The 134,824-nt window shown below is 43.5% G+C and overlaps 2 protein-coding genes and 1 long non-coding RNA gene across 9 annotated transcripts; all 3 read right to left on the bottom strand.

Annotated features, from left to right (window-relative positions):
• Positions 1-77,999: 77,999 nt before the first annotated feature.
• Positions 78,000-82,859, bottom strand: slc22a7a (solute carrier family 22 member 7a). Its single transcript, XM_042104807.1, has 10 exons — positions 82,482-82,859; positions 81,932-82,035; positions 81,670-81,824; positions 81,135-81,303; positions 80,875-80,992; positions 80,660-80,769; positions 80,321-80,535; positions 80,023-80,131; positions 79,723-79,926; positions 78,000-78,214 (listed from the first exon to the last, which is right to left on the bottom strand). The coding sequence occupies exons 1-10, from the start codon at positions 82,857-82,859 to the stop codon at positions 78,127-78,129; spliced, it is 1,650 nt and encodes a 549-aa protein (XP_041960741.1). The 3' UTR covers positions 78,000-78,126.
• A 967-nt stretch (positions 82,860-83,826) lies between these two features.
• Positions 83,827-115,718, bottom strand: ttbk1a (tau tubulin kinase 1a). 7 transcript variants are annotated; one of them, XM_042104852.1, is made up of 16 exons: positions 115,027-115,718; positions 113,438-113,995; positions 112,167-112,322; positions 109,646-109,793; positions 107,118-107,191; positions 106,825-106,965; positions 106,544-106,648; positions 103,372-103,437; positions 100,269-100,361; positions 100,027-100,152; positions 98,992-99,149; positions 97,830-98,016; positions 97,117-97,259; positions 96,179-96,734; positions 86,633-88,014; positions 83,827-85,979 (listed from the first exon to the last, which is right to left on the bottom strand). In XM_042104852.1, exons 3-16 carry the CDS (start codon positions 112,233-112,235, stop codon positions 85,610-85,612), a joined length of 3,618 nt encoding a protein of 1,205 aa, XP_041960786.1. In that variant the 5' UTR covers positions 112,236-112,322; positions 113,438-113,995; positions 115,027-115,718; the 3' UTR covers positions 83,827-85,609. The 7 variants fall into 7 exon arrangements, with proteins under 7 accessions (XP_041960786.1, XP_041960787.1, XP_041960788.1 ...); XM_042104853.1 differs by lacking the exon at positions 113,438-113,995 and having other exon boundaries at positions 115,027-115,177; positions 115,426-115,718; XM_042104854.1 differs by lacking the exon at positions 115,027-115,718 and having other exon boundaries at positions 113,438-114,509.
• Positions 115,719-122,314: 6,596 nt separating this feature from the next.
• LOC121719360 lies at positions 122,315-123,136 on the bottom strand. Its single transcript, XR_006034254.1, has 3 exons — positions 123,026-123,136; positions 122,872-122,930; positions 122,315-122,658 (listed from the first exon to the last, which is right to left on the bottom strand). It is a non-coding gene; the product is annotated as an uncharacterized LOC121719360 (long non-coding RNA).
• Positions 123,137-134,824: the final 11,688 nt, after the last annotated feature.

The following is a 134,824-nucleotide window of genomic DNA, read 5'->3' as shown; positions in this document are numbered from 1 at the left end:
TGTAAACAGGCACTTGGCTTCATAAGAGATCGCACGTGCCAGCCCGCACGCACGCACGCACGGACTCGCAATCGCGATGAGCACCGGACAGCTGTTTTTATTTCTCTGGCTGTTGCAATTGATATCAATGATTATTAATATGAATGCACTCAGTAAACATCACACCAAACAGAAAGCAAACAGTTACAAAAAGGCACTTGGCTTCATAAGAGATCGCACGTGACAGCCCGCACGGACGCACGCACAGACTTGCAATCACGATGAGCACCGGACTCCGCACAGCTGTTTTTATTTCTCTGGCTGTTGCAATTGATATCAATGATTATTAATATGAATGCACTGAGTAAACAGCACACCAAACAGAAAGCAAACAGTTACAAACAGGCACTTGGCTTCATAAGAGATCGCACGTGCAAGCCCGCACGCACGCACGCACGCACAGACTCGACATCGCGATGACCGCCAGACAACGGACAGCGTAGCGTAAAATTAACGGGTGACAGCAGCGCACACGTCATCAATCCGGAATCGAACCGGCGATGCTACTGGATCAAATCCTTCAAGTTGCCACATCTTCTCAATAGAGCTACGGAAGCTCTTCTTAACGCAGTGCTCGGTGTTATGTACATTATTAGAGTCTCGTGACGCTGGCCATTGCGTGCAGCCTAGGTCATATTTTGTAAAAAAAAGATTTTTATTTCTCTGGCTGTTGCAAATGATATCAATGATTAGTATGAAACAGAAAGCAAACAGTTGTAAACAGGCACTTGGCTTCATAAGAGATCGCACGTGCCAGCCCGCACGCACGCACGCACGGACTCGCAATCGCGATGAGCACCGGACAGCTGTTTTTATTTCTCTGGCTGTTGCAATTGATATCAATGATTATTAATATGAATGCACTCAGTAAACATCACACCAAACAGAAAGCAAACAGTTACAAAAAGGCACTTGGCTTCATAAGAGATCGCACGTGACAGCCCGCACGGACGCACGCACAGACTCGCAATCACGATGGGCACCGGACTCCGCACAGCTGTTTTTATTTCTCTGGCTGTTGCAATTGATATCAATGATTATTAATATGAATGCACTCAGTAAACAGCACACCAAACAGAAAGCAAACAGTTACAAACAGGCACTTGGCTTCATAAGAGATCGCACGTGCAAGCCCGCACGCACGCACGCACGCACAGACTCGACATCGCGATGACCGCCAGACAACGGACAGCGTAGCGTAAAAGTAACGGGTGACAGCAGCGCACACGTCATCATTCCGGAATCGAACCGGCGATGCTACTGGATCAAATCCTTCAAGTTGCCACATCTTCTCAATAGAGCTACGGAAGCTCTTCTTAACGCAGTGCTCGGTGTTATGTACATTATTAGAGTCTCGTGACGCTGGCCATTGCGTGCAGCCTAGGTCATATTTTGTAAAAAAAAGATTTTTATTTCTCTGGCTGTTGCAAATGATATCAATGATTAGTATGAAACAGAAAGCAAACAGTTGTAAACAGGCACTTGGCTTCATAAGAGATCGCACGTGCCAGCCCGCACGCACGCACGCACGCACGGACTCGCAATCGCGATGAGCACCAGACAGCTGTTTTTATTTCTCTGGCTGTTGCAATTGATATCAATGATTATTAATATGAATGCACTCAGTAAACATCACACCAAACAGAAAGCAAACAGTTACAAAAAGGCACTTGGCTTCATAAGAGATCGCACGTGACAGCCCGCACGGACGCACGCACAGACTCGCAATCACGATGAGCACCGGACTCCGCACAGCTGTTTTTATTTCTCTGGCTGTTGCAATTGATATCAATGATTATTAATATGAATGCACTCAGTAAACAGCACACCAAACAGAAAGCAAACAGTTACAAACAGGCACTTGGCTTCATAAGAGATCGCACGTGCAAGCCCGCACGCACGCACGCACGCACAGACTCGACATCGCGATGACCGCCAGACAACGGACAGCGTAGCGTAAAAGTAACGGGTGACAGCAGCGCACACGTCATCATTCCGGAATCGAACGGGCGATGCTACTGGATCAAATCCTTCAAGTTGCCACATCTTCTCAATAGAGCTACGGAAGCTCTTCTTAACGCAGTGCTCGGTGTTATGTACATTATTAGAGTCTCGTGACGCTGGCCATTGCGTGCAGCCTAGGTCATATTTTGTAAAAAAAAGATTTTTATTTCTCTGGCTGTTGCAAATGATATCAATGATTAGTATGAAACAGAAAGCAAACAGTTGTAAACAGGCACTTGGCTTCATAAGAGATCACACGTGCCAGCCCGCACGCACGCACGCACGGACTCGCAATCGCGATGAGCACCGGACAGCTGTTTTTATTTCTCTGGCTGTTGCAATTGATATCAATGATTATTAATATGAATGCACTCAGTAAACATCACACCAAACAGAAAGCAAACAGTTACAAAAAGGCACTTGGCTTCATAAGAGATCGCACGTGACAGCCCGCACGGACGCACGCACAGACTCGCAATCACGATGAGCACCGGACTCCGCACAGCTGTTTTTATTTCTCTGGCTGTTGCAATTGATATCAATGATTATTAATATGAATGCACTGAGTAAACAGCACACCAAACAGAAAGCAAACAGTTACAAACAGGCACTTGGCTTCATAAGAGATCGCACGTGCAAGCCCGCACGCACGCACGCACGCACAGACTCGACATCGCGATGACCGCCAGACAACGGACAGCGTAGCGTAAAATTAACGGGTGACAGCAGCGCACACGTCATCAATCCGGAATCGAACCGGCGATGCTACTGGATCAAATCCTTCAAGTTGCCACATCTTCTCAATAGAGCTACGGAAGCTCTTCTTAACGCAGTGCTCGGTGTTATGTACATTATTAGAGTCTCGTGACGCTGGCCATTGCGTGCAGCCTAGGTCATATTTTGTAAAAAAAAGATTTTTATTTCTCTGGCTGTTGCAAATGATATCAATGATTAGTATGAAACAGAAAGCAAACAGTTGTAAACAGGCACTTGGCTTCATAAGAGATCACACGTGCCAGCCCGCACGCACGCACGCACGGACTCGCAATCGCGATGAGCACCGGACAGCTGTTTTTATTTCTCTGGCTGTTGCAATTGATATCAATGATTATTAATATGAATGCACTCAGTAAACATCACACCAAACAGAAAGCAAACAGTTACAAAAAGGCACTTGGCTTCATAAGAGATCGCACGTGACAGCCCGCACGGACGCACGCACAGACTCGCAATCACGATGAGCACCGGACTCCGCACAGCTGTTTTTATTTCTCTGGCTGTTGCAATTGATATCAATGATTATTAATATGAATGCACTCAGTAAACAGCACACCAAACAGAAAGCAAACAGTTACAAACAGGCACTTGGCTTCATAAGAGATCGCACGTGCAAGCCCGCACGCACGCACGCACGCACAGACTCGACATCGCGATGACCGCCAGACAACGGACAGCGTAGCGTAAAATTAACGGGTGACAGCAGCGCACACGTCATCATTCCGGAATCGAACCGGCGATGCTACTGGATCAAATCCTTCAAGTTGCCACATCTTCTCAATAGAGCTACGGAAGCTCTTCTTAACGCAGTGCTCGGTGTTATGTACATTATTAGAGTCTCGTGACGCTGGCCATTGCGTGCAGCCTAGGTCATATTTTGTAAAAAAAAGATTTTTATTTCTCTGGCTGTTGCAAATGATATCAATGATTAGTATGAAACAGAAAGCAAACAGTTGTAAACAGGCACTTGGCTTCATAAGAGATCGCACGTGCCAGCCCGCACGCACGCACGCACGGACTCGCAATCGCGATGAGCACCGGACAGCTGTTTTTATTTCTCTGGCTGTTGCAATTGATATCAATGATTATTAATATGAATGCACTCAGTAAACATCACACCAAACAGAAAGCAAACAGTTACAAAAAGGCACTTGGCTTCATAAGAGATCGCACGTGACAGCCCGCACGGACGCACGCACAGACTCGCAATCACGATGAGCACCGGACTCCGCACAGCTGTTTTTATTTCTCTGGCTGTTGCAATTGATATCAATGATTATTAATATGAATGCACTCAGTAAACAGCACACCAAACAGAAAGCAAACAGTTAGAAACAGGCACTTGGCTTCATAAGAGATCGCACGTGCAAGCCCGCACGCACGCACGCACGCACAGACTCGACATCGCGATGACCGCCAGACAACGGACAGCGTAGCGTAAAATTAACGGGTGACAGCAGCGCACACGTCATCATTCCGGAATCGAACCGGCGATGCTACTGGATCAAATCCTTCAAGTTGCCACATCTTCTCAATAGAGCTACGGAAGCTCTTCTTAACGCAGTGCTCGGTGTTATGTACATTATTAGAGTCTCGTGACGCTGGCCATTGCGTGCAGCCTAGGTCATATTTTGTAAAAAAAAGATTTTTATTTCTCTGGCTGTTGCAAATGATATCAATGATTAGTATGAAACAGAAAGCAAACAGTTGTAAACAGGCACTTGGCTTCATAAGAGATCGCACGTGCCAGCCCGCACGCACGCACGCACGCACGCACGGACTCGCAATCGCGATGAGCACCGGACAGCTGTTTTTATTTCTCTGGCTGTTGCAATTGATATCAATGATTATTAATATGAATGCACTCAGTAAACAGCACACCAAACAGAAAGCAAACAGTTACAAAAAGGCACTTGGCTTCATAAGAGATCGCACGTGACAGCCCGCACGGACGCACGCACAGACTCGCAATCACGATGAGCACCGGACTCCGCACAGCTGTTTTTATTTCTCTGGCTGTTGCAATTGATATCAATGATTATTAATATGAATGCACTCAGTAAACAGCACACCAAACAGAAAGCAAACAGTTACAAACAGGCACTTGGCTTCATAAGAGATCGCACGTGCAAGCCGCACGCACGCACGCACGCACAGACTCGACATCGCGATGACCGCCAGACAACGGACAGCGTAGCGTAAAATTAACGGGTGACAGCAGCGCACACGTCATCATTCCGGAATCGAACCGGCGATGCTACTGGATCAAATCCTTCAAGTTGCCACATCTTCTCAATAGAGCTACGGAAGCTCTTCTTAACGCAGTGCTCGGTGTTATGTACATTATTAGAGTCTCGTGACGCTGGCCATTGCGTGCAGCCTAGGTCATATTTTGTAAAAAAAACATTTTTATTTCTCTGGCTGTTGCAAATGATATCAATGATTAGTATGAAACAGAAAGCAAACAGTTGTAAACAGGCACTTGGCTTCATAAGAGATCGCACGTGCCAGCCCGCACGCACGCACGCACGGACTCGCAATCGCGATGAGCACCGGACAGCTGTTTTTATTTCTCTGGCTGTTGCAATTGATATCAATGATTATCAATATGAATGCACTCAGTAAACAGCACACCAAACAGAAAGCAAACAGTTACAAAAAGGCACTTGGCTTCAAAAGAAATCGCACGTGACAGCCCGCACGGACGCACACACAGTCTCGCAATCACGATGAGCACCGGACACCACACAGCTGTTTTTATTTCTCTGGCTGTTGCAATTGATATCAATGATTATTAATATGAATGCACTCAGTAAACAGCACACCAAACAGAAAGCAAACAGTTAGAAACAGGCACTTGGCTTCATAAGAGATCGCACGTGCAAGCCCGCACGCACGCACGCACGCACAGACTCGACATCGCGATGACCGCCAGACAACGGACAGCGTAGCGTAAAATTAACGGGTGACAGCAGCGCACACGTCATCATTCCGGAATCGAACCGGCGATGCTACTGGATCAAATCCTTCAAGTTGCCACATCTTCTCAATAGAGCTACGGAAGCTCTTCTTAACGCAGTGCTCGGTGTTATGTACATTATTAGAGTCTCGTGACGCTGGCCATTGCGTGCAGCCTAGGTCATATTTTGTAAAAAAAAGATTTTTATTTCTCTGGCTGTTGCAAATGATATCAATGATTAGTATGAAACAGAAAGCAAACAGTTGTAAACAGGCACTTGGCTTCATAAGAGATCGCACGTGCCAGCCCGCACGCACGCACGCACGCACGCACGGACTCGCAATCGCGATGAGCACCGGACAGCTGTTTTTATTTCTCTGGCTGTTGCAATTGATATCAATGATTATTAATATGAATGCACTCAGTAAACATCACACCAAACAGAAAGCAAACAGTTACAAAAAGGCACTTGGCTTCATAAGAGATCGCACGTGACAGCCCGCACGGACGCACGCACAGACTCGCAATCACGATGGGCACCGGACTCCGCACAGCTGTTTTTATTTCTCTGGCTGTTGCAATTGATATCAATGATTATTAATATGAATGCACTCAGTAAACAGCACACCAAACAGAAAGCAAACAGTTACAAACAGGCACTTGGCTTCATAAGAGATCGCACGTGCAAGCCCGCACGCACGCACGCACAGACTCGACATCGCGATGACCGCCAGACAACGGACAGCGTAGCGTAAAAGTAACGGGTGACAGCAGCGCACACGTCATCATTCCGGAATCGAACCGGCGATGCTACTGGATCAAATCCTTCAAGTTGCCACATCTTCTCAATAGAGCTACGGAAGCTCTTCTTAACGCAGTGCTCGGTGTTATGTACATTATTAGAGTCTCGTGACGCTGGCCATTGCGTGCAGCCTAGGTCATATTTTGTAAAAAAAAGATTTTTATTTCTCTGGCTGTTGCAAATGATATCAATGATTAGTATGAAACAGAAAGCAAACAGTTGTAAACAGGCACTTGGCTTCATAAGAGATCGCACGTGCCAGCCCGCACGCACGCACGCACGCACGGACTCACAATCGCGATGAGCACCGGACAGCTGTTTTTATTTCTCTGGCTGTTGCAATTGATATCAATGATTATCAATATGAATGCACTCAGTAAACAGCACACCAAACAGAAAGCAAACAGTTACAAAAAGGCACTTGGCTTCAAAAGAGATCGCACGTGACAGCCCGCACGGACGCACACACAGTCTCGCAATCACGATGAGCACCGGACACCACACAGCTGTTTTTATTTCTCTGGCTGTTGCAATTGATATCAATGATTATTAATATGAATGCACTCAGTAAACAGCACACCAAACAGAAAGCAAACAGTTACAAACAGGCACTTGGCTTCATAAGAGATCGCACGTGCAAGCCCGCACGCACGCACGCACAGACTCGACATCGCGATGACCGCCAGACAACGGACAGCGTAGCGTAAAAGTAACGGGTGACAGCAGCGCACACGTCATCATTCCGGAATCGAACCGGCGATGCTACTGGATCAAATCCTTCAAGTTGCCACATCTTCTCAATAGAGCTACGGAAGCTCTTCTTAACGCAGTGCTCGGTGTTATGTACATTATTAGAGTCTCGTGACGCTGGCCATTGCGTGCAGCCTAGGTCATATTTTGTAAAAAGAAGATTTTTATTTCTCTGGCTGTTGCAAATGATATCAATGATTAGTATGAAACAGAAAGCAAACAGTTGTAAACAGGCACTTGGCTTCATAAGAGATCGCACGTGCCAGCCCGCACGCACGCACGCACGCACGGACTCACAATCGCGATGAGCACCGGACAGCTGTTTTTATTTCTCTGGCTGTTGCAATTGATATCAATGATTATTAATATGAATGCACTCAGTAAACATCACACCAAACAGAAAGCAAACAGTTACAAAAAGGCACTTGGCTTCATAAGAGATCGCACGTGACAGCCCGCACGGATGCACGCACAGACTCGCAATCACGATGAGCACCGGACTCCGCACAGCTGTTTTTATTTCTCTGGCTGTTGCAATTGATATCAATGATTATTAATATGAATGCACTCAGTAAACAGCACACCAAACAGAAAGCAAACAGTTACAAACAGGCACTTGGCTTCATAAGAGATCGCACGTGCAAGCCCGCACGCACGCACGCACGCACAGACTCGACATCGCGATGACCGCCAGACAACGGACAGTGTAGCGTAAAAGTAACGGGTGACAGCAGCGCACACGTCATCATTCCGGAATCGAACCGGCGATGCTACTGGATCAAATCCTTCAAGTTGCCACATCTTCTCAATAGAGCTACGGAAGCTCTTCTTAACGCAGTGCTCGGTGTTATGTACATTATTAGAGTCTCGTGACGCTGGCCATTGCGTGCAGCCTAGGTCATATTTTGTAAAAAAAAGATTTTTATTTCTCTGGCTGTTGCAAATGATATCAATGATTAGTATGAAACAGAAAGCAAACAGTTGTAAACAGGCACTTGGCTTCATAAGAGATCGCACGTGCCAGCCCGCACGCACGCACGCACGCACGCACGGACTCGCAATCGCGATGAGCACCGGACAGCTGTTTTTATTTCTCTGGCTGTTGCAATTGATATCAATGATTATTAATATGAATGCACTCAGTAAACAGCACACCAAACAGAAAGCAAACAGTTACAAAAAGGCACTTGGCTTCATAAGAGATCGCACGTGACAGCCCGCACGGACGCACGCACAGACTCGCAATCACGATGAGCACCGGACTCCGCACAGCTGTTTTTATTTCTCTGGCTGTTGCAATTGATATCAATGATTATTAATATGAATGCACTCAGTAAACAGCACACCAAACAGAAAGCAAACAGTTACAAACAGGCACTTGGCTTCATAAGAGATCGCACGTGCAAGCCGCACGCACGCACGCACAGACTCGACATCGCGATGACCGCCAGACAACGGACAGCGTAGCGTAAAATTAACGGGTGACAGCAGCGCACACGTCATCATTCCGGAATCGAACCGGCGATGCTACTGGATCAAATCCTTCAAGTTGCCACATCTTCTCAATAGAGCTACGGAAGCTCTTCTTAACGCAGTGCTCGGTGTTATGTACATTATTAGAGTCTCGTGACGCTGGCCATTGCGTGCAGCCTAGGTCATATTTTGTAAAAAAAACATTTTTATTTCTCTGGCTGTTGCAAATGATATCAATGATTAGTATGAAACAGAAAGCAAACAGTTGTAAACAGGCACTTGGCTTCATAAGAGATCGCACGTGCCAGCCCGCACGCACGCACGCACGGACTCGCAATCGCGATGAGCACCGGACAGCTGTTTTTATTTCTCTGGCTGTTGCAATTGATATCAATGATTATTAATATGAATGCACTCAGTAAACATCACACCAAACAGAAAGCAAACAGTTACAAAAAGGCACTTGGCTTCATAAGAGATCGCACGTGACAGCCCGCACGGACGCACGCACAGACTCGCAATCACGATGGGCACCGGACTCCGCACAGCTGTTTTTATTTCTCTGGCTGTTGCAATTGATATCAATGATTATTAATATGAATGCACTCAGTAAACAGCACACCAAACAGAAAGCAAACAGTTACAAACAGGCACTTGGCTTCATAAGAGATCGCACGTGCAAGCCCGCACGCACGCACGCACAGACTCGACATCGCGATGACCGCCAGACAACGGACAGCGTAGCGTAAAAGTAACGGGTGACAGCAGCGCACACGTCATCATTCCGGAATCGAACCGGCGATGCTACTGGATCAAATCCTTCAAGTTGCCACATCTTCTCAATAGAGCTACGGAAGCTCTTCTTAACGCAGTGCTCGGTGTTATGTACATTATTAGAGTCTCGTGACGCTGGCCATTGCGTGCAGCCTAGGTCATATTTTGTAAAAAAAAGATTTTTATTTCTCTGGCTGTTGCAAATGATATCAATGATTAGTATGAAACAGAAAGCAAACAGTTGTAAACAGGCACTTGGCTTCATAAGAGATCGCACGTGCCAGCCCGCACGCACGCACGCACGCACGGACTCACAATCGCGATGAGCACCGGACAGCTGTTTTTATTTCTCTGGCTGTTGCAATTGATATCAATGATTATCAATATGAATGCACTCAGTAAACAGCACACCAAACAGAAAGCAAACAGTTACAAAAAGGCACTTGGCTTCAAAAGAGATCGCACGTGACAGCCCGCACGGACGCACACACAGTCTCGCAATCACGATGAGCACCGGACACCACACAGCTGTTTTTATTTCTCTGGCTGTTGCAATTGATATCAATGATTATTAATATGAATGCACTCAGTAAACAGCACACCAAACAGAAAGCAAACAGTTACAAACAGGCACTTGGCTTCATAAGAGATCGCACGTGCAAGCCCGCACGCACGCACGCACGCACAGACTCGACATCGCGATGACCGCCAGACAACGGACAGCGTAGCGTAAAATTAACGGGTGACAGCAGCGCACACGTCATCATTCCGGAATCGAACCGGCGATGCTACTGGATCAAATCCTTCAAGTTGCCACATCTTCTCAATAGAGCTACGGAAGCTCTTCTTAACGCAGTGCTCGGTGTTATGTACATTATTAGAGTCTCGTGACGCTGGCCATTGCGTGCAGCCTAGGTCATATTTTGTAAAAAAAAGATTTTTATTTCTCTGGCTGTTGCAAATGATATCAATGATTAGTATGAAACAGAAAGCAAACAGTTGTAAACAGGCACTTGGCTTCATAAGAGATCGCACGTGCCAGCCCGCACGCACGCACGCACGGACTCACAATCGCGATGAGCACCGGACAGCTGTTTTTATTTCTCTGGCTGTTGCAATTGATATCAATGATTATTAATATGAATGCACTCAGTAAACATCACACCAAACAGAAAGCAAACAGTTACAAAAAGGCACTTGGCTTCATAAGAGATCGCACGTGACAGCCCGCACGGACGCACGCACAGACTCGCAATCACGATGAGCACCGGACTCCGCACAGCTGTTTTTATTTCTCTGGCTGTTGCAATTGATATCAATGATTATTAATATGAATGCACTCAGTAAACAGCACACCAAACAGAAAGCAAACAGTTACAAACAGGCACTTGGCTTCATAAGAGATCGCACGTGCAAGCCCGCACGCACGCACGCACGCACAGACTCGACATCGCGATGACCGCCAGACAACGGACAGCGTAGCGTAAAATTAACGGGTGACAACAGCGCACACGTCATCATTCCGGAATCGAACCGGCGATGCTACTGGATCAAATCCTTCAAGTTGCCACATCTTCTCAATAGAGCTACGGAAGCTCTTCTTAACGCAGTGCTCGGTGTTATGTACATTATTAGAGTCTCGTGACGCTGGCCATTGCGTGCAGCCTAGGTCATATTTTGTAAAAAAAAGATTTTTATTTCTCTGGCTGTTGCAAATGATATCAATGATTAGTATGAAACAGAAAGCAAACAGTTGTAAACAGGCACTTGGCTTCATAAGAGATCGCACGTGCCAGCCCGCACGCACGCACGCACGGACTCGCAATCGCGATGAGCACCGGACAGCTGTTTTTATTTCTCTGGCTGTTGCAATTGATATCAATGATTATTAATATGAATGCACTCAGTAAACATCACACCAAACAGAAAGCAAACAGTTACAAAAAGGCACTTGGCTTCATAAGAGATCGCACGTGACAGCCCGCACGGACGCACGCACAGACTCGCAATCACGATGAGCACCGGACTCCGCACAGCTGTTTTTATTTCTCTGGCTGTTGCAATTGATATCAATGATTATTAATATGAATGCACTGAGTAAACAGCACACCAAACAGAAAGCAAACAGTTACAAACAGGCACTTGGCTTCATAAGAGATCGCACGTGCAAGCCCGCACGCACGCACGCACGCACAGACTCGACATCGCGATGACCGCCAGACAACGGACAGCGTAGCGTAAAATTAACGGGTGACAGCAGCGCACAAGTCATCATTCCGGAATCGAACCGGCGATGCTACTGGATCAAATCCTTCAAGTTGCCACATCTTCTCATTAGAGCTACGGAAGCTCTTCTTAACGCAGTGCTCGGTGTTATGTACATTATTAGAGTCTCGTGACGCTGGCCATTGCGTGCAGCCTAGGTCATATTTTGTAAAAAAAAGATTTTTATTTCTCTGGCTGTTGCAAATGATATCAATGATTAGTATGAAACAGAAAGCAAACAGTTGTAAACAGGCACTTGGCTTCATAAGAGATCGCACGTGCCAGCCCGCACGCACGCACGCACGGACTCGCAATCGCGATGAGCACCGGACAGCTGTTTTTATTTCTCTGGCTGTTGCAATTGATATCAATGATTATCAATATGAATGCACTCAGTAAACAGCACACCAAACAGAAAGCAAACAGTTACAAAAAGGCACTTGGCTTCATAAGAGATCGCACGTGACAGCCCGCACGGACGCACACACAGACTCGCAATCACGATGAGCACGGGACACCACACAGCTGTTTTTATTTCTCTGGCTGTTGCAATTGATATCAATGATTATTAATATGAATGCACTCAGTAAACAGCACACCAAACAGAAAGCAAACAGTTACAAACAGGCACTTGGCTTCATAAGAGATCGCACGTGCAAGCCCGCACGCACGCACGCACGCACAGACTCGACATCGCGATGACCGCCAGACAACGGACAGCGTAGCGTAAAATTAACGGGTGACAGCAGCGCACACGTCATCATTCCGGAATCGAACCGGCGATGCTACTGGATCAAATCCTTCAAGTTGCCACATCTTCTCAATAGAGCTACGGAAGCTCTTCTTAACGCAGTGCTCGGTGTTATGTACATTATTAGAGTCTCGTGACGCTGGCCATTGCGTGCAGCCTAGGTCATATTTTGTAAAAAAAAGATTTTTATTTCTCTGGCTGTTGCAAATGATATCAATGATTAGTATGAAACAGAAAGCAAACAGTTGTAAACAGGCACTTGGCTTCATAAGAGATCGCACGTGCCAGCCCGCACGCACGCACGCACGGACTCGCAATCGCGATGAGCACCGGACAGCTGTTTTTATTTCTCTGGCTGTTGCAATTGATATCAATGATTATCAATATGAATGCACTCAGTAAACAGCACACCAAACAGAAAGCAAACAGTTACAAAAAGGCACTTGGCTTCATAAGAGATCGCACGTGACAGCCCGCACGGACGCACGCACAGACTCGCAATCACGATGAGCACCGGACACCACACAGCTGTTTTTATTTCTCTGGCTGTTGCAATTGATATCAATGATTATTAATATGAATGCACTCAGTAAACAGCACACCAAACAGAAAGCAAACAGTTACAAACAGGCACTTGGCTTCATAAGAGATCGCACGTGCAAGCCCACACGCACGCACGCACGCACAGACTCGACATCGCGATGACCGCCAGACAACGGACAGCGTAGCGTAAAAGTAACGGGTGACAGCAGCGCACACGTCATCATTCCGGAATCGAACCGGCGATGCTACTGGATCAAATCCTTCAAGTTGCCACATCTTCTCAATAGAGCTACGGAAGCTCTTCTTAACGCAGTGCTCGGTGTTATGTACATTATTAGAGTCTCGTGACGCTGGCCATTGCGTGCAGCCTAGGTCATATTTTGTAAAAAAAAGATTTTTATTTCTCTGGCTGTTGCAAATGATATCAATGATTAGTATGAAACAGAAAGCAAACAGTTGTAAACAGGCACTTGGCTTCATAAGAGATCGCACGTGCCAGCCCGCACGCACGCACGCACGGACTCGCAATCGCGATGAGCACCGGACAGCTGTTTTTATTTCTCTGGCTGTTGCAATTGATATCAATGATTATCAATATGAATGCACTCAGTAAACAGCACACCAAACAGAAAGCAAACAGTTACAAAAAGGCACTTGGCTTCATAAGAGATCGCACGTGACAGCCCGCACGGACGCACGCACAGACTCGCAATCACGATGAGCACCGGACACCACACAGCTGTTTTTATTTCTCTGGCTGTTGCAATTGATATCAATGATTATTAATATGAATGCACTCAGTAAACAGCACACCAAACAGAAAGCAAACAGTTACAAACAGGCACTTGGCTTCATAAGAGATCGCACGTGCAAGCCCGCACGCACGCACGCACAGACTCGACATCGCGATGACCGCCAGACAACGGACAGCGTAGCGTAAAATTAACGGGTGACAGCAGCGCACACGTCATCATTCCGGAATCGAACCGGCGATGCTACTGGATCAAATCCTTCAAGTTGCCACATCTTCTCAATAGAGCTACGGAAGCTCTTCTTAACGCAGTGCTCGGTGTTATGTACATTATTAGAGTCTCGTGACGCTGGCCATTGCGTGCAGCCTAGGTCATATTTTGTAAAAAAAAGATTTTTATTTCTCTGGCTGTTGCAAATGATATCAATGATTAGTATGAAACAGAAAGCAAACAGTTGTAAACAGGCACTTGGCTTCATAAGAGATCGCACGTGCCAGCCCGCACGCACGCACGCACGGACTCGCAATCGCGATGAGCACCGGACAGCTGTTTTTATTTCTCTGGCTGTTGCAATTGATATCAATGATTATCAATATGAATGCACTCAGTAAACAGCACACCAAACAGAAAGCAAACAGTTACAAAAAGGCACTTGGCTTCATAAGAGATCGCACGTGACAGCCCGCACGGACGCACGCACAGACTCGCAATCACGATGAGCACCGGACACCACACAGCTGTTTTTATTTCTCTGGCTGTTGCAATTGATATCAATGATTATTAATATGAATGCACTCAGTAAACAGCACACCAAACAGAAAGCAAACAGTTACAAACAGGCACTTGGCTTCATAAGAGATCGCACGTGCAAGCCCGCACGCACGCACGCACGCACAGACTCGACATCGCGATGACCGCCAGACAACGGACAGCGTAGCGTAAAAGTAACGGGTGACAGCAGCGCACACGTCATCATTCCGGAATCGAACCGGCGATGCTACTGGATCAAATCCTTCAAGTTGCCACATCTTCTCAATAGAGCTACGGAAGCTCTTCTTAACGCAGTGCTCGGTGTTATGTACATTATTAGAGTCTCGTGACGCTGGCCATTGCGTGCAGCCTAGGTCATATTTTGTAAAAAAAAGATTTTTATTTCTCTGGCTGTTGCAAATGATATCAATGATTAGTATGAAACAGAAAGCAAACAGTTGTAAACAGGCACTTGGCTTCATAAGAGATCGCACGTGCCAGCCCGCACGCACGCACGCACGGACTCGCAATCGCGATGAGCACCGGACAGCTGTTTTTATTTCTCTGGCTGTTGCAATTGATATCAATGATTATCAATATGAATGCACTCAGTAAACAGCACACCAAACAGAAAGCAAACAGTTACAAAAAGGCACTTGGCTTCATAAGAGATCGCACGTGACAGCCCGCACGGACGCACGCACAGACTCGCAATCACGATGAGCACCGGACACCACACAGCTGTTTTTATTTCTCTGGCTGTTGCAATTGATATCAATGATTATTAATATGAATGCACTCAGTAAACAGCACACCAAACAGAAAGCAAACAGTTACAAACAGGCACTTGGCTTCATAAGAGATCGCACGTGCAAGCCCACACGCACGCACGCACGCACAGACTCGACATCGCGATGACCGCCAGACAACGGACAGCGTAGCGTAAAAGTAACGGGTGACAGCAGCGCACACGTCATCATTCCGGAATCGAACCGGCGATGCTACTGGATCAAATCCTTCAAGTTGCCACATCTTCTCAATAGAGCTACGGAAGCTCTTCTTAACGCAGTGCTCGGTGTTATGTACATTATTAGAGTCTCGTGACGCTGGCCATTGCGTGCAGCCTAGGTCATATTTTGTAAAAAAAAGATTTTTATTTCTCTGGCTGTTGCAAATGATATCAATGATTAGTATGAAACAGAAAGCAAACAGTTGTAAACAGGCACTTGGCTTCATAAGAGATCGCACGTGCCAGCCCGCACGCACGCACGCACGGACTCGCAATCGCGATGAGCACCGGACAGCTGTTTTTATTTCTCTGGCTGTTGCAATTGATATCAATGATTATCAATATGAATGCACTCAGTAAACAGCACACCAAACAGAAAGCAAACAGTTACAAAAAGGCACTTGGCTTCATAAGAGATCGCACGTGACAGCCCGCACGGACGCACGCACAGACTCGCAATCACGATGAGCACCGGACACCACACAGCTGTTTTTATTTCTCTGGCTGTTGCAATTGATATCAATGATTATTAATATGAATGCACTCAGTAAACAGCACACCAAACAGAAAGCAAACAGTTACAAACAGGCACTTGGCTTCATAAGAGATCGCACGTGCAAGCCCGCACGCACGCACGCACGCACAGACTCGACATCGCGATGACCGCCAGACAACGGACAGCGTAGCGTAAAATTAACGGGTGACAGCAGCGCACACGTCATCATTCCGGAATCGAACCGGCGATGCTACTGGATCAAATCCTTCAAGTTGCCACATCTTCTCAATAGAGCTACGGAAGCTCTTCTTAACGCAGTGCTCGGTGTTATGTACATTATTAGAGTCTCGTGACGCTGGCCATTGCGTGCAGCCTAGGTCATATTTTGTAAAAAAAAGATTTTTATTTCTCTGGCTGTTGCAAATGATATCAATGATTAGTATGAAACAGAAAGCAAACAGTTGTAAACAGGCACTTGGCTTCATAAGAGATCGCACGTGCCAGCCCGCACGCACGCACGCACGGACTCGCAATCGCGATGAGCACCGGACAGCTGTTTTTATTTCTCTGGCTGTTGCAATTGATATCAATGATTATCAATATGAATGCACTCAGTAAACAGCACACCAAACAGAAAGCAAACAGTTACAAAAAGGCACTTGGCTTCATAAGAGATCGCACGTGACAGCCCGCACGGACGCACGCACAGACTCGCAATCACGATGAGCACCGGACACCACACAGCTGTTTTTATTTCTCTGGCTGTTGCAATTGATATCAATGATTATTAATATGAATGCACTCAGTAAACAGCACACCAAACAGAAAGCAAACAGTTACAAACAGGCACTTGGCTTCATAAGAGATCGCACGTGCAAGCCCGCACGCACGCACGCACGCACAGACTCGACATCGCGATGACCGCCAGACAACGGACAGCGTAGCGTAAAAGTAACGGGTGACAGCAGCGCACACGTCATCATTCCGGAATCGAACCGGCGATGCTACTGGATCAAATCCTTCAAGTTGCCACATCTTCTCAATAGAGCTACGGAAGCTCTTCTTAACGCAGTGCTCGGTGTTATGTACATTATTAGAGTCTCGTGACGCTGGCCATTGCGTGCAGCCTAGGTCATATTTTGTAAAAAAAAGATTTTTATTTCTCTGGCTGTTGCAAATGATATCAATGATTAGTATGAAACAGAAAGCAAACAGTTGTAAACAGGCACTTGGCTTCATAAGAGATCGCACGTGCCAGCCCGCACGCACGCACGCACGGACTCGCAATCGCGATGAGCACCGGACAGCTGTTTTTATTTCTCTGGCTGTTGCAATTGATATCAATGATTATCAATATGAATGCACTCAGTAAACAGCACACCAAACAGAAAGCAAACAGTTACAAAAAGGCACTTGGCTTCATAAGAGATCGCACGTGACAGCCCGCACGGACGCACGCACAGACTCGCAATCACGATGAGCACCGGACTCCGCACAGCTGTTTTTATTTCTCTGGCTGTTGCAATTGATATCAATGATTATTAATATGAATGCACTCAGTAAACAGCACACCAAACAGAAAGCAAACAGTTACAAACAGGCACTTGGCTTCATAAGAGATCGCACGTGCAAGCCCGCACGCACGCACGCACGCACAGACTCGACATCGCGATGACCGCCAGACAACGGACAGCGTAGAGTAAAATTAACGGGTGACAGCAGCGCACACGTCATCAATCCGGAATCGAACCGGCGATGCTACTGTATCAAATCCTTCAAGTTGCCACATCTTCTCAATAGAGCTACGGAAGCTCTTCTTAACGCAGTGCTCGGTGTTATGTACATTATTAGAGTCTCGTGACGCTGGCCATTGCGTGCAGCCTAGGTCATATTTTGTAAAAAAAAGATTTTTATTTCTCTGGCTGTTGCAAATGATATCAATGATTAGTATGAAACAGAAAGCAAACAGTTGTAAACAGGCACTTGGCTTCATAAGAGATCGCACGTGCCAGCCCGCACGCACGCACGCACGGACTCGCAATCGCGATGAGCACCGGACAGCTGTTTTTATTTCTCTGGCTGTTGCAATTGATATCAATGATTATTAATATGAATGCACTCAGTAAACATCACACCAAACAGAAAGCAAACAGTTACAAAAAGGCACTTGGCTTCATAAGAGATCGCACGTGACAGCCCGCACGGACGCACGCACAGACTCGCAATCACGATGAGCACCGGACTCCGCACAGCTGTTTTTATTTCTCTGGTTGTTGCAATTGATATCAATGATTATTAATATGAATGCACTCAGTAAACAGCACACCAAACAGAAAGCAAACAGTTACAAACAGGCACTTGGCTTCATAAGAGATCGCACGTGCAAGCCCGCACGCACGCACGCACGCACAGACTCGACATCGCGATGACCGCCAGACAACGGACAGCGTAGCGTAAAATTAACGGGTGACAGCAGCGCACACGTCATCATTCCGGAATCGAACCGGCGATGCTACTGGATCAAATCCTTCAAGTTGCCACATCTTCTCAATAGAGCTACGGAAGCTCTTCTTAACGCAGTGCTCGGTGTTATGTACATTATTAGAGTCTCGTGACGCTGGCCATTGCGTGCAGCCTAGGTCATATTTTGTAAAAAAAAGATTTTTATTTCTCTGGCTGTTGCAAATGATATCAATGATTAGTATGAAACAGAAAGCAAACAGTTGTAAACAGGCACTTGGCTTCATAAGAGATCGCACGTGCCAGCCCGCACGCACGCACGGACTCGCAATCGCGATGAGCACCGGACAGCTGTTTTTATTTCTCTGGCTGTTGCAATTGATATCAATGATTATCAATATGAATGCACTCAGTAAACAGCACACCAAACAGAAAGCAAACAGTTACAAAAAGGCACTTGGCTTCATAAGAGATCGCACGTGACAGCCCGCACGGACGCACGCACAGACTCGCAATCACGATGAGCACCGGACACCACACAGCTGTTTTTATTTCTCTGGCTGTTGCAATTGATATCAATGATTATTAATATGAATGCACTCAGTAAACAGCACACCAAACAGAAAGCAAACAGTTACAAACAGGCACTTGGCTTCATAAGAGATCGCACGTGCAAGCCCGCACGCACGCACGCACGCACAGACTCGACATCGCGATGACCGCCAGACAACGGACAGCGTAGCGTAAAAGTAACGGGTGACAGCAGCGCACACGTCATCATTCCGGAATCGAACCGGCGATGCTACTGGATCAAATCCTTCAAGTTGCCACATCTTCTCAATAGAGCTACGGAAGCTCTTCTTAACGCAGTGCTCGGTGTTATGTACATTATTAGAGTCTCGTGACGCTGGCCATTGCGTGCAGCCTAGGTCATATTTTGTAAAAAAAAGATTTTTATTTCTCTGGCTGTTGCAAATGATATCAATGATTAGTATGAAACAGAAAGCAAACAGTTGTAAACAGGCACTTGGCTTCATAAGAGATCGCACGTGCCAGCCCGCACGCACGCACGGACTCGCAATCGCGATGAGCACCGGACAGCTGTTTTTATTTCTCTGGCTGTTGCAATTGATATCAATGATTATCAATATGAATGCACTCAGTAAACAGCACACCAAACAGAAAGCAAACAGTTACAAAAAGGCACTTGGCTTCATAAGAGATCGCACGTGACAGCCCGCACGGACGCACGCACAGACTCGCAATCACGATGAGCACCGGACTCCGCACAGCTGTTTTTATTTCTCTGGCTGTTGCAATTGATATCAATGATTATTAATATGAATGCACTCAGTAAACAGCACACCAAACAGAAAGCAAACAGTTACAAACAGGCACTTGGCTTCATAAGAGATCGCACGTGCAAGCCCGCACGCACGCACGCACGCACAGACTCGACATCGCGATGACCGCCAGACAACGGACAGCGTAGAGTAAAATTAACGGGTGACAGCAGCGCACACGTCATCAATCCGGAATCGAACCGGCGATGCTACTGTATCAAATCCTTCAAGTTGCCACATCTTCTCAATAGAACTACGGAAGCTCTTCTTAACGCAGTGCTCGGTGTTATGTACATTATTAGAGTCTCGTGACGCTGGCCATTGCGTGCAGCCTAGGTCATATTTTGTAAAAAAAAGATTTTTATTTCTCTGGCTGTTGCAAATGATATCAATGATTAGTATGAAACAGAAAGCAAACAGTTGTAAACAGGCACTTGGCTTCATAAGAGATCGCACGTGCCAGCCCGCACGCACGCACGCACGCACGCACGGACTCGCAATCGCGATGAGCACCGGACAGCTGTTTTTATTTCTCTGGCTGTTGCAATTGATATCAATGATTATTAATATGAATGCACTCAGTAAACATCACACCAAACAGAAAGCAAACAGTTACAAAAAGGCACTTGGCTTCATAAGAGATCGCACGTGACAGCCCGCACGGACGCACGCACAGACTCGCAATCACGATGAGCACCGGACTCCGCACAGCTGTTTTTATTTCTCTGGCTGTTGCAATTGATATCAATGATTATTAATATGAATGCACTCAGTAAACAGCACACCAAACAGAAAGCAAACAGTTACAAACAGGCACTTGGCTTCATAAGAGATCGCACGTGCAAGCCCGCACGCACGCACGCACAGACTCGACATCGCGATGACCGCCAGACAACGAACAGCGTAGCGTAAAATTAACGGGTGACAGCAGCGCACACGTCATCATTCCGGAATCGAACCGGCGATGCTACTGGATCAAATCCTTCAAGTTGCCACATCTTCTCAATAGAGCTACGGAAGCTCTTCTTAACGCAGTGCTCGGTGTTATGTACATTATTAGAGTCTCGTGACGCTGGCCATTGCGTGCAGCCTAGGTCATATTTTGTAAAAAAAAGATTTTTATTTCTCTGGCTGTTGCAAATGATATCAATGATTAGTATGAAACAGAAAGCAAACAGTTGTAAACAGGCACTTGGCTTCATAAGAGATCGCACGTGCCAGCCCGCACGCACGCACGCACGGACTCGCAATCGCGATGAGCACCGGACAGCTGTTTTTATTTCTCTGGCTGTTGCAATTGATATCAATGATTATTAATATGAATGCACTCAGTAAACAGCACACCAAACAGAAAGCAAACAGTTACAAAAAGGCACTTGGCTTCATAAGAGATCGCACGTGACAGCCCGCACGGACGCACGCACAGACTCGCAATCACGATGAGCACCGGACTCCGCACAGCTGTTTTTATTTCTCTGGCTGTTGCAATTGATATCAATGATTATTAATATGAATGCACTCAGTAAACAGCACACCAAACAGAAAGCAAACAGTTACAAACAGGCACTTGGCTTCATAAGAGATCGCACGTGCAAGCCGCACGCACGCACGCACGCACAGACTCGACATCGCGATGACCGCCAGACAACGGACAGCGTAGCGTAAAATTAACGGGTGACAGCAGCGCACACGTCATCATTCCGGAATCAAACCGGCGATGCTACTGGATCAAATCCTTAAAGTTGCCACATCTTCTCAATAGAGCTACGGAAGCTCTTCTTAACGCAGTGCTCGGTGTTATGTACATTATTAGAGTCTCGTGACGCTGGCCATTGCGTGCAGCCTAGGTCATATTTTGTAAAAAAAAGATTTTTATTTCTCTGGCTGTTGCAAATGATATCAATGATTAGTATGAAACAGAAAGCAAACAGTTGTAAACAGGCACTTGGCTTCATAAGAGATCGCACGTGCCAGCCCGCACGCACGCACGCACGCACGCACGGACTCGCAATCGCGATGAGCACCGGACAGCTGTTTTTATTTCTCTGGCTGTTGCAATTGATATCAATGATTATTAATATGAATGCACTCAGTAAACAGCACACCAAACAGAAAGCAAACAGTTACAAAAAGGCACTTGGCTTCATAAGAGATCGCACGTGACAGCCCGCACGGACGCACGCACAGACTCACAATCACGATGAGCACCGGACTCCGCACAGCTGTTTTTATTTCTCTGGCTGTTGCAATTGATATCAATGATTATTAATATGAATGCACTCAGTAAACAGCACACCAAACAGAAAGCAAACAGTTACAAACAGGCACTTGGCTTCATAAGAGATCGCACGTGCAAGCCGCACGCACGCACGCACGCACAGACTCGACATCGCGATGACCGCCAGACAACGGACAGCGTAGCGTAAAATTAACGGGTGACAGCAGCGCACACGTCATCATTCCGGAATCGAACCGGCGATGCTACTGGATCAAATCCTTCAAGTTGCCACATCTTCTCAATAGAGCTACGGAAGCTCTTCTTAACGCAGTGCTCGGTGTTATGTACATTATTAGAGTCTCGTGACGCTGGCCATTGCGTGCAGCCTAGGTCATATTTTGTAAAAAAAAGATTTTTATTTCTCTGGCTGTTGCAAATGATATCAATGATTAGTATGAAACAGAAAGCAAACAGTTGTAAACAGGCACTTGGCTTCATAAGAGATCGCACGTGCCAGCCCGCACGCACGCACGCACGCACGCACGGACTCGCAATCGCGATGAGCACCGGACAGCTGTTTTTATTTCTCTGGCTGTTGCAATTGATATCAATGATTATTAATATGAATGCACTCAGTAAACAGCACACCAAACAGAAAGCAAACAGTTACAAAAAGGCACTTGGCTTCATAAGAGATCGCACGTGACAGCCCGCACGGACGCACGCACAGACTCGCAATCACGATGAGCACCGGACTCCGCACAGCTGTTTTTATTTCTCTGGCTGTTGCAATTGATATCAATGATTATTAATATGAATGCACTCAGTAAACAGCACACCAAACAGAAAGCAAACAGTTACAAACAGGCACTTGGCTTCATAAGAGATCGCACGTGCAAGCCCGCACGCACGCACGCACGCACAGACTCGACATCGCGATGACCGCCAGACAACGGACAGCGTAGAGTAAAATTAACGGGTGACAGCAGCGCACACGTCATCAATCCGGAATCGAACCGGCGATGCTACTGTATCAAATCCTTCAAGTTGCCACATCTTCTCAATAGAGCTACGGAAGCTCTTCTTAACGCAGTGCTCGGTGTTATGTACATTATTAGAGTCTCGTGACGCTGGCCATTGCGTGCAGCCTAGGTCATATTTTGTAAAAAAAAGATTTTTATTTCTCTGGCTGTTGCAAATGATATCAATGATTAGTATGAAACAGAAAGCAAACAGTTGTAAACAGGCACTTGGCTTCATAAGAGATCGCACGTGCCAGCCCGCACGCACGCACGCACGGACTCGCAATCGCGATGAGCACCGGACAGCTGTTTTTATTTCTCTGGCTGTTGCAATTGATATCAATGATTATTAATATGAATGCACTCAGTAAACATCACACCAAACAGAAAGCAAACAGTTACAAAAAGGCACTTGGCTTCATAAGAGATCGCACGTGACAGCCCGCACGGACGCACGCACAGACTCGCAATCACGATGAGCACCGGACTCCGCACAGCTGTTTTTATTTCTCTGGTTGTTGCAATTGATATCAATGATTATTAATATGAATGCACTCAGTAAACAGCACACCAAACAGAAAGCAAACAGTTACAAACAGGCACTTGGCTTCATAAGAGATCGCACGTGCAAGCCCGCACGCACGCACGCACGCACAGACTCGACATCGCGATGACCGCCAGACAACGGACAGCGTAGCGTAAAATTAACGGGTGACAGCAGCGCACACGTCATCATTCGGGAATCGAACCGGCGATGCTACTGGATCAAATCCTTCAAGTTGCCACATCTTCTCAATAGAGCTACGGAAGCTCTTCTTAACGCAGTGCTCGGTGTTATGTACATTATTAGAGTCTCGTGACGCTGGCCATTGCGTGCAGCCTAGGTCATATTTTGTAAAAAAAAGATTTTTATTTCTCTGGCTGTTGCAAATGATATCAATGATTAGTATGAAACAGAAAGCAAACAGTTGTAAACAGGCACTTGGCTTCATAAGAGATCGCACGTGCCAGCCCGCACGCACGCACGCACGGACTCGCAATCGCGATGAGCACCGGACAGCTGTTTTTATTTCTCTGGCTGTTGCAATTGATATCAATGATTATCAATATGAATGCACTCAGTAAACAGCACACCAAACAGAAAGCAAACAGTTACAAAAAGGCACTTGGCTTCATAAGAGATCGCACGTGACAGCCCGCACGGACGCACGCACAGACTCGCAATCACGATGAGCACCGGACTCCGCACAGCTGTTTTTATTTCTCTGGCTGTTGCAATTGATATCAATGATTATTAATATGAATGCACTCAGTAAACAGCACACCAAACAGAAAGCAAACAGTTACAAACAGGCACTTGGCTTCATAAGAGATCGCACGTGCAAGCCCGCACTCACGCACGCACAGACTCGACATCGCGATGACCGCCAGACAACGAACAGCGTAGCGTAAAATTAACGGGTGACAGCAGCGCACACGTCATCATTCCGGAATCGAACCGGCGATGCTACTGGATCAAATCCTTCAAGTTGCCACATCTTCTCAATAGAGCTACGGAAGCTCTTCTTAACGCAGTGCTCGGTGTTATGTACATTATTAGAGTCTCGTGACGCTGGCCATTGCGTGCAGCCTAGGTCATATTTTGTAAAAAAAAGATTTTTATTTCTCTGGCTGTTGCAAATGATATCAATGATTAGTATGAAACAGAAAGCAAACAGTTGTAAACAGGCACTTGGCTTCATAAGAGATCGCACGTGCCAGCCCGCACGCACGCACGCACGCACGCACGGACTCGCAATCGCGATGAGCACCGGACAGCTGTTTTTATTTCTCTGGCTGTTGCAATTGATATCAATGATTATTAATATGAATGCACTCAGTAAACATCACACCAAACAGAAAGCAAACAGTTACAAAAAGGCACTTGGCTTCATAAGAGATCGCACGTGACAGCCCGCACGGACGCACGCACAGACTCGCAATCACGATGAGCACCGGACTCCGCACAGCTGTTTTTATTTCTCTGGCTGTTGCAATTGATATCAATGATTATTAATATGAATGCACTCAGTAAACAGCACACCAAACAGAAAGCAAACAGTTACAAACAGGCACTTGGCTTCATAAGAGATCGCACGTGCAAGCCCGCACGCACGCACGCACGCACAGACTCGACATCGCGATGACCGCCAGACAACGGACAGCGTAGAGTAAAATTAACGGGTGACAGCAGCGCACACGTCATCAATCCGGAATCGAACCGGCGATGCTACTGTATCAAATCCTTCAAGTTGCCACATCTTCTCAATAGAGCTACGGAAGCTCTTCTTAACGCAGTGCTCGGTGTTATGTACATTATTAGAGTCTCGTGACGCTGGCCATTGCGTGCAGCCTAGGTCATATTTTGTAAAAAAAAGATTTTTATTTCTCTGGCTGTTGCAAATGATATCAATGATTAGTATGAAACAGAAAGCAAACAGTTGTAAACAGGCACTTGGCTTCATAAGAGATCGCACGTGCCAGCCCGCACGCACGCACGCACGGACTCGCAATCGCGATGAGCACCGGACAGCTGTTTTTATTTCTCTGGCTGTTGCAATTGATATCAATGATTATTAATATGAATGCACTCAGTAAACATCACACCAAACAGAAAGCAAACAGTTACAAAAAGGCACTTGGCTTCATAAGAGATCGCACGTGACAGCCCGCACGGACGCACGCACAGACTCGCAATCACGATGAGCACCGGACTCCGCACAGCTGTTTTTATTTCTCTGGTTGTTGCAATTGATATCAATGATTATTAATATGAATGCACTCAGTAAACAGCACACCAAACAGAAAGCAAACAGTTACAAACAGGCACTTGGCTTCATAAGAGATCGCACGTGCAAGCCCGCACGCACGCACGCACGCACAGACTCGACATCGCGATGACCGCCAGACAACGGACAGCGTAGCGTAAAATTAACGGGTGACAGCAGCGCACACGTCATCATTCCGGAATCGAACCGGCGATGCTACTGGATCAAATCCTTCAAGTTGCCACATCTTCTCAATAGAGCTACGGAAGCTCTTCTTAACGCAGTGCTCGGTGTTATGTACATTATTAGAGTCTCGTGACGCTGGCCATTGCGTGCAGCCTAGGTCATATTTTGTAAAAAAAAGATTTTTATTTCTCTGGCTGTTGCAAATGATATCAATGATTAGTATGAAACAGAAAGCAAACAGTTGTAAACAGGCACTTGGCTTCATAAGAGATCGCACGTGCCAGCCCGCACGCACGCACGCACGGACTCGCAATCGCGATGAGCACCGGACAGCTGTTTTTATTTCTCTGGCTGTTGCAATTGATATCAATGATTATCAATATGAATGCACTCAGTAAACAGCACACCAAACAGAAAGCAAACAGTTACAAAAAGGCACTTGGCTTCATAAGAGATCGCACGTGACAGCCCGCACGGACGCACGCACAGACTCGCAATCACGATGAGCACCGGACTCCGCACAGCTGTTTTTATTTCTCTGGCTGTTGCAATTGATATCAATGATTATTAATATGAATGCACTCAGTAAACAGCACACCAAACAGAAAGCAAACAGTTACAAACAGGCACTTGGCTTCATAAGAGATCGCACGTGCAAGCCCGCACGCACGCACGCACAGACTCGACATCGCGATGACCGCCAGACAACGAACAGCGTAGCGTAAAATTAACGGGTGACAGCAGCGCACACGTCATCATTCCGGAATCGAACCGGCGATGCTACTGGATCAAATCCTTCAAGTTGCCACATCTTCTCAATAGAGCTACGGAAGCTCTTCTTAACGCAGTGCTCGGTGTTATGTACATTATTAGAGTCTCGTGACGCTGGCCATTGCGTGCAGCCTAGGTCATATTTTGTAAAAAAAAGATTTTTATTTCTCTGGCTGTTGCAAATGATATCAATGATTAGTATGAAACAGAAAGCAAACAGTTGTAAACAGGCACTTGGCTTCATAAGAGATCGCACGTGCCAGCCCGCACGCACGCACGCACGCACGCACGGACTCGCAATCGCGATGAGCACCGGACAGCTGTTTTTATTTCTCTGGCTGTTGCAATTGATATCAATGATTATTAATATGAATGCACTCAGTAAACATCACACCAAACAGAAAGCAAACAGTTACAAAAAGGCACTTGGCTTCATAAGAGATCGCACGTGACAGCCCGCACGGACGCACGCACAGACTCGCAATCACGATGAGCACCGGACTCCGCACAGCTGTTTTTATTTCTCTGGCTGTTGCAATTGATATCAATGATTATTAATATGAATGCACTCAGTAAACAGCACACCAAACAGAAAGCAAACAGTTACAAACAGGCACTTGGCTTCATAAGAGATCGCACGTGCAAGCCCGCACGCACGCACGCACAGACTCGACATCGCGATGACCGCCAGACAACGAACAGCGTAGCGTAAAATTAACGGGTGACAGCAGCGCACACGTCATCATTCCGGAATCGAACCGGCGATGCTACTGGATCAAATCCTTCAAGTTGCCACATCTTCTCAATAGAGCTACGGAAGCTCTTCTTAACGCAGTGCTCGGTGTTATGTACATTATTAGAGTCTCGTGACGCTGGCCATTGCGTGCAGCCTAGGTCATATTTTGTAAAAAAAAGATTTTTATTTCTCTGGCTGTTGCAAATGATATCAATGATTAGTATGAAACAGAAAGCAAACAGTTGTAAACAGGCACTTGGCTTCATAAGAGATCGCACGTGCCAGCCCGCACGCACGCACGCACGCACGCACGGACTCGCAATCGCGATGAGCACCGGACAGCTGTTTTTATTTCTCTGGCTGTTGCAATTGATATCAATGATTATTAATATGAATGCACTCAGTAAACATCACACCAAACAGAAAGCAAACAGTTACAAAAAGGCACTTGGCTTCATAAGAGATCGCACGTGACAGCCCGCACGGACGCACGCACAGACTCGCAATCACGATGAGCACCGGACTCCGCACAGCTGTTTTTATTTCTCTGGCTGTTGCAATTGATATCAATGATTATTAATATGAATGCACTCAGTAAACAGCACACCAAACAGAAAGCAAACAGTTACAAACAGGCACTTGGCTTCATAAGAGATCGCACGTGAAAGCCCGCACGCACGCACGCACGCACAGACTCGACATCGCGATGACCGCCAGACAACGGACAGCGTAGCGTAAAATTAACGGGTGACAGCAGCGCACACGTCATCATTCCGGAATCGAACCGGCGATGCTACTGGATCAAATCCTTCAAGTTGCCACATCTTCTCAATAGAGCTACGGAAGCTCTTCTTAACGCAGTGCTCGGTGTTATGTACATTATTAGAGTCTCGTGACGCTGGCCATTGCGTGCAGCCTAGGTCATATTTTGTAAAAAAAAGATTTTTATTTCTCTGGCTGTTGCAAATGATATCAATGATTAGTATGAAACAGAAAGCAAACAGTTGTAAACAGGCACTTGGCTTCATAAGAGATCGCACGTGCCAGCCCGCACGCACGCACGCACGGACTCGCAATCGCGATGAGCACCGGACAGCTGTTTTTATTTCTCTGGCTGTTGCAATTGATATCAATGATTATTAATATGAATGCACTCAGTAAACAGCACACCAAACAGAAAGCAAACAGTTACAAAAAGGCACTTGGCTTCATAAGAGATCGCACGTGACAGCCCGCACGGACGCACGCACAGACTCGCAATCACGATGAGCACCGGACTCCGCACAGCTGTTTTTATTTCTCTGGCTGTTGCAATTGATATCAATGATTATTAATATGAATGCACTCAGTAAACAGCACACCAAACAGAAAGCAAACAGTTACAAACAGGCACTTGGCTTCATAAGAGATCGCACGTGCAAGCCGCACGCACGCACGCACGCACAGACTCGACATCGCGATGACCGCCAGACAACGGACAGCGTAGCGTAAAATTAACGGGTGACAGCAGCGCACACGTCATCATTCCGGAATCAAACCGGCGATGCTACTGGATCAAATCCTTAAAGTTGCCACATCTTCTCAATAGAGCTACGGAAGCTCTTCTTAACGCAGTGCTCGGTGTTATGTACATTATTAGAGTCTCGTGACGCTGGCCATTGCGTGCAGCCTAGGTCATATTTTGTAAAAAAAAGATTTTTATTTCTCTGGCTGTTGCAAATGATATCAATGATTAGTATGAAACAGAAAGCAAACAGTTGTAAACAGGCACTTGGCTTCATAAGAGATCGCACGTGCCAGCCCGCACGCACGCACGCACGCACGCACGGACTCGCAATCGCGATGAGCACCGGACAGCTGTTTTTATTTCTCTGGCTGTTGCAATTGATATCAATGATTATTAATATGAATGCACTCAGTAAACAGCACACCAAACAGAAAGCAAACAGTTACAAAAAGGCACTTGGCTTCATAAGAGATCGCACGTGACAGCCCGCACGGACGCACGCACAGACTCACAATCACGATGAGCACCGGACTCCGCACAGCTGTTTTTATTTCTCTGGCTGTTGCAATTGATATCAATGATTATTAATATGAATGCACTCAGTAAACAGCACACCAAACAGAAAGCAAACAGTTACAAACAGGCACTTGGCTTCATAAGAGATCGCACGTGCAAGCCGCACGCACGCACGCACGCACAGACTCGACATCGCGATGACCGCCAGACAACGGACAGCGTAGCGTAAAATTAACGGGTGACAGCAGCGCACACGTCATCATTCCGGAATCGAACCGGCGATGCTACTGGATCAAATCCTTCAAGTTGCCACATCTTCTCAATAGAGCTACGGAAGCTCTTCTTAACGCAGTGCTCGGTGTTATGTACATTATTAGAGTCTCGTGACGCTGGCCATTGCGTGCAGCCTAGGTCATATTTTGTAAAAAAAAGATTTTTATTTCTCTGGCTGTTGCAAATGATATCAATGATTAGTATGAAACAGAAAGCAAACAGTTGTAAACAGGCACTTGGCTTCATAAGAGATCGCACGTGCCAGCCCGCACGCACGCACGCACGCACGCACGGACTCGCAATCGCGATGAGCACCGGACAGCTGTTTTTATTTCTCTGGCTGTTGCAATTGATATCAATGATTATTAATATGAATGCACTCAGTAAACAGCACACCAAACAGAAAGCAAACAGTTACAAAAAGGCACTTGGCTTCATAAGAGATCGCACGTGACAGCCCGCACGGACGCACGCACAGACTCGCAATCACGATGAGCACCGGACTCCGCACAGCTGTTTTTATTTCTCTGGCTGTTGCAATTGATATCAATGATTATTAATATGAATGCACTCAGTAAACAGCACACCAAACAGAAAGCAAACAGTTACAAACAGGCACTTGGCTTCATAAGAGATCGCACGTGCAAGCCCGCACGCACGCACGCACGCACAGACTCGACATCGCGATGACCGCCAGACAACGGACAGCGTAGAGTAAAATTAACGGGTGACAGCAGCGCACACGTCATCAATCCGGAATCGAACCGGCGATGCTACTGTATCAAATCCTTCAAGTTGCCACATCTTCTCAATAGAGCTACGGAAGCTCTTCTTAACGCAGTGCTCGGTGTTATGTACATTATTAGAGTCTCGTGACGCTGGCCATTGCGTGCAGCCTAGGTCATATTTTGTAAAAAAAAGATTTTTATTTCTCTGGCTGTTGCAAATGATATCAATGATTAGTATGAAACAGAAAGCAAACAGTTGTAAACAGGCACTTGGCTTCATAAGAGATCGCACGTGCCAGCCCGCACGCACGCACGCACGGACTCGCAATCGCGATGAGCACCGGACAGCTGTTTTTATTTCTCTGGCTGTTGCAATTGATATCAATGATTATTAATATGAATGCACTCAGTAAACATCACACCAAACAGAAAGCAAACAGTTACAAAAAGGCACTTGGCTTCATAAGAGATCGCACGTGACAGCCCGCACGGACGCACGCACAGACTCGCAATCACGATGAGCACCGGACTCCGCACAGCTGTTTTTATTTCTCTGGTTGTTGCAATTGATATCAATGATTATTAATATGAATGCACTCAGTAAACAGCACACCAAACAGAAAGCAAACAGTTACAAACAGGCACTTGGCTTCATAAGAGATCGCACGTGCAAGCCCGCACGCACGCACGCACGCACAGACTCGACATCGCGATGACCGCCAGACAACGGACAGCGTAGCGTAAAATTAACGGGTGACAGCAGCGCACACGTCATCATTCCGGAATCGAACCGGCGATGCTACTGGATCAAATCCTTCAAGTTGCCACATCTTCTCAATAGAGCTACGGAAGCTCTTCTTAACGCAGTGCTCGGTGTTATGTACATTATTAGAGTCTCGTGACGCTGGCCATTGCGTGCAGCCTAGGTCATATTTTGTAAAAAAAAGATTTTTATTTCTCTGGCTGTTGCAAATGATATCAATGATTAGTATGAAACAGAAAGCAAACAGTTGTAAACAGGCACTTGGCTTCATAAGAGATCGCACGTGCCAGCCCGCACGCACGCACGCACGGACTCGCAATCGCGATGAGCACCGGACAGCTGTTTTTATTTCTCTGGCTGTTGCAATTGATATCAATGATTATCAATATGAATGCACTCAGTAAACAGCACACCAAACAGAAAGCAAACAGTTACAAAAAGGCACTTGGCTTCATAAGAGATCGCACGTGACAGCCCGCACGGACGCACGCACAGACTCGCAATCACGATGAGCACCGGACTCCGCACAGCTGTTTTTATTTCTCTGGCTGTTGCAATTGATATCAATGATTATTAATATGAATGCACTCAGTAAACAGCACACCAAACAGAAAGCAAACAGTTACAAACAGGCACTTGGCTTCATAAGAGATCGCACGTGCAAGCCCGCACGCACGCACGCACAGACTCGACATCGCGATGACCGCCAGACAACGAACAGCGTAGCGTAAAATTAACGGGTGACAGCAGCGCACACGTCATCATTCCGGAATCGAACCGGCGATGCTACTGGATCAAATCCTTCAAGTTGCCACATCTTCTCAATAGAGCTACGGAAGCTCTTCTTAACGCAGTGCTCGGTGTTATGTACATTATTAGAGTCTCGTGACGCTGGCCATTGCGTGCAGCCTAGGTCATATTTTGTAAAAAAAAGATTTTTATTTCTCTGGCTGTTGCAAATGATATCAATGATTAGTATGAAACAGAAAGCAAACAGTTGTAAACAGGCACTTGGCTTCATAAGAGATCGCACGTGCCAGCCCGCACGCACGCACGCACGCACGCACGGACTCGCAATCGCGATGAGCACCGGACAGCTGTTTTTATTTCTCTGGCTGTTGCAATTGATATCAATGATTATTAATATGAATGCACTCAGTAAACATCACACCAAACAGAAAGCAAACAGTTACAAAAAGGCACTTGGCTTCATAAGAGATCGCACGTGACAGCCCGCACGGACGCACGCACAGACTCGCAATCACGATGAGCACCGGACTCCGCACAGCTGTTTTTATTTCTCTGGCTGTTGCAATTGATATCAATGATTATTAATATGAATGCACTCAGTAAACAGCACACCAAACAGAAAGCAAACAGTTACAAACAGGCACTTGGCTTCATAAGAGATCGCACGTGCAAGCCCGCACGCACGCACGCACAGACTCGACATCGCGATGACCGCCAGACAACGAACAGCGTAGCGTAAAATTAACGGGTGACAGCAGCGCACACGTCATCATTCCGGAATCGAACCGGCGATGCTACTGGATCAAATCCTTCAAGTTGCCACATCTTCTCAATAGAGCTACGGAAGCTCTTCTTAACGCAGTGCTCGGTGTTATGTACATTATTAGAGTCTCGTGACGCTGGCCATTGCGTGCAGCCTAGGTCATATTTTGTAAAAAAAAGATTTTTATTTCTCTGGCTGTTGCAAATGATATCAATGATTAGTATGAAACAGAAAGCAAACAGTTGTAAACAGGCACTTGGCTTCATAAGAGATCGCACGTGCCAGCCCGCACGCACGCACGCACGCACGCACGGACTCGCAATCGCGATGAGCACCGGACAGCTGTTTTTATTTCTCTGGCTGTTGCAATTGATATCAATGATTATTAATATGAATGCACTCAGTAAACATCACACCAAACAGAAAGCAAACAGTTACAAAAAGGCACTTGGCTTCATAAGAGATCGCACGTGACAGCCCGCACGGACGCACGCACAGACTCGCAATCACGATGAGCACCGGACTCCGCACAGCTGTTTTTATTTCTCTGGCTGTTGCAATTGATATCAATGATTATTAATATGAATGCACTCAGTAAACAGCACACCAAACAGAAAGCAAACAGTTACAAACAGGCACTTGGCTTCATAAGAGATCGCACGTGAAAGCCCGCACGCACGCACGCACGCACAGACTCGACATCGCGATGACCGCCAGACAACGGACAGCGTAGCGTAAAATTAACGGGTGACAGCAGCGCACACGTCATCATTCCGGAATCGAACCGGCGATGCTACTGGATCAAATCCTTCAAGTTGCCACATCTTCTCAATAGAGCTACGGAAGCTCTTCTTAACGCAGTGCTCGGTGTTATGTACATTATTAGAGTCTCGTGACGCTGGCCATTGCGTGCAGCCTAGGTCATATTTTGTAAAAAAAAGATTTTTATTTCTCTGGCTGTTGCAAATGATATCAATGATTAGTATGAAACAGAAAGCAAACAGTTGTAAACAGGCACTTGGCTTCATAAGAGATCGCACGTGCCAGCCCGCACGCACGCACGCACGGACTCGCAATCGCGATGAGCACCGGACAGCTGTTTTTATTTCTCTGGCTGTTGCAATTGATATCAATGATTATTAATATGAATGCACTCAGTAAACAGCACACCAAACAGAAAGCAAACAGTTACAAAAAGGCACTTGGCTTCATAAGAGATCGCACGTGACAGCCCGCACGGACGCACGCACAGACTCGCAATCACGATGAGCACCGGACTCCGCACAGCTGTTTTTATTTCTCTGGCTGTTGCAATTGATATCAATGATTATTAATATGAATGCACTCAGTAAACAGCACACCAAACAGAAAGCAAACAGTTACAAACAGGCACTTGGCTTCATAAGAGATCGCACGTGCAAGCCGCACGCACGCACGCACGCACAGACTCGACATCGCGATGACCGCCAGACAACGGACAGCGTAGCGTAAAATTAACGGGTGACAGCAGCGCACACGTCATCATTCCGGAATCAAACCGGCGATGCTACTGGATCAAATCCTTAAAGTTGCCACATCTTCTCAATAGAGCTACGGAAGCTCTTCTTAACGCAGTGCTCGGTGTTATGTACATTATTAGAGTCTCGTGACGCTGGCCATTGCGTGCAGCCTAGGTCATATTTTGTAAAAAAAAGATTTTTATTTCTCTGGCTGTTGCAAATGATATCAATGATTAGTATGAAACAGAAAGCAAACAGTTGTAAACAGGCACTTGGCTTCATAAGAGATCGCACGTGCCAGCCCGCACGCACGCACGCACGCACGCACGGACTCGCAATCGCGATGAGCACCGGACAGCTGTTTTTATTTCTCTGGCTGTTGCAATTGATATCAATGATTATTAATATGAATGCACTCAGTAAACAGCACACCAAACAGAAAGCAAACAGTTACAAAAAGGCACTTGGCTTCATAAGAGATCGCACGTGACAGCCCGCACGGACGCACGCACAGACTCACAATCACGATGAGCACCGGACTCCGCACAGCTGTTTTTATTTCTCTGGCTGTTGCAATTGATATCAATGATTATTAATATGAATGCACTCAGTAAACAGCACACCAAACAGAAAGCAAACAGTTACAAACAGGCACTTGGCTTCATAAGAGATCGCACGTGCAAGCCGCACGCACGCACGCACGCACAGACTCGACATCGCGATGACCGCCAGACAACGGACAGCGTAGCGTAAAATTAACGGGTGACAGCAGCGCACACGTCATCATTCCGGAATCGAACCGGCGATGCTACTGGATCAAATCCTTCAAGTTGCCACATCTTCTCAATAGAGCTACGGAAGCTCTTCTTAACGCAGTGCTCGGTGTTATGTACATTATTAGAGTCTCGTGACGCTGGCCATTGCGTGCAGCCTAGGTCATATTTTGTAAAAAAAAGATTTTTATTTCTCTGGCTGTTGCAAATGATATCAATGATTAGTATGAAACAGAAAGCAAACAGTTGTAAACAGGCACTTGGCTTCATAAGAGATCGCACGTGCCAGCCCGCACGCACGCACGCACGCACGCACGGACTCGCAATCGCGATGAGCACCGGACAGCTGTTTTTATTTCTCTGGCTGTTGCAATTGATATCAATGATTATTAATATGAATGCACTCAGTAAACAGCACACCAAACAGAAAGCAAACAGTTACAAAAAGGCACTTGGCTTCATAAGAGATCGCACGTGACAGCCCGCACGGACGCACGCACAGACTCGCAATCACGATGAGCACCGGACTCCGCACAGCTGTTTTTATTTCTCTGGCTGTTGCAATTGATATCAATGATTATTAATATGAATGCACTCAGTAAACAGCACACCAAACAGAAAGCAAACAGTTACAAACAGGCACTTGGCTTCATAAGAGATCGCACGTGCAAGCCCGCACGCACGCACGCACGCACAGACTCGACATCGCGATGACCGCCAGACAACGGACAGCGTAGAGTAAAATTAACGGGTGACAGCAGCGCACACGTCATCAATCCGGAATCGAACCGGCGATGCTACTGTATCAAATCCTTCAAGTTGCCACATCTTCTCAATAGAGCTACGGAAGCTCTTCTTAACGCAGTGCTCGGTGTTATGTACATTATTAGAGTCTCGTGACGCTGGCCATTGCGTGCAGCCTAGGTCATATTTTGTAAAAAAAAGATTTTTATTTCTCTGGCTGTTGCAAATGATATCAATGATTAGTATGAAACAGAAAGCAAACAGTTGTAAACAGGCACTTGGCTTCATAAGAGATCGCACGTGCCAGCCCGCACGCACGCACGCACGGACTCGCAATCGCGATGAGCACCGGACAGCTGTTTTTATTTCTCTGGCTGTTGCAATTGATATCAATGATTATTAATATGAATGCACTCAGTAAACATCACACCAAACAGAAAGCAAACAGTTACAAAAAGGCACTTGGCTTCATAAGAGATCGCACGTGACAGCCCGCACGGACGCACGCACAGACTCGCAATCACGATGAGCACCGGACTCCGCACAGCTGTTTTTATTTCTCTGGTTGTTGCAATTGATATCAATGATTATTAATATGAATGCACTCAGTAAACAGCACACCAAACAGAAAGCAAACAGTTACAAACAGGCACTTGGCTTCATAAGAGATCGCACGTGCAAGCCCGCACGCACGCACGCACGCACAGACTCGACATCGCGATGACCGCCAGACAACGGACAGCGTAGCGTAAAATTAACGGGTGACAGCAGCGCACACGTCATCATTCCGGAATCGAACCGGCGATGCTACTGGATCAAATCCTTCAAGTTGCCACATCTTCTCAATAGAGCTACGGAAGCTCTTCTTAACGCAGTGCTCGGTGTTATGTACATTATTAGAGTCTCGTGACGCTGGCCATTGCGTGCAGCCTAGGTCATATTTTGTAAAAAAAAGATTTTTATTTCTCTGGCTGTTGCAAATGATATCAATGATTAGTATGAAACAGAAAGCAAACAGTTGTAAACAGGCACTTGGCTTCATAAGAGATCGCACGTGCCAGCCCGCACGCACGCACGCACGGACTCGCAATCGCGATGAGCACCGGACAGCTGTTTTTATTTCTCTGGCTGTTGCAATTGATATCAATGATTATCAATATGAATGCACTCAGTAAACAGCACACCAAACAGAAAGCAAACAGTTACAAAAAGGCACTTGGCTTCATAAGAGATCGCACGTGACAGCCCGCACGGACGCACGCACAGACTCGCAATCACGATGAGCACCGGACTCCGCACAGCTGTTTTTATTTCTCTGGCTGTTGCAATTGATATCAATGATTATTAATATGAATGCACTCAGTAAACAGCACACCAAACAGAAAGCAAACAGTTACAAACAGGCACTTGGCTTCATAAGAGATCGCACGTGCAAGCCCGCACGCACGCACGCACAGACTCGACATCGCGATGACCGCCAGACAACGAACAGCGTAGCGTAAAATTAACGGGTGACAGCAGCGCACACGTCATCATTCCGGAATCGAACCGGCGATGCTACTGGATCAAATCCTTCAAGTTGCCACATCTTCTCAATAGAGCTACGGAAGCTCTTCTTAACGCAGTGCTCGGTGTTATGTACATTATTAGAGTCTCGTGACGCTGGCCATTGCGTGCAGCCTAGGTCATATTTTGTAAAAAAAAGATTTTTATTTCTCTGGCTGTTGCAAATGATATCAATGATTAGTATGAAACAGAAAGCAAACAGTTGTAAACAGGCACTTGGCTTCATAAGAGATCGCACGTGCCAGCCCGCACGCACGCACGCACGCACGCACGGACTCGCAATCGCGATGAGCACCGGACAGCTGTTTTTATTTCTCTGGCTGTTGCAATTGATATCAATGATTATTAATATGAATGCACTCAGTAAACATCACACCAAACAGAAAGCAAACAGTTACAAAAAGGCACTTGGCTTCATAAGAGATCGCACGTGACAGCCCGCACGGACGCACGCACAGACTCGCAATCACGATGAGCACCGGACTCCGCACAGCTGTTTTTATTTCTCTGGCTGTTGCAATTGATATCAATGATTATTAATATGAATGCACTCAGTAAACAGCACACCAAACAGAAAGCAAACAGTTACAAACAGGCACTTGGCTTCATAAGAGATCGCACGTGCAAGCCCGCACGCACGCACGCACGCACAGACTCGACATCGCGATGACCGCCAGACAACGGACAGCGTAGAGTAAAATTAACGGGTGACAGCAGCGCACACGTCATCAATCCGGAATCGAACCGGCGATGCTACTGTATCAAATCCTTCAAGTTGCCACATCTTCTCAATAGAGCTACGGAAGCTCTTCTTAACGCAGTGCTCGGTGTTATGTACATTATTAGAGTCTCGTGACGCTGGCCATTGCGTGCAGCCTAGGTCATATTTTGTAAAAAAAAGATTTTTATTTCTCTGGCTGTTGCAAATGATATCAATGATTAGTATGAAACAGAAAGCAAACAGTTGTAAACAGGCACTTGGCTTCATAAGAGATCGCACGTGCCAGCCCGCACGCACGCACGCACGGACTCGCAATCGCGATGAGCACCGGACAGCTGTTTTTATTTCTCTGGCTGTTGCAATTGATATCAATGATTATTAATATGAATGCACTCAGTAAACATCACACCAAACAGAAAGCAAACAGTTACAAAAAGGCACTTGGCTTCATAAGAGATCGCACGTGACAGCCCGCACGGACGCACGCACAGACTCGCAATCACGATGAGCACCGGACTCCGCACAGCTGTTTTTATTTCTCTGGTTGTTGCAATTGATATCAATGATTATTAATATGAATGCACTCAGTAAACAGCACACCAAACAGAAAGCAAACAGTTACAAACAGGCACTTGGCTTCATAAGAGATCGCACGTGCAAGCCCGCACGCACGCACGCACGCACAGACTCGACATCGCGATGACCGCCAGACAACGGACAGCGTAGCGTAAAATTAACGGGTGACAGCAGCGCACACGTCATCATTCCGGAATCGAACCGGCGATGCTACTGGATCAAATCCTTCAAGTTGCCACATCTTCTCAATAGAGCTACGGAAGCTCTTCTTAACGCAGTGCTCGGTGTTATGTACATTATTAGAGTCTCGTGACGCTGGCCATTGCGTGCAGCCTAGGTCATATTTTGTAAAAAAAAGATTTTTATTTCTCTGGCTGTTGCAAATGATATCAATGATTAGTATGAAACAGAAAGCAAACAGTTGTAAACAGGCACTTGGCTTCATAAGAGATCGCACGTGCCAGCCCGCACGCACGCACGCACGGACTCGCAATCGCGATGAGCACCGGACAGCTGTTTTTATTTCTCTGGCTGTTGCAATTGATATCAATGATTATCAATATGAATGCACTCAGTAAACAGCACACCAAACAGAAAGCAAACAGTTACAAAAAGGCACTTGGCTTCATAAGAGATCGCACGTGACAGCCCGCACGGACGCACGCACAGACTCGCAATCACGATGAGCACCGGACTCCGCACAGCTGTTTTTATTTCTCTGGCTGTTGCAATTGATATCAATGATTATTAATATGAATGCACTCAGTAAACAGCACACCAAACAGAAAGCAAACAGTTACAAACAGGCACTTGGCTTCATAAGAGATCGCACGTGCAAGCCCGCACGCACGCACGCACAGACTCGACATCGCGATGACCGCCAGACAACGAACAGCGTAGCGTAAAATTAACGGGTGACAGCAGCGCACACGTCATCATTCCGGAATCGAACCGGCGATGCTACTGGATCAAATCCTTCAAGTTGCCACATCTTCTCAATAGAGCTACGGAAGCTCTTCTTAACGCAGTGCTCGGTGTTATGTACATTATTAGAGTCTCGTGACGCTGGCCATTGCGTGCAGCCTAGGTCATATTTTGTAAAAAAAAGATTTTTATTTCTCTGGCTGTTGCAAATGATATCAATGATTAGTATGAAACAGAAAGCAAACAGTTGTAAACAGGCACTTGGCTTCATAAGAGATCGCACGTGCCAGCCCGCACGCACGCACGCACGCACGCACGGACTCGCAATCGCGATGAGCACCGGACAGCTGTTTTTATTTCTCTGGCTGTTGCAATTGATATCAATGATTATTAATATGAATGCACTCAGTAAACATCACACCAAACAGAAAGCAAACAGTTACAAAAAGGCACTTGGCTTCATAAGAGATCGCACGTGACAGCCCGCACGGACGCACGCACAGACTCGCAATCACGATGAGCACCGGACTCCGCACAGCTGTTTTTATTTCTCTGGCTGTTGCAATTGATATCAATGATTATTAATATGAATGCACTCAGTAAACAGCACACCAAACAGAAAGCAAACAGTTACAAACAGGCACTTGGCTTCATAAGAGATCGCACGTGCAAGCCCGCACGCACGCACGCACAGACTCGACATCGCGATGACCGCCAGACAACGAACAGCGTAGCGTAAAATTAACGGGTGACAGCAGCGCACACGTCATCATTCCGGAATCGAACCGGCGATGCTACTGGATCAAATCCTTCAAGTTGCCACATCTTCTCAATAGAGCTACGGAAGCTCTTCTTAACGCAGTGCTCGGTGTTATGTACATTATTAGAGTCTCGTGACGCTGGCCATTGCGTGCAGCCTAGGTCATATTTTGTAAAAAAAAGATTTTTATTTCTCTGGCTGTTGCAAATGATATCAATGATTAGTATGAAACAGAAAGCAAACAGTTGTAAACAGGCACTTGGCTTCATAAGAGATCGCACGTGCCAGCCCGCACGCACGCACGCACGCACGCACGGACTCGCAATCGCGATGAGCACCGGACAGCTGTTTTTATTTCTCTGGCTGTTGCAATTGATATCAATGATTATTAATATGAATGCACTCAGTAAACATCACACCAAACAGAAAGCAAACAGTTACAAAAAGGCACTTGGCTTCATAAGAGATCGCACGTGACAGCCCGCACGGACGCACGCACAGACTCGCAATCACGATGAGCACCGGACTCCGCACAGCTGTTTTTATTTCTCTGGCTGTTGCAATTGATATCAATGATTATTAATATGAATGCACTCAGTAAACAGCACACCAAACAGAAAGCAAACAGTTACAAACAGGCACTTGGCTTCATAAGAGATCGCACGTGAAAGCCCGCACGCACGCACGCACGCACAGACTCGACATCGCGATGACCGCCAGACAACGGACAGCGTAGCGTAAAATTAACGGGTGACAGCAGCGCACACGTCATCATTCCGGAATCGAACCGGCGATGCTACTGGATCAAATCCTTCAAGTTGCCACATCTTCTCAATAGAGCTACGGAAGCTCTTCTTAACGCAGTGCTCGGTGTTATGTACATTATTAGAGTCTCGTGACGCTGGCCATTGCGTGCAGCCTAGGTCATATTTTGTAAAAAAAAGATTTTTATTTCTCTGGCTGTTGCAAATGATATCAATGATTAGTATGAAACAGAAAGCAAACAGTTGTAAACAGGCACTTGGCTTCATAAGAGATCGCACGTGCCAGCCCGCACGCACGCACGCACGGACTCGCAATCGCGATGAGCACCGGACAGCTGTTTTTATTTCTCTGGCTGTTGCAATTGATATCAATGATTATTAATATGAATGCACTCAGTAAACAGCACACCAAACAGAAAGCAAACAGTTACAAAAAGGCACTTGGCTTCATAAGAGATCGCACGTGACAGCCCGCACGGACGCACGCACAGACTCGCAATCACGATGAGCACCGGACTCCGCACAGCTGTTTTTATTTCTCTGGCTGTTGCAATTGATATCAATGATTATTAATATGAATGCACTCAGTAAACAGCACACCAAACAGAAAGCAAACAGTTACAAACAGGCACTTGGCTTCATAAGAGATCGCACGTGCAAGCCGCACGCACGCACGCACGCACAGACTCGACATCGCGATGACCGCCAGACAACGGACAGCGTAGCGTAAAATTAACGGGTGACAGCAGCGCACACGTCATCATTCCGGAATCAAACCGGCGATGCTACTGGATCAAATCCTTAAAGTTGCCACATCTTCTCAATAGAGCTACGGAAGCTCTTCTTAACGCAGTGCTCGGTGTTATGTACATTATTAGAGTCTCGTGACGCTGGCCATTGCGTGCAGCCTAGGTCATATTTTGTAAAAAAAAGATTTTTATTTCTCTGGCTGTTGCAAATGATATCAATGATTAGTATGAAACAGAAAGCAAACAGTTGTAAACAGGCACTTGGCTTCATAAGAGATCGCACGTGCCAGCCCGCACGCACGCACGCACGCACGCACGGACTCGCAATCGCGATGAGCACCGGACAGCTGTTTTTATTTCTCTGGCTGTTGCAATTGATATCAATGATTATTAATATGAATGCACTCAGTAAACAGCACACCAAACAGAAAGCAAACAGTTACAAAAAGGCACTTGGCTTCATAAGAGATCGCACGTGACAGCCCGCACGGACGCACGCACAGACTCACAATCACGATGAGCACCGGACTCCGCACAGCTGTTTTTATTTCTCTGGCTGTTGCAATTGATATCAATGATTATTAATATGAATGCACTCAGTAAACAGCACACCAAACAGAAAGCAAACAGTTACAAACAGGCACTTGGCTTCATAAGAGATCGCACGTGCAAGCCGCACGCACGCACGCACGCACAGACTCGACATCGCGATGACCGCCAGACAACTGACAGCGTAGCGTAAAATTAACGGGTGACAGCAGCGCACACGTCATCATTCCGGAATCGAACCGGCGATGCTACTGGATCAAATCCTTCAAGTTGCCACATCTTCTCAATAGAGCTACGGAAGCTCTTCTTAACGCAGTGCTCGGTGTTATGTACATTATTAGAGTCTCGTGACGCTGGCCATTGCGTGCAGCCTAGGTCATATTTTGTAAAAAAAAGATTTTTATTTCTCTGGCTGTTGCAAATGATATCAATGATTAGTATGAAACAGAAAGCAAACAGTTGTAAACAGGCACTTGGCTTCATAAGAGATCGCACGTGCCAGCCCGCACGCACGCACGCACGCACGCACGGACTCGCAATCGCGATGAGCACCGGACAGCTGTTTTTATTTCTCTGGCTGTTGCAATTGATATCAATGATTATTAATATGAATGCACTCAGTAAACAGCACACCAAACAGAAAGCAAACAGTTACAAAAAGGCACTTGGCTTCATAAGAGATCGCACGTGACAGCCCGCACGGACGCACGCACAGACTCGCAATCACGATGAGCACCGGACTCCGCACAGCTGTTTTTATTTCTCTGGCTGTTGCAATTGATATCAATGATTATTAATATGAATGCACTCAGTAAACAGCACACCAAACAGAAAGCAAACAGTTACAAACAGGCACTTGGCTTCATAAGAGATCGCACGTGCAAGCCCGCACGCACGCACGCACGCACAGACTCGACATCGCGATGACCGCCAGACAACGGACAGCGTAGAGTAAAATTAACGGGTGACAGCAGCGCACACGTCATCAATCCGGAATCGAACCGGCGATGCTACTGTATCAAATCCTTCAAGTTGCCACATCTTCTCAATAGAGCTACGGAAGCTCTTCTTAACGCAGTGCTCGGTGTTATGTACATTATTAGAGTCTCGTGACGCTGGCCATTGCGTGCAGCCTAGGTCATATTTTGTAAAAAAAAGATTTTTATTTCTCTGGCTGTTGCAAATGATATCAATGATTAGTATGAAACAGAAAGCAAACAGTTGTAAACAGGCACTTGGCTTCATAAGAGATCGCACGTGCCAGCCCGCACGCACGCACGCACGGACTCGCAATCGCGATGAGCACCGGACAGCTGTTTTTATTTCTCTGGCTGTTGCAATTGATATCAATGATTATTAATATGAATGCACTCAGTAAACATCACACCAAACAGAAAGCAAACAGTTACAAAAAGGCACTTGGCTTCATAAGAGATCGCACGTGACAGCCCGCACGGACGCACGCACAGACTCGCAATCACGATGAGCACCGGACTCCGCACAGCTGTTTTTATTTCTCTGGTTGTTGCAATTGATATCAATGATTATTAATATGAATGCACTCAGTAAACAGCACACCAAACAGAAAGCAAACAGTTACAAACAGGCACTTGGCTTCATAAGAGATCGCACGTGCAAGCCCGCACGCACGCACGCACGCACAGACTCGACATCGCGATGACCGCCAGACAACGGACAGCGTAGCGTAAAATTAACGGGTGACAGCAGCGCACACGTCATCATTCCGGAATCGAACCGGCGATGCTACTGGATCAAATCCTTCAAGTTGCCACATCTTCTCAATAGAGCTACGGAAGCTCTTCTTAACGCAGTGCTCGGTGTTATGTACATTATTAGAGTCTCGTGACGCTGGCCATTGCGTGCAGCCTAGGTCATATTTTGTAAAAAAAAGATTTTTATTTCTCTGGCTGTTGCAAATGATATCAATGATTAGTATGAAACAGAAAGCAAACAGTTGTAAACAGGCACTTGGCTTCATAAGAGATCGCACGTGCCAGCCCGCACGCACGCACGCACGGACTCGCAATCGCGATGAGCACCGGACAGCTGTTTTTATTTCTCTGGCTGTTGCAATTGATATCAATGATTATCAATATGAATGCACTCAGTAAACAGCACACCAAACAGAAAGCAAACAGTTACAAAAAGGCACTTGGCTTCATAAGAGATCGCACGTGACAGCCCGCACGGACGCACGCACAGACTCGCAATCACGATGAGCACCGGACTCCGCACAGCTGTTTTTATTTCTCTGGCTGTTGCAATTGATATCAATGATTATTAATATGAATGCACTCAGTAAACAGCACACCAAACAGAAAGCAAACAGTTACAAACAGGCACTTGGCTTCATAAGAGATCGCACGTGCAAGCCCGCACGCACGCACGCACAGACTCGACATCGCGATGACCGCCAGACAACGAACAGCGTAGCGTAAAATTAACGGGTGACAGCAGCGCACACGTCATCATTCCGGAATCGAACCGGCGATGCTACTGGATCAAATCCTTCAAGTTGCCACATCTTCTCAATAGAGCTACGGAAGCTCTTCTTAACGCAGTGCTCGGTGTTATGTACATTATTAGAGTCTCGTGACGCTGGCCATTGCGTGCAGCCTAGGTCATATTTTGTAAAAAAAAGATTTTTATTTCTCTGGCTGTTGCAAATGATATCAATGATTAGTATGAAACAGAAAGCAAACAGTTGTAAACAGGCACTTGGCTTCATAAGAGATCGCACGTGCCAGCCCGCACGCACGCACGCACGCACGCACGGACTCGCAATCGCGATGAGCACCGGACAGCTGTTTTTATTTCTCTGGCTGTTGCAATTGATATCAATGATTATTAATATGAATGCACTCAGTAAACATCACACCAAACAGAAAGCAAACAGTTACAAAAAGGCACTTGGCTTCATAAGAGATCGCACGTGACAGCCCGCACGGACGCACGCACAGACTCGCAATCACGATGAGCACCGGACTCCGCACAGCTGTTTTTATTTCTCTGGCTGTTGCAATTGATATCAATGATTATTAATATGAATGCACTCAGTAAACAGCACACCAAACAGAAAGCAAACAGTTACAAACAGGCACTTGGCTTCATAAGAGATCGCACGTGCAAGCCCGCACGCACGCACGCACAGACTCGACATCGCGATGACCGCCAGACAACGAACAGCGTAGCGTAAAATTAACGGGTGACAGCAGCGCACACGTCATCATTCCGGAATCGAACCGGCGATGCTACTGGATCAAATCCTTCAAGTTGCCACATCTTCTCAATAGAGCTACGGAAGCTCTTCTTAACGCAGTGCTCGGTGTTATGTACATTATTAGAGTCTCGTGACGCTGGCCATTGCGTGCAGCCTAGGTCATATTTTGTAAAAAAAAGATTTTTATTTCTCTGGCTGTTGCAAATGATATCAATGATTAGTATGAAACAGAAAGCAAACAGTTGTAAACAGGCACTTGGCTTCATAAGAGATCGCACGTGCCAGCCCGCACGCACGCACGCACGCACGGACTCGCAATCGCGATGAGCACCGGACAGCTGTTTTTATTTCTCTGGCTGTTGCAATTGATATCAATGATTATTAATATGAATGCACTCAGTAAACATCACACCAAACAGAAAGCAAACAGTTACAAAAAGGCACTTGGCTTCATAAGAGATCGCACGTGACAGCCCGCACGGACGCACGCACAGACTCGCAATCACGATGAGCACCGGACTCCGCACAGCTGTTTTTATTTCTCTGGCTGTTGCAATTGATATCAATGATTATTAATATGAATGCACTCAGTAAACAGCACACCAAACAGAAAGCAAACAGTTACAAACAGGCACTTGGCTTCATAAGAGATCGCACGTGAAAGCCCGCACGCACGCACGCACGCACAGACTCGACATCGCGATGACCGCCAGACAACGGACAGCGTAGCGTAAAATTAACGGGTGACAGCAGCGCACACGTCATCATTCCGGAATCGAACCGGCGATGCTACTGGATCAAATCCTTCAAGTTGCCACATCTTCTCAATAGAGCTACGGAAGCTCTTCTTAACGCAGTGCTCGGTGTTATGTACATTATTAGAGTCTCGTGACGCTGGCCATTGCGTGCAGCCTAGGTCATATTTTGTAAAAAAAAGATTTTTATTTCTCTGGCTGTTGCAAATGATATCAATGATTAGTATGAAACAGAAAGCAAACAGTTGTAAACAGGCACTTGGCTTCATAAGAGATCGCACGTGCCAGCCCGCACGCACGCACGCACGGACTCGCAATCGCGATGAGCACCGGACAGCTGTTTTTATTTCTCTGGCTGTTGCAATTGATATCAATGATTATTAATATGAATGCACTCAGTAAACAGCACACCAAACAGAAAGCAAACAGTTACAAAAAGGCACTTGGCTTCATAAGAGATCGCACGTGACAGCCCGCACGGACGCACGCACACACTCGCAATCACGATGAGCACCGGACTCCGCACAGCTGTTTTTATTTCTCTGGCTGTTGCAATTGATATCAATGATTATTAATATGAATGCACTCAGTAAACAGCACACCAAACAGAAAGCAAACAGTTACAAACAGGCACTTGGCTTCATAAGAGATCGCACGTGCAAGCCGCACGCACGCACGCACGCACAGACTCGACATCGCGATGACCGCCAGACAACGGACAGCGTAGCGTAAAATTAACGGGTGACAGCAGCGCACACGTCATCATTCCGGAATCAAACCGGCGATGCTACTGGATCAAATCCTTAAAGTTGCCACATCTTCTCAATAGAGCTACGGAAGCTCTTCTTAACGCAGTGCTCGGTGTTATGTACATTATTAGAGTCTCGTGACGCTGGCCATTGCGTGCAGCCTAGGTCATATTTTGTAAAAAAAAGATTTTTATTTCTCTGGCTGTTGCAAATGATATCAATGATTAGTATGAAACAGAAAGCAAACAGTTGTAAACAGGCACTTGGCTTCATAAGAGATCGCACGTGCCAGCCCGCACGCACGCACGCACGCACGCACGGACTCGCAATCGCGATGAGCACCGGACAGCTGTTTTTATTTCTCTGGCTGTTGCAATTGATATCAATGATTATTAATATGAATGCACTCAGTAAACAGCACACCAAACAGAAAGCAAACAGTTACAAAAAGGCACTTGGCTTCATAAGAGATCGCACGTGACAGCCCGCACGGACGCACGCACAGACTCGCAATCACGATGAGCACCGGACTCCGCACAGCTGTTTTTATTTCTCTGGCTGTTGCAATTGATATCAATGATTATTAATATGAATGCACTCAGTAAACAGCACACCAAACAGAAAGCAAACAGTTACAAACAGGCACTTGGCTTCATAAGAGATCGCACGTGCAAGCCGCACGCACGCACGCACGCACAGACTCGACATCGCGATGACCGCCAGACAACGGACAGCGTAGCGTAAAATTAACGGGTGACAGCAGCGCACACGTCATCATTCCGGAATCGAACCGGCGATGCTACTGGATCAAATCCTTCAAGTTGCCACATCTTCTCAATAGAGCTACGGAAGCTCTTCTTAACGCAGTGCTCGGTGTTATGTACATTATTAGAGTCTCGTGACGCTGGCCATTGCGTGCAGCCTAGGTCATATTTTGTAAAAAAAAGATTTTTATTTCTCTGGCTGTTGCAAATGATATCAATGATTAGTATGAAACAGAAAGCAAACAGTTGTAAACAGGCACTTGGCTTCATAAGAGATCGCACGTGCCAGCCCGCACGCACGCACGCACGCACGCACGGACTCGCAATCGCGATGAGCACCGGACAGCTGTTTTTATTTCTCTGGCTGTTGCAATTGATATCAATGATTATTAATATGAATGCACTCAGTAAACAGCACACCAAACAGAAAGCAAACAGTTACAAAAAGGCACTTGGCTTCATAAGAGATCGCACGTGACAGCCCGCACGGACGCACGCACAGACTCGCAATCACGATGAGCACCGGACTCCGCACAGCTGTTTTTATTTCTCTGGCTGTTGCAATTGATATCAATGATTATTAATATGAATGCACTCAGTAAACAGCACACCAAACAGAAAGCAAACAGTTACAAACAGGCACTTGGCTTCATAAGAGATCGCACGTGCAAGCCGCACGCACGCACGCACGCACAGACTCGACATCGCGATGACCGCCAGACAACGGACAGCGTAGCGTAAAATTAACGGGTGACAGCAGCGCACACGTCATCATTCCGGAATCGAACCGGCGATGCTACTGGATCAAATCCTTCAAGTTGCCACATCTTCTCAATAGAGCTACGGAAGCTCTTCTTAACGCAGTGCTCGGTGTTATGTACATTATTAGAGTCTCGTGACGCTGGCCATTGCGTGCAGCCTAGGTCATATTTTGTAAAAAAAAGATTTTTATTTCTCTGGCTGTTGCAAATGATATCAATGATTAGTATGAAACAGAAAGCAAACAGTTGTAAACAGGCACTTGGCTTCATAAGAGATCGCACGTGCCAGCCCGCAGGCACGCACGCACGGACTCGCAATCGCGATGAGCACCGGACAGCTGTTTTTATTTCTCTGGCTGTTGCAATTGATATCAATGATTATCAATATGAATGCACTCAGTAAACAGCACACCAAACAGAAAGCAAACAGTTACAAAAAGGCACTTGGCTTCATAAGAGATCGCACGTGACAGCCCGCACGGACGTACACACAGACTCGCAATCACGATGAGCACCGGACACCACACAGCTGTTTTTATTTCTCTGGCTGTTGCAATTGATATCAATGATTATTAATATGAATGCACTCAGTAAACAGCACACCAAACAGAAAGCAAACAGTTACAAACAGGCACTTGGCTTCATAAGAGATCGCACGTGCAAGCCCGCACGCACGCACGCACGCACAGACTCGACATCGCGATGACCGCCAGACAACGGACAGCGTAGCGTAAAATTAACGGGTGACAGCAGCGCACACGTCATCATTCCGGAATCGAACCGGCGATGCTACTGGATCAAATCCTTCAAGTTGCCACATCTTCTCAATAGAGCTATGGAAGCTCTTCTTAACGCAGTGCTCGGTGTTATGTACATTATTAGAGTCTCGTGACGCTGGCCATTGCGTGCAGCCTAGGTCATATTTTGTAAAAAAAAGATTTTTATTTCTCTGGCTGTTGCAAATGATATCAATGATTAGTATGAAACAGAAAGCAAACAGTTGTAAACAGGCACTTGGCTTCATAAGAGATCGCACGTGCCAGCCCGCACGCACGCACGCACGGACTCGCAATCGCGATGAGCACCGGACAGCTGTTTTTATTTCTCTGGCTGTTGCAATTGATATCAATGATTATTAATATGAATGCACTCAGTAAACAGCACACCAAACAGAAAGCAAACAGTTACAAAAAGGCACTTGGCTTCATAAGAGATCGCACGTGACAGCCCGCACGGACGCACGCACACACTCGCAATCACGATGAGCACCGGACTCCGCACAGCTGTTTTTATTTCTCTGGCTGTTGCAATTGATATCAATGATTATTAATATGAATGCACTCAGTAAACAGCACACCAAACAGAAAGCAAACAGTTACAAACAGGCACTTGGCTTCATAAGAGATCGCACGTGCAAGCCGCACGCACGCACGCACGCACAGACTCGACATCGCGATGACCGCCAGACAACGGACAGCGTAGCGTAAAATTAACGGGTGACAGCAGCGCACACGTAATCATTCCGGAATCAAACCGGCGATGCTACTGGATCAAATCCTTAAAGTTGCCACATCTTCTCAATAGAGCTACGGAAGCTCTTCTTAACGCAGTGCTCGGTGTTATGTACATTATTAGAGTCTCGTGACGCTGGCCATTGCGTGCAGCCTAGGTCATATTTTGTAAAAAAAAGATTTTTATTTCTCTGGCTGTTGCAAATGATATCAATGATTAGTATGAAACAGAAAGCAAACAGTTGTAAACAGGCACTTGGCTTCATAAGAGATCGCACGTGCCAGCCCGCACGCACGCACGCACGCACGCACGGACTCGCAATCGCGATGAGCACCGGACAGCTGTTTTTATTTCTCTGGCTGTTGCAATTGATATCAATGATTATTAATATGAATGCACTCAGTAAACAGCACACCAAACAGAAAGCAAACAGTTACAAAAAGGCACTTGGCTTCATAAGAGATCGCACGTGACAGCCCGCACGGACGCACGCACAGACTCGCAATCACGATGAGCACCGGACTCCGCACAGCTGTTTTTATTTCTCTGGCTGTTGCAATTGATATCAATGATTATTAATATGAATGCACTCAGTAAACAGCACACCAAACAGAAAGCAAACAGTTACAAACAGGCACTTGGCTTCATAAGAGATCGCACGTGCAAGCCGCACGCACGCACGCACGCACAGACTCGACATCGCGATGACCGCCAGACAACGGACAGCGTAGCGTAAAATTAACGGGTGACAGCAGCGCACACGTCATCATTCCGGAATCGAACCGGCGATGCTACTGGATCAAATCCTTCAAGTTGCCACATCTTCTCAATAGAGCTACGGAAGCTCTTCTTAACGCAGTGCTCGGTGTTATGTACATTATTAGAGTCTCGTGACGCTGGCCATTGCGTGCAGCCTAGGTCATATTTTGTAAAAAAAAGATTTTTATTTCTCTGGCTGTTGCAAATGATATCAATGATTAGTATGAAACAGAAAGCAAACAGTTGTAAACAGGCACTTGGCTTCATAAGAGATCGCACGTGCCAGCCCGCACGCACGCACGCACGCACGCACGGACTCGCAATCGCGATGAGCACCGGACAGCTGTTTTTATTTCTCTGGCTGTTGCAATTGATATCAATGATTATTAATATGAATGCACTCAGTAAACAGCACACCAAACAGAAAGCAAACAGTTACAAAAAGGCACTTGGCTTCATAAGAGATCGCACGTGACAGCCCGCACGGACGCATGCACAGACTCGCAATCACGATGAGCACCGGACTCCGCACAGCTGTTTTTATTTCTCTGGCTGTTGCAATTGATATCAATGATTATTAATATGAATGCACTCAGTAAACAGCACACCAAACAGAAAGCAAACAGTTACAAACAGGCACTTGGCTTCATAAGAGATCGCACGTGCAAGCCCGCACGCACGCACGCACGCACAGACTCGACATCGCGATGACCGCCAGACAACGGACAGCGTAGCGTAAAATTAACGGGTGATAGCAGCGCATACGTCATCATTCCGGAATCGAACCGGCGATGCTACTGGATCAAATCCTTCAAGTTGCCACATCTTCTCAATAGAGCTACGGAAGCTCTTCTTAACGCAGTGCTCGGTGTTATGTACATTATTAGAGTCTCGTGACGCTGGCCATTGCGTGCAGCCTAGGTCATATTTTGTAAAAAAAAGATTTTTATTTCTCTGGCTGTTGCAAATGATATCAATGATTAGTATGAAACAGAAAGCAAACAGTTGTAAACAGGCACTTGGCTTCATAAGAGATCGCACGTGCCAGCCCGCACGCACGCAAGCACGCACGCACGCACGCACGCACGGACTCGCAATCGCGATGAGCACCGGACAGCTGTTTTTATTTCTCTGGCTGTTGCAATTGATATCAATGATTATTAATATGAATGCACTCAGTAAACAGCACACCAAACAGAAAGCAAACAGTTACAAAAAGGCACTTGGCTTCATAAGAGATCGCACGTGCAAGCCGCACGCACGCACGCACGCACAGACTCGACATCGCGATGACCGCCAGACAACGGACAGCGTAGCGTAAAATTAACGGGTGACAGCAGCGCACACGTCATCATTCCGGAATCGAACCGGCGATGCTACTGGATCAAATCCTTCAAGTTGCCACATCTTCTCAATAGAGCTACGGAAGCTCTTCTTAACGCAGTGCTCGGTGTTATGTACATTATTAGAGTCTCGTGACGCTGGCCATTGCGTGCAGCCTAGGTCATATTTTGTAAAAAAAAGATTTTTATTTCTCTGGCTGTTGCAAATGATATCAATGATTAGTATGAAACAGAAAGCAAACAGTTGTAAACAGGCACTTGGCTTCATAAGAGATCGCACGTGCCAGCCCGCAGGCACGCACGCACGGACTCGCAATCGCGATGAGCACCGGACAGCTGTTTTTATTTCTCTGGCTGTTGCAATTGATATCAATGATTATCAATATGAATGCACTCAGTAAACAGCACACCAAACAGAAAGCAAACAGTTACAAAAAGGCACTTGGCTTCATAAGAGATCGCACGTGACAGCCCGCACGGACGTACACACAGACTCGCAATCACGATGAGCACCGGACACCACACAGCTGTTTTTATTTCTCTGGCTGTTGCAATTGATATCAATGATTATTAATATGAATGCACTCAGTAAACAGCACACCAAACAGAAAGCAAACAGTTACAAACAGGCACTTGGCTTCATAAGAGATCGCACGTGCAAGCCCGCACGCACGCACGCACGCACAGACTCGACATCGCGATGACCGCCAGACAACGGACAGCGTAGCGTAAAATTAACGGGTGATAGCAGCGCATACGTCATCATTCCGGAATCGAACCGGCGATGCTACTGGATCAAATCCTTCAAGTTGCCACATCTTCTCAATAGAGCTACGGAAGCTCTTCTTAACGCAGTGCTCGGTGTTATGTACATTATTAGAGTCTCGTGACGCTGGCCATTGCGTGCAGCCTAGGTCATATTTTGTAAAAAAAAGATTTTTATTTCTCTGGCTGTTGCAAATGATATCAATGATTAGTATGAAACAGAAAGCAAACAGTTGTAAACAGGCACTTGGCTTCATAAGAGATCGCACGTGCCAGCCCGCACGCACGCAAGCACGCACGCACGCACGCACGCACGGACTCGCAATCGCGATGAGCACCGGACAGCTGTTTTTATTTCTCTGGCTGTTGCAATTGATATCAATGATTATTAATATGAATGCACTCAGTAAACAGCACACCAAACAGAAAGCAAACAGTTACAAAAAGGCACTTGGCTTCATAAGAGATCGCACGTGACAGCCCGCACGGACGCACGCACAGACTCGCAATCACGATGAGCACCGGACTCCGCACAGCTGTTTTTATTTCTCTGGCTGTTGCAATTGATATCAATGATTATTAATATGAATGCACTCAGTAAACAGCACACCAAACAGAAAGCAAACAGTTACAAACAGGCACTTGGCTTCATAAGAGATCGCACGTGCAAGCCCGCACGCACGCACGCACGCACAGACTCGACATCGCGATGACCGCCAGACAACGGACAGCGTAGCGTAAAATTAACGGGTGACAGCAGCGCACACGTCATCAATCCGGAATCGAACCGGCGATGCTACTGGATCAAATCCTTCAAGTTGCCACATCTTCTCAATAGAGCTACGGAAGCTCTTCTTAACGCAGTGCTCGGTGTTATGTACATTATTAGAGTCTCGTGACGCTGGCCATTGCGTGCAGCCTAGGTCATATTTTGTAAAAAAAAGATTTTTATTTCTCTGGCTGTTGCAAATGATATCAATGATTAGTATGAAACAGAAAGCAAACAGTTGTAAACAGGCACTTGGCTTCATAAGAGATCGCACGTGCCAGCCCGCACGCACGCACGCACGGACTCGCAATCGCGATGAGCACCGGACAGCTGTTTTTATTTCTCTGGCTGTTGCAATTGATATCAATGATTATTAATATGAATGCACTCAGTAAACATCACACCAAACAGAAAGCAAACAGTTACAAAAAGGCACTTGGCTTCATAAGAGATCGCACGTGACAGCCCGCACGGACGCACGCACAGACTCGCAATCACGATGAGCACCGGACTCCGCACAGCTGTTTTTATTTCTCTGGCTGTTGCAATTGATATCAATGATTATTAATATGAATGCACTCAGTAAACAGCACACCAAACAGAAAGCAAACAGTTACAAACAGGCACTTGGCTTCATAAGAGATCGCACGTGCAAGCCCGCACGCACGCACGCACGCACAGACTCGACATCGCGATGACCGCCAGACAACGGACAGCGTAGCGTAAAATTAACGGGTGACAGCAGCGCACACGTCATCATTCCGGAATCGAACCGGCGATGCTACTGGATCAAATCCTTCAAGTTGCCACATCTTCTCAATAGAGCTACGGAAGCTCTTCTTAACGCAGTGCTCGGTGTTATGTACATTATTAGAGTCTCGTGACGCTGGCCATTGCGTGCAGCCTAGGTCATATTTTGTAAAAAAAAGATTTTTATTTCTCTGGCTGTTGCAAATGATATCAATGATTAGTATGAAACAGAAAGCAAACAGTTGTAAACAGGCACTTGGCTTCATAAGAGATCGCACGTGCCAGCCCGCACGCACGCACGCACGGACTCGCAATCGCGATGAGCACCGGACAGCTGTTTTTATTTCTCTGGCTGTTGCAATTGATATCAATCATTATTAATATGAATGCACTCAGTAAACATCACACCAAACAGAAAGCAAACAGTTACAAAAAGGCACTTGGCTTCATAAGAGATCGCACGTGACAGCCCGCACGGACGCACGCACAGACTCGCAATCACGATGAGCACCGGACACCACACAGCTGTTTTTATTTCTCTGGCTGTTGCAATTGATATCAATGATTATTAATATGAATGCACTCAGTAAACAGCACACCAAACAGAAAGCAAACAGTTACAAACAGGCACTTGGCTTCATAAGAGATCGCACGTGCAAGCCCGCACGCACGCACGCACAGACTCGACATCGCGATGACCGCCAGACAACGAACAGCGTAGCGTAAAATTAACGGGTGACAGCAGCGCACACGTCATCATTCCGGAATCGAACCGGCGATGCTACTGGATCAAATCCTTCAAGTTGCCACATCTTCTCAATAGAGCTACGGAAGCTCTTCTTAACGCAGTGCTCGGTGTTATGTACATTATTAGAGTCTCGTGACGCTGGCCATTGCGTGCAGCCCAGGTCATATTTTGTAAAAAAAAGATTTTTATTTCTCTGGCTGTTGCAAATGATATCAATGATTAGTATGAAACAGAAAGCAAACAGTTGTAAACAGGCACTTGGCTTCATAAGAGATCGCACGTGCCAGCCCGCACGCACGCACGCACGCACGCACGGACTCGCAATCGCGATGAGCACCGGACAGCTGTTTTTATTTCTCTGGCTGTTGCAATTGATATCAATGATTATTAATATGAATGCACTCAGTAAACATCACACCAAACAGAAAGCAAACAGTTACAAAAAGGCACTTGGCTTCATAAGAGATCGCACGTGACAGCCCGCACGGACGCACGCACAGACTCGCAATCACGATGAGCACCGGACTCCGCACAGCTGTTTTTATTTCTCTGGCTGTTGCAATTGATATCAATGATTATTAATATGAATGCACTGAGTAAACAGCACACCAAACAGAAAGCAAACAGTTACAAACAGGCACTTGGCTTCATAAGAGATCGCACGTGCAAGCCCGCACGCACGCACGCACGCACAGACTCGACATCGCGATGACCGCCAGACAACGGACAGCGTAGCGTAAAATTAACGGGTGACAGCAGCGCACACGTCATCAATCCGGAATCGAACCGGCGATGCTACTGGATCAAATCCTTCAAGTTGCCACATCTTCTCAATAGAGCTACGGAAGCTCTTCTTAACGCAGTGCTCGGTGTTATGTACATTATTAGAGTCTCGTGACGCTGGCCATTGCGTGCAGCCTAGGTCATATTTTGTAAAAAAAAGATTTTTATTTCTCTGGCTGTTGCAAATGATATCAATGATTAGTATGAAACAGAAAGCAAACAGTTGTAAACAGGCACTTGGCTTCATAAGAGATCGCACGTGCCAGCCCGCACGCACGCACGCACGGACTCGCAATCGCGATGAGCACCGGACAGCTGTTTTTATTTCTCTGGCTGTTGCAATTGATATCAATGATTATTAATATGAATGCACTCAGTAAACATCACACCAAACAGAAAGCAAACAGTTACAAAAAGGCACTTGGCTTCATAAGAGATCGCACGTGACAGCCCGCACGGACGCACGCACAGACTCGCAATCACGATGAGCACCGGACTCCGCACAGCTGTTTTTATTTCTCTGGCTGTTGCAATTGATATCAATGATTATTAATATGAATGCACTCAGTAAACAGCACACCAAACAGAAAGCAAACAGTTACAAACAGGCACTTGGCTTCATAAGAGATCGCACGTGCAAGCCCGCACGCACGCACGCACGCACAGACTCGACATCGCGATGACCGCCAGACAACGGACAGCGTAGCGTAAAATTAACGGGTGACAGCAGCGCACACGTCATCATTCCGGAATCGAACCGGCGATGCTACTGGATCAAATCCTTCAAGTTGCCACATCTTCTCAATAGAGCTACGGAAGCTCTTCTTAACGCAGTGCTCGGTGTTATGTACATTATTAGAGTCTCGTGACGCTGGCCATTGCGTGCAGCCTAGGTCATATTTTGTAAAAAAAAGATTTTTATTTCTCTGGCTGTTGCAAATGATATCAATGATTAGTATGAAACAGAAAGCAAACAGTTGTAAACAGGCACTTGGCTTCATAAGAGATCGCACGTGCCAGCCCGCACGCACGCACGCACGGACTCGCAATCGCGATGAGCACCGGACAGCTGTTTTTATTTCTCTGGCTGTTGCAATTGATATCAATCATTATTAATATGAATGCACTCAGTAAACATCACACCAAACAGAAAGCAAACAGTTACAAAAAGGCACTTGGCTTCATAAGAGATCGCACGTGACAGCCCGCACGGACGCACGCACAGACTCGCAATCACGATGAGCACCGGACACCACACAGCTGTTTTTATTTCTCTGGCTGTTGCAATTGATATCAATGATTATTAATATGAATGCACTCAGTAAACAGCACACCAAACAGAAAGCAAACAGTTACAAACAGGCACTTGGCTTCATAAGAGATCGCACGTGCAAGCCCGCACGCACGCACGCACAGACTCGACATCGCGATGACCGCCAGACAACGAACAGCGTAGCGTAAAATTAACGGGTGACAGCAGCGCACACGTCATCATTCCGGAATCGAACCGGCGATGCTACTGGATCAAATCCTTCAAGTTGCCACATCTTCTCAATAGAGCTACGGAAGCTCTTCTTAACGCAGTGCTCGGTGTTATGTACATTATTAGAGTCTCGTGACGCTGGCCATTGCGTGCAGCCTAGGTCATATTTTGTAAAAAAAAGATTTTTATTTCTCTGGCTGTTGCAAATGATATCAATGATTAGTATGAAACAGAAAGCAAACAGTTGTAAACAGGCACTTGGCTTCATAAGAGATCGCACGTGCCAGCCCGCACGCACGCACGCACGCACGCACGGACTCGCAATCGCGATGAGCACCGGACAGCTGTTTTTATTTCTCTGGCTGTTGCAATTGATATCAATGATTATTAATATGAATGCACTCAGTAAACATCACACCAAACAGAAAGCAAACAGTTACAAAAAGGCACTTGGCTTCATAAGAGATCGCACGTGACAGCCCGCACGGACGCACGCACAGACTCGCAATCACGATGAGCACCGGACTCCGCACAGCTGTTTTTATTTCTCTGGCTGTTGCAATTGATATCAATGATTATTAATATGAATGCACTCAGTAAACAGCACACCAAACAGAAAGCAAACAGTTACAAACAGGCACTTGGCTTCATAAGAGATCGCACGTGCAAGCCCGCACGCACGCACGCACGCACAGACTCGACATCGCGATGACCGCCAGACAACGGACAGCGTAGCGTAAAATTAACGGGTGACAGCAGCGCACACGTCATCATTCCGGAATCGAACCGGCGATGCTACTGGATCAAATCCTTCAAGTTGCCACATCTTCTCAATAGAGCTACGGAAGCTCTTCTTAACGCAGTGCTCGGTGTTATGTACATTATTAGAGTCTCGTGACGCTGGCCATTGCGTGCAGCCTAGGTCATATTTTGTAAAAAAAAGATTTTTATTTCTCTGGCTGTTGCAAATGATATCAATGATTAGTATGAAACAGAAAGCAAACAGTTGTAAACAGGCACTTGGCTTCATAAGAGATCGCACGTGCCAGCCCGCACGCACGCACGCACGGACTCGCAATCGCGATGAGCACCGGACAGCTGTTTTTATTTCTCTGGCTGTTGCAATTGATATCAATGATTATTAATATGAATGCACTCAGTAAACAGCACACCAAACAGAAAGCAAACAGTTACAAAAAGGCACTTGGCTTCATAAGAGATCGCACGTGACAGCCCGCACGGACGCACGCACAGACTCGCAATCACGATGAGCACCGGACTCCGCACAGCTGTTTTTATTTCTCTGGCTGTTGCAATTGATATCAATGATTATTAATATGAATGCACTCAGTAAACAGCACACCAAACAGAAAGCAAACAGTTACAAACAGGCACTTGGCTTCATAAGAGATCGCACGTGCAAGCCGCACGCACGCACGCACGCACAGACTCGACATCGCGATGACCGCCAGACAACGGACAGCGTAGCGTAAAATTAACGGGTGACAGCAGCGCACACGTCATCATTCCGGAATCAAACCGGCGATGCTACTGGATCAAATCCTTAAAGTTGCCACATCTTCTCAATAGAGCTACGGAAGCTCTTCTTAACGCAGTGCTCGGTGTTATGTACATTATTAGAGTCTCGTGACGCTGGCCATTGCGTGCAGCCTAGGTCATATTTTGTAAAAAAAAGATTTTTATTTCTCTGGCTGTTGCAAATGATATCAATGATTAGTATGAAACAGAAAGCAAACAGTTGTAAACAGGCACTTGGCTTCATAAGAGATCGCACGTGCCAGCCCGCACGCACGCACGCACGCACGCACGGACTCGCAATCGCGATGAGCACCGGACAGCTGTTTTTATTTCTCTGGCTGTTGCAATTGATATCAATGATTATTAATATGAATGCACTCAGTAAACAGCACACCAAACAGAAAGCAAACAGTTACAAAAAGGCACTTGGCTTCATAAGAGATCGCACGTGACAGCCCGCACGGACGCACGCACAGACTCGCAATCACGATGAGCACCGGACTCCGCACAGCTGTTTTTATTTCTCTGGCTGTTGCAATTGATATCAATGATTATTAATATGAATGCACTCAGTAAACAGCACACCAAACAGAAAGCAAACAGTTACAAACAGGCACTTGGCTTCATAAGAGATCGCACGTGCAAGCCGCACGCACGCACGCACGCACAGACTCGACATCGCGATGACCGCCAGACAACGGACAGCGTAGCGTAAAATTAACGGGTGACAGCAGCGCACACGTCATCATTCCGGAATCGAACCGGCGATGCTACTGGACCAAATCCTTCAAGTTGCCACATCTTCTCAATAGAGCTACGGAAGCTCTTCTTAACGCAGTGCTCGGTGTTATGTACATTATTAGAGTCTCGTGACGCTGGCCATTGCGTGCAGCCTAGGTCATATTTTGTAAAAAAAAGATTTTTATTTCTCTGGCTGTTGCAAATGATATCAATGATTAGTATGAAACAGAAAGCAAACAGTTGTAAACAGGCACTTGGCTTCATAAGAGATCGCACGTGCCAGCCCGCACGCACGCACGCACGCACGCACGGACTCGCAATCGCGATGAGCACCGGACAGCTGTTTTTATTTCTCTGGCTGTTGCAATTGATATCAATGATTATTAATATGAATGCACTCAGTAAACAGCACACCAAACAGAAAGCAAACAGTTACAAAAAGGCACTTGGCTTCATAAGAGATCGCACGTGACAGCCCGCACGGACGCACGCACAGACTCGCAATCACGATGAGCACCGGACTCCGCACAGCTGTTTTTATTTCTCTGGCTGTTGCAATTGATATCAATGATTATTAATATGAATGCACTCAGTAAACAGCACACCAAACAGAAAGCAAACAGTTACAAACAGGCACTTGGCTTCATAAGAGATCGCACGTGCAAGCCGCACGCACGCACGCACGCACAGACTCGACATCGCGATGACCGCCAGACAACGGACAGCGTAGCGTAAAATTAACGGGTGACAGCAGCGCACACGTCATCATTCCGGAATCAAACCGGCGATGCTACTGGATCAAATCCTTAAAGTTGCCACATCTTCTCAATAGAGCTACGGAAGCTCTTCTTAACGCAGTGCTCGGTGTTATGTACATTATTAGAGTCTCGTGACGCTGGCCATTGCGTGCAGCCTAGGTCATATTTTGTAAAAAAAAGATTTTTATTTCTCTGGCTGTTGCAAATGATATCAATGATTAGTATGAAACAGAAAGCAAACAGTTGTAAACAGGCACTTGGCTTCATAAGAGATCGCACGTGCCAGCCCGCACGCACGCACGCACGCACGCACGGACTCGCAATCGCGATGAGCACCGGACAGCTGTTTTTATTTCTCTGGCTGTTGCAATTGATATCAATGATTATTAATATGAATGCACTCAGTAAACAGCACACCAAACAGAAAGCAAACAGTTACAAAAAGGCACTTGGCTTCATAAGAGATCGCACGTGACAGCCCGCACGGACGCACGCACAGACTCGCAATCACGATGAGCACCGGACTCCGCACAGCTGTTTTTATTTCTCTGGCTGTTGCAATTGATATCAATGATTATTAATATGAATGCACTCAGTAAACAGCACACCAAACAGAAAGCAAACAGTTACAAACAGGCACTTGGCTTCATAAGAGATCGCACGTGCAAGCCGCACGCACGCACGCACGCACAGACTCGACATCGCGATGACCGCCAGACAACGGACAGCGTAGCGTAAAATTAACGGGTGACAGCAGCGCACACGTCATCATTCCGGAATCGAACCGGCGATGCTACTGGACCAAATCCTTCAAGTTGCCACATCTTCTCAATAGAGCTACGGAAGCTCTTCTTAACGCAGTGCTCGGTGTTATGTACATTATTAGAGTCTCGTGACGCTGGCCATTGCGTGCAGCCTAGGTCATATTTTGTAAAAAAAAGATTTTTATTTCTCTGGCTGTTGCAAATGATATCAATGATTAGTATGAAACAGAAAGCAAACAGTTGTAAACAGGCACTTGGCTTCATAAGAGATCGCACGTGCCAGCCCGCAGGCACGCACGCACGGACTCGCAATCGCGATGAGCACCGGACAGCTGTTTTTATTTCTCTGGCTGTTGCAATTGATATCAATGATTATCAATATGAATGCACTCAGTAAACAGCACACCAAACAGAAAGCAAACAGTTACAAAAAGGCACTTGGCTTCATAAGAGATCGCACGTGACAGCCCGCACGGACGTACACACAGACTCGCAATCACGATGAGCACCGGACACCACACAGCTGTTTTTATTTCTCTGGCTGTTGCAATTGATATCAATGATTATTAATATGAATGCACTCAGTAAACAGCACACCAAACAGAAAGCAAACAGTTACAAACAGGCACTTGGCTTCATAAGAGATCGCACGTGCAAGCCCGCACGCACGCACGCACGCACAGACTCGACATCGCGATGACCGCCAGACAACGGACAGCGTAGCGTAAAATTAACGGGTGACAGCAGCGCACACGTCATCATTCCGGAATCGAACCGGCGATGCTACTGGATCAAATCCTTCAAGTTGCCACATCTTCTCAATAGAGCTACGGAAGCTCTTCTTAACGCAGTGCTCGGTGTTATGTACATTATTAGAGTCTCGTGACGCTGGCCATTGCGTGCAGCCTAGGTCATATTTTGTAAAAAAAAGATTTTTATTTCTCTGGCTGTTGCAAATGATATCAATGATTAGTATGAAACAGAAAGCAAACAGTTGTAAACAGGCACTTGGCTTCATAAGAGATCGCACGTGCCAGCCCGCACGCACGCACGCACGGACTCGCAATCGCGATGAGCACCGGACAGCTGTTTTTATTTCTCTGGCTGTTGCAATTGATATCAATCATTATTAATATGAATGCACTCAGTAAACATCACACCAAACAGAAAGCAAACAGTTACAAAAAGGCACTTGGCTTCATAAGAGATCGCACGTGACAGCCCGCACGGACGCACGCACAGACTCGCAATCACGATGAGCACCGGACACCACACAGCTGTTTTTATTTCTCTGGCTGTTGCAATTGATATCAATGATTATTAATATGAATGCACTCAGTAAACAGCACACCAAACAGAAAGCAAACAGTTACAAACAGGCACTTGGCTTCATAAGAGATCGCACGTGCAAGCCCGCACGCACGCACGCACAGACTCGACATCGCGATGACCGCCAGACAACGAACAGCGTAGCGTAAAATTAACGGGTGACAGCAGCGCACACGTCATCATTCCGGAATCGAACCGGCGATGCTACTGGATCAAATCCTTCAAGTTGCCACATCTTCTCAATAGAGCTACGGAAGCTCTTCTTAACGCAGTGCTCGGTGTTATGTACATTATTAGAGTCTCGTGACGCTGGCCATTGCGTGCAGCCTAGGTCATATTTTGTAAAAAAAAGATTTTTATTTCTCTGGCTGTTGCAAATGATATCAATGATTAGTATGAAACAGAAAGCAAACAGTTGTAAACAGGCACTTGGCTTCATAAGAGATCGCACGTGCCAGCCCGCACGCACGCACGCACGCACGCACGGACTCGCAATCGCGATGAGCACCGGACAGCTGTTTTTATTTCTCTGGCTGTTGCAATTGATATCAATGATTATTAATATGAATGCACTCAGTAAACATCACACCAAACAGAAAGCAAACAGTTACAAAAAGGCACTTGGCTTCATAAGAGATCGCACGTGACAGCCCGCACGGACGCACGCACAGACTCGCAATCACGATGAGCACCGGACTCCGCACAGCTGTTTTTATTTCTCTGGCTGTTGCAATTGATATCAATGATTATTAATATGAATGCACTCAGTAAACAGCACACCAAACAGAAAGCAAACAGTTACAAACAGGCACTTGGCTTCATAAGAGATCGCACGTGCAAGCCCGCACGCACGCACGCACGCACAGACTCGACATCGCGATGACCGCCAGACAACGGACAGCGTAGCGTAAAATTAACGGGTGACAGCAGCGCACACGTCATCATTCCGGAATCGAACCGGCGATGCTACTGGATCAAATCCTTCAAGTTGCCACATCTTCTCAATAGAGCTACGGAAGCTCTTCTTAACGCAGTGCTCGGTGTTATGTACATTATTAGAGTCTCGTGACGCTGGCCATTGCGTGCAGCCTAGGTCATATTTTGTAAAAAAAAGATTTTTATTTCTCTGGCTGTTGCAAATGATATCAATGATTAGTATGAAACAGAAAGCAAACAGTTGTAAACAGGCACTTGGCTTCATAAAAGATCGCACGTGCCAGCCCGCACGCACGCACGGACTCGCAATCGCGATGAGCACCGGACAGCTGTTTTTATTTCTCTGGCTGTTGCAATTGATATCAATGATTATTAATATGAATGCACTCAGTAAACAGCACACCAAACAGAAAGCAAACAGTTACAAAAAGGCACTTGGCTTCATAAGAGATCGCACGTGACAGCCCGCACGGACGCACGCACAGACTCGCAATCACGATGAGCACCGGACTCCGCACAGCTGTTTTTATTTCTCTGGCTGTTGCAATTGATATCAATGATTATTAATATGAATGCACTCAGTAAACAGCACACCAAACAGAAAGCAAACAGTTACAAACAGGCACTTGGCTTCATAAGAGATCGCACGTGCAAGCCGCACGCACGCACGCACGCACAGACTCGACATCGCGATGACCGCCAGACAACGGACAGCGTAGCGTAAAATTAACGGGTGACAGCAGCGCACACGTCATCATTCCGGAATCAAACCGGCGATGCTACTGGATCAAATCCTTAAAGTTGCCACATCTTCTCAATAGAGCTACGGAAGCTCTTCTTAACGCAGTGCTCGGTGTTATGTACATTATTAGAGTCTCGTGACGCTGGCCATTGCGTGCAGCCTAGGTCATATTTTGTAAAAAAAAGATTTTTATTTCTCTGGCTGTTGCAAATGATATCAATGATTAGTATGAAACAGAAAGCAAACAGTTGTAAACAGGCACTTGGCTTCATAAGAGATCGCACGTGCCAGCCCGCACGCACGCACGCACGCACGGACTCGCAATCGCGATGAGCACCGGACAGCTGTTTTTATTTCTCTGGCTGTTGCAATTGATATCAATGATTATTAATATGAATGCACTCAGTAAACAGCACACCAAACAGAAAGCAAACAGTTACAAACAGGCACTTGGCTTCATAAGAGATCGCACGTGCAAGCCCGCACGCACGCACGCACGCACAGACTCGACATCGCGATGACCGCCAGACAACGGACAGCGTAGCGTAAAATTAACGGGTGACAGCAGCGCACACGTCATCATTCCGGAATCGAACCGGCGATGCTACTGGATCAAATCCTTCAAGTTGCCACATCTTCTCAATAGAGCTACGGAAGCTCTTCTTAACGCAGTGCTCGGTGTTATGTACATTATTAGAGTCTCGTGACGCTGGCCATTGCGTGCAGCCTAGGTCATATTTTGTAAAAAAAAGATTTTTATTTCTCTGGCTGTTGCAAATGATATCAATGATTAGTATGAAACAGAAAGCAAACAGTTGTAAACAGGCACTTGGCTTCATAAGAGATCGCACGTGCCAGCCCGCACGCACGCACGCACGGACTCGCAATCGCGATGAGCACCGGACAGCTGTTTTTATTTCTCTGGCTGTTGCAATTGATATCAATCATTATTAATATGAATGCACTCAGTAAACATCACACCAAACAGAAAGCAAACAGTTACAAAAAGGCACTTGGCTTCATAAGAGATCGCACGTGACAGCCCGCACGGACGCACGCACAGACTCGCAATCACGATGAGCACCGGACACCACACAGCTGTTTTTATTTCTCTGGCTGTTGCAATTGATATCAATGATTATTAATATGAATGCACTCAGTAAACAGCACACCAAACAGAAAGCAAACAGTTACAAACAGGCACTTGGCTTCATAAGAGATCGCACGTGCAAGCCCGCACGCACGCACGCACAGACTCGACATCGCGATGACCGCCAGACAACGAACAGCGTAGCGTAAAATTAACGGGTGACAGCAGCGCACACGTCATCATTCCGGAATCGAACCGGCGATGCTACTGGATCAAATCCTTCAAGTTGCCACATCTTCTCAATAGAGCTACGGAAGCTCTTCTTAACGCAGTGCTCGGTGTTATGTACATTATTAGAGTCTCGTGACGCTGGCCATTGCGTGCAGCCTAGGTCATATTTTGTAAAAAAAAGATTTTTATTTCTCTGGCTGTTGCAAATGATATCAATGATTAGTATGAAACAGAAAGCAAACAGTTGTAAACAGGCACTTGGCTTCATAAGAGATCGCACGTGCCAGCCCGCACGCACGCACGCACGCACGCACGGACTCGCAATCGCGATGAGCACCGGACAGCTGTTTTTATTTCTCTGGCTGTTGCAATTGATATCAATGATTATTAATATGAATGCACTCAGTAAACATCACACCAAACAGAAAGCAAACAGTTACAAAAAGGCACTTGGCTTCATAAGAGATCGCACGTGACAGCCCGCACGGACGCACGCACAGACTCGCAATCACGATGAGCACCGGACTCCGCACAGCTGTTTTTATTTCTCTGGCTGTTGCAATTGATATCAATGATTATTAATATGAATGCACTCAGTAAACAGCACACCAAACAGAAAGCAAACAGTTACAAACAGGCACTTGGCTTCATAAGAGATCGCACGTGCAAGCCCGCACGCACGCACGCACGCACAGACTCGACATCGCGATGACCGCCAGACAACGGACAGCGTAGCGTAAAATTAACGGGTGACAGCAGCGCACACGTCATCATTCCGGAATCGAACCGGCGATGCTACTGGATCAAATCCTTCAAGTTGCCACATCTTCTCAATAGAGCTACGGAAGCTCTTCTTAACGCAGTGCTCGGTGTTATGTACATTATTAGAGTCTCGTGACGCTGGCCATTGCGTGCAGCCTAGGTCATATTTTGTAAAAAAAAGATTTTTATTTCTCTGGCTGTTGCAAATGATATCAATGATTAGTATGAAACAGAAAGCAAACAGTTGTAAACAGGCACTTGGCTTCATAAAAGATCGCACGTGCCAGCCCGCACGCACGCACGCACGGACTCGCAATCGCGATGAGCACCGGACAGCTGTTTTTATTTCTCTGGCTGTTGCAATTGATATCAATGATTATTAATATGAATGCACTCAGTAAACAGCACACCAAACAGAAAGCAAACAGTTACAAAAAGGCACTTGGCTTCATAAGAGATCGCACGTGACAGCCCGCACAGACGCACGCACAGACTCGCAATCACGATGAGCACCGGACTCCGCACAGCTGTTTTTATTTCTCTGGCTGTTGCAATTGATATCAATGATTATTAATATGAATGCACTCAGTAAACAGCACACCAAACAGAAAGCAAACAGTTACAAACAGGCACTTGGCTTCATAAGAGATCGCACGTGCAAGCCGCACGCACGCACGCACGCACAGACTCGACATCGCGATGACCGCCAGACAACGGACAGCGTAGCGTAAAATTAACGGGTGACAGCAGCGCACACGTCATCATTCCGGAATCAAACCGGCGATGCTACTGGATCAAATCCTTAAAGTTGCCACATCTTCTCAATAGAGCTACGGAAGCTCTTCTTAACGCAGTGCTCGGTGTTATGTACATTATTAGAGTCTCGTGACGCTGGCCATTGCGTGCAGCCTAGGTCATATTTTGTAAAAAAAAGATTTTTATTTCTCTGGCTGTTGCAAATGATATCAATGATTAGTATGAAACAGAAAGCAAACAGTTGTAAACAGGCACTTGGCTTCATAAGAGATCGCACGTGCCAGCCCGCACGCACGCACGCACGCACGCACGGACTCGCAATCGCGATGAGCACCGGACAGCTGTTTTTATTTCTCTGGCTGTTGCAATTGATATCAATGATTATTAATATGAATGCACTCAGTAAACAGCACACCAAACAGAAAGCAAACAGTTACAAAAAGGCACTTGGCTTCATAAGAGATCGCACGTGACAGCCCGCACGGACGCACGCACAGACTCGCAATCACGATGAGCACCGGACTCCGCACAGCTGTTTTTATTTCTCTGGCTGTTGCAATTGATATCAATGATTATTAATATGAATGCACTCAGTAAACAGCACACCAAACAGAAAGCAAACAGTTACAAACAGGCACTTGGCTTCATAAGAGATCGCACGTGCAAGCCGCACGCACGCACGCACGCACAGACTCGACATCGCGATGACCGCCAGACAACGGACAGCGTAGCGTAAAATTAACGGGTGACAGCAGCGCACACGTCATCATTCCGGAATCGAACCGGCGATGCTAGTGGATCAAATCCTTCAAGTTGCCACATCTTCTCAATAGAGCTACGGAAGCTCTTCTTAACGCAGTGCTCGGTGTTATGTACATTATTAGAGTCTCGTGACGCTGGCCATTGCGTGCAGCCTAGGTCATATTTTGTAAAAAAAAGATTTTTATTTCTCTGGCTGTTGCAAATGATATCAATGATTAGTATGAAACAGAAAGCAAACAGTTGTAAACAGGCACTTGGCTTCATAAGAGATCGCACGTGCCAGCCCGCAGGCACGCACGCACGGACTCGCAATCGCGATGAGCACCGGACAGCTGTTTTTATTTCTCTGGCTGTTGCAATTGATATCAATGATTATCAATATGAATGCACTCAGTAAACAGCACACCAAACAGAAAGCAAACAGTTACAAAAAGGCACTTGGCTTCATAAGAGATCGCACGTGACAGCCCGCACGGACGTACACACAGACTCGCAATCACGATGAGCACCGGACACCACACAGCTGTTTTTATTTCTCTGGCTGTTGCAATTGATATCAATGATTATTAATATGAATGCACTCAGTAAACAGCACACCAAACAGAAAGCAAACAGTTACAAACAGGCACTTGGCTTCATAAGAGATCGCACGTGCAAGCCCGCACGCACGCACGCACGCACAGACTCGACATCGCGATGACCGCCAGACAACGGACAGCGTAGCGTAAAATTAACGGGTGACAGCAGCGCACACGTCATCATTCCGGAATCGAACCGGCGATGCTACTGGATCAAATCCTTCAAGTTGCCACATCTTCTCAATAGAGCTACGGAAGCTCTTCTTAACGCAGTGCTCGGTGTTATGTACATTATTAGAGTCTCGTGACGCTGGCCATTGCGTGCAGCCTAGGTCATATTTTGTAAAAAAAAGATTTTTATTTCTCTGGCTGTTGCAAATGATATCAATGATTAGTATGAAACAGAAAGCAAACAGTTGTAAACAGGCACTTGGCTTCATAAGAGATCGCACGTGCCAGCCCGCACGCACGCACGCACGGACTCGCAATCGCGATGAGCACCGGACAGCTGTTTTTATTTCTCTGGCTGTTGCAATTGATATCAATCATTATTAATATGAATGCACTCAGTAAACATCACACCAAACAGAAAGCAAACAGTTACAAAAAGGCACTTGGCTTCATAAGAGATCGCACGTGACAGCCCGCACGGACGCACGCACAGACTCGCAATCACGATGAGCACCGGACACCACACAGCTGTTTTTATTTCTCTGGCTGTTGCAATTGATATCAATGATTATTAATATGAATGCACTCAGTAAACAGCACACCAAACAGAAAGCAAACAGTTACAAACAGGCACTTGGCTTCATAAGAGATCGCACGTGCAAGCCCGCACGCACGCACGCACAGACTCGACATCGCGATGACCGCCAGACAACGAACAGCGTAGCGTAAAATTAACGGGTGACAGCAGCGCACACGTCATCATTCCGGAATCGAACCGGCGATGCTACTGGATCAAATCCTTCAAGTTGCCACATCTTCTCAATAGAGCTACGGAAGCTCTTCTTAACGCAGTGCTCGGTGTTATGTACATTATTAGAGTCTCGTGACGCTGGCCATTGCGTGCAGCCTAGGTCATATTTTGTAAAAAAAAGATTTTTATTTCTCTGGCTGTTGCAAATGATATCAATGATTAGTATGAAACAGAAAGCAAACAGTTGTAAACAGGCACTTGGCTTCATAAGAGATCGCACGTGCCAGCCCGCACGCACGCACGCACGCACGCACGGACTCGCAATCGCGATGAGCACCGGACAGCTGTTTTTATTTCTCTGGCTGTTGCAATTGATATCAATGATTATTAATATGAATGCACTCAGTAAACATCACACCAAACAGAAAGCAAACAGTTACAAAAAGGCACTTGGCTTCATAAGAGATCGCACGTGACAGCCCGCACGGACGCACGCACAGACTCGCAATCACGATGAGCACCGGACTCCGCACAGCTGTTTTTATTTCTCTGGCTGTTGCAATTGATATCAATGATTATTAATATGAATGCACTCAGTAAACAGCACACCAAACAGAAAGCAAACAGTTACAAACAGGCACTTGGCTTCATAAGAGATCGCACGTGCAAGCCCGCACGCACGCACGCACGCACAGACTCGACATCGCGATGACCGCCAGACAACGGACAGCGTAGCGTAAAATTAACGGGTGACAGCAGCGCACACGTCATCATTCCGGAATCGAACCGGCGATGCTACTGGATCAAATCCTTCAAGTTGCCACATCTTCTCAATAGAGCTACGGAAGCTCTTCTTAACGCAGTGCTCGGTGTTATGTACATTATTAGAGTCTCGTGACGCTGGCCATTGCGTGCAGCCTAGGTCATATTTTGTAAAAAAAAGATTTTTATTTCTCTGGCTGTTGCAAATGATATCAATGATTAGTATGAAACAGAAAGCAAACAGTTGTAAACAGGCACTTGGCTTCATAAAAGATCGCACGTGCCAGCCCGCACGCACGCACGCACGGACTCGCAATCGCGATGAGCACCGGACAGCTGTTTTTATTTCTCTGGCTGTTGCAATTGATATCAATGATTATTAATATGAATGCACTCAGTAAACAGCACACCAAACAGAAAGCAAACAGTTACAAAAAGGCACTTGGCTTCATAAGAGATCGCACGTGACAGCCCGCACAGACGCACGCACAGACTCGCAATCACGATGAGCACCGGACTCCGCACAGCTGTTTTTATTTCTCTGGCTGTTGCAATTGATATCAATGATTATTAATATGAATGCACTCAGTAAACAGCACACCAAACAGAAAGCAAACAGTTACAAACAGGCACTTGGCTTCATAAGAGATCGCACGTGCAAGCCGCACGCACGCACGCACGCACAGACTCGACATCGCGATGACCGCCAGACAACGGACAGCGTAGCGTAAAATTAACGGGTGACAGCAGCGCACACGTCATCATTCCGGAATCAAACCGGCGATGCTACTGGATCAAATCCTTAAAGTTGCCACATCTTCTCAATAGAGCTACGGAAGCTCTTCTTAACGCAGTGCTCGGTGTTATGTACATTATTAGAGTCTCGTGACGCTGGCCATTGCGTGCAGCCTAGGTCATATTTTGTAAAAAAAAGATTTTTATTTCTCTGGCTGTTGCAAATGATATCAATGATTAGTATGAAACAGAAAGCAAACAGTTGTAAACAGGCACTTGGCTTCATAAGAGATCGCACGTGCCAGCCCGCACGCACGCACGCACGCACGCACGGACTCGCAATCGCGATGAGCACCGGACAGCTGTTTTTATTTCTCTGGCTGTTACAATTGATATCAATGATTATTAATATGAATGCACTCAGTAAACAGCACACCAAACAGAAAGCAAACAGTTACAAAAAGGCACTTGGCTTCATAAGAGATCGCACGTGACAGCCCGCACGGACGCACGCACAGACTCGCAATCACGATGAGCACCGGACTCCGCACAGCTGTTTTTATTTCTCTGGCTGTTGCAATTGATATCAATGATTATTAATATGAATGCACTCAGTAAACAGCACACCAAACAGAAAGCAAACAGTTACAAACAGGCACTTGGCTTCATAAGAGATCGCACGTGCAAGCCGCACGCACGCACGCACGCACAGACTCGACATCGCGATGACCGCCAGACAACGGACAGCGTAGCGTAAAATTAACGGGTGACAGCAGCGCACACGTCATCATTCCGGAATCGAACCGGCGATGCTAGTGGATCAAATCCTTCAAGTTGCCACATCTTCTCAATAGAGCTACGGAAGCTCTTCTTAACGCAGTGCTCGGTGTTATGTACATTATTAGAGTCTCGTGACGCTGGCCATTGCGTGCAGCCTAGGTCATATTTTGTAAAAAAAAGATTTTTATTTCTCTGGCTGTTGCAAATGATATCAATGATTAGTATGAAACAGAAAGCAAACAGTTGTAAACAGGCACTTGGCTTCATAAGAGATCGCACGTGCCAGCCCGCAGGCACGCACGCACGGACTCGCAATCGCGATGAGCACCGGACAGCTGTTTTTATTTCTCTGGCTGTTGCAATTGATATCAATGATTATCAATATGAATGCACTCAGTAAACAGCACACCAAACAGAAAGCAAACAGTTACAAAAAGGCACTTGGCTTCATAAGAGATCGCACGTGACAGCCCGCACGGACGTACACACAGACTCGCAATCACGATGAGCACCGGACACCACACAGCTGTTTTTATTTCTCTGGCTGTTGCAATTGATATCAATGATTATTAATATGAATGCACTCAGTAAACAGCACACCAAACAGAAAGCAAACAGTTACAAACAGGCACTTGGCTTCATAAGAGATCGCACGTGCAAGCCCGCACGCACGCACGCACGCACAGACTCGACATCGCGATGACCGCCAGACAACGGACAGCGTAGCGTAAAATTAACGGGTGACAGCAGCGCACACGTCATCATTCCGGAATCGAACCGGCGATGCTACTGGATCAAATCCTTCAAGTTGCCACATCTTCTCAATAGAGCTACGGAAGCTCTTCTTAACGCAGTGCTCGGTGTTATGTACATTATTAGAGTCTCGTGACGCTGGCCATTGCGTGCAGCCTAGGTCATATTTTGTAAAAAAAAGATTTTTATTTCTCTGGCTGTTGCAAATGATATCAATGATTAGTATGAAACAGAAAGCAAACAGTTGTAAACAGGCACTTGGCTTCATAAGAGATCGCACGTGCCAGCCCGCACGCACGCAAGCACGCACGCACGCACGCACGCACGGACTCGCAATCGCGATGAGCACCGGACAGCTGTTTTTATTTCTCTGGCTGTTGCAATTGATATCAATGATTATTAATATGAATGCACTCAGTAAACAGCACACCAAACAGAAAGCAAACAGTTACAAAAAGGCACTTGGCTTCATAAGAGATCGCACGTGACAGCCCGCACGGACGCACGCACAGACTCGCAATCACGATGAGCACCGGACTCCGCACAGCTGTTTTTATTTCTCTGGCTGTTGCAATTGATATCAATGATTATTAATATGAATGCACTCAGTAAACAGCACACCAAACAGAAAGCAAACAGTTACAAACAGGCACTTGGCTTCATAAGAGATCGCACGTGCAAGCCGCACGCACGCACGCACGCACAGACTCGACATCGCGATGACCGCCAGACAACGGACAGCGTAGCGTAAAATTAACGGGTGACAGCAGCGCACACGTCATCATTCCGGAATCGAACCGGCGATGCTACTGGATCAAATCCTTCAAGTTGCCACATCTTCTCAATAGAGCTACGGAAGCTCTTCTTAACGCAGTGCTCGGTGTTATGTACATTATTAGAGTCTCGTGACGCTGGCCATTGCGTGCAGCCTAGGTCATATTTTGTAAAAAAAAGATTTTTATTTCTCTGGCTGTTGCAAATGATATCAATGATTAGTATGAAACAGAAAGCAAACAGTTGTAAACAGGCACTTGGCTTCATAAGAGATCGCACGTGCCAGCCCGCAGGCACGCACGCACGGACTCGCAATCGCGATGAGCACCGGACAGCTGTTTTTATTTCTCTGGCTGTTGCAATTGATATCAATGATTATCAATATGAATGCACTCAGTAAACAGCACACCAAACAGAAAGCAAACAGTTACAAAAACGCACTTGGCTTCATAAGAGATCACACGTGACAGCCCGCACGGACGTACACACAGACTCGCAATCACGATGAGCACCGGACACCACACAGCTGTTTTTATTTCTCTGGCTGTTGCAATTGATATCAATGATTATTAATATGAATGCACTCAGTAAACAGCACACCAAACAGAAAGCAAACAGTTACAAACAGGCACTTGGCTTCATAAGAGATCGCACGTGCAAGCCCGCACGCACGCACGCACGCACAGACTCGACATCGCGATGACCGCCAGACAACGGACAGCGTAGCGTAAAATTAACGGGTGACAGCAGCGCACACGTCATCATTACGGAATCGAACCGGCGATGCTACTGGATCAAATCCTTCAAGTTGCCACATCTTCTCAATAGAGCTACGGAAGCTCTTCTTAACGCAGTGCTCGGTGTTATGTACATTATTAGAGTCTCGTGACGCTGGCCATTGCGTGCAGCCTAGGTCATATTTTGTAAAAAAAAGATTTTTATTTCTCTGGCTGTTGCAAATGATATCAATGATTAGTATGAAACAGAAAGCAAACAGTTGTAAACAGGCACTTGGCTTCATAAGAGATCGCACGTGCCAGCCCGCACGCACGCACGCACGCACGCACGCACGCACGGACTCGCAATCGCGATGAGCACCAGACAGCTGTTTTTATTTCTCTGGCTGTTGCAATTGATATCAATGATTATTAATATGAATGCACTCAGTAAACAGCACACCAAACAGAAAGCAAACAGTTACAAAAAGGCACTTGGCTTCATAAGAGATCGCACGTGACAGCCCGCACGGACGCATGCACAGACTCGCAATCACGATGAGCACCGGACTCCGCACAGCTGTTTTTATTTCTCTGGCTGTTGCAATTGATATCAATGATTATTAATATGAATGCACTCAGTAAACAGCACACCAAACAGAAAGCAAACAGTTACAAACAGGCACTTGGCTTCATAAGAGATCGCACGTGCAAGCCGCACGCACGCACGCACGCACAGACTCGACATCGCGATGACCGCCAGACAACGGACAGCGTAGCGTAAAATTAACGGGTGACAGCAGCGCACACGTCATCATTCCGGAATCGAACCGGCGATGCTACTGGATCAAATCCTTCAAGTTGCCAGATCTTCTCAATAGAGCTACGGAAGCTCTTCTTAACGCAGTGCTAGGTGTTATGTACATTATTAGAGTCTCGTGACGCTGGCCATTGCGTGCAGCCTAGGTCATATTTTGTAAAAAAAAGATTTTTATTTCTCTGGCTGTTGCAAATGATATCAATGATTAGTATGAAACAGAAACTTCTTGACTATAAACATGCCAAGTTTCAAAGTTCTCAGAGCTTGTGTGATTGATCTGCACTAGTTTATATGCCTTAACTCCCATACGGACAGGCACTATTTTAGTCCTTTTTTTGGTTTTGGGGTGTATAACAATATCTGTTAATTTAACCATCTTAGCAGTAAAATATTTTTAGCCAAGAATCCATTTCATATATGGGAGACCTTAGAGATGAGGAAAAACATTGTTGGGTTTAGTTCTACCTCCGGTTAACCTGGCGAGCCAGACCCACATTAAAATGTAGGGTCTGGGCACTCACCGTTCGCAGTGCTCAGTCCGAGGGGCGGGATAATCAGTTGTCTTTCAAATTCCCTCTGCACGCAATAGGACGCAATAGGATATTTGTTTTCAAGTAGCAGGGAATTCAAGCCAAACCGTTGCAAATCTGCCATCAATCATTATGTTAAGCCCACCAAACGACTCTGTACACGATTTCAATGGCCTGATTAAGTTTCGATTTCTGGAGCTCACAAGCCAACGGAGAGTTGCTAGACTAGCCCTGGCAGCAAATTTAATTTGCTGCCGCTAGGGGCGCGTCTAGATTTCTAGGCTAACCTCCGGTAGGGGTATCTCAAAAATGTTGGGCCATTGTCACTTGCCCTCAGCAAAAAAGCACAACAAGCAGAAAGCAAACAGTTACAAACAGTCACGCACTTGGCTTCATAAGATGTCGCGTGCCAGCATGCACTCGCGCTGACCGGGCGGCGTGGCGTAAAGAACGGGAGATCGCGGGACAACGGCCGTAACGGCAGCCGGTGCATCAGGCCGGATTCGAACCAGCGATGCAATTCTTATTGTGCTACAGCACAGTCTTCTCAACAGTGCCACGGAGGCGCTGCTTAACGTAGTGCTCTGTATTATATACATGATTAGAGTCTCGTGACAAGCTAGCTATTGCGTGTAGGGCAAAGTCCGCCGCTCGGCGGCGTTCTCCTTTTTTCGTAAAATTGATTTTTATTCCTCTGGCTGTTGCAATTGATATCAATGATTAATATAAATGGCCTCAGGAAAAATGCACAACAAACAGAAAGCAAACAGCTCCAAACAGTCACACACTTGGCTTCATAAGATTTTGCGTACCCGCGTGCACTCGCGAACGCGCTGACCACCGGACAGCATCGCGTAATATAACGCCGGACCGCGTGACAACGGCAGCTGAAGCATCAAGCCGGATTCGAACCGGCGATGCTACTGGCACAATTCTTAATATTACTATTTTGCTTAATGTTGGCTTACCAACTTTTAAAAACCTTTTACTCTAAATTGTAACTATTGTAAGGTCCATATTCTTTAAGTCGCTTTGGACAAATATAAATAATATAATGCCAAATATATATACCTAACCATAACCATATGGAGAGATAAAACATATAGAATCACAAGAATTTCCCTTGATATAACCTGACATCTGACATCTGCAAGTACTATCAAATTACTATGCCAGATGTGGGTAGTCTCTAGATTCTAGACTGTCCTGATAATATATCGCTAGCATAGTGATTATAAAGGGAATTTTTTCCTTAATTTTTGATCAACGATTCTCGGGACACGTAAACACATGAAACCTGAAACTTGGTAGGCATGTAGGCATGTTGCCCCACTAAACTTTTACGAACAAATTTGGTTTTGTTTGGTTCCATGGGGCCACCGCTGATTTATTTTCGCGGAGAGGATGTACAGGACTGAGCGGCGGTCATATGTTGTACCGCTATGCGGTACATCTAGTTTTTTTATTATATTGATTGATCTAGTGTCATATGCATAAAATGTAAAGCACATTGCATGACCATTGTATATGGTAATGTGATATATACATAAATCTGAACTTGAACCTGATCTTGAACATGTGTTATATTTGGTGCTGTGTGTGTGTGTGTGTGTGTCTGTGCAAATGTCAACAAAGCCATGTAAATCAAGACATACTTTAATACTAGGTGCTGGACAAAAAATTGACCCAGAAGGAAAGTATAGAGTCTGCATACTACTAGATGCAGCTTTCAATGCATACAGGCACACACCCACAAGCGATAAATATTGTTGTGGCCCAAGCAGCTATTGAAATGTGTCAGTTGTAGTAGCACCCCTTATGGACATCATTTCATGAAGTTCAGCATGCATCCCATGACTGACAGGGATTTAGCATGTCAAATGAGCTGTTATGGGCTGGGTTGATACGGCCCCCAGGGACCAAAAGCTTGTATGCCTTATGGGGCTATATCGCCTTATTCTGAGTTTTCTTTTTTGGTAGTTTGCAAACAAAGTGCATTACCACCATCTGCTGGACTGGCAAGTGTACCCTGTAGCCTCGTTCTGGTTTACAATGGCCACCGGACGAATATGGCAAATTGATACTACTGTATATGCATGCCAAGATTCATGTGTTGTCCGGTGTCCCAGGAATCCCCCTCTCTGCCCCACAGTTTTCAGTGTAAGCCACTCTTCTTTTTGACTGTCCTAACTATCAAGTGTCAGTCTGCATGTATCACACCTGAAGCTCTGAAGGGCACTCTTATGCAAGGGGAGAGGGACAGAGTGAGATTGTTTCCCCACATAATAATGTCTCTGCTCTGTCCCTTGTAAAGGAGGATCTAATGTGACATTTTGTACGTATGGGAAAAGATGGTTTGAAACAGCCAAGAAATCCTACTTTCATGCAGTTTAGCCTGATGGCTTTAATGGTTGCACATACAACAGATAACAAAATGCAGATTGAAAAGCAAAATATGAATACCAAATTGTAGAGCTCATACAAATATTTCCTTTGGAGCTGCAACAGGAATTCCTTTCTAAAAAAGCTCTTCATTGGGTTAAAAAGCAACTTCACTGCATTTCCCCCCGTGTTACTTTGGAGGAAGTGCTCTGCATCTCACTCATCTCTGTAGCCTGGTTCCTGGGGGTACATCTGTGTCTGAGATACGGTGATAGAGCGATAGATAGACATAAAGAGAAAGGGGGAGGGGGACAATAAAGGGGAGTTATTAGAGGAAGACTAAATGTAACACAACCAACTATTTACTTTATTTACCCACATCATTATAGTATTATTATATTATTGTTATAGTGTGTGTATTACAGTTTTTCTCAGTCGCTTTGGTGCTTTTCTCACATCACTATTAACATTTGCACAGTGCAATTCTCAAAACAATTAGTGCAAACTGCAAAACCTAGTGGATGACCTGCAAAAGCACGTCACTTGCTCAAAATGGATAGTCCATTCCTCAAAAGCAGGTATTCATGTCAATGAAACTGTCAGTGTCATCAAAATGAGAAGTCTTGACACCATCGTTTATGAACAAGATAGTCAAATGGCTTTATCATGTTTTCATGAGTTCTCTCAGTGTTTTCCAATGCAAAAAAAGTTCAGAACTCGGTGACACAATACATGCATTTTTACTGTATGCTCTTTGCAATTCTACAGCATTGTGACAGAATTTGATAACTAGTTCAACAATTTTGTATGTAATGACTCAAGCAATGAAATAAAGACTATTAGTTTTATTGGGAACGACTATTCAGCATTCATAAGTATAGTTCATTTTGACTGACATGACATAAGCAAATGATAATGTTAAAAAACAGCAGAGAATTGTATGAAAGCAACTGATACATGTCCAAAAGTATTTGCAATTTGTTCAGAGGAAGGAGAAATTGCTACTATGATGTGCACAAATGACTAAATGTTGTGGAGGTTGAACTAATAGTTATGAGAAATTTCATTCTGATCTGAAAAAAGCACCAAAGTGACTGAGAAAAACTGTATTATAGTGCTGTTATAGTGTATTATTATAGTGTGATTGCACAATTGACCATATGTCTGAAATAGTACTTGGAGTTGCAGACATGACATGTTACAAAATAGATAGATAGATAGATAGATAGATAGATAGATAGATAGATAGATAGATAGATACTGTAGATAGATAGATAGATAGATAGATAGATACTTTATTGATCCCCAAGGGGAAATTCAAATGGATCATATTGTGAGTTCTTATAGATTTAGTGGTGGTACCAGAATTTGAAACCATTCAAACTATTTGCTAACCAATGTAAACGATTCATGAAGAAAAATACACCAGATCCATCTAAAGCAGTGTTTCTCAAAGAGTGGTCCACAAGCTAACCCAAGTGGTCTGTGAGCAGACATGATAAAATATAATATAGATGAGTTTTTTGCAATATTGAACCAACTTGTTAATCCAAACAGTTTTGCAACACTGCCTATGTAAGTTACGCCAGTTTAAATCATATGAATCTTCTGAAACAATAAGCAAGGTGAAAATAGGCCTATTGTGTAATACTGTTACAGTTTCTTAGCTAGATGGTTAATGAGGTATTTTATTGGTGGTCCTTGGTCTGAAAAAGTTTGAGAAACAATGACCTAAAGTGATGAATATCTACCCTATGAAATCTTACCTTCCCTCTTCTACGTCCAGTATGTTTTCAGGTAAACGCTCATTCAGAGTAGGCAGTAGGAACACCACACTCCCACAGAGGACAGCAGTGAGAGCAAACACCAGCGCTGGTGCAAACACCCACAAGTCCTCCAGCAGCATCACCAGCGGAGCCAGGGAACCCCCAATGCGACCAATGAATGATGTGTAGCCCAGACCACACTGCCTAATGAAGGAACCTCCATGAGACTGGGGTGACTGACCAAGTGAAGATGGACAGTACTTGATGATGGACATAGCTGTCTAATTATTCTTATTTTACCTGATAACAGTAGGGTATAATTCAGCAGTATAAAGAAACGCTGTTGTGAAGGCAGCTTCTGAGAATCCTTTACCGGTGACAGCTATGCATGTGCGCACAACTGTATATTCTAAAACATGAAATACAAATAACATCTTCCATGGTATGTAACTAGAAAAAGCACCACACAATGACTTAAAAACTGATTATCTTAAATCATACACAGCTTCCGTAAGAAGACACAGTATGCACATTAAATTATTAAATGCATACCGAGTGCTTTTTTTGCTTCATGATTATAAAGATCTTAAAATGATACCTTTTGGTATGACTGCATTGATGCCTAACAGCCCCCCAACAGTAATGAGGGAGTAAGCCTGGACATTTCTACGGCCAATCCGATCCAGGACAAAGTATGTGCCCACTTTGGCTGGGACCTCAATGGCAGCGTACACAAAATGAGTGAGGTACATATTTAGACCAAAGCCTGTGATATTCAGGCTGATGCCATAGTAGGTGAAGGCCACAGCAAACCTGAGAGATTCAATAAAAAGAGTAATGCATGTTTCTGGAGAGGAAACAAAAAACACTAAGATACAAATTGGTGCATCAGGAATTTTGTTGACCACTTGATGGCACTGAGTTTGAAAATGTATACCAGAGCAATCCAGAACAAATGGTTATTTTTCTCATCTTCTGTGTTCTCAAAAGATCCAAGTAAGTATAGTACTTGTTTGCAGCCTCAGTAACCGTGACCTTGCAGAGAGTCTATATAGTGAAGACATTAACACAGCAGCACTTTTTAAAACCTTTTATAAAAAATGATACATGACCATTAGAATGATGTAACAGATTTATGCAGATTCTCCTGACCTGTGAATCTAGTTTGGCTGAATGCTTGCTGTTCATCCTGGCACACTGCTCCAGATATGTCTTGGCTTCCTCTACCTTGCCATTGGCTAGAAGCCATCTGGCAGACTCTGGGATCCACCTGCAAAGCAAAGATCACAGTAAAAAGTTTAGAATGTCAGACATGAAGCCAATACATTTCAAGTATTCTTCTGTTTGTCACATCTGACTTTGTCTTAAGGATTGGATATCCCTCTGTGACCCCTGACGGAAGAGAATCTCACCACCATGAGATGATGGCAGCCAGGCAGGGGGAAGTTACCACCAGCACCAGATGCCTCCAGTCTCTTAAGCAGTAAGCCAGGAGGCTAAGAAGCATGTTCCCCACACTCCAGCCAAGACTGATGATAGTGCCAGTAAATGTTCGGTGCTCTATATCGATCCACTCAATACCTGTGAGGACCATCACACACTGTAAACACTGTTCTGATAGAATGTAATGTTACATGGAAAGCATAATATACATTGTCCACATCTAATGAGTGCCATATTAGATTGAAAATCACATTTGAAAAACATCTTCAGTTTATCACCAAGCAAGTCTTCAGTGCCTTTTACAGTGTATCCATAATAACCCTGCTATCAATGTATGGTGTTATTTATTCATGATTTATTATTTTTAATATTAAAAATGGATTTCCCTTTGAATGAAATAGAACCCATAGAAAAGAGTATGAAACAATAAATGAATGAATGAGGAAAGTGGTGGATCACTGTGCTCTTATCCCCTACAGTGTCAGAGAAGTGGAGGTATATTACTGAGGGCCATGGTGGTGATTGACATCCCGGTCAGGGAGACTCCACAGAGGGTCCGAATCACAGCAAACATCACGTACGAGCTTGAGAAAGCAGACGCTGTGCCGAACACAGCGCTCGCTAAAAATGACACCAGGATCAGTGGCCTCCGTCCAAACCTACGCAAAGATTAATGACCACAAAATACATATGATCATGTCTCAAAAACATATAAAACATTTCTCTTATCTACAATTAATTTAACTTGAACTGTATGAAAACATACTTATCTGACAAGTAGCCAAATATCACTGCGCCAATGGTAACCCCAATGAAGAAAAAAGTTGCTAAGAGCTGGTTATATTTTTTGTTGTCACAGACCAAATCCCACTGTTGGCAAATTAGTTCAAATAATGATAATGTATAAATATCTGCAACATCCATTTCTTTATTCAGTTGCCAGGACATATAAAACCTCTTCTCAGATGAGCCAATCTCATCTGTAACATATGTTTGACACTTTAAGAGAGTTAATTATCTCAGAATTAAACAAAAAGCCAAGGCGCACTAAAAACTTTGAGTTACATGTAAGCGATTCAGTGAATATGGTCATTCAGAAAAAATACTTTGATTTATTATTTATTCAGTTGGCAGATGCTTTTATCCAAAGCAACTTGCAAGTGAGGTACAACAATCATGGTCTAGGAGACCCATAACTTACTGTAGCTTGGTTGTTGTACATCATCACTCAAAATTAAGTGTCTTTAAGTAGGATTAGTAATTTTAGTCTTTTGAAATAGTTAAATGTGACCACACTGAAAAGTACTTGACACTACCTGAGTAGCGGTGGTGGAGTGAAACTGTGTTCGGTTATAGACCCATCCATTTGGGCAAGTCAGTCTCACTGTCACATTTGACCTGTTGTTGAGTGCCAGGTCAGGATCACCATATACTTGGCAGGAGCTAAACGATCCATGAGGGTCTTGTGGTAGATTCAGGGCCAGGGCATCTTGGTCAGCAAGACCCATCAACCCATCACTGACCTTATCACCAAGGTGTGGCAGGGCACAACGATGAGGTGGCACACCAGAGATAAAACTGTGCAAGAGGAAGTTCAAAGGCAGGATGACACGTGGTAAACATAACAAGTGCAGAACAAGGAACTGGAACTTGGAGAAGCTGCCAACTTCCTCAAGGACCTCCTCAAACCTCATTCTTTAGATGGTGCAGTGACAAGTAGTTGATGTAATTGTGTGGTTGTGGCTTCAGAGATAGTTGATTTTCCTCTTTCTTCCTTTAAGTCCACAAAAATCATGAAGGGAAAGAGGACAAAATGTTGTCGTATCCTTTTTGTATTCTCGGCACGGAGGCAGAGATCTTCTGTTGCTAGACACAGACACTCTATGGCTCTCTCACCATCATCTCATTCCATTTACTCATGCTTGTATCACACTGGGTCACAAAGAGAAGAGACTCACAAGTAGCTCTTTGTTTGAAAGATAATCATTTAGTCACAGCTATATTCACCTGACCACAAAATCTTTACAGAGGCATGGATACATTACAGTACTCTCTACAGTTTTAGTGTTGTGCACTTTTGGTTTGATAGAAAAATATATAGAATAATAACTACGATATCTACAGCATACTGTATGAGAGAGAGAGAGAGAGAGAGAGAGACAGCACAGTACTGACATGCACAGTTTGCTTTTGTATAACGTTTATACAAAACATTGAATAAAGTTTATGCAAAAGCGGAAAAGAAAATATTTATTATAAAGTCCCATGGAGTATTTTGGAACAGCTTTAGTTTGCCCTGACATATTATTCTCTGGTCTAAGGTACTGGATTGTACTGGTAATCATCTTATCAAATCTTAAATTTGTTCCTTACAGTAATTTCTTTTATCACATATTCATCACAGCTATCTGCTTCAGGTAAGTCACTGGTCAACTGCACGTGAACAAGGAAACTAAAAAATCTACCAGGCTGAAACATAGCCATTCCTTAGAATATAAAGGAATATATAATACATATAGTATGGAAATAAAGCAAATAAAATACACATAGAGCTGTTTAAAATGCAGATCTACAGTACATTTAAAATGTGGGATGAATAGGGCAATAGGTCATTTAGATATTCTGAGTGAAGCTGCAAAAAATGGTCATAGAGAGGTAATGGAAAGTTTGACTAGTTTTATAATGATCAGTGTTCAAACAACAAATTATTGTTGTGGTGGGGAGTGTCATTAGACGGTTTCTAAGCATCTTTTGAGATAATTTGTATAGTCATCAAATGAGCAATGGCAGTACATGTCCATGATTTAGAAGTTACGTCATTGGCAAAGTGCAGAGATGCAATCTAATGTTGATCACTAGAGAGAGTTTATAGTCTCCTTATACACTGTCGAAATATGTGACTTATAGTGACAGAATACAGAATACATACAACGTTCCTATTTTCATCCATACCATTCATCATACAAGGATACAAGGAAGTTTATTGTCACATGCATATAGTTACTGGATGTAAGAAATGCAGTGAAATTATGTCATTAACTATAACTAAATATGTAAAATTATGTCATTAACTTCAGATCAAGACCAACTAATTGCTTTTTAAGGATTTACCAGGTAGATAAGTGATATCTAATCAGCTCTCCGTCTAGGACAAATTGTGGGCTTTTTTCACCTACATGTTCCTGAATACCTCCTTTGAGGACATATCACCACAGTCTATGGCATCAGCACCATGAAACTGGGACCACCTGACCTTCAAAACCTTGACATGCACATATGTTCCACTGCATTATGTGACTGTGGAAGACTGTTATGTCAGACAGGGTACTAACAGATTATAAGTATGTAAACACTCCCTCTAAATACCTTCTCGATTTGAATAATATAGGCTATTATTTGCATAAATTATGCCTAAGTTACTCACAAAAATCAGTACAGTGGATGTTATGGGAATAACTGGTTAAGCATGCTTGCTGCGTTTGAAAAAAAAAAAAAACCCAACATAGACCAATAGACTAATCTGAGTCCTCAATAACTAAACTGTTCCTTTTTCGAGAGTGTAGATGTATTAATGAAAGGCAGACATACCTTTGTTATTTTCTACAGTATGTTTCTACGACCAAATAATGGAAAAATAATCAAAGATATTCTGAGGAAGATAAAATATCCAGTGTAAAGACAAGAAGGACCCAATCCAACCATGGGAAAGGTAATCTAAAATTTCTGATAATACATCACAAATACAAAAATCTCTTCACAAAATGATTGCAATTGCATGTAAATAGTAGTTATGTGAAATACAACCAATATATAAGTTCATACACACTGAATCAGGAGTACAAGGAGGGCAGAATTGTATTGTTGATTTTCAGAAAGGGCTTATCATGTATGCATCAAACAGCTGTATGTGGAGATTAATACTGGGCATGTTTTTTATATTTGTGCTGACTGAAGATGTATTGTGGATCAATCCACTATTAAAAGAGTGATTGTAAAAACTGGAACAGGGTTTGACAGGATTTAACCTTTGGTAAAAAAAGGTTAATATGTTTTAAAGGTGCACGTTTGGCATCATACAGTTTGCAGGCATCTGACATCAGACCTGAAGAAAACAAAGAAGAAATCCCAAAGAGATCTTCATCTTCATGAATGATAAATCACATCAGCATATAGGGGACAGTTTACACATAGCACCATATTGGCATAATATAACATATAACCTCTAGAGTGCTAATATAATTCTGGAAGCTCTTGTTAAAAAAATATAACCGCAAATCACTGTTTGGTAACATAGCAACAAATAATGAAAGTCACATACAGCCAACGATGATATTTGACTGATTTGTCCAAAGAGTAATGCCTGTCCCTTTTTTCATTTCAGGCTATTTCTGCTTAATAATGTATTTACCACATGTCCTCAGTCCATCAAATGAGAAGCTTTGTATCATCTATCAGCTGTTGCACTCTTTACTTTTCTGACTCTCACGGCAGCTGGAGCTTTGGGTGGTTTCCTGGAAGGCATAGTCACTGATGGCTGTGCTGTGGCCCCTTCCTTAGACCTAGTGCTCTGCTGGAGGGGCACAGTTGTGCTGGCTGGATTTGGTGCTTTATGTCTCTGCCTCTCTGTGGCCGAGGGATGGAGAGGTGGCCGACATAGCGAGGGATCAGGGATCCTGTGGGTGGAGCCAGTGCTGTTGGAGTTGCAGTGGGGAAGCGTGTGGAGTTTCCCACCAGGTTTTGATGGGTGTGCTTTTGGGGATCTGGGCTCTTTCTGCTCAGGGACACAGATGGGTGCCATTTTGTTCACTGGAGGGCTGAAATAAGAAACAACTTGGTCATAAAATAGGCCATAATAAAACTTGCATGAATGTGTATTGACCTGGCAATATTTTTGCAGGGTTTTGTACCCAGCAAACGAATAGCCTGGGCTGCTACTGGAAATGGGAGATGTGCTTATAAACCCCTTATATGACCGTGCTCAAAAAGACATTTATGATGTCATAAAATCAGACTAAACAAGCAAAACCTAAAAAACCTACTTAATTTGTTTTTACTAAAGGGTTAGTTGATGCTAATTAAAGCATTACTGTCAAGGATCCTTCCGCTAACATGTTAATGCATGATCAAATGTGAACTAGTGAATTCTGCTGAAAAGCAATAGAAGCCATTTTGGAAATGTTAATGTTTTCAGTGATTAGTTGGAATTGTATTTCTTTGAAATGGACACTATAATAGTTAGTCTCTCTTGGTGATTTGTGTGTTTGTAATGTGAAATGAAACATTCCATACGTTGTGGATTAAATTAATTGAAACATTTACAAACCGTTAAATCCTAATGAAATGTTCCAAAACACACTAGCATATATGGAGACCATGAGCTAATGAGTTTGTAATGGCTTCTATTAGTTGTTGTTTTTTAAATGAAGTAATGTTCTTAGCTCTAAAAGTCAAAAGCTAGTTAACCCACTGGATGTTACTTGTTGGTGCTCTCCTGGAGAAGCTGGAGTTTGCTGAAGTCACAGGCACAGGACCAGCTGGCACCTTCGGGAGCACAGGAGTTTTGACAGTAGCTATTGGCTGAGGAATCCTACTCCGCATTGGCCTCTCTCCCTTCTCCTCTATGGTGTGTGGACATTCCTCTGAGCCCATGGTGGACAGGGTCAGAGACCCTGATGAGGATTTAGTTCTGGAGGCCTTCCTCTTCAGCACAGTTAGGTGAGCCAGATCTGTTTGGTTCCCCTTATTGAGCAGCAATTCTCTGCAAGAGGCTGAGCCATCAAGATTGTTCCGTGAGATCAAGATGGGTATCCGACTTGTGCTCTTAGCGTGGCATTTTGATACTACCTTGTGCACTATCTGTTCCTGAAGTGCATCTTCTTTGGGATTATTCAAATTCACCATCTCAGAAGACCCTGGTTCTTCCAGATTAACTGAGATTAGAAGTGGAGGCTTATCAGGCAGAAGAACAGTCTCAATTAAAGACCCACTGACTGCTGGGAGAGGCTTCTCTGTAGCCTTTTCCCGTTCAGCAGAAGGGTCATTCTCATGATCCCTCCCAATTTCGCTCTGCTCCTGGTTGACATCTTTTTTCTGGGGAGGACTAGAGGACATGACATTCATGTGGGTTGTTTCTGCAATATGGACAAAAGTTTGCTCCACTTTGGAGAAAGTGGGTGATGGAATTGAAGCATGAACAATGGATGTTAGAGTATGTGGACCAGTGGATGTGGTGACCAAAAGCTTGGAAGTGTGTAGGGTGGTAGTGCAGGGTGAAGCTCCAATCTCTAAAACACCTTGATGTCCACCCTCTGCTGCTGTCTGGGCATGCTCGGTCAGAGGAATACTTCCAAACGTTCCGTGATCTGCCTCTATAGCCATCTCCCTATTGTTGTGGGACTTCCTTATGTCTCCAGGAGAGACCAGGACCAGAGTTTTAGAGATGTCTTCTGCATCTGGATCTGGATCAGGGTCTGGGTCAGGGTCAACATCTACCTCAGCCACAGATGAGGACTCCCCGAGGCGCTCCTCGTGGTCATCAGCCATGAGGGTGGAGGGAGCGCCATCTTGACTCCGCTCAGTGCTCCGGTCACTAGCTTTGCTGCTGGACTCACTCTTGGTGACGTCATCGTCTTGGGGCCCACTGTGCTGGGTGTCCGGAGGAGTGGCAGCATACGTGCGGCGCTGGTGCAGAGAGCCGGTCAGCATGACCGTAAGGAAGTCGGCCCTCTTGGCCTGCAGTTGTGGCAAAATGTAGAGGAGCTCTTTCTCAGAAGATTGAGCCTTAGTGCGGTACTCAGTTGGAGACAGCAGAGGGGTGTCATTTGACTCCATCGCTTTAGGTGACAAAACCTACAGGGAAACAAAAATCATCTTACATATGCTTAATATTTATCACAAGGTCCCAACTACACCATTATAGCAAGATGTCTTGATACTTGAGACTGACAAACAAGACAAGAGTTAAAAGAGGTGACAAAAAGGTAACAGTACATCAAGACTGTTTGATTGACTGACTGATTCTTTGTGTATTAGGAAATAAAAGCTAAAATCTATCCATTTTATATAAGCAATGTCATAAAAGAACACCATGAAAATGATTTATTCCCCATACCAAATTATTTTATTGTAGTTTGGTTGTATACAAGCTTTTCAAGATTGTCTACAATACATACATGAATACAAAAAGGCACAAAAATGCTTTGTGGTTTTCCCTTTTTTGAAAGCACGCAATCCAAGTGGTTCCCCATTTGATTAACCACACTATCCATATGGACTCCACCAACATAATAACATGCTTCATTGATAAATAACTATATTTTATTTTTCATATCTATCTATTTACACCATATTTATCAAAATCTTTAAAATACATGCGTTACCTGTAAATATTACAAGCATCCTGTACAGTGATATGTGATACAAAAGAAATTCGCTTTAATGCTTACAGTATATTTTGATCATACATTGAAAACTCAAAGATCATGGAGCTAGTCATTCATCTGCCAAAAGGTGGACGTTTCAACAGAAGTTAAATTTAAAAGCCAGCAGTATTTTGTAGGATAGTCAATAATAATAATAATAATAATAATAATAATAATAATAATAATAATAATAATAATAATGACAATAAAAACATTGGTTTATGATGCCTGTGCTGACGCATGACTGTTGTGGTTCTGCTTATTCATTTTTGTAATAGATACAAAAATGACTGAAAAGCAGATGGATAAAACATCACTCTTCTGTGCCTGAACTACAGCATTAGATAGTTATCTTTGGTCGGTGACCCAATTCACAATTAAAGAATTACCTTCATCATTCACAGTGGGAAATATGAATATGCCAAATGAAAATTCACCACATATAAATCTCACTTGCAATTTTATCAGTCAATCTTTGTTTAAGATTCTGTAAATGAAACCATACAAATGTGGGACATATCACTTTCCTTCCTTCTTCGTCTATTCTACTTTCATTTCCTCCTCTCATGTCAATAAGAATTTGTAATACTATGCATTTCTCTTTCTCTTTTCAAATATTAAAAGAAACAGGATAACAGAGGTTCAGCAATAACAGACAACTACAGTTTTAAGAAATAAGTCAAACGAAAAGAAAAACAGAAGACACATTGGATACACATCTGTTCCATTTGAATTTCATAGCTTGTAATGAAATGAATAGTGCAGCAAAAAGTAATGGTTTGAAACAGAAACATTTTTGCAAAAGGCATCCAAAATTTCGGAACATCCCTCAAAACATATCACATTCATACATAAGCTGTCTTGAGATCTTACCATGTTTCTGATGAATATAACATGCAAATAATATCATGTAAGACAACTTTATTTTTTTTTCTTTCCATTATTGGCTTTTGTTGAAATGGGAAAACAGCATATTTACAAGAGTAACACTACCTCCATGAGGAAAAAACAAGTATACCTTTATCCTGCCTTTATCCTGTGACCAGTTATTGAGTCTTACACAGATGTGCAAAAGAAGTGCAAAGATTTAGCAGCTTGACCTTGCGCATTACAAAGTACAATCACTTAGTAAGAACCAAGGCAATGACTTACAGTAATCAAAACAGTAGCAGATTTCACTACAGTGACATGGTATGAGAAACAGTCATTATTGGAAACACTCATTTATCCTATTGGACACACTCAAGAGCCTGTATACAATCAAAACAAAAGGCTATGTAACTAAATAAAAGAAAGCATCAGTGTAGTCTGTGTGAAATGCAAGCAGACCTGCATGTAGTGACTGTATTTTTGTTTTTATTTGTCTTTAAATGATTACATTACATTACCTTATGTTACCTACTCAGCAATCTTATGTGTGGAATCCCTATAGAGCAAAAAAGGACACTTTGGTACCAGTGAAACCTTCCTCTTGACATTTCATACATTATTTTCATGCAGAAATCTATTGTGTTTTAACTTTTAGATATATTGTAAACAAATCAATATTTGCTTTTAGTAAATCATGAGAATCCCATTTTTTGTGATAAATATATGTGCAAACAGGAAGCTAATGTGAAAGGCAAAATGTTCAAAATGAAATTAGTGTTGCATGCTTTTTTTCCACAGTAGCCCTTGACACATGGTTCTAATGCAAGTCTTCAGCTTAACTTGACTCACATTGTACATCCGCTGTGTCAGAAATCAGTAGCATGAAGCACAACTAACACCCTTATCAACACATCGACCACAAACCTCATGACACTAACATATTCTCAAGCACCACGCCGCTGCAACCCCGTGCCACTGGAACACCTTTGCAATGTAAGCTTAATCACAACTCACACATTTATTCTTATAATTATGTCCTGACATGTTATACTGTAATATGTAGTGTTTTTGTTTGTATATTACAAAAAAAACAAAAACATTCCAGTGCTAATAGATACGTTTGCATTATTGCCTTACTGTCTGTTGCATCACTGTCACTGTAGGCCATGGCTAACTCCTCTCCTCACTCCTTTGGGTAAAGTGCAACAGTGAGGTAAAGTACTCAAAACAACAACTGACGACACCACATGGAGCCCAAATCTTCTGATTCATTGGCTAAACACACCGTATTCAATCATCCACTGCTACAGGGCATGTTGTCTGCTCATGGTCACACACACACAAACAACAGCTCAACATGTTTTTAGTTTGACACTATATTCTATAGCCCTAGTCTAGGTCAAATACTTTCTACTTGGACAGCATATTAAAAAAACAACAACAATGGGAACACAAAACTTTATCACCTGCAACCAGGAGTAACAGGACAAAGAAAAAGCCAACACTCACACACACAAGAGATATGACCACCCATCCATAACAAAACCCATCAGCTCTCCTGGAAAAACTGGTATACATTACCTCATTCTGAAGAGTTACAAATCAGACCCCTTCTTGAAGAGCTGAGCAATTGAACCTCTACAGTACATTCCACACTAGCAATTTGTACTAGATAGAACTCCAGTCCTCTAGGTCATTCATTAACTTTTACATGTGGTATAGACACATTTTTTAAATCAATTGCGAAGTCAGTATCTGGAAGACATGTATAAAATGCAGCACAAGTAACAAGCTCCAACATAAATCTGTTGCCTGCCTTCATGCTCCATACATTGATATGCTTTTCCAATGGTTGGCTCAGGTAACAGGAGCTTGGGTAAAGTTTTTCCACTTCAAATCTGCAGTAATATATTCATTATTTTTTAACAACATTATTATTTGCAAAGAATGCTCCATGGTTTACTCAACCCTCTTACACAAGAAGTAACTTGGAAGGCTACCTACAAGATTCTATCATTCAAACAATTAGTTTATTTTAGTTTGTCTCAGAGGCAACAAATTCTCCACGGAGCCCTAAGCCAAACTGTGACTTCTACCTGACTCACCGGTTCACACTAAACTGAAATAAATATCTGGTGAATAAGAAACCAGTGTGCAGCTATAGTCAATGAAGGAGAAGGTGCACTGTACACATGACTTGATACAAATGATGTGTTATTTTTAGCAATAGCTAATGGGCATTTAGTTTATATTTTTCATTTAAGGTACTTATGAACACCAATAAATCAAGTGGTATTTGTCTGGTACCGATACCTGTCTGTTCTTGACATGATTCTTGAAATAATGATTAAAAAATGAATGAGGTACACAAGTTCCACCAGTTTGAAAGGGCCAAGATTCTTTGACGTAAATATTGGAAATATTTGTGTACAAGTGTGCATGAGTGAACTCCTTGCATAAGCATCCAGCCAACAAAGCAATAACTTCTGGCCTCAATATTCACCTTCTCTAGCTTGAGCTGTCTCTAATGAGCCTTGCAAAAGAGAAATACACAATTTATTGCATTAGAACACCATTTTTTGTGTTTTGGTGGGATTAACATTTCAGTCCGTTTAGCTGTATGTATTTTTTTTACGTATATATTTGAGTCTTCGTCTGTGTGCGCTATGAAAGTGTGTGTGTGTATGTGTGTGTGTGTGTGTGTGTTGGGGGGTGGGGGGGGGTATGTGTTTGTATATGTGCAAGTATAGGGAAGTGCTTAACAAATATGAGGAGAGTAGAGGAAGCAAGCAGAAGGTGCCTTTAACTGGCATTCTTGTTCATGAGTTTTGCCAGCATCTGCTGGATCTGTGAGCGGGACACGTTGAGCATGGAGTGGCGGCTGCGTGGGCTCCCGGGCGTCTGCAGTGGAGCGTGGCGGCGGGAGCTCCAGCGGCCTTGTGCATGGGCAGGGCTGCTCTCCGCCGAGCGGCTGCGCTGGATGAAGGAGGCGTTGGAGGCGTGAGGGTACTGTTCTGTCTCCAGCGTGGATGACGAGAAGACGTAGGATGCTAGCCGCCGCAGCTGGTTAGGCCTCGGGCCATGCAGCCTGTCCTCATCCAGCTGGAGAGACAAGATAGATGAGAGAGAGAGAGAGAGAGAGAGAGAGAGAGAGAGAGAGAGAGAGAGAGAGAGAGAGAGAATACAAGTGCACATATTAGTTTTGTGGTGAACTATTAACATCCTGTATAACCTATACCATTCTATCCATGCAGCACAAGGGAGGAGAAACACTTTCAGAAAGGAAGGCATCACCTCTTTTGGTTTTAACAGACCACCCAGACTCAACAGAACCTAGACCCAGACTAGGACATTTGCTAGAAACAAAGGGAGGGTGATTTATGGTGCTTCATACTGAAAGGAGGAGGAACAGCTGAAAATGGGGAGGCTCTCTGTTGCCTAGAAGGAGACCCTACTACACAGACTACACAGGTCTTTCAAGACTGACATTGTGTCACCACTGGGGAAGACAATATTTTGGCTGGTTCATATAGAGTATGCAAGAGATGACAGTATTGATGCTTTGCTCTGATGCTGCTCAGAAACCATTGCAAACGCAAACAGTCTGGAGAGAACAAAAAGCAGTACATCAGGCACACAGACACAAACACACAAATCAATAGATGGGTTTATGATGGAAACAAAACCAAACCAAACTCATGAGATATTGAGAAAAGAACAAAAAAGTTCATCTTTAAAAACAGACAGAGGAGGGACTGTCCTAGACTGTGCTTACCGCAAATACATCTCTCTCTCTTCTTTTGCCGCTCCCTTGGTATTTTCTCCTTGGGTGAAATCAACTTGTCATACTTTTGAGCGACACAGTAGGTCAGACAAAGGCAGCAGTTATGTGAGGAGTACAGAGATAATGGTGGGAAAAGCAGGAGTCCTTCGCTCTTTCTTACTGTAAAATTGGAGCGGCATGACTAGAAGTGCATGAGTAGAAAATGTTGTGAAATGGTGAGAATCAATAAGTATCTTGGAATGTTTTCAGTGAATTTTGTGTCTTCATTAATGTGATTGATGATGCTTTGCTTCCAATAGGATGGTAAATACAGACAACTGACATCAATTAACGCAAGAGGAATTCGAAAAGTTGTTAACAACCCTAAATCTTTAAGTAGTGATTCACTCTGAGTTTTGAATGTTCTGAACATTGACTGTGGCTTTCAGTATATAGTATATAGTATATAGTATATATATATATATATATATATATATATATATATATATATATATATATATATATATATATACACACACACACACACACACACTCTTTTGATCCCATGAGGGAAATTTCAAGCTAGAAACAACACTATTTTTTTAAGAAAATGCCCACAAAAGCATTGTTTGATCTTGAGTAAAGCTAAATAGTTGTGTTTTGTTTGGGCACTGAATTAGGACACACCGCAGGGCCCAGACTTTTGCTCTTTGTTTTTAAAGACAGCCTTTATTCTAGCAAAATGTTGTTCAACTTAACAGCCAATCAAAGAACACCCTTTCTTTCAATACTCCAATACTGAAGTAATGTTTTGATTGGCTAGAAAAATGTACGCCTTGGTTTGTTGAATGGCTAGAATACTGAATGTCTCAGGCTCGGGCTACACCGGGTCTGCAAGTGAAGCACTCGGTTCGGGGAGCCTAAAAATAGTTTTAGACTGGTCAACTTTTTTTCGAACGTACGCCATAACAGTTAATTACAGCGGAAGCTAATTCTTGCAGCAGATGCTCCGTGAACAGAACGCTTCACTTAAAGGAGAAATCTGGCCGATGTTTACATGATTCTCGATTGCTAAACGTCGCCTAGTCCTGTCAATAGGAGCTGCAGCTAACGGCCAGTACTCCCAGTCAGCTACATGGCAGGTCTGGGGACATCATCTAAATGTGGCTTTTTTGCCTCTTAACAGACTCAAAATGCCATTTAAAGTTCTGTGCAACATGTTTAGGGCATGTTTAGATGATGCCCCAAGACCGCCATCATTCAACCCGGGAAAAGTCATATAACCATTCCAATGACTCCGGAGCTGTTAAGTTAGGTAAATTAAGCTAAAAAAAAAAAAACGACATAGTGCCCAGTGTAGCCTCCTTGACAGTGCACACAGTCACATCGCTAGAGGATTTTGAGGAGAATTTAGCTGAATTTGGATACACCTTTAAGTCTGCAAGGGGCCAAGACTGTGAATCCACCATTTATTTGTAAGGGCTATAATGAGGAAATCTTGCAGACCTATTAATCCACTGACTTCTGCTTTATGCTGTTATTTAACAAGACAGACTTCAAAATTAATATAGTCAAGATTGACACACTGTGGTCTTGACACCTAAACCTTTGCTAATGAGATGTGTATTTGTGTCATCATCATGCTGCAAGGCAAACACCTGAAAAATGGGATGAGGAAGTGGAGAGCCTTGGGCTCTGACAAAATGGCAACTGAATGCAAGCACAGGAGCCACAGAATAATCCTTGCTTTCAAGGCTGAAGTAATGTCAGTCGTATGACTGAAAAAAATATAATCTATTAGATATTCAATGTGAAACTGTCATTTGGGAAGGATGCAAAATGTGCCATTTGGGAAGGCCAATTTCTTTCTATTGTGATTTTTAGGATGTTTTTTGTGTGTGAATTATAACTGCAGTACCAAGGGAAATACAGTACATCTAATTTTCCTTTGCAATATCAGAGTGTAAAGGTTATGTCCAACAGATAATCAAGCTAAAAGTTCAGAAATGTCTATTTTGATTGCATAGGATTTTATGATGGGCTAATACTCTACAAATGTGTTACTTTCCTTGGTGGTGGATATCAAAGTAAAATTGGATAATGAAAGCTAGAGAGCATATGAGAGCATTTTGGCCATTTTAAGAAGATTTTTTCCCATATTCAGAGTATTTTATGAGTGGTGACAAAAAGACCCTACTCCTGAATTTTGACTCTGATCACAATCAGTATGATGCAAATTAACATGAGTTAACAGTTTAACTACACAAAACACCCAGTAAAATGTTACTTAGAATTGGGATTCACAGCCTTAAACATGCACAATTGTTGGAATGACAAATTCACATTAAAATTCTTGTTACACCTAAGTAACTAATACAGCGGCATTTGCATCTCAGGAGATTAAAAAAAAAAGAACAGCAACAAAGGACAAAGGAAACCCATTGTGACCACAAAGTGTTTTCACTATAAGAAAAATTCCTTCGACTGACGGGCAGAAAATTTGCATGTCAACAAGATATTTGCACAACAAGTAAAATGCAATGAAAAATACATCATTCCTCATGAAAGTGCTGTCAGTATGTCTCTCTCTCTCTCTCTCTCTCTCTCTCTCTCTATATCTATATCTATATCAATAAACTGACTTTTTCAGCATTTATTTTTGCCTCCATAGAAATTCGAAAAATGTCATACTATTAAAAAATAAAATACAAAAATAAATGGAAATTAGGTGGTGGAATCCAGATCTAAATCAAATATATGTTTAAACACCTTCATGCACTGCGTATGATGGATGAAAAGTATTCAAATTACTTTCCATTTAAAAAAAACCCCATAGGAACTCTGTCTTTTTAAGCAAACTCAGCATGGAATGCTATGTGTGGATACACAATGAATCTGTAGCAGGGCCATCTTTATCTAGGGCTATGCCGAGCTGGCTGGGAACAACATATTCTCTTACCGGTCTGTGAGGTCCTGTTGGGTCTGACTCCCTCCTTCGTGGCAATGAGCTGCTTGGTGACTGAGCAGGACTATCTGTGGTCGACTGACCAGCTCGCGCTCCACTGATGCGCTTGGACACCTCCTCCTCAGTGACAGGCAGCATGGACCGGGCCCTGTCCCCACCTCCTGACCAACTGGTTTTGGGTCGCACCGTCTGATCCATACACATCGCTCCCCTTAGCCTCCTCCGCTCATCCTGCTCCTCCAGGGGCCTCAGCTCTTCGGGGTCCTCGTCTGTGGTGCCAGACGTGGTGGGCTCTGCTCCTGGGTGGAAGTCCCTGAGCTCTGTCTCTTTGTCAATGATCACCCACTCCTTGCTATCAAAATCCTCCTCTTCGGCAAGTGGCACAGACCCAATGAAGGCATTACTGTGGGCCTCTTGGTCCACTGATGCAGAGGCTTCCTGTCGACCACTAGCCAGTGGGTTGCCACGGCAACCATCCAGCGAGAGCATCTGTGCAGGCTGGGAGGAGTATAGATGCCGTGAAGGCGACCCTAGGATGTCCATGCGTGACCTAGATGTCCATTCACAAAACATGACACACACAAACACTTCCTTCAGTTTTGATTCCACTTGCTGTGAAGGAAAATAGGACATGTTCTATAATAATGTCTGTTATAGACAGATGTTTTGCCTGGCGCTCAAAATCTACAACAGTAGATATGGTGAAAGACAAGCTGAAGGTCAAGGTGCATTGGACTGCACAACAACCTCAGGGCTACTGTATTAATTAAAGCCTTTCTTCTGTAGCACCTCTAAAAGAAGACAGCAAGAGGTCATCTGCATATGATAAGACTTCTGAGCCTCTTTTGAGTCTCTGAGAGGGCAATACTGTTTATGGTTATGGTCACACTGTAAACAATTTGAGCGAGTTTTGCTGTTCCAAAGCCACCCACCTCTGTCCATAACCATCTCTCCCATCAGCAGCAGAGAGGCGGTCAGACTCTGGGCTGTTGATCCGGCGGTATCGGAGTGAACGCACCTGGCCACTGGGGGATTCAGGACATACCCCACGATTACACTCCTCCTCCAGCCCAGCCTAAGGGGAAAATGGTAAAACAAAAGCTGCAGCTCAAATATAGACAGGCAGTGTCACATACACCCTAGAGTTTGCTTTTAAGCAGTTTTTTGTATTCCGCTCACAGATTATCCAAACCATCATTAACCAGCATTACCATTACAACATTTCCAGTAGGAAAATATCTGGTAGAGTGACCAATATGAAAAATGTTCCAAATTGTAGCAGATATTGGTATTCTTATTCATGGAATGTATGTCTACAGGCCATGTATGAAAGGCTTATAAGACTACCCCAGTAAAAGTTCCCAATAGTTCTTCATGCACAGCACAATTATCTTAATCTCAGGTTTTCCTTGGATATTGCTTGGTATGGCAAAGGATGATAACTGCAGATGAGCAAGGCATCATTCCTGCCTTTACATCAAACCTCAAATGCTCCTCAATTATATTTCAGCATCTCCTGCACTTTCCACAAACTGGGATTTTTTTTGTTTCATCCACAACAAAGCTGAGGTGCACGCAGTCTTAGAGAACATTTCTGGGAAAACGCAATGCTCATAAAAAAAGGACATATTGAAGAAACATAAACCTTGCCAAGGTTTATCCTGAGTTTATTGCGGTTGAAGTCTGTATCTTCCCAATCTCCTTCTGTGGCTGTATGCCGTGAGGGCAGAACAGGAGGGGCATTCTCCTGGTCACTCAGGTGCTCATCCTGCAGCACATCATCTGTGTTTTCACGCTGCATGTCACTAGGACCCGGGGTTATGTTCACCACCCTATGTCACACACAATAGAAATTATAGGATTGGTGGGTTTAGGGACTTTTAGGATCTTGTATAAAACATGTGTCTTGTACTAATGCAGAGTTCAAATGTCAAAGTATTTATATTATTGGCATAATCACAATATAAGGTATTCATACTTAGCCACTGGGAGAACATGATCATGTGTTAGTCTCAGTATGAACAAATATGAAAGCATATAACCAGTTTGCATTACAGTAATTTCTTGTGTATTAACCGCATTGTGCCACAGGACAGTGTTTTATGTAAGTTAAAGAAACAAAACCATATTAATACCATATTAATTGCCCCCGTGTATTAACCTCATAGCTGAAGACATTTTGCAAAATCAATGTATAAACCTCAGCTAATAGTTGGGAAATGATGTTATACCACATTCAACCAGAAACTCTTCACACACTTTTATAAATGGCACATCATACTGGACTTTAAATGATAGAACTTAGAGTGTCTGTTTGCACCGCTTTATTCTTCTATTCATCTATTCACCCCTTCTTCTCCTGGGATGTCCCCTTAAAGGGAATATGTCCATAGTCACTTTCTTACATATGTATGCAAACACTGAATCTATAGCAGGAAGTGATTTCTCATTAAATGTGTTCATTCTTGTTTCATCTACTTCATGTACTCTACTAAGTCATGTTGAGATTTTAAAACAGACTGTTGACAGTATTCACACTAGGGGCCCTATTTTCTTTGGTGGGCAAAGTCTGTCAGCTAACAAAGTTCTTATGCATGAAATAAAGCTGTCGTGTGGCATATCGGAGCATTGAGCCGACTCATCTGTGTTTGTGCTTCAATGTCTTGCCCATGATGTTAACTAGCACATCCATTTTGCCTAGTTATTAAAATAGCTTTAGTTAGATTTAAGACATTGCACTTTGCCCATAATTCAAATGATGGCCCAGAAAAGAGTGGAATTGTTGTGGACACCCCTCCCAGTCTCACCCCATCATGGCTGCCGTCTGCCGCGTGTTGTGCTGTGGTGCTGTGGACGTGCTGTTGGTGGAGACCAGGGTGTCATTCCCACCTTTCTCCCAATCATACGGCTCATTCTCCGTTATAATCCTGTCCTTCATACTGTTGTCAAACACTGACATCAGGAGCTGCAAAAACATGAAATCCGTACAATTAGTTCTTATGCTACTGAAGAGTTCTGTGCTATTATTGAAAACAATGTTTGTGACATTTTAATGATATGATGAGTTTGTTAAGTTAAGTTAGGCTACTTTATCTGTCCTCATACACATGGGCATTGGAGGCATTTCAAACCTGGGTGGGACAAAATTGAGGGGATTCTGGGGGTCCTCTCCAAGGAAATGTTTCAACTCAGCAGATGTGATTTCCTGTATTCTGGTGCATTCTAACAATTGGACTACTGGAGAAGGGCGATATCTATTTCCATTCACATTAGGCCAACGTCTTGACTGCACAAGTGAACCTGGCCGATCCGAGCATTCTTTCCAGAGTGAGAGAAATTGCGCTGCGTTTGGGTTAAACCCACTTATTAACTTAAGTAGGCCTATCCCACTCGTTTTACCCCATTATAAATGGCTTTTTACCTTGGACAACAGTATCCTACAGAAACGGACAGGCCCGGTGGCAGGGATAATGTCATGCGAGTATACAGCCTACCCTACGGGATATTTTAAGGGAAAATATTAAAAACGGGAAGACAGCGGGAAAGTTAAAATAGGCCTACATGAGAAACCCGGAAAAAACGGGAGGGTTGACAGCTACAGTGGCTTGCAAAAGTATTCATCCCCCTTGGATATTTCCCCTTTTATTGCTTTAATAAATGGAATCTTTGTCCATTTAATTTGGCCTTTTTAACACTAATTTACAAAAAACCCCTCTTTAATGGCAAAGTGAAAGCAAATTTCTACAAAGTAATGTTAATTAATTAAAAATATATAATGCAAAATAAGTGATGTCACTCTGGAATGGATCGATGTAAATTTCTTAAAAGTGAAGTTAGCTTACCTGATAGTCTGGCTTGGTGTAGTAGTCAAGGCCTAAGACGTGCTCTAAGAAGACATGGAATTCAGAAGGCATGTGTTTCAGCAGCATCCGGTGGTCATAACGTTCCTTAATCTGTCCAACTTGTTCCTATGAGCAGTAGAAAGAGTTGAATGAATTTGGAAATGCCAGATGTAAGAGACAAATTGACGCATTTAGTGTCAAAAGATAAAGGTGCCAAGTATTTAGAGTTATCTGGACAGTACCTTGTCCTTGATTTTTCTCCATGGTAACTGTCCGACAGCGAACTCCACCAACATGTAAAATAAAGACCAAAGATCATCGTGGCGACCCATTTCCTGAAAGAAAAAGTAACAAATAAAACAAACATACACAGTAACCGCTATGCTATATCTATTCCATTGTTGTAAGCAATTTAATTTTGTAGATTTGCTTGGAAGTGTCTACTAAACACCACCCATTTGTAGTGCCCAGGTGCATGACCAAATGCTGAGCTATGCACACCACCCACCACATAATGTTACCCTGCTGCTTAGAAAGTCAAAATTCAACCCATCTCTTGTGGAGGACTACAAATAAGTCTTCTTGCTTTTCTGACAAAGACGCTGCACAGTCTTCAAATAAACTTGTGTCACCTGAATTGTATTTATAAATGCCTTTTTTCTTCTGTATCTGCCACTTGTATCCCACAAAAAGGAAACTTTTTACATTTCAATGTCTACTTAATTTCAATGTCTACTTAATGTCTAAATACATTTCAATGTCTACTTAATGTCTACTTTATCCATTTGCTTGCATTGTCTCACTAGTAAGTTGTATTGGATATGACTAATTCAATTTTACATGAAGGCGGAGAACATTTTCAAACTATTAAAAATGATTACAATAGTGTAGAGCTGTTGACAATAATCCAATAATATTAGCTATGGTAGCCCATAGCATAACCCTCACTAATGTTAGCTGCATTCTTTGCTGGGTTTTTTTTGTGGTGTTAAATTGGTAGCTTGACTGAAATAGTCAAGTCAAGTCAAGTTTATTTATATAGCGCATTTCATACACAGAGGTCATTCAATGTGCTTTACATAAACTAAACCAAACAATAAGAACAAATAAAAGCATAGAAGGGCATGATAGTCAAAGAATAGTTCAAAAGGTAAAGATCATAGTAAAAAGAAAACATAAAACACAAGGTAAAATCATTTAAAAATAAAGAATAATTAGTAAGCAAAAACAAAGGCAAAAGTAGTAAAAAAGTAATAAAAGTAATAAAAAACAAGGTAGAATAATTATCAAGGCAGATTCAGAATTTGTAACTCGGCGCAGTTAGCAGAAAGCATCTGAGAACAGTTTGGTCTTAAGTCTAGATTTAAAACTGGCTACAGTTGGGGCCTTTTTGAAGTCATCCGAAAGTTGGTTCCAGAGCTGAGCCGCATAGCAGCTAAAAGCTGCTTCACCATGTTTAGTTCTAACAGTAGGTTTTACTAACAGGTTTTTCACCTGGGACCTGAGAGGACAAGAAGGTGTGTATTGCTGAAGCATGTATGATAGGTATTTAGGTCCTGCTCCATTTACTGATTTATAAAGCAATAGTGCTATAAAGTCAATTCTGTGACTTACTGGAAGCCAGTGCAGGGACTTTAGAATTGGAGTAATGTGGTCAGTTCTTTTAGTTTTTGTTAGAATCCTTAGCTGCTGCATTTTGTCACCTGAAGCTGTTTAATAGTCATTTTAGGAAGGCCTGTGAACAGTCCATTGCAGTAATCAACCCTGCTGAAGATAAATGCATGAATGAGTTTTTCTAAGTCATGTTTTGACATCAGCCCTTTGAGTTTGGTAAAATTTTTGAGGTGGTAAAAAGCTGATTTAGTTATGCTTTCATGTGGCTGTTGAAATTTAGATCACTGTCAATTAATACACCAAGATTTTTAACAGTATCCTTTGCCTTCAATCCTTTTGTTTTAACAGTATCCTTTGCCTTCAATCCTTTTGTTTTAACAGTATCCTTTGCCTTCAATCCTTTTGTGCCTCTTATATTGATTGCAGGTGGGCCTACATTTCATTCCGTTTTCAATGGCAAACGCGAAACAGCGCCAAAACAACCACCAGTGGACAAAAAGAGTATTACATGTGTACTGTTAACACTCGCCATAGAGAATGAATGGGGGAAATTACGGAGTTTATAGTTTGACGATGTCGTACTCCCGTGAGGGACAGATGCTATATACCACGGACATGTTTTGGGGGGCCACCCAAAATGAGGTGGCGGGCCGTAGTTTGGGGACCACTGGTCTAGTCCTTCCAGTGCTCTCCAGACTGCCAGTGAATTCTCCAGGTTGGTCAGTTATAAAGAACTTTGTTAGTGTTGCATCGTGAAGACACAGCTGTGCGCAGTTTTCACGCGGGTCATCTTTGCCCTTGGACATTTTCAGCCGGTTGGAAATTGGACTAATTTTATTTTTCATTTGTATTTATTTTATTTATTGTGTTTATATATGTCTTGGTGTCACGGGTACGCTGGCGACTATGCCGCTCCGTCCGGCATCTATTGTCTTTGTTAGTCTGTGTCAATGACAATGTCTTATATGTGGAGCGCTTTGGGTTGCACTCTGTGGATGTTAAATGCGCTATACAAATAAATCTGACTTGACTTGACTTGATTTGTTCTATACACTGACACATAGATTCAAGAGGACCATAGTCGTTCGGTGACAGAGCTAAGTAAATTTGTGTGTCATCTGCATAGCTATGATATGAAATCAAATTACTTTGGATGATTTGTCCAAGTGGGAGCATATAGAGGTTGAATAATAGTGGCCCCAAGATTGACCCCTGGGTAACACCACAGGTCAGGACTAAGGACGTTAGTGTTGAGGTACAGTTTCCGATGGGAACAAAGAAGCTCCTTTCTTGTAGATATGATTTTAGCCAGTTGATAACTATAAATAGTAGTATGACAGTGTAATTTGTGTATAAGACTCATCGTCAGTAATAATTTTCAATGAAAGTGAAACTATACAGATAGGTTATAAATTTAATTATATACAAGAATTTACCTTTCTAAAAATGCAGTTTGGTTCTAATTTATTTTCTAATCTGACTGGTCAATAACTGATTGAAACACTTTAAATTTAGTAGTCACTTAACAAATGTTACATAATGTTACAAAAACACCTGGGGTGGACCCAAGTTGACCCAAATCTGCCACTAAGCTGATCAGGTCTGAGAAAATACCCCTTTCTGGAGCACCCAAAAGGACAGCCATCCATATTGTGTGACAGTCGTCGGCATACTTAAGGATGCAGCAGGTGCCAATATATGACTCAAAACAAAATGACAAAACGTACTTACTTTGTTTTTATGTGCATTGACCGATGCATATCGTACAGTTCCTCTGAAACCTGCAACTGTTCTTGGCTATAAAGAGAAAAAATGATAAGCAACAATGAATCAGCACTGCTAGCTCTACAAAGAAATACCTACATACTATGTTCAATTCATGGGAATTAACAAAGAAAATAAAATGATATAGCACATGGTAAATTGATGGGGGAGAAAGCAACTGTAGGTCAAGCTAAAAGTCAGGGGTCTCATTGTTCATGTTGATGTTATTCAATTCTTGTCAGTAAGACAGTGATCAGTGGCGTAAATCTAATGCTATGACGAACATTGTTTATTTTCTCATACAGTATTTGTCCTCTGTTTTATCATTTGGTTTCATAACAGTTCAATCAATTTGGAATAAACGCAGACCTCTAAGACATTTGCACTGAAAAGAAACTACAACATTATTCATAATTGTTTTGGTGTCTATATGTGTGGTGTGTACAGATATATCTAGGTATGTGTATGCAGAATGTATGCTCAAGTGCTTGCCATTAATGATTAGCCTATTAGCCAGCTCAAAGTGCTTAAAGAAGACCTACAGATGTCTAACACATCCGTCAATGTCACTGGAGACACTAATGGTTGCCTAGATATTTTTCAATCAAAGAAATGTTTTCATGCTACATGTAGCCTTTAGCCTTTAACATCTGGGCCAAACTTGGTGGCTACTTCTGTAAAGGGGTGGAGAAAAACAGCTATGCTGGCGCGTCGGGCCGTTTTACCACCTCGAACGTGCATTACTTTCTGTGAACCGAACACCGTGTACAGTAGTTCATTCTCCCTTACTAGTTACAGTATATTACTGTAGTAGTAGGCCTGTAGGTATAGTAGGTATTAGATGTGTCATTGTTGTATAATACTCAGGTAACCATTTTTCCTTTTTTAAATGAACAAATGCTCTGAGATTCATTTTAAATACTCTAAATTTAGAACATGATGTATGCATATATCTTCTTTCTTTGTGCACAATGTTTAATATCTGTGGCTGGGAAGATGAGACCCCTGCTGAGAGGAACAGAGGTGAAGGGTCGGTGAGGGCACTCACAAACAACAGAAGTGGGGGGTCAGAGATCTGATGGAAACAGGTTCATACATGCACTTCAAATCAAAATCCAAAAGGAACTGCAACACAACATAAAACAGTGTCAAACTAAAAAAAGTTAACAATCATGAAGATGAACAAAACATATCATTAACATCCCGACAGACAAAAACTGTGCTGATTTATGCAAATACATTGACTTAGTTTGTTAGAAAGAACTGTTACCCCTGCCTATGGTGCTTTGCATATTGTGTTCCCACAAAGAGCAGACTGTGGAGACTGTTTATCAAGTGCATACTACAGTAAATTAAACGTTAATTAAAGAAGCTGGTATTCTTTTAAGGACTACTGGTAAGCCTAGGCAAAGTCCTTTTAGGCAAGTCCCTCCACTCGGCGGCCATATTGCAACGCTTTTTGGGCACTCATCGGGCATCCTATTCGGCAGAAATGCGCGTGCGCAAGGCTTCACAACACCAACCTTGCTCCAGCGGCGAGTTCACAATACATGATTGGCACGATGTCTTCACAACACACCACATGAATGGCTCAATGTATTCACATGTCAACGTTTTGCCGAGGAAGGGGTGGGGTATGTGTAGACAACGGCCATATTGGCGTTACAAACTAACCCCATGCATTTCTATGGAGGATTTTTTGAGTGATGTGTCTCCTCATTAGAAAGTCTCTGGCCTAGGCTACCCAACCACATATCCAGTGCTACCTCATTTCACTGATGCAATATCATAATCACATACGTCATTACATGTTTCTTAATATTTTGGTGCTATTTCTAGGTCATTTAAGGATGTTTTCAACTTAAAAACATTCCACACTCCACACTCCACTATGACTATTGTAGCGTAGTTAAATAATGACATAACGTTCAGGAAAGGCATCTTAAGCAGTAGTTGAATGCAGTGTTTCGAATTTGCAGTTGGTTGTCATTAAATCACACTACACAAATTCCAGTCTTTTGACTTCACAATACCAACTACAAACATAAGAAAGTTATTTGACAAAAAGTGCTTTTTTGCCTACCCTAATTCTCAGAGAGACATACGCACACAGGAATTAAAAAAAATATTACTAATATTACTTATCAGATAGGGAGGGCTACAAGCACGGCAAGCTTCAATATTCAATATTTCTAATAATTTTAAAATGTAGAATCATTGCTTAATCATCCTACATGTAAGACAACACATCAGTTACCACTTAGTACTTAAATCCCTTTTCATTCTAGGATCAAGGACAATGTCCTCGAACGTGGCCTATTTGTATCCTTGAACGGGTTCTATTTGTATCCTTGAGCTCCACAAGAGCTACTTATAAACACAAAGCCAACAGGAAGAGTCCATTGACACCACATCATGAACTGAGAGGAAAAGGATTTAAGATGACCAAGTAGAAAAAAGCTGTTGTGTGTGAATGTGACAACTCTACTACCGCAGAAGTACAGAACACATCAATTATCCCTACCCAAAGTCCTTAAACAGAAGAAATCGTAGTAGAAAAAAGGAAGACATCTATTCCCCTACTGTAGCTACATCTAAACTACAACTTCTTCTTACATGATTTTATTGACCAATTCATATAATGATCACAAGGTCACAAACATGACACCAGTTCCAGATAAAGGTGTAGGACACCAGTGGTAGCTAATGGTTTGTAGACGCAGATATAAAACCTTATGGATAACCTGAATTAGTTACAGTAATAGCTGTATAGAGAGAGTTGAGTTCCATACACTGATGTATAACTACAGTACATGTATATCTTATTTTATTATCAAGTATTTCACCAAAATTGTTCAAACTACATTACAGTAAAAAGGCACATGTATGTATATAGTGGTTGAAGTGCATTTCAATCGTTTTATAGACTAGCTCAAGATTTGTTGAACTACAATACCAGACTTCTCACAAATTACACTCCAATAAATCATCTGCATATTTGCAACTAAACCTGCAGAAGCCTGCATTCAATTCAAAATAAATAAAAAAGAGTTGTTGTGATATCCATGCTCATGTAAAGCTCAAATTTACTTAGTTACACACAAGATAAATTCTGTACTAGAAAATAAAATAAACTTACTGGTCGAACCTCTCCATTTGTGTTTGTGTACTGCCGTGCAAGCCCAAAGTCCAGCATATAACATTTCCTGGTTGTTGAAGGCAATCTTCCCATGGCAAAATTTGACTGAAAAGGGGTAGTCAGTCAATAACCACAATTTATCAACTGTAGCCATAGCTTTTGTATCTACTCAGTGCATGATGATACACCATGTCACATACATGTCAACTGATACCTAAATGATAAAAACTGGATTGAGCAGTGCCCACATTCTGTGTGTGAAATGAGAAAATAGGACATACAGGTTTGATATCACGATGCAGGAAGCCAACCGAATGAATGGCTTCTATAGACTCAAGAATCTGTTTTCCTAAGCGAAGAGTTGTGCTCATGGTGAAAGTGCCACGAGGTTGGCTTCTCCTGAGATCTGCCAGGTTGCGTCCCTGAAAGAGACATTAACTTCATGTTTGTATTGTACATAGAATGTGCTGACATGGAATCATATAATGCAATATTCCATTGTATCAATGTTAATTAAATGTCTGCAGAGGAAGTTGTATTTAGTGTAATGTATTATGTATTAAAAATCCCTCACCTGAAGTTGCATAACAACATAGTTGAACTTATCATTTCTTCCACAGCCAATGAATTTACAGACATGATTTTTTCCTAAAAAAATACAAAATATAGTCACATTACTTGATTTGTCCCTTCAATTATAACTGCAGAGACATAAAAATGTCCCCATTGTCCACCATGTTGTTCACTAAATAATTTTGTAATCTACAGTACGTCCAAAGTGTGAAAATGTAAAATCTGCTTTTACACACTGTAATTCAGTGCAAATGCTGCTGATATTTGCAAAATAAATCTGGGTTTAGCTTACTGGTGTTAGACAAAAACATAGACCAACTTCTTCAGCAGCAAAACCCTAAAAATTGGGTCATTCCTTCATTTTTTTAACTATTTCAACTTCTCTTTACATATGAACCAGACAAAGATGAACTTATGCAACATGATGATGGTTTGGATCACGGCACCCAAAACTGTAAACTGAATTGTGGCCTAGTTATTGCAATACCATAAAATACAGTCATATTACAGTGGCAAAGAAAAGTATATGAACCCTTTGAAAAGATCTGTTTTTCCGCATTATTCCGCCCTTATGTAAAAAGGGAGTGCAACCTACATTACTTAAAGGACAACTAAGAACAACCTAGGGACTATGTTTGGATGATAACGACAGGAAACTTTTGTTGGGGACCAAAACAAAGTTAATCAGAATAGTTGGACAGTGTCCATAGACAGTAATTGGCATAACATTTGGTAATTGACTTAATTATTGATTAAGGTCATGAGACTTTGATACCTGTCCCTGACAAGACACGCTGAAAGAATGCTCTTTAAAACCAGTCAAGATCTTTCCCAGAAATTCCCAGTTCAGATAGTGTAGAAAGGAGAATGTCATGGTTAACAGTATCAAAGGCTATAAATCTAGTAGAATTAATACTGATGACTGAGCAGAGGACTTACTGTAACTACTCTCAATGCTTCAGTCACAGATAGAAGAGCAGTTTGAGCTCTACTCTTGAAACTAGACTGCATAGGGTCTAGTAGGTTATTCTGATAAAGATCACATACTTGCTTGAAGATCACTTTCTCCAAAACCTTTGACAAGAAAGGACGAAGGGAGACAGGTCTGCAGTTCTTCACATCAGTTGGATTAAGTGAACTTTTCTTAAGCAAAGATGTAACCCTTGCCTGTTTGAAAGAAGAAGGACCTATTCCAGAACTGAGTGAAGCGTTAAACACATGTGTGACTGCTGGTAGAACAGCAGGTGTGAAGATTAGGCTGTAGAAGATTAGAGGGTACAGGATCCAAAGGGCATGGTGTTGGACGACTTCGCTGAAGCAGTTGAGAGACCGCTTCCTCATCAAGAGGAGAGAAAGAGTCCAACAATGCCATCATGCCAACACAAGGCAAAGCCCTCCTTTTACAGGTGAAGTCATTCGCTCCCACAGATCTGCCTATCACTTTACCTGTCTTTCCCACCTGGGCATAAGACTCATTGAGTCCATCATGAAGACCAGGGTCTTCATCTGATGGGAAAGCAGGCACTTTCTAGTAGTTGCAAATCTGCGTCAGCCTTCTACTGATCTGGGTTTGTTGGTGGAGAGTTGATGCTCCAGTTTAGTTGCATAGTCAGACTTTGCTTTCCTGATTGCAGAACGTAGTTCATATTTATACTCATCCCTGTCTCCACTATCAACTCCACTGATTAGAAGCCATTAATAAAGACTAGTAATATAGCCTAGTGATATGGGTAGGCATTCAGCGCGTTTGAAATAATTCATTTGATAATATTTCTTTGCAGAGTAAAAGTTTTGTGTGATAGACGCCTGTCTCAAATACAAGCCGGTGCAGTTCGGCAATTTGGGAAAATATTTGATTTGATTTGAAGTTTTACAGTATTCAACAGTATTGGCAAGATGGACAATGCTTTGAAGTTATAGGGTGCACCTATTTGTTATTCGTTAACCTGCTACATATTCAGGTTTTTTTATTTACGTTTACATTTTACATTTACTCATTTGGCTGACGCTTTTATCCGCGACTTACAAATAAAGAATAACAATCAATCGTCAGTGTAGTAAGAGACCTCAGAGCAATACTAAAGAAACGCACTATGCAAAATGGGCGTTTGCCATGCAAACACATACACAGCCTAATTCTTGTCAAGACATCTTACATCAGGATCATAATGAGTGAAGGCCTAACTAGACATGTGCGAAAGTGTCACTAACAGTCTCAACACAATTATCATCTGGCCTCTGAACCAAGGATATCAAAGGCAAAAAAGAGCAGACATGAGGACAAGTTGTGCATTACAAAAGTATTAAATCAAGCTGGAAAGACCGAAAGTAACACATCGGACTTGATTTAAGAGAAAACATTCTGCCTCCAATATTTTGTCCAACTTCTGTACATTGCAGGCAAGACTAGTATTAATATTGTGCAGGCTACTTTAGAAAAAGGTCAAGGTATATTAGTAGGTATATTAGTAGCACACAGCATACATCGTTATTACAGCACACAGTTTGATGCATCATTTATTAGCCAACCTTGAAGTTTCTTTAAAACAGCCACCTCCATCTTCAAGACTTGCTTTGGCTGCGTGGCTGACTCCACCTTCAGAGCCACATTCTCTCTGGTTAGCAGGTCCAGTGCCTCATAGATCTCTCCAAATCCTCCACCACCAATCTTCTTCAGCTGAAGGCAATGAAAATGATGTATGCAGGGATCCACAAAAATGTATGAGACATTGACAAATAACACCAAGTTGATACAATTGTTTTAAATGTCTAAGGTTTTATTTTACACATCAGTAACTACTCACTTCACGCTATGATGACTGAGAACAACCCAAGGCAAGGAGAACATTTCTGATTATGCAGCACTGCTTGGGGACATGGGCAACAACTTTCTACTGTGTACCAGAAACGTTTTGTGTGTATACAAAACTTTCTGATGCGCAAACAAACTGTTCTTAAAAATATATAGTGTGTAAGGGCTGTCCACGATGGATAGCATCTATTTATCATGTTTATTTGTACTGACATTATACTGTAGGATCCAGTGCTAGCCACAGAGCCATCTCTTCTCACTAACCTGGCCAACCGCAGTTAATGCTGCCTCCCCAACACACCACAACATAAAAGAGAATGCTGGCAATGGTCGACTGCTAAAACATCAGTAGGACTTTACTGCAAGACTTTACAGCAGGAATTTACTAAATGGCCCCAGCATCTTCAGGAAATAGAGCTGGATCTGCCCCTTCCAGTAAAGTGCCTCAGTGTTTGGATGTCATAATTAGTGTTGTCACGATGCCAAAATGATGACGTTGATACAATACTATGCATAAGCATCTCAATACCAAGATACTTTCAATACTGAAACCATACCAAGTCAAACCCCTTAAACACCAGTAATAGAACTAATAGAATAAGTCTATGTGACAGAACATGGTACTTAAAATTATTTTAAATCTGATAACAAATATGTATTTTATCCAAATCTGATTGAAATGCCATTCTTAAGGTATTGTTCCTAACAAAATGAGTTAACGTAACCAGTGGTTAAAGTGAGATTTAGCAGGTGGGGGAACCCTAAAATCCAGTGTTGGTGCAACGGGGAAAAATTACTCACCGTTGGACAACATATTGAGTATTGTGGTGTCAATATCAATATCATCGCGCTACATGTTGGTATGAAAGAATATATTTATTATTAATTCATCTGAGGTGGCGGAACTGCGTCCGACCTGCTCACTGGTGCCCCCCCTCCCCCCCCTCCCCCCCCCCCACACACACACACACACACACACACACACACACACACACACACTTTAACACCTGAGCTTAACATTTTTTATATCAGGGTATCACCTTTCAAGTATCGGTGCATTATGCAACCCTGGTCATAACTGATGACCAGCTAAAGTACGGTATGTAGCCTCAGTCAAAAAGTCATGTTGGTTTATACTGTACAATATTCGGCAGATCAGACCTTATCTCACACAATATGCAATACACATTTTTGTGCAGGCCATGGTTCTTTCAAATATCTCACTTGTGTAATGAGACCATTTCAGATCATTAAAAATAGTTTAGGGATCTTCAAAAAGCATTTAAAGACCCATCTATGCCTCATATCTAACTAATTCTTACAAAGACTTGGCTTGTATGTGTTTTTGGTTATTTTTATTGTAACGATTTGCTATTATTATAATATTGTGTCTATTAGCCTACTTATCATTAGTATTTTTATGTAGGGTATATGACTACTTTAAACTGTTCATTTTTACAGTTTAGACAAAAGTGTCAGCCAAGAACCAGAACATAACCATTTACCAAATTTCACTATCGACCATGTCACTAAAACATGTTCTGGGTCATTCCACGTCAATTCAACCAGGGCCCACGCACTTAGGTCTCAAAAAATTCTGAAAAAATTACCAGGTGTACCTATGTTACCCAGGAGACACACTGTAAAATTACTCTTGCAAAATGCAAAATTTGAGCCTCCTACATGGTTTAGTTCTTGCGCTGTGGGCTTGTGAACTTTGACAAAAAAAAGAGGCCGAACAAAATCGACACCCCTCTCCCCCTGTAAAACTGGCTGTATCTTGGAAAGTATTGATCTTACATAAGAGTAATTTTGTGTCTCCTGGGTATCATAGGTACACCTGGTAATTTTTTCAGAATTTTTTGAGACCTAAGTGCGTGGGCCCTGGTTGAACTGACGTGGAATGACCCTTCTCCTCTGATCCTATGACATGGTTTGATGTGTGTGTGTTTTGGTGTGTGTTCTGTACAGTTCCACAAATTACAGTGTATACCAAAACACACACCTCTAAAAGAGGTTTAAACATCTGTGGCGGTTGTATTACACACCAAAGTCACTAGACCTGTGCTCTTGCAACAGTGAGGAAACCTGGCCCTGACACATTCTGTGAAGGGAAATGTTGTCATCTGCAACCCTGCAACCTTTCCGACCAGTACAGCAATCATTAGTACAAAGGCTATAGAGGTTGCATTGTCACAAAAGCACTGCACACAGCAAAACATGTGTAGTATTCCTCACCACTTTCCATCGGTCCTTCACCATGCAGTTGGGAGGCAAGATGTCAACCTGCTCACTGGTGCCATTCATATTGGCTTGGTCCTGTAGCGCTGGCGCTAGGCACTGCTGCCAGCCGGACAGAACCCGAGCAGCTCCCAACTTAAATGAGCCATTTATCTACAAGAGGGACATATGAAATACAGACATATATAGACAGGGCTTAGCTCTGTTAACTCATGCTGTAGGTTACCATGGATACACATTCATTTTTTATGGTAGGGTGACACAAAGCTGGAAACACCCTAGTGCCACTGAACACAAGCACCAGTATGGTACATGTAAGAATACCTGGTCACATACTCAAAATAGTTGAGTCCTATATGTTCCCATATACAGGTAAACCTCAGATGAAAATTAATGCTATTGATGAAAAATCTATTTTGTGTTGCAAAATTGTTAAATTGAAAATTATATCAGACCTTCACTATCCTTCCTCTTAATCTCTATGAACTATGCATACAGGAGTCCAAATGAGCATTTGAAGTGAATTTTAAGATTTTATTTTGCTTTTAAATCCTTAAGAGGTGAAGTTCAACACACAGGGCAATGAGAAGTGAAGCAAGTCAGGACCCAAACTAAAACACATGCTAATTAGCATGCAGTCCCATCATGTTCTGTTAGTTAGACATGCGCAGCTAAGCTTGGCCATTCGATCGATCCATAGACATGCTAGGGTAGCGTTCAGTGCGCAACATCCCTGTGGCTGTTCTCTCAAACATCTCAACAGAGAGTACAGTCCAATAATGTGCTTGTGTCCACGGAGCAAGTCTAAACTGAACAGACATACTGTATTTGAGCTAAGAGCACCATTGCCAACTCTGAGGCTCACTGTAAGAGACCGATTGACAAAACTAATATCAATATGCCCAATCATGATGCAATGATTAATTTTCCAAAAATGTCAACCTTGCTCTTAATCCACGAGTTGGCAATACTATGGTGGAGAAAAAAAAAACAAGCATTACAGACCATCCATATGTTGTTTTACTATGCTCTGGGATGTTTATATGTGCAAAAATGCAAGCATTTACACTATCTGTAGAGCAGGAATATTAATTTTTATGTTCATCCATTTCCTATTGTATTTGCCACTACCATTCGCCATTTCATACAATGGCTTTTCTGTAAATTGTGTATGGAATGAGGGGATGATTTTAAATAATGTTCTTATAAGTGGTAAGTGGTGGGGACCTAGAGGCCTTGTGTGTGGGTGGTGTGGATGTTGTCATTACCTCTTAAACCCTTGAGGTGGAGTCTTGTGGTTTTTAGATGTCACAAAGGGGCATAGTGAATGCCTCCCTTTTAACCCAATCTAAAGTTGCTTTCTTGAGCCAAGACAGGGCATAGTTACCATGGCAAAATTATGTCTCGGTAGAACCACAAAATGCAGTGCATAAGCCAGACTGAATGAGAGAATACTCTGTGTAAGCCACTGTGAAACATCAAGGCTCATAAACATGATTCATCTCATCTGTGAATTTCTTTTGAATGGAATGTGGGGTTTATCAGCAAGAAGCACAGGGGAAGGGGAGGGGTGGTTGCATACAATTTTCCTGGTTTGATTAAGCAGAAATTATGAAATCATTTGAATTCCAGGAAAGGATAAAGCTGTGACAGCCATTTGGTGATCAGACTTGTATAGAAGTGAATGTGCAGCCACATTTCCAAAAGAGGGGAGGCTAAGGAAACTCCTCTCACCATATTCAAAAACCTCTTCAAAAACCTTACGTCACTGAAAATTTTCCTGAATTTGGCCAATTTAGCCGATGCCAAAACCTTCTTTTGATAGCCTACAATCCAAGAAAATACATAAATACACAAATAGAAACAGTTTGATGTTACTATACAGACACTTTTGTTTTATCCACAGACATTATTCAAGTAAAACATTCCTAAATGGATTTGACAAGGTAGATGGGCTCAGTCAACAAGCAAGGTCACTGCATCCATAGGCTCCAGATTATTTATGGTACTCATCTGAAGTCATGACTGAGGTAGGATCTGTACAATTCAAGGCTGAATTTGTGTCTTGTGATGTTATGCTTCACTCCAGTTACATGTGAGAAACTGACTAACTAATTTAACCTAGTCTGCCACTGATGTCATGTTACAACCAGCTATCAATTCTGTGAAGAACGGATGCTGACTCAAATCCATTAGGATGAGTGCCAGATAATGTTTTTTTAACTCCACTTAGAATCACACATAAGATATAGTTGCTGGATGGAGAAAACAAGATGTCAGACATGACATCACAAAACACAAACAATAATGAAGAAACTGTCCAGATTAATTTTAAATGGCAACCAAACACCTACCCAACACTAATTCTGGAACGAAACCCCCCCCCGCCCCAAGAAAAAATAAATACAATAAATCACTGCACTTAAAATACAATCTGCAGGCCTCACAAAGACGAAATATTTATTTCACCAAGAAAGCAACGGTGTCATTGATAGCAGTATTAAATTACATTTTAACATTAGCATTTTAGACATGTCAAAGCTATCCCTTTAGCCCTATGGACGTCATTTAAAGGCATTATTAACCTATAGCCGTTTCGTTTATTTTTTCGTCGTGATGCATAACTCATGTCAAGAAATAATGCGTACAACAGTTTTCACATAGCCTAATTAACAAAAAAAACACGGTTAAGTGACCTAGGCCTATGCTATCTAGGCTATCCTTGATGATGAAACACTGTTTTGCATGGCATTGGTCTCCACCCGAAATCTAGGCCCAATTAGCCTACCTTCCAACATCTGGGACTCCTTGAAAAGCACATCTCTTTGAAATACCTAGTTTGTATTCTTAACATTACCTGGCAAAGAAATTACAAGTCATCCGTTTCCGCCTCTTTGCAATCTTCATTTGGATCTTGGTTGCACAAAACGCAGAGGAGCGTCCTCGAGACCATCGCCCGGAGTCCGAGAGATGAGATGCGATGCGCCCTTCAAACGCGCTACTGTATCCTATGTTCACATAAGCTACAGTTTCACAGACCACTCCAGTTCTCTAGTCCATACACTGTCGATATGGTAGCATGTTCGACAATTACTTGGATTTTAACACGGCATAGCGTGCAGTAGTCTAGGAAACTCAATAAGCTGTACTCTGCAATGGCAATGCACACATGTAGGCTACTGGATGTAAACATTAAGGAAAATGATTAGCCCACTCACAAATCCAAATCACTGACAGCACATATTCAATAGCCTACCTACGCAGGGAAGCGTTTCCACAGAGGAATATCCACAGTTACTGTAGACTAACAAGCAAGCAGGCAGCAGCCACGCCAGTGTACAAAATAAACACGTCCAAATGACGCGAACAGTAAAATAGCAATCTAATTCATTCCACTTCCACACATATTACAAGCGACTGGTCTATTCACCATAGACTGGCAAACACCCCATCACACAATACAACGAAACATACTGTTATATGTGCCTAAACGTGAATGATATAGCCTATCTAACAATTCTCACTGCACTATTTTGTCCGCAGTGCAGTGCAAGCTACCTCTAATCGCAAACACCTAACAGTTATATTCCACATTGGACGACAGGTGGCGCCCAAAGAAAACAAACCGTCATATGGTACTATCCCACAGAAATGCAGAGTATCATCAATATGCCTATTAATATCAGTATCAATATCACACCTGCCCACATAGACCTACCGCTCATCGGGCTTCATTCCCAATGAATGTCCAGTTTTCAACCGCGTAGCCTACAAATGAAGAAGCATCCATTGGCCGGTTCACACAAAGATCTATTAACCTCGAGGTAAACGCATGGGTTTGAGATGCAGTTGTCTGAGGTGATGGGTCATGCAGCTGGAATTGCAGATATGGACTACAATTCCCATGCTGCTACGAGCTACCCAAATAAGGACGGACTTGCATTAGGCTACCATTAGGCGTGCCAGCACGCCCTGTTAGAGATAATGTGTTACTAATTCCCTTAGCCGACATGTTTAAATGCCGACGTGGCATTGTAATGTCATATTGTACAGCTTTCAACAAAAACCCATAGATTTTTTTTTTTAATTCGTTAGAGTTGCCCCGTCAGGATAGGATTAGGATATATACTCTTTTGGTGAGGGAAATTTGGTCTCTGCATTTATCCCAATCCGTGAATTAGTGAAACACACTCAGCACACAGTGAACACACAGTGAGGTGAAGCACACACTAATCCCGGCGCAGTGAGCTGCCTGCAACAACAGCGGAGCTCGGGGAGCAGTGAGGGGTTAGGTGCCTTGCTCAAGGGCACTTCAGCCGTGCCTAATGGTCAGGGTTCGAACCGGCAACCCTCCGGTTACGAATCTGGAAGCAGCACAGGGTTGATATAACGCACACTCCACGGCGCACGCACGCACGCAACCAAACCATCATCACCTATGATCACGTGTGTTCACATCATAGAGATATGGTGACCAGTGTTAACTCTTTTTGATTCACGGCTTCATAAAATATCAACATCCCATGTTACTTTTGTAGTGTTCAATCATTAGCTCAAACAGTTGGAAACAGCTCAATCAAAATAATAAGTAGAATTTTATAAGCTTAAAATGTGAGACCTCAGGCAGCAGGCTGGTCCACTGGGGGCGTTCTGCTGGCATTTTGCTCATTCCACAAAACACATTTTGGATCATTCCTTCATTCTGTAAGTCACTTTGGACAAAAGCGTCTGCTAAGTAGGCCTAACCATAACATACTTTAAATTAATTTATATTTGTATATGGATAGGTTACTACATTTATACTTAACTTACAATAGGTTACTACATTTATACTTAACGAACAATAATCAATGCTATCTTATTTAATATTGAATAGTTAATATTCAGGCAAGTTTAAAATATGATGGTGGTCACAATGATGGTCCAAAATCTAGAAATGCTCGCTTTAGGCCCCAAAACTATTAAATCCACCCCTGACAAACCCAATGATCCGATGTTTGTTTATATATAATGGGTTGGGTAGTAACTGATTACAAGCAAGATGGATTACGTAATCAGATTACAAAGAACAAGTAACTATAATCAGACCAGATTACATAAGAAAAATGTGTAATCAGATTATAGTTACATTGCCGAAGATTACTTGATTACTTATTACTTGATTACTTAGGACGTAGCCTATTTTGAAATAAATCAAATACCCTCCTACCAAATACCCTCCTACCAAATACCCTCCTTTTAAATGTATCAAAATAAACTACAAAATACTGTAGCCATAATGTACCCAATAAAATACTGTATTTTTGTATTTTGAAAATACTCAAAATACTTTTTTCAATGGGTCATGGAACACTTTCTAAATCAGCTTTTTTATCCCAAACATTTAGGCTATTAAAACTCTAATAAGACTACATATGGAATATTACACACCAGGAATTCCAAAACAGTTCAAAAGTTCTAAACAGGCAAACTTATGAGCAGGGATGGATTACTGAACGGGCCTAATGGACACAGGCCCAAGTGTTCAGGGATCCCTGAAGCCCAAACCTCTGTGTGAAGTCACTACTATGTTCTCCAGCCCTGATATCGGAATAGAGCCTCTCAGTCAAATAACATAGGTTATGTTATGTGATGTCTTAATAGGGCCCCTCAATCATATAACATAGGTTATATTATTCACCCAGATATCTAAATGGGGCCTCTCATTCAAATAACACGGGTCACGCTATATGTGATAATCATGCTTTGTAATTGCCATTTTTTTCACAGCAAGATGCCTTAAATGTGTTGATGGTTATATTATAAGTCTCAACCTGTCATTTATTTGCACAAAACTTGCCAGAAGTCATAATTTAAGGGGTTTCTGCCTTTTAGCACACCCAACTGCGACCCAGCTAGAGAATAAAAATGGACGCCAATTTTATCCACTTCATGTGAGTGGTTCTGTGCAGAAATACAAAACCAGTTGATAGTCATAAATTGTGTTTAAAAGGGGAAGTATAAGGCTACATGTGTGCTATAATGTAGCAGAACTAGGGTGACCATCAACCAGACTCGGAGCAAGGACAAGTTATCTATAAAGGAGGACAAATTGGCCAAAATGAGGACACCCCCAAATGTCTGCTCATAGGTCTATTCCAGTTGAGTAACTGTAGCTATAGCTGGTACATATCTGTGTAGTGTGTATGCTGTGTGAACTTCCTTCCCAACACCTTAAGAGTTGTGCTAGTAAAAGAGCCAGGAGACTGGGCTTTTAGCTTGATTGTTAGCACGCTTGACTCCCGAATCCAAGGTGCTGCTGTTTGTGGGTTCGAGTTTGGGCGAGTGCAGGGCTGAGCCGTGCAAATCAGCACAAGGCATTGGTGCCATGACCCAGATCAGCAGTGAGGTTTAGACATGAACACGCAATTTGTGTTGAAAAGGGGAAGTGGGGGCTACATGTGTACCATAAAGTAGCAAAAATAGCATTACCACAACACAAATCTTTGGGTCATTCGCTCAACCCAACACAACTTTGCAGCAAGTGCCACTTGCTATCTGCAAGCCCTGTCTTTTTCATTTAATGTATTTGTAAGCTCTGTCTTTTTTATTCAATGTACTTCATATTTGAGTTTTTTATTTTGAAGTAATCCAAAAGTATTCAAATTACGTTACATTATTTTTGTAATCCAATGGATTACGTTACTGATTACAAAAATTGGTGTGTAGTCTGTACTCTGTAATGGATTACATTTCAGTAAGTATTCTTCCAGTGAGGCTATTCGCATGAAATTTTCACCGGACATTAGTATTAATTTAGGTAATCCACACATATATAAAAATCCAAACATTAATGTCTAAAAGTAGTGTTATGAGTAAAAAAGTGGAATGGCACAGGGAAAAAGTATTGAACACGCTAAGAAAAAGCAGTACACAAACGCAAAGAATGGCAAGGAACAAACCGGAATCTATAAGTAGTTAGAGAAATTATTCCTCCTGTACAAATTGATATAAGCTGGGTTAGTACATACTGGTAGGCTATAAAAAGGTTTTTTGTTAGCAAGGTGTCACACAAGAAACATTTCATGATGGGTAAAAGCAAAGAGCCCTCCCAAGATCTTTGCAACCTTATTGTTGCAAAACATATTAATGGAACTGGTTACAGATGCACTTCAAAACTTCAGAATCATCCAGCAAGCAGTATTGGAGCCATTATTTGCAAGTGGAAGGAACATCACTACATCATCAACTGGCCATGCACAGGATCTCCTTGCAAGATTTCTGACCAGGAAGTCAGAAGGATAGTCAGAAGAGTAGCCCAAGAGCCAAGGACCACTCTGAGAAAGCTCCAGAAAGATTTGGAGGCAGCAGATGTCATACTACACACCATATTTGGAGGAGAAATGGCACTGTGCATCACCCTAAAAATACCCTACCAACAGTGAGGTTTGGAGGTGGTGGCATCATGGTGTGGGCTGTTTTTCATCTCATGGTACTAGCAGACTTCATACAGTTGAAGGAATGATGCATTTTTCATTTTGTTCTGGGAGAATCTTTACATCCACCAGGATGATGAGGATGAGACATTGCTAGACTTTCCAGCAGGACAATGATCCAAAGCATTCAGAAAAGGAAACTCTCAACTGGTTTCAGAGAAAGAAAGTCAAGGCCCTGATAGCTAAAGATCAGGATTTACAACAGGGACCCCTGAAATCTTCAATATTAAAGGACTATCTGTTTAAAAGAATGGGCCAAACTCACACCAGAATACTGTGACTGATTAGTTTCATCATACAGGAAATGCCTTGAAGCTGTCATTACGAATAAAGGCTTTTCCACAAAGTATTTAAGAATTTTCAGCAGGCGTGTTCAATACTTTTTTCCTGTGTCATTCCACTTTATTGCACATAACTCTACCTAGGGACTTTAATGTTTGGATTTTTTTATATGGGTGGATTAATACTAATGTCTGGTGAAAATTTCATGCAAATAGCCTCATTGGAAGTATACTTACTGAAAAAAATGTTGACGTGTTCAATACTTATTTTCCCAGCTGTATGTATGTGTGTATATATATATATATATATATTAGGGCTGTCAATCGATTAAAAATAATCAAAGCAATTACATACTCTGTGATTATCATCAGCATTAGTGACATTAAAGTTCAAAAACTCTTAATTATTATTATTATTATTTTCACTGTTCAAATAATGGCCATAATAATCTATGATATGACCTAATATGCTGAGGAAATAAATTCAAAAGTGCTTCGGGAAGAAGTTTTTTTTCACATACAAGGCATTTCAGGAAACAGATATAACCTGGGGGACAAAATGAAAATAAATGAACACTCCCCCAAATGTCAACACTATTTCTTTGCATTGATGTGCGACTTTAGAGTTGACGAACTCCGGTGATATGCAAATTCCTTGCTGCAGACATTGCAGAGGACTTTATTTTAATCAACACTTTATTTTTAGCAACACCATCAGGCCGTTTTTTAAAAGTAAATGTTCCAATCAATGATCTAGGCAGCACATTTTCTTCTCTCTCCTTCACTTTACATTCTAATGGTTACTGACTAGAATGGCTTGGGGTCAAATGTCATACGGAATCGATTAATCTGCACTATTTTTTTAATCAGTTAATTAATTAATCACCATAATTCTCATTAGGTATGGGGTTCTTTTCAGTATAGTCGTTCTTCTATGTATGCCAAACACACCTAAAGTGTTTCTAGCTGAAGAGCGCAATTTTCATTTCATCTGACAATAGACCATACTTCCAGACAAAATCACTGTACCATTCAGTAACTCCTGCCGTTTACATTGGTAATTAAATTACTGGACTGGCCTTTACCATGCATGCCCTCTAAATAATCTATTAGCAGTGAGGTCACTTTTGAAGATTTTTTGGGGGACTTGGTGACCCCAAGATGATACCTTTTTCTGTAACTTTCAAACAGTGGTTCTTATGGAATTTGTTGCCTATCTTACCATCCTCCATAATGTGCGTGGGGGCAAGATAACCATGGGTCTTTGTCCAAGCAGGTTTGTCACATTTTCAGTTGATTACAACTTGTTAATCATTTTTTTACCTGTAAATATAGGCATTTTCAACAAAATACATAGTTTTTATAGACATCCCCTGACTTTGATGCTTTGTTTTTATTTAGATTTAGTGTATTCTCTTGTCTTTCCAATGTTGAAAAATCACTACAGGGTTTAGCCTCTGTGTCATTTTATTTTCATACCTTAGTGAAAAAGAAAGTCATGAACTACTTCTGAAAGTTCAAAGACACTCTGATTAACTTAATAAGTTGAAATTAGATAGGAAAAAGCTTCTGTTAGCTTTTATCAGAGATGGGAAGTAACAAAGTACAAATACTTTGTTACTGTACTTAAGTAGATTTTTCAGATATTTTTACTTTACTTTACTATTTATATTTGAGGCGACTTTTTACTTTTACTTCTTACATTTTAACACGAATATTGGTACTTTCTACTCCTTACATTTTACAAAACTGGCTCGTTACTTTAGTTTCAAATAATTTCAGCCTACCATTATTATTTTTCGCGTCATCAATAGCGGATCGGAATATAGGCTATGTTGCACTTGACGCACCACTACAAGATGACTCGATTTGGGCGGCATTCATTCACGGCCAATATTGCAGCTTGATGGCAGTAACGTTAACGTTAGCACATAGTAGTATGTCTCAATTAAATTTAGTCAATAGCCTAATGCCCTCCTCATCTCCTCGCCTTTGGTGCTTCCCTAACTTCTAGCTGCAGTGTAGCCTATATCCTTATGTCGCACCCTCTGTAAAGAGAGAGAGTGAGAGAGACTACACCACCCCTGGGTTTCAACCTAGAGCACAGGGGAGCTCTGGTAATTACTGAATCTATTTTCCCGGACAAACGGAGTAGATCTCAGGGCATCTCTCATATAAAAATAAATACTTTTATTTTTCTTAATTTAGCACAAAGATATAGCAGACATGGACGATATAAAACAAACATTAATGACCCACAACACAGCCCGCCCGCTATTGCTGTTACTCAGCCACAGAGCAAAAGAACACTATTACAGTCACCACAGCTCTACTAATAATAAGCAAACACAATAAAGTGATTGTAGTCACACTAGTGATTGTATGTCCTAAGATATTGCACAACGCTCGCACAACACACTTCAATTCATCACGGGAAACCCCACAGCACGCAGTGAAGGAAGAGCTTATTAATTGTAACACCCCCTTTCCTCGGGCTGATTAGTGGCTGGCTGTTACGTGGACATAGACAACACCACAAAAAGAAACAAACATACAAAAAGAAGAAAATCTTAACTAGCCAGCCAGCCCGTGAATCCCTCTTATCTTCCCATACATAGCTGGCCAGCTAGAAAAGTTACACCAAACCCCTTGAGCAGTTCGCAAATAAAACAAATGCAACAAAACAAGCCTAAAACAAACAGCGGTCAGCACAAATACACGGGCCCAATAGATCTGCAAGAAAACATTCAATGTTTTGCACATTACCATGAGTAACCTATCATTCGTTATAAATCAACTAATTCTGCAGAGCTACCCATCATGGAATATAAAAGCCAGCACAAAATGATGGACAAGATTATTATCCCTCTACTGCCCAGGTAAATATCCCACACACTGTGGTTACGTGATTATGTAACAACAGTCATGAGAACAAAGAAAACATACCGCTCTCCCAGGAAACCAGCAGTCTTCCCTGTTAAGTCGGCCCTGCTGCCGGATCCACCCTTTATTAAATAACGTGAGAATTACCAACTCTGCGCTGCACAATAGTTCAGCGACAGCAACAAAAAGCACTTCGTCAAATTAAAACCTTGCCTACCTCAAACGCCCGCTCACAGTAAGAGGAGAAACGCCGTGCTTTCCCAACCTGACACACCTTGCCTCCGGAACAGGTAGATTAGGACCGAGCGGCCTCTTTCCACTCCCCTTAAATAACAGGATGTGAGCTCACTTTCTTTATTACAGCACCCCTAGAGGCCAAATGAGACCACTTTCCTTGCATGTCCTCATAATCAGCTAATATGTCCATGTATCAAGTTTGGACTTGATACAATGAAGCGTTGCTGAGATATGAGCCCACATCCTGTATTACAGCGCCCCCTATAGAGGCCAAATGATGCCAATTTCCTACTGTGTCCTCACAATCAGGTTCCAAGTCCCTGTACCAAGTTTGGACTTCATACATCAAAGCGCTGCTAAGATAGGAGCTCACTTCCTGTATTGCAGCGCCCCCTATAGAGGCGAAATGACGCCAGTTTCCTAGTGCATCCCCACAATCAGGTACCAAGTCTCTATACCAAGTTTGGACTTCGTACATCAAAGCGTTGCTGAGATACAAGATCACTTCCTGTATTGCAGCGCCCCCTATAGAGGCCAAAAGAGGCCAATTTCCTAGTGCGTCCTCACAATCAGATACCAAGTCCCTGTACCAAGTTTGGACTTCATACATTAAAGCGTAGCCGAGATGTTAGCCCACTTCCTGTTAGGCGGCATCGTCGCCATGTGTGATTGGCTGTCACGGGCAATCAAACTTGAAAATAAAAAATCTGACAAGTATCGTTTGTGCGGCTCGGTCTGAAGATCATCTCCGCCAAGTTCTGTGAAAATCGGATGAAATTTGTAACCGCTGAAACTTTTCGTAGAGTTTGGACTAAATCCAATATGGCGGAGGTCCAATATGGCGGAAAGTGACGGGATAGGGGTAGATGAACTCGGGATGGTCCAAGGATTCAGACGCTACCTCAAATGTGAAAATCAGACAAAAGAGTCAAGGATCACGCGCATGAACGCATGTCCAGCATTGAACTGGTGGTGGCGCTAGAGCAGGGGTCTCAAACACCTGGCCCGCGGGCCAAATCCGGCCCGCATCCTGCCCAATTCCGGCCCGCAATGTATGACAAAATAATAATGTAATCCGGCCCTTGAGGCTATTAATTGCGACAAACAACGATACTGATTAAAATAGACGATAGATCCAGGTATGGTGACAAATCTCATTTGTGGGCCTACTCTGCTCCACTATGTGAAAGACATCCAGAGCTTAATTCAAACCCAAAATCGCTGCGCAAAGTTTTCAGGAAGTACTTGTATTACACGCGAGAAACACAAAGACGTGCATTTGTAATGACGCGGAAGCGATGCAGGCCATAGTGTTGCAGAAATTGAAGCAGAAATTAAGCAGAAATAGGCCTACACCAAATGTTGAAAAACGTTCACGTGTGATGAAGTCTTAGGTAAGCTATGTTATTCACCTATTCTAATTCTGAAGGAGAATATCCTTTTGGAGATTATGATCGATCGTATATGACAGTGATAGTCACGGTGTGTCTGTGAATGGAGGTGCGTGTATACAACGGTGTCCACTAAGCATACCATGCTTTCGACCCTCTGCCCAACATAGCTTGGAGGTTGCAGTGGTAATCGTGATGATATTGTCCGTAATGGATGTGGTACAGACAGCAGGGCTAGTAGAAATAGGGCTCTAAAGAACTACAGTCACCCGCAATATGATGCGAACTTCTGGGTACTGCAGATTACCCGCGATAGGAACTGTTTGACCAGAATAGTCTACTTTATTGTAGGCCTATATTGTAGTAATCTATTACTAAACCACAACATCTTAGGTGTTGGTATACATCTTAGGTGTTTTCCTGTTAATTTGTTATGTGGGTAATATGAAAAAAGGAAAGTAAACCTGCTTAAATATGTTCATCCAGTATTTACTGAAAGGTGCATAATTTGAGGTGCTTGCCATCCAGTGACAAATTAGATGGGTAAATTTACCGCCTTCATAAACTTTTGTTTTACTCAAAGATTTTTACATTTACAGTAGGATTTTTACATTTACAGTCTGACCACTTTCAAGCCATGGCCTTTTGAAATTTTGATATAAAAATCCAATGGTGTTGCTTTCTTAACCCTGATGCCTAGTTTGCCAGGTTTAAAAAAGTTATGAGAGGAAATATTTTTATTTGGTGTGAAACACACACACATACCTGTTTTTATGTTTTTCATTTATTTTATAATTTGTATTAATATTTATTTTATCATTATTTTATTTATAAGCTAAGGTTGCTTAACCTGACAATAGCCAGATGAATTTCGCTCCGTCTAGCTCCACTCATCCATCTGGAACCGATCCTTTGAAGTGTTGCTTCAGAAGGCTGGGCCTAATCAAAAAATGCTTGCATATGATTGAATAAGCCACTTGTCCGTCATCTATTGACGTGCTACTTCAACCACTCACATCGAAGCCAACCCGTGACGCTGATAACAGTCTCACAGTCGCTTCTACGCTATGTCACATCTATGAAACTCCCGTCCTGCGTCCTGATTGGCTGAACCATAAAGTCGGTTGCAGAAATCACTCTCAATGGAAGAGGTCCCAGATGGATGTGAGTGAAGCTAGGCGGAGCTAAGCGGAACGACATTCATCTGGCTATTGTCAGGTTAAAGGTTGCTAGCACAGGTGTCTAAAACTAGATAAAAACACTTGCACTTTCTGTTTGCAGTTTTGTGTGGTATTTGAAAAACAGAACATTGCATTTTCAGAAATAGCCGGCCCTCCAATCAGATGACGTTGGCAGAATTGGCCCCCAGCTCATTTGAGTTTGAGACCCCTGCGCTAGAGCGTTCAATGTATATGCATAAAAATTGCTGTGAGTGATTGGGACATTGTCCTGACTAATGGTATCAAGTTTTGTTATGTTAACTCAAAGCGTCGCGAAGATGTTAGTCCACTTCCTGTTTGGCGGCTTCGTCGCCGTATTTGATTGGCTGTCACGGGCAAACAAATTTGAAATTGAAAAATCTGGCAAGTATCGTTTTTGCGGCTCGGGCAGAAGATCATCTCCGTCAAGTTCCGTGAAAATCGGATGAAATTTCTGACCGCTGAAACTTTTCGTAGAGTTTGGACTAAATCCAATATGGCGGAGGTCCAATATGGCGGAAAGTGACATAATAGGGGTCATTGAACTTAGGTCGGTCCAGGGATTCCAACGGTGCCTGATATGTTGGATTTAGTCCAAACTCTATGAAAAGTTTCAGCTGTAACAAATTTCATCCGATTTTCACAGAACTTGGCGGAGATGATCTTCAGACCGAGCCGCACAAACGATACTTGTCAGATTTTTTAATTTAAATTTTTTTTGCCCGTGACAGCCAATCAAATATGGTGATGAAGCCACCAAACAGGAAGTGGGCTAACATCTCGGCTACTGTATGCTTTAATGTATGAAGTCCAAACTTGGTACAGGGACTTGGTATCTGATTGTGAGGACGCACTACAAAATTGGCATTATGTGGCCTCTATAGGGGGCGCTGTATTACAGGAAGTGAGCTTGTATCTCAGCAACGCTTTGGTGTACAAAGTCCAAACTTGGTATAAGGAGCTGTTACCTGATTAGGATGACGCACTAGGAAATTGGCATCATTTGGCCTCTATAGGGGGCGCTGCAATACAGGAAGTGAGCTCGTATCTCAGCAACACTTTGATGTAGGAAGTCCAAACTTGGTATAGGGACTTGGTACCTGATTGTGAGAACACACTAGGAAATTGGCATCATTTGGCCTCAAGGGGTGCTGAAATAAAAAAAAAAGTGAGCTCACATCTCAGCAACTCTTTGCATGAAGTCCGGGGACATGGTAGCTGATTGTGAGAACACACAAGGACATTGGTGTTATTTTCGCCTCTAGGGGCACTATAACAAAGTAAATGAGCTTATTTCTCAGCCATTCTTTATCCAATTGCAATCAAACTTGCTGTGAGTGCTTGCTCAGGCCATGGCAACGCCATTCCTGCTATAGCGCAGTGCTTGCTCAGGCCATGGCAATGCCATTCCTGCTATAGTGCACTGCTTGGCCCCCACATTGCTGCTTGCAGCTATATTTATTATTATATATCTGCCATTGGAGTCTATGGCAGCCCATAGAACACCTGGCTAAAAAGTTCTGATTTTTTGGCAGAAAGTTTCGGGACACTCCACTGACCACTCACACTTATTTACGGACCTCTAAACCCAGCCATCTAGCGCCACCAACAGGTCAAAATCTGGCCGAAAATTGAATCGCTGGGTCTAAAGTTATGAAATTTGGTACACTGATTCAGCACTATCCCATGATCACGCTCACCAATTTACAGAACTCTATGCCCAACACTCTAGCGCCACCAATGGGTCAAAACTGGATAGCATTAACGGATGTGAAGATTGAACGGTGCATCCGATTTTCACAAATCAGGCACTGTTGGAATCCCTGGACTGACCTAAGTTCAATGACTTCTATTACGTCACTTTCCGCCATATTGGAACTCCGCCATATTGGATTTAGTCCAAACTCTACGAAAAGTTTCAGCGGTTACAAATTTCATCCGATTTTCACAGAACTTGGAGGAGATGATCTTCAGACCGAGCCGCACAAACGATACTGGTCAGATTTTTTAATTTCATTTTTGTTTGCTCGTGACAGCCAATCAAATATGGTGATAAAGCCACCAAACAGGAAGTGGACTAACACCTCCGTGGCACTTTGAGTTCACATAACAAAACTCGATACCATTAGTCACGACACTGTCCCAATCACTCACAGCAAATTTTATGCATATACATTGAACACTCTAGCGCCACCACCAGTTCAATGCTGGACATGCGTTCATGCGTGTGATCCTTGACTCTTTTGTCTGATTTCACAATTGAGGTAGTGTCTGTGTCCTTGGACCATCCCGAGTTCATCGACTCCGATCCCGTCACTCTCCGCCATATTGGACCTCCGCCATATTGGATTTGGTCCAAACACTACAAAAAGTTTCAGCGGTTACAAATTTCATCCGATTTTCACAGAACTTGGCTGATGATCTTCAGACCGAGCCGCACAAACGATACTTGTCAGATTTTTTTAATTTCAAGTTTATTTGCCCGTGACAGCCAATCACACATGGCGACGATGCCGCCTAACAGGAAGTGGGCTAACATCTCGGCTATGCTTTAATGTATGAAGTCCAATCTTGGTACAGGGACTTGGTATCTGATTGTGAGGACGCACTACAAAATTGGCATCATGTGGCCTCTATAGGGGGCGCTGTAATGCAGGAAGTGAGCTTGTATCTCAGCAACGCTTCGGTGTAAAAAGTCCAAACTTAGTATAAGGACCTGTTACCTGATTATGATGACGCACTAGGAAATTGGAATCATTTGGCCTCTATAGGGGGCGCTGCAATACTGGAAGTGAGCTCCTATCTTAGCAACGCTTTGATGTATGAAGTCCAAACTTGGTACAGGGACTTGGTACCTCATTGTGAGGACACAGTAGAAAATTGGCATCATTTGGCCTCTATAGGGGGTGCTGTAATACAAGAAGTGGGCTCATATCTCACCAACGCTTCGTTGTATGAAGTCCAAACTTGATACATGGACATATTAGCTGATTGTGAGGACATGCAAGGAAAGTGGTCTCATTTGACCTCTAGGGGTGCTGTAATAAAGAAAGTGAGCTCACATCTCAGCAACACTTTGGTGTATGAAGTCCAAACTTGGTAGAGGGACATGGTAGCTGATTGTGAGAACGCACAAGGACATTGGTGTAATTTGGCCTCTAGGGACACTGTAACAAAGTAAATGAGCTTATTTCTCAGCCATTCTTTATCCAATTGCAATCAAACTTGCTGTGAGTGCTTGCTCATGCATTCCTGCTATAGCGCTCTGCTTGGCTCCCACATTGCTGCTTGCAGCTATATTTATTATATGCAATGGGAGTCTATGGCAGCCTATAGAACCGTATGGTAAAAAGTTGGGAAATTTGGCACACTGATTGGGACGGTCCCATGATTCATGTCATCAAGTTTCATGTCGGCAACTCGAACCCTCTAGCGCCACCAACAGGCCAAAGTTGGACGTGCGTTCATGCACGTAGCTTTTGACCTGTTGGTCCGATTTTCAAAAGTCAGGTATTGTTGGAATCCTTGGACCAAGCCGAGTTCAACGCACCCGATTACGTCATTTTCCGCCATGATGGATCAGGGGTCACATACTTTCTCTGATTCCCACCAAATTTGACACAGATCATCTTCAGACCAAGCCTCACTTCATTTATTTCTGTAACAATTGATAGAAGCTTTCGCCCGTCACATCCAATCGAAATTTGTGGCGAAGCCACCAAAAAGGAAGTGAGCTCATATCTCAGCAATCGTTGCATGTATCAAAACCAAACTTGGTACATGGACTCATGACCCCATCAGGTGAATGCTGAAGAAATGTTGTGACCTTTGACCTCTAGGGTCACTGCAATTAGCAAAAATGCATTTTGCCTTGTAACTTTTGACGTGCTAGACGTGAAACTTGCTTTGACAGCTTTTGGCCATACGTCTGATTGCAGCATTGAGCTAACAGCATTTCGTTGCCATGGTTACTCCGGCCTATCTGCTTGGCCCCCTCATTGCTGCTTGCAGCTATATTCTATTCTTGGTTTTGATCAGGATAAAAACCTTTGTGTTGTTCAAAACTTTTGAGTTGGATTGGAATAAATTTGATCCATAAAATTAGGATTACCCTGTGCTGTAACGTTATAGTGTGCTAACCTCCACAACCCAACAGTATTCTAACAGTATTCTATTCTAGTATGCTAACCTCCACAACCCAACTGAAGGAACTGTAGGGGGCGATGTGGGTACGCTTAATGGTATGGAGAGATGACATGGAGATGGCAGGTTTCGGTGCAACACAAGTGAACTTTATTTGAGTTTCAATTCATCTGTTCTTTTGTTCTTTACTTGTATGTGTGCTGCATTAAAGAGAAACAAACAGAAAATGGAGTAATCAGTGAAATGGGGTAAATCAGTACAGATCCCAACTCACAACAATAAACTGAAATCATATGGCTATATAAGGTACAACTAAACAATACTTGACATCCCAAGTCAACCAACATCATCTAATCATCTCTCACATGCATCTCTCACATGGGACTCCAACACACCAAACCAACAAACAAAGACCTTAACTTTACACATGATGGCAGAGCTACTCTACAAACTGATAAACATCACAAAAGTCATAGTGAGGGTCATTAAAGTGATGACTTACGTTAACTCAAAGACGCACACAAAGCAGGACACACTGGAGTGCTGGGTTGAGATGAACACAGCACTTTCACCTCAAGGACTTGCAGATTTAAGTGTACATTCGAAAATGAGAAACAATATAATAATAATAATAATAATAATAATAATAATAATAATAATAATATATATATATATATATATATATATATATATATATATATATATATATATATATATATATATATATAAATAAATAAACTTAGGGTGTCTTTTCACCAACAGTATTCTAACAATACTCTATTCTAGTGTGCTAATCTCTACAACCCAATAGTATTCTAACAATAATTCTACAGGACTATTTATTTGTCGTGGATAAGATGAAGGGTTTGATAATGGAAGGCAGTGTTTCCCAGAGAATTGAATTGTATTTGAGGTGGTAGGTGAAGGGGGGGTGGGTTCTGTGTTGGAGTCAATAAGATAAACAGCCTATAATTATACAGTTATACTTGCCTTGCACTACAAGTCCATATTGACAAGCAGCTGTAATGTTATAGTGTGCTAACCTCCACAACCCAACAGCATTATATTCTAGTATGCTAACCTCCACAACCCAACAGCATTCGAACACTAATGCTTCAAGTGGGATTTTAACTCTCAACCTAAGGAACACCAGTACAAGGCATTATCCCACTGAGCCACTGTCAATTCTACATGTTGGCCAGTCACATTCACATGGTGAAAATGTGTATTGGTAAACACACAACAAGAAAAACTCCAAGCATACATTTGATAATAAAATGAAGGGCTTCCCTAAAAGAGTACACCTGAAAACTTTTTGAAATTCTGGGGCAATTAGAGATTTGTAGAGATTAACTCTAATGGATGAAATATAAATATGATAGACATAATGATGAAGAAAAAGTAGTAAACAAAGAAGTTCCCCTAAATGTAATAGAGAGTCCCGGATTCTTGGTAACTGATGAGTGTGAATGTTGATTGACTGATGTCATTCAGGTGCTGTTCAATGGTGTGAATCTTAAATGACAAATCCTAAAGCTCTAACAGGGATTTGAACACTCAACCTAAGAAACTCCAGTACAAGGCATTATCCCACTGAGTCACTAAAAATCATACACATTGGGCTGTCACATTCACATGGTGAAAATGTGTGTTGGTAAACACACAAGAAAAACTCCAAGCATACATTTGACAATAAAATGAATGGCTTTCCTGAAAGAATACACCTGAAATCTTTTTGAAATTCTGGGGCAATTAGACATTTGTAGAGAAGAACACTAATGGATGAAATATAAATATGATAGACTTAATGATGAAGGAAAAATAGTAAACAAAGAAGTTCCCCTAAATGTCAGAGTGTCTCGGCATTCTGATTCTTGGCAACTAATGACTGTGTATGTTGATTGCCTGATGTCATTCAGGTGCTGTTCAATGGTGTGAATCTTCAATAACCAATAGTATTCGAGCTAGAGCCTAAAGCACTACCGGGGATTTGAACTCTCAACCTAACAAACACCAGCACTAGGCATTATCCCACTGAGCCACTGACTATCCTACATATTTGGCAGTCACATTCACATGGTGAAAATGTGTGTTGGCAAACACACACCATCAAGAAAATTCCTAGCATACATTTGACAATAGAATTAAGGGCTTTATAAAAAAAGAGTACAGATCTGAAAATGTGCACTGTTAATGGTATCCACATAATGATGGTTGTATGGTTGTTCTGCAAGGAAAAAAAAATATAGGTGATATAGGAGAAATGGGCTGAGTGGTCGAACTTTATTGGTCTATATCTCTGAAATGGAACATATCCCAATTCTTTTGATAACTTTTGTGAGGCTTTGTCTAAACATTGTCTGTGAGAATTTTGGTGAAGATTTGATTATTTTTGAAGAGTGTGAAACTTTTTATAATGTTTGGCTTTTCCATGAAATTGTTTCAAAAGTAAAAATTTTTAGACCATAAGACCAGGGCCAAAAAGATGCATCTGAGTTTAGAGATAAATATTATGAAAGAATTTTGAGTCTACAGTGGGCAGTGCTTCGACTTGGCCAGCTTCACTCGCGGTCCGCGCGTGAGATCACGCGGTATCACGCGACTTTAATTTGTATTTTTCCAGTGAGACGCTGCAACAACCCAAACAACCGGTAGATGGCTCAAGTGAGTAGGGTGTCTCGTAAAAAGAAATGGAGCCTGGAAAACCCTACACAGACTTCACTACAGACTTTAGCAGACTGGTTTAGAAATAATGTAATAGCCAGAAATATCCCTGCCCTGCCCTAATAAAGAAATATTTGGTTAACTGCGAGTGAATCCCGTTTGCAGCCGTAGAGACGCAGGACAAATTAAACATTCTGGTTTTCTCCGAGTGCAACGATGATAGACAGTCATCATTTGGACAAAATATAGAGTATTAACCTCCGTTGCTCAGCCAAATGCCTTCCTGTTACGTCCTGTTATCACGGAGTTACAGGCGATAAACGATTTTTGATGGTCACAAGTTTACTTCATTAGGGACTGTTCGTTCTTTATTTAAGGGGCTACCGGAGGAGTTTTGGGAGCATTAGTCCAAAAAGACGTGACCCTCCCTCGCCAGCAATACATTTTTCTATGACCCTCCAAAGTGATTATGAAAAAATCACTGTCAACTTTTTCCGGGTTTATCGCCTGCTGTATTTTAACGTTTTCACATATTTGGCCATAAGCCGTTTATAGGCTATCACGAAACCAAACTACAAAGGCGAACACTTTAACAGGGGGAATTAATTGGGCATGAATCATGCTGAACGCTATTTCGCTACCTTAGAATAATAAGGTTCTATCTGCGTTTTGAGTAGGTACAACCGGGACGATTGAAACGGGGACGAATGAAACATTCCGGTTTTCTCCGAGTGCAACAATGATAGACAGTCATCATTTGGACAAAACATGGAGCATATTAACCTCCGTTGCTCAGCCAAACGCCTTCCTGTTACGTCCTGGTATCACGGAGTTACAAGCAATAAACGATTTTTGATGGTCACAAGTTTACTTCATTAGCGGTTTATTTTTTTGGATTATTAAAGAGTGTTTTTCATTTAAAGGTTTGACTTCGTGCTTATTCAGTAGAGCATTTAGTGCTCTCCCCAATCCCAGACGTTCACATTGCATGTTTGTTTGTAATGGATGCAACCGCGAGATAGGCTATGCGTTTGACAATGAGTTGTTAACAGAACCAAGACATATAGCCTAGCAGCAATCTAGAGACTGATCGTTATTTATTGAAGGGGCCACCGGAGGAATTTTGAGTGCTTCAGTTGGAAGTTGCATGACCCTCTCTTGCCTGCTAGAAATTGTTCAATGACCCTCCGACAGAATTGTTAAAAAAGACATGACCCTCCCCTGCCAATTGTCTTCCGCCCGCGCCACAGCCACACACTTTGTGATAACGTTCTTAAATCAATCTTTCCCGTGAGCTTGCAAGCTACAGTCCTTCTTTTTCAAATGTGTTGCGCCTGTTTACACAATTTCACAAATAATCATATGTGCTTAATAGTATGACAAATAATCCCTGTGCACGGGGACCGAAACAATGCATGCCAACTTTTTCCGTGTTTATCACGTATTTTAACTTTCCCCGCTGTCTTGCCGTTTTAATGTTTTCCCGTAGAATATCCCATATTTTAATACTCTCATAACAGCCCTGCCATCGGGCCTGTCTCTGTGTTGCCCTGTTGCTACCCCTTGCCCTTCCAACGAAACAGATGTCTTCAAATCATCGTTTTCCTTGCTTGAAAGCGAACTTAGAGTGATGTTAACCTATTTAAGTTTAACGGCGCGATTGTCGTGAGAGCACGATTCATTGGCGCTTGCATGTTCGGCCTTATGTACGTGCGCACCTGAGGCTACTCAGCTGCAAGAGAAATAATTTCCCCTGTTTGTATGTTCACTGCAAGTTGGCCTACCATAACTTACCAACTCTGCACTGTAGACTGGCTATTTATATTTTTCTGTGAAATAAGCAAATGTATTTGTTCAACTTTATGAAGCAGAATTACGCATAGGGTACTTGGAACATAATACATTTGACAAAGGACAGATGAATGTTGCTAGTGACAAAATATTAACTTTCAGTGTTTTACGATGTCTTTGTCATGGGGAAGTGTTTTTCCCCATGCATTTATTCTAGGTTACTGTCAGTGACTGCCGTGAGAGAAGCGGGTTCTGTGTTTCGTTCATGTCAGTGACTGACGCGAGAGAAGCGGGGTCTGTGTTGTGTTGTGTTGCGTTAATTTATTTTCATTGGGCATACCGTGCCGTGCCGTCCACAGCTCTTCAGTTCTGACAAAGCCAAAATTACTCCTTTTGAAACAATGAGTGCAGGAAGCGCGTTTGTATGTGTGGCAAGTGGTATGAGGAAGTTAGTATAATGTATTGATGACTACGCCACCTAGGGGGAGGGTTCACCCCTAGGAAATAGTTTAAGCCAATGCTAACCCTTTGAGTTCAATTTAGGTCACACAGGTTCAAACACAGGAGAAGCTAGAGACTTAGATTCCAAAA

This window comes from Alosa sapidissima, chromosome 9 (assembly GCF_018492685.1).
Source record: "Alosa sapidissima isolate fAloSap1 chromosome 9, fAloSap1.pri, whole genome shotgun sequence".
Lineage (NCBI taxonomy): Eukaryota > Metazoa > Chordata > Actinopteri > Clupeiformes > Clupeidae > Alosa > Alosa sapidissima.
Note: the sequence above shows the minus strand (reverse complement) of the source record. Positions and strands in the feature narration are given on the sequence as shown.

Coding starts and splice junctions, on each gene's coding strand:
- slc22a7a (XM_042104807.1), bottom strand. CDS start 82,859: ATGAGGTTTGAGGAGGTCCTTGAGGAAGTTGGCAGCTTCTCCAAGTTC. Junction 81,825..81,931: donor TTTGGCTACTTGTCAGATAA/GTATGTTTTCAT, acceptor ATCTTTGCGTAG/GTTTGGACGGAGGCCACTGA. Junction 81,304..81,669: donor AATCACCACCATGGCCCTCA/GTAATATACCTC, acceptor TGGTCCTCACAG/GTATTGAGTGGATCGATATA.
- ttbk1a (XM_042104852.1), bottom strand. CDS start 112,235: ATGAATGGCACCAGTGAGCAGGTTGACATCTTGCCTCCCAACTGCATG. Junction 103,438..106,543: donor CAAATGGAGAGGTTCGACCA/GTAAGTTTATTT, acceptor TTCTCTTTATAG/CCAAGAACAGTTGCAGGTTT. Junction 97,260..97,829: donor TCAGGATAAACCTTGGCAAG/GTTTATGTTTCT, acceptor TTTTCCCCTTAG/GCTGGGCTGGAGGAGGAGTG.